Below are 144,179 nucleotides of genomic sequence, written 5' to 3'. Positions count from 1 at the left end.
TCCACTTGGTAGAAGGCAGCCTTGACTTAAAGGGCTGTCACTATCACCCCACCTCTGTAATTAAGCTCTTTTGTCCATGTTTGAACCACGGTAATGAGGTCAGGAGCTGAGTGGCCCTGGTGGAGCTCAAAGTGGTCGTCATTGAGCAGGTTATTGCTGAGCAGGTGCTGCTTAAAAGCACTAAGACCTTCCATCACTTTATTGATGATCGAGAATAGACTGATGAAGTGGTAATTGGCCGGATTGGATTTGTTTTGCTTTTTATATACAGGAGATACTTTGGTAATTTTCTACATAATCGGGGAAAGCCATTGTTGTAACTGTATTGAAACAGTTTGGCTAGGGGAGTGGCAAGTTATGGAGCACAAGTATTCAGTACTATTGCCAGAATGTTGTCAGATTATGGACCCTATGGAGTATCCAGTATCTCTAATCATTTCTGGATATCGCATGGACTGAATCAAATTGGCTGATGACTGGTAACTGAATCGCTGTGGACAACTGGAGGGTCATCGACTCAGCACTTCTGACTGAAGATTGTTGCGAATGCATCAGCCTTATCTTATACACTGTGATTGTACCACCCAAATGATGGAGGTTATTCTCAATGTGCAGGTGTGACTTTATCTCCACAATGACTATGCGGTGGTCACTCTTACCGATACTGTCATGGACAGATACTTCTGTAACTGGCAGATTAGTCAGGCTGTGTTCAAGATGTATTTTCCTCTTGTTGGTTCCTTCACCACCTGCCGCCAGTTATATCCTTTCGGACCCAGCCAGCTCGATCAGTAATGCTGTAGCTGAGAAACTGTTGGTGGTGAACATTGAAATCCCCCACCCAGAGTACATCCTGCGTACGTGCTACCCTCAGTGCTTCCTCCAAGTATTGGTCAGCATGGAGGAGTACTGAGTCATCAGTTGAGAGAGGCTGGTACATGGTAATCAGCAGGAGGTTTCCTTTCCCATGTGCAAACTAATGCCATGAGACTTTATGGGAGACGGAGTCACTGTTGAGGACTCCAAGAGCAATTCCGTTCCAACTGTATCCTACTGTGCCGCCACGTCTGCTGTGTCCGTCCTGCTGATGAGACAGGAGATATCTGGGGAAGGTAATGGGGAGTCTGGAACATAGTCATACTCACCGAATCATACCTTTCAGAAAATGTCAGGCTATTACTTGTTGAGTCTGTTTATTTCGATTCACTGTTTCCTGCCAGCTGTCCCATTCTAGAAACATGTCCATATATTAGCCCCAATCCACTCAGATTTGATTTTGCAAATTGGGCTTGGAGCTTTACCAACATTTTTCTACAAACCAAAATGTTTTACATCCATTGCTTCTCTTTCATTTGTCTCCCAGTTTGTTTCTCAAACATAATTTCCATTTCATAAATCTATGTTGGTGTTGTCTATGACCATTACTTTCAACAACAATAATTTCTGCTAAACCATTTACTTACTATGTTTATTGTTCCATGTACTCTACCATTTTCCCACACCAGACTCGGTTTTCCTTGTATTGTTAGAAAGTTCTGTGAAGACAGAACTGAAGTAGTGGCTTCATAGTTCTGCCATTTCCCTGTTCTCCATTCTCTGGTTTCAAACTGTAAGGAAACTGCACTTGTTTTCTCATATTTCTCACATTGACATAATTTAACAAGCTAATACAGTTCATTCTGATACCCCTTATGAATATAACTCTGCAGAAATCCATCAATTCCTGCCTTAAACTGCTCAATAATTGACCTTCCACACCATATACTCACAGGGGCATAGACTCTGTGCCAACAGAAATACAGCACGATCTATACTAGTCCCACTTTCCTACACCAGGCCCATAGCCTGGAATGTTATGACACTTCCAATTGCTCGTCCAAGTACTTTTTAACGATTGTGAGGTGATCATTCCCCTCTCAGGAAGTAATCCCCGAAACCCAGACCTCGAGATGAAAAAATGTTTAAATCATCGCTGAATCTCAAACTCTTTATGGGGAGAATGTGCAAACTCCACACAGTCAGTCGCCTGAGGCGGGAATTGAACCCGGGTCTCTGGCGCTGTGAGGCAGCAGTGCTAACCACTGTGCCACCGTGCTGCCCCCACTGTAAAAGTGTGCTCCTTTGTACTTGGCCCTCTCACTAAAAGGAACAGTTGCTGCCTATCCACCCTCTCCGTGTCGCTTATAAACTTATCCATCTGAATCACTGACTCCTCAGCTTTCGCTGCTCCAGAGTAAACAACCCGAGCTTATCCAGCGTCTCTCCATAGCTGATATGATCCATTCCAGGGAACATCCTGGTGAATCACCTCTGCACCCTCTCCAGTACAATCACATCCTTCCTGGAAAGTGGTTCCCGGAGCTACATACAGTACTCCATTTTTGCCGAACCAAAACCCTGTATTGCTCTTATAATCTACACCCTGATTAGGAAACGCTACACCCAAGGTCCAATTCTTAACTAGCCCATTAACCTGTCCAGGAGAAAGTGAGGAATGCAGATGCTGGAGATCAGAGCTTCAAAAATGTGTTGCTGGAAAAGCGCAGCAGGTCAGGCAGCATCAAAGGAGCAGCAGAATCAACGTTTCCGGCATAAGCCTTCTTCAGGAACCTGCCCGAAACATCGATTTTCCTGTTTCTTTGTTGCTGCCTGACCTGCTGCGCTTTTCCAGCAACACATTTTTAAGCATTAACCGGTCCAGTCACATTCAGGGATGTGTGGAGAAGCACAATCTGAGCTTCCCAGTGTGCTGCCATTCATTGAGTCCTCCCCTGCCTGGTTCCATTTCCCAAAGTGCATCACCTCATATTTATCAGGGTTACATTCCATCTGCCATTGATGTGCCCATCTGACCATTTCATCTGCATCTTCCTGTAAACTTAAGGCCTTCCCCCTCACTGCTAACCACTCAGCCAATCTTTATGTCAAACATACACTTACTTATCACACCTTCCCCACTCTCCACCTAGCCGCCCTCCACATTCAGATCTATATTTTGTTATGAATAACACAAACAATAAGGGACACAGCACTGATCTCTGTGGTACACCAGGGGACACTGGTTTCCAGTCACACAAACAGCCTTCTCCCACCACCCTCTGTCTCCTGCTACTAAGACAAGTTTCGTTGTAACTTGCCAAGTTATCCATCATATTGTGAGATTTTACTTTATTTTTCAGTTTCCCAGGTGGAAATTTGTCAAAGGCCTTCCTACAAAACTAAATAATCTACCTCCTCAAACTAATTCAATCAAATCCATTGGATGTGACTTCCTTCTGATAAAGTCATGATGATTATCCCTGATCAAACCTTGCGATTCTGATTGGAGTTCGATTTTCTCCTTACCTATTTTATCCAGTAGTTTCCTTAACAGTGATCTAATACTCGCTCGTCTATAGTTCCCTGGTCTATCTCTCCCACCCTTACTGTGAAGTGGAATTGTATTAGCAGTTCTCTAGTTCTCTGGTACCTCCCCTATGGTCAGATTCTAATTAAAATATTCAGTCAGTGTCTTTCCTCCTTTGACCCCAACAACCGCCTGTAATACAACTCATTCAGACATGGAGATTGGTCCAAATTTGTACAGAACAAAACCTCAAATCCCTGCTCGTATTTTACATCAATCTGATCAAGAGTTTCCTAGTCCATCTTCTTGAATTCTATACCTGCATCCTCCTTCTCCCAAGTAAAATAGATGAGAAGGTCTCATGGGACAATCCATCAATGTTCTCCAGCTTGACACACAGATTGCCCCTTTGGTTTCTAATGGACACTAGCTGTTTGCTGATTATTCTGTCCTATTTTTCCGTGTAGAATATCATGGGATTCTCCCAGATCTCGCCTACTTGTACTTCTCCATGTCCCTCTGTTATTCAGTCCTTTCGATGTTTCTCAGAGTCACTACAATCAACTCTCATGTTTTGAAACTCGAGATTACAGGCTGAGGTTCCCCATCAGATAATCTTGCCATTTAACGGATTACTCTGGATAATACACTTTAAAGTTCCTCTGTAGTCAATATATTCTTTCTTAGATTGGGACTCCGAATGATACACAATATTCTATGTTTCGTCTCACCAACGCTCGATGCAACTGGTGCACGACATCCTCTATCTTCCGATTACATTCACATGTCGGTAAACTGAATTTTTACTTTCCCAGTGGCATACATTCTTCCCAATATCTCTCGGTTTAATGTTTCTTATGAACTTACAGTGTGAGTTCTTTAGAAAAAGCTCATGAATATCCAACTATATGTTATCCAATGGTTCATTATTGCCTATGTCCACAAGAATCATCTTCAAACCATTGCAAAAATATGTTTGCCACTTCTGGGTTTCCTTTCATCGGTACATTCTCACACTGCCCAGTTATGATATTACCTTCTAAATATCTAGTAGCATGTTATTTGTTATCGAGTCCAACAGATACTTGACTGCGGGTGACAAGATAACTGGTCTGTAGTTCACCACTCTCCAAATTCAACATTTCTTAAACTGTTGGATAATATTTATAACCTTTGCCTGATCCAGATTGGCAAAATGCCTTTCGGGAATGTGTCGGAAAATAAAGTGAAAATCCTCGATGCAATCAACATGTCTATTGCTGCTTCCTCTGAAATTCTTGTGTTAAGTATATCTAGTCTGTCAGATTTATAAATATTCGATCCAGCTTTCTTTACAAAGATAAGAATGATCTTAGACTTTACTTACACAAGTCCCAGGGTCACTTGGTATTTCTGGAAGATTTTCTGGACATTCTTCCATGAAGATAGACGCAAAGAAACTGTTTCTTTTCTCTGCGATTTCTCTGTTCTCTGCAGTAAATTATCCTGAACGCGCACCAACTGTTCCACATTTGACCTTATTTTTATTTTTTTCAAGCAGTATAGACGCTTTTTAGCAGTCTTTATGTTTTTCTTTCGTTTGCACGCTTTTTCTCATTTTGATTTTTTTCTCAGATTCTTGGTCATCCTTTGCTGGGTCCTACATTTCTCTGAATCCACTGGCTCACTGCAACACTTGGCATTTTTCTAAGCTGCCTCCTTTTATCTAATAGGTAGATGAAGGTGTGGTTGAAAGTGATAGTCGGAGAGGAGGATGGACCAGATTGATAGGGAGGAAGGTGGACACATAGGAACATTCAAAAGAGCGGTGCTAACTTGGAAGTTTGGAGAAGGATAAGGTGGGATTAGAGGAAATGGAGAAATCCACTAAGACCCCCTGTGTTTGGAAGGTCCCAAGACAGAAGATGAGGCTTTCTTCCTCCAGGCTTCTGGTGGCTTGGGTTTGGCGATAGAGCAGGCCCAGTGCCCTTATGTCCTTGGCAGAGTGGGAAGGGGATTTAAAGTGCTCAGCCAAAAGGCGATGGAGTTGTTCAGTCTGGCTGTCCCAGAGATGTTCGCTGAAATGATCCACAAGTTGACCTCCTGCCTCGCCAATGTAGAGAAGACCACATTGGGTTTAATGGTTGCAGCAGATGAGGCGTTATGTCTCCCTTAATCACCTATCACTTTCAACCTCACCTTCATCTACCTATTGCAATCCCAGCTACCTCCCCCGTCGCACCCGCTTTGGACAATGATCTTCCAACAATGCTCTGTATTCCCCCAGAGAGCTGAGACATCTCTGAGCTGGGTGGGAACCTTAAAGCAGGCTGGTAACGTATTGCTGCTGCTGTACAAGGTCTTAGTGAGATCACATCTGGAGTAGTGTGTACAGATTTAATCTCTTCAATGAAGAAAGGATGTTTTAAATTGGACGCAGCTCAGAGATGGTTCCCTCAACTGATTCCTGCAATGAAGGTGTTAACTTATAATGAAAGGATGATCAGGTTGACCCAGTAGCCATTGGAGTTTACAAAAATTGAAGATGATCTTTTTTGAACATAGATGATAGAAGGATTCAACATGTGAAGTAAATTACACAGATAGTAGAGGAATCCATTCCGTTCTCCAGCCTGTTACACAAGAACAACAGGAGGATATTCAGGCCTTCAAACCTGTTACACCAAAACAGGACGAGGCTATTCAGCCCCTGGAGCCTGATATACACTGACAGAAGGAGGCCAATCAGCCACTCGAGCCTATGCTGCACCAGTATCCTGTTAAACAGCAACAGGATCAGTCCATTCAGCCTCCTCATGTCTGTAACATAGGAACTGGAAGAGGTCACACATTGACTGGAGATTGTTACACTGGGTTAACAGGAGGCCATTCAGACCCACCGAGCCTATTGCAAGGGAATTGGATAAGGATAAAAACTATCTGAGACTTCTTTCATGAGAAAGGAAGAGGTAATTTAGACACGTGAGTGTTGTATGGGAAGAAGAGAAGACCAATCAATCCCTCGGTCCCATCTTCAGGATACATGAGGAGACCGTTCAGTATATCCACCTGTGATGGCGAAGTATGAGAAGACCCATCAGCCCCTCAAAATGTTACACAGCAACAGGAAGATTCCATAATCTCCCAATCCTCTAAAGCATCAACAGGATGAGGTCATTCTGGCATTGGAGATGGCAACAGGAGAACACCAGGAAGACATCAGCCCATCGATATTGTACATCAGCAGGATGATGACTCCATTCAGTCACACATGGATCTTACACAGCAATTGGAGCAGATCTCTTAAAGCCTTGTGCCCATTAAACAGGAATTCAAAGTAAAGGTAAAGGTTTTCGAAAGGGAAGAACTTGTAATAATGGCATACATTAGGGACTAAAGTGTAACAATAAACTGTTGTAATTTAAGGCAAATTATTAGAATCCATTGTTCAGGACATTTGCAAACTTAAACCACAATTCGTCAGAGTCAACATGGTTTTATGAAGGCTAAATCGTGTTTCAATTTTTTGGTTGAGTTATTTGAAGATGTCACAAACAAGGTGGATCGTGGGAATCCTGGAGATAGAACATATCTGGTCTTCCTGAAGGCATCGGATATGTCGCTTCTCCAAAGAGTAAGTGGTAAGATGAGACAACATGGGTTTAGGAGTAATGTATTAGCTTGGATGGAGGATTGGTTAACCAACAAAATGGAGTCAGATGGAATAAGAGTGCCATTTTATTTTGGCAAATGCAATTTGTGGGGTGCCATTGATTTCAGTTCTCATGCCTCAATCATTTGCGATCGATGTTATTACTGTACTCGGTTGATGGGATAGAAGATACAATGCCACATTTTCAGATGACACTAACATTGGTGGGAAATTACTTCGGAATGATGATGCAAGAGATTTTAAAAATATATGGATAGGTTGGGTGAACGGGCCAACATTTGGCAAGGAAAATTAAAGTGAATAAATATGGGGCTATTCAAGTTGGCCAGTGTGATAGAAAGACAAATTATTATCTAAATGGAGAGAAAGTTCAAAGTGCTTACGTGCGGAGGGATCTGGGTGTCTGTTTGCATATCATAGAAAACCTGCCTGCGGGTACTGCTAGTAATGAGAACTGCAAGCATAATTTCAGTGGTTATTTATAAAAGGATAGAGTAGAAAGGTAGGGAGTGTTGGTGTAGCTATGCAAGGCTGCAACTGGAGTACAGTTTGGGTGTCCTGCAGAATGAGCGATTTCCATTGGAGGCAATTCAGAGGAGCTTCATTAGATTGATTCCATGTTTGAAGTGTTTGTCTTATGAAGAGAAATTGAACAGATATACAGGTACTGAGTTTGGTGATGTCGCTGTGGTAAGCAAGAGATTAAATTACCAAGAGAGGATGGAAAGTCTGCAAGTATATTCAGAGGGGTAAAGATAATAGATAATATTTTGGCAGGTGGAATTTAACATGATATAACCAGTCATTTCATTTACAGGAATAATGGAAAGCAATATGTTACTAAAATGGAGAGAGATTACAGGACTTAATGATACTGTGTCCTGGGGGGTCCACTCAGATCCGTTCAGACATGGGAGGTTTTGCTCCATCCCTGATCGTCAGCTCCCAGACACTCCAAGTGACCCCATTGCTCTCCGAACACATGGAATACTTTGATGTGGTTGATTGATGGTGGTGATGATGTTTTGAAACGTGCATCAAGGAGACGGACTTTATCCAAGATATATTCATTTCTTTCCACGTGGAGACCCGATGACGATGGGAAAGGGTGACTGCTTCTGAATGAAGAGGCCATGACTGCTGCCAGGACAGTGGGTATTCACCAATATGATGCACTGTGATGGGCACACTGTAACATTAATAGAGAGAGAACTCCTTCAGTTCCTGTACCTCTCCCCATTGACATGGATACCCTGCAGATGCCATGTACACCATCGGCAAACCCACTATACTGAATACACCCGGCAGCTCCCTGCTGAGGGAGAAACAATCTATATACCTCATCCACCATATATATGCTCCTTCACCGAATGGTGACATTGATGTTGAGATACTGGGAGATGATGGATATGTCACCTCGTCCTGCCTGGCAAGTTCTGGATTATAGAAGCTGAATGAAACAGTGACCCTCACAGTCACTGGCAGCATCCTCCTCCCCCTGGTGTGAAGCTGCAGGTCGTGTTGAAGGAGGTGACACCATTCTATGACCAGCTCCTTGTTCAGTCAGGGCCCCTCACACTCTGCTCCTTGGTTAAGTGGAGCTTGGGAAGCTGTTCCTGGAAAACCCGGGATGGATACAGCAGATCCCTTTCCCCACACGCACTCACTGCATAGTGTCAGAGCTTCCCCTCTCTACAGCCTCTGCTCCATTTGTTGTTCGTGTTGCAGACCCAGATGTTGTAACTACAGTCCCCATGCTCCATCCAGAGTTGGGTCACCAAATCCTCAGGTCTCCCTGAATGTCGGAAGCAGCTCACAGCACAACCTCCAGCAAACCATCCCCAGCTGCTGGACTAACTTTTCAATTACAGGAGCCAGTCAGAAACCACTTGGTACAAGTGTTGTGGACCAGCCCATATCCCCGCAAAATATTGAAAGAAGGCCGTTTAGATCCGAACCTTTCCTTATTTTGAATATAGATGTGAAGTGTGCCTTACAGATATGTTGCAACTGGTCAAACCACTCGACATTAAGCAAAATATAATCTATTCAAATGCTTTAGTTAAAATACAATCAAAGAAAAGAAAATTTCGGGATAGCTTATATGTTGGAACACTTACACAAACAATAGATACCATACCTACTTGGTTTACACCGCTTGGCACAAAGATATATTCAAATACAGATCCTTACAGCAGTTTTCCAATCCAGGGGGAAACAGCATGAACAGAGATCTCAGAGAGAAAAACAGCTGGGGATCATGTATTGAAACTTCCAACCCTTCTAGAATCCCCAACAGCTTCTGAATGCTGCAGCTAAAGACAAAATGAGGAAACCTGCTCTGGGAGAGCTGGCCACTGCCCTTCCATTCTTACCACCGGTTTAATGAAACCTAAAGGCTTTCTCAATTATTTGCTTTAACTGTTTTCAGACAGCAGTTCTGCACCTCTGCATTTAAAACCTCTATTCAAAAAAAATCCAAAAGAAAATAACCTTTTTACAGTGATAGTATCCTCACGACTCCACCTTTAATAAAATAATCGATCAATATACAAGTGTGGATTCATTTTAGACCTCCTAGACTTCCTTATATATATATATATATATATATATATATATATATATATATAGCATTGACTCTGATCATAAAAATGTTCACAACTAGATTAGATTTCAATCATTTTACTCCTGCAACAGAATGCCTTTGTCTTTCTTCATCCAAGTCTCCACAACGTGTCAAAATTTCGGTATTCTCGCCATGTCACCTGTATAATTTGAAATTGAATGGCAGCAAGAATAAGCTCAATCGAAACAGACTGGTCTTTCCTTCCCTAAACGTCTCCAAAATTTTAAGAGTTCACGATCAGTGATAAATATTTGGCTCATGTATGTTATTCGCGATTTAAATGCTGAAACGTTGTAACGCCAACAAAAAGCTCAAGACCTCCTCCCCATTGTGGAATAAATCTGTTGATGATTCCACTGGACACTCCAACCACACATTACATAATGGAGCACTTCTCATCTCTCCAACAGTCCTTCTGATTGACATAGCTCCTCATGTCTCAGCATAAAAGATTTACATGCTTCTGTGCCTCTTAATGCTGTAAACTCTTTCCCTGCTACTCCTGGCCTATGCCAGTAAAGCTTACTTTCACAGGTATATATTTTAAGATCTCGCACATTCTTCTCCATGCCTCACAGAAACCAAACTTTCATTTGTGAACCAAATCATCATCATCAGCCATTTCAGCTTCTAATCTTGCCGTTGTAATTGCTCTTCCACACGAATTCTCACGATTGCAGGAAGTGAATTGTTGAACTTCTCCAACATAAGAATCTCTCTAACAGTGTCATAGCTTTGCTCTGTTTTTAATACCCTTACCCACTATTCAAAATTACTTTGTTTTATACTTTCAAACTCAATGTGAGTTTAACCAGGGACCCTTTTTTAGATTCATGAAACGCTGACTGTCGGCTTCTATGCACTTCAGATGGCTTTCTTCACCACCCCATACTGGCCAGATACCTCCTCCGATAGGGATGCAAATACCTACCAGCTTTGTTTGGATCAACTAAATCCACATGGCTACTGGCCACTGCATTAGTTTAGCCACTTTCTCAAATGAAATTCAAAAGGCTTCCCCATCCTTCTCATCAAATTTAGATAATGCCTGGATGTATTTAAACAGAACCTCATTAGGCCATAGGCTATTACAGGGTTGCTTAACCTCACTGTCCTCCTCATCCAGCCTACCATCTACCTTGATCTCCGCCTTCTATGTCAACTTTCCTCTCTAATTACTAACTGTTTAAGTTGAAACTCTCTGCTTTTCTTCTGTCCTTTTCTCTCTTCCTTCTTCATTTCATTTTCTTTTATTTCTACTTTTCATCATAATTCAAACTGTTTCAATTCCTTCTCATGTTCAAAGTGCCTCATTTGAAATTGAATTCTAGCCATTTCGAAAGCGTCTGATGGCGGTTCCGTCCAATGTAATTCCGGAACTATAGCTGTAATTATCTCTCTTTTTCGCACAGACAAAAGCAAACCCAACTCCAGCTTGTCTGTCAATTCCTACAGCTTTGCCTTCATTACCTTTTGTAAAACCCCCAAGTTTACTTCTTCCACACCCAGAGAACTCTTAGTGACTGAAAGAATCTTTATACACAAAACACTGTTTAAACCAACCGAATTCAACATCTGGAACAAAAGACACTAACAACTACCATATGCGACCTTTGTACCGAATAATCTCCCGGTGCATAATCTCCAGTGTCTGCATGAGCTTATTCTGGATTCTCTGGCTTCCTCACACAATTCAAAGATGTGCATGTCAGGTGAATAGGCCATGCTAAATTATTCATAGTTTTCAAGGATGTATGTGGGTTAGGATCCTTTTCGGGGTAAATATTAGGGTAGAGGAATGGGTCTGGGTAGGTTACTCCTCGGAGGGTCAGTGTGGACTTGTTGGGTCTATTGGCCTGTTTGCAGACTGTAGGGATTGTAATTCTAAACCCAATTTGGTGTTATCGATTTAGAACCAGACAAGAGTCCCCAGTTTGCTATAGACCAACTCGACTGCCTCAAACCAGTTTAAGAGGGTAACTTGGATGCCACCATTTTCCTATTCTAAAGGTAGATGTGAATTGGGTGTTCCAGATGTGATGCTACTAGTCGAACCCACCCACCATTAAGCAAAACACAATATATTTAAACACTCTAATGAAAATCCATTCAAAATAACGAGGAATTTAGAATAATTTTACTATTGGAAACCTTAACCGAATAAAGGATATAATACCTTCTACAGATGAACTGTTCCAATATACGAACATTCCATAAACACACTCCTTGGTAAAAAAGGAACATTCAGACATACATACTTCATACAGTTCTCCAATTCAGGAGGAAACAGCATCAAGTCAGTTTTCAGAGAGAGTAGCAGCTGGGGATATGTTACGAGGCCGTTGTTACTGCTATTTATTATAAACCCTAAAAGCTTCGTAAGTTATTTACTTGAGCCGTTTTCAGTAGGCAGTTTGGCCTTTAAGATCTCTTATTTTAAAAAGGAGAAAATAATCTTTTTTTTTAAGAAAAGTGACAGCATTGTCACACAATTTAGATGCCTGGTCCTTTACTTAAGGGACTTCCTCTTGTTACTGATCGCAAGGTCACCGGAGAGGGACAAATTCAGGTACAGACCAAGTTACAAGGATGTGTCTCATAACTTCTAAAACACCCCTGTCCATGGGATATACCGCGAAATGAACAACAGCCTGAAACATACCATTTCACTCTTTCTGAACTACACAATGCCAGCACTTGATACACTAGGGAACCAAAAGCTAAACCCAGGGAAAGATACAGAGGGAGAGAAAGATTCACATTAAAGGCAGAAGCAGACAGTTAATTAACGGAAAAGATATTGTGGAAATATGGGGAATCAGACAGGGCAGTGGGACGAACTGGAGAAGTGAGATCTTCGAGAGTAAAATGATAAGAATGAGAACATCGAATAAAGGCATTGTCAGATCAGCTGGAATGGTTTGTTACATCAAATTCTCAATCTGCTTCATAGAACACCACAAGCAACATAAACTGGGACTAGATGACAGCCCAGCATGGAGAGCTGTGCAGACCATGCTAGTGTGTTGCTCAGTAAACTGCACTATCTGCCCAGCATAGAGAGTAATGCAAACTTTACTATCATATTCTAACCATACTCGCATCAGGTTACTGCCAACAATGGGAAGGTTTGCTGCGATTGTGTGTGTGTGTGTGCTCATCAGAAACTGAGAGAGAGAGTGCGTGTGTGTGCGTGCGCGATAGGCGTGGTTGAATGCGAAACTCATTGTTTGAGAAGGAACGCACATGGAGGAAACTATTTTAAATACGAACAACTGGCAGGCTTTTTGTTAATCAACAGAAAGGGAACGAGAGAAGTTTCATGGACAGATGAGGTAATGTGTTTGAGAATGTTAAAATAAAGTCATTGCACATGAATGACAGATGGATGGGAGTTTGGCGTGAGTTCGAAGCAGATTTGCTTTGGCATGTTTGAAGCTGGGAGCGGCAGCAGCAGATTATTGGCTTCATTAAGACAGTATTTCATAGCTCAAGATTCAAACAGCAGATGGAATAAACCAGTGCAATACATTCAGGAGTGAAAAGGCCAGGTAATGGTGTGCAGAATGAGCTAATTGTCAAAGGGAGCACACACAGTTGTGACTTATCTGCTTCAGCTGCAGTTATTGGCCAGGGATGGGATGGAAACAGTGGAAGGAAGTGGAGTTTGTAACCAGAACAGTAGAGAGTGACCTCCATGCTGTTAATATTTAAATAACAAAGGCCATGATACAATAAATTGTAGTTCTACGCTGGAGCTGAGTAGGTCAACATAGAGACCCATGAGTAACACTGCCAGAGCAGAGAGGGAGACAGTAATTGAACACGTTCATTGATGAAGTTAGTAGTATTCTGTCGAGTGAATATCTGGATTGAGAGTTTCAGGAGGAACAATAATAGCGACAAGAAGTGTAGACTATATGAAAGACCAGTAATACAGTCATAACTAGTTTATAGAGAAAAAAAAAACTTGACAGTGACACTTACCAGGAACGCCAAACATACCTAGGAAAGGATAATAAAAATATTGAACAATGAGAAGAGCGTAATAGATCCACAATGATAATGACCACCAATAAAATGCAGAAAGATACCAAACATAATTGGATAAACTCCTGTCTATTGTTGGAACATGCCAGTCCAATGATTCATCCATTGATTCATTCATCTGATCCATTTTGGAACATTCCAGTCTAATTTTTTCAGATTCTGATCTCTTCTCCCCCTCTCTCTGGATCTGCTGATCCCTATCAGTGCTGTCGGTGATGCTCCCGCTCATGTTATGGGATAACACATTGAACGGCGCCCATTTATCATTAAAACCCTCCACTGGGATAATTAGAATCAATTGAGATTGGCATTAATCACAGTCACTGAACAAACACTGGGAAACCGAGCAAAGGCTACGACAACAGATGAATGGGCACCGCACAACAATCAACAGACAGGAGTGTTCCATCCCAGTTGGGGAACACTTAAGTGGTCCAGGACATTCAACCTCCAACCTCCGTGTGACCATCCTCCAAGGCGGACTTCAGGACAGGCAGCAGCGAAAAGTGGCCGAGCAGAGGCTGACAGCTAATTTTGGTACCCATAGGGAGGGCCTCAACCGGGATCTTGGGGTCATGTCACATTACAGGTGACCACCATTGCACTATACACAAACAGACACAGACACCACTACACGCACACATACACAGGCACTCCTATACTCACACATACACACGGCACACATGTACACAGACACGCACACAGACACTCCCACACACCCTTACAGACACCCACACTCACACAGGCATCCGCTCAGAAACTGAGACCACACTACACTCATGAACACACATATACACTCTCTCTTACAGACACTCACAGCCCCACCCAGACACGCACAGAGACTGCCACACTCACATATGCACCCCCTCACAGACTTAAGAGACTCTACATCACTACACACACATATACACTCCCTCTCACACTCACGACCCTCAACCCAGAAAAACACACATACACAAACACACAAACAGTCGAACCTCCATGCACACATATGTTTTGTGGGGTGTATTTGTACTTGCAGAGTTACATTGTACTTTGTTCAAAAATTGCATGAATTCATGTAAAACTCTGAGCTCAAAAACTGCAGGAATTCATGTAAAACTCTATTCTCACTTTTCAGATTAGAATCAATCTAAACATCATGGCATAGACAAGAGAACACAGGGGGCTAACACTTTGAACATAGTGTCTAGGTAACAGTCAATGTTACAGTTAACCTGAAAATGCAAGTTTTTTTTAAAAAAAGGGTTTTGTGATTTACACAAGAAATAAGTGAAACGATCATGGTATTCGAACAGATGAAAGACTGAACAGACAATCAAGGTATTTTTCAATGTATAATTTCAGTTACATCACACTGTAAATTTTTGCTATAAATTCTGTGCCTTAGATTTGTGTCCTCCACTATCACCTGATGAAGGAGCGGCGCTCCGAAAGCTCGTGTGCTTCCAATTAAACCTGTTGGACTATAACCTGGTGTTGTGTGATTTTTAACTTTGTACACCCCCAGTCCAACACTGGCATCTCCAAATCATGACTAAACAAACAGCTCAGTTAACCAGTTCCACACATCACTTTTCATATCAGTATAAAAGGGAACATTTACTGGGTTTGGATGGAATGGGTGAGGATTGCTGAGGGATAGACCATCAATCTTTATAATCTTTTTGTAACTTGTATATGAGAGTATTAACAAAACACTGCAGGGGTCTATATATATTCCACTCTGTTTATGAAAGGAGGCAGTTATAAAACAACAGATCGGCTGCATAAAATAAAGTCGAGTGGGCACGTTTCTAGATACCTCAACACAAAGTATGATATTATTGACCAGTGTGAGGCTACTTCTGGTTTTAAGTGCCCTGCTACCAAATCCTTTCATAACCTTGAGACGGAGCATTGAGACTGCTGCTCAGCAACAGGCCGAAGCAATTCTGTCCCTATGGGCCTCTTACAGAGGGATAAGAGAAAGCCATTTAGCCCATTTTAGCCTGTTGCTACTTGAAAAGGTGGAAATCTAGAATATTGGTACATTTTTTCAACAGATTCATTCAAAACAAAGAGATGTGACGCTGCAGCTGTATGAGGTGTTACTGAGAGGGCACCTGGAGTACATTGCGTTGGTTGTGTTACTGTAACTGGGAAGGGATGGACCTCCATCAGATACACTTTAACGGTTGCTCGTAATCCACGGGTTGCTGTGTCATTTAATGTCTCGGATCTGTTACATAAGAACAGGAGGAGGCCATTCAGCCTTTTCAGTCTATTGCAGAGGGCCACGAGGAGCAGGGCCCTCTGCAATAGACTGTTACAGAGAGGCAGGAAGTGTTTATTTAACTTTCAAGTCTGTTACACATGTACATTTGTTTTAAATTAGTTTTGGAATAGGAAAGACCTGATGTAAACATTGATGTTCTAACTTTGAATAAGGCCAATTTTGAAAGTGATAGGTGAGCCCTGTGAAAGGCTGATTGGGATACCCTATTCGCAGGTAAAGGGATGGTTGGAAAATGCAAGGCCATGAAAACTTGCTTTCAGAGAGTCCAGAGCCAACGTGTTCCTATTAGTGAGAGGGGCAAGTCTGGTGGGTGCAGGGAGTGCTGGATGGCTAGATATATTGATCCTCTGGTCAAGGTAAGGAAGGAAGCATATGTAAGGTAAACAGAGTTGTTATCAAGTGAGTCCCGAGAGGTGTATAAGGGCAATAAGTGTATAGTCAACGGGGAAATCGGGCCAGAAAAATGTGGACATGAGATGGCTTTGGAAATAGGGTTAACAAGGCATTGAAGAAACTCTACAAATCCTTTAATGGCAAAAGATTAACTAGGGAGAGAATAGGGCTCCTTAAAGATCAGTAAGGCTACTTTTTGTGTGGAACCACAGGAGATTGAAGGGATGCGAAACAGGTTTTTCTCCTCAGTATTTAATGTGGAGGAGGTTACAAGAGCGAGAGAATGAAGAAATATACAGTGATCTCTTGAAAAGTGTCTATATTACAAGGAGGTGTTGGACATTTTAAAACATATAAAGGTGAACAAATCCCTAGGACCTGATCAGTTGTATCCCAGATGTTTGTGGGAAGCTAGGAAAGAGATTGCTCTGCATTTTACTTATATATTTGTATCATTGATTTTAACAGGTGAGGTGTCAAAAGACTGGAGGGCTGCTAACATAGGGTCATTATTTAAGAAAGTAAGGAAAAACCAGGTAACTATAGATTGGTGAGCCTGACGTCAATGGTGACTAAATTGTTGGAGGTGATTTTGAGGGAAAGGATGTATATGCATTTGGAACGACAAGGACTGAAGAGGGCTTTGTACATTGGAGATCACATCCTACTGACTCGGTGGAATTTTTTGAGGAAGTGATGAAGATGGGTCTAACCGGATGAGTCAAGATTTGAAGAGTCCAATCACAAGAAGTAAAACACAAAATAAAGGCATTGCCAGATGTTTAGTACTCTCACATTCGCAATCCAACTCACATAACCAGCCCATCCATTACGTATTCAGAATGGAGCACGTGTAGATCCGGCTCGTGTACAACTGTATGCAAGCCAGCAATGTCCAGAGTGAAACACTGTGCAGCCCACACCAATGCTGGATCTATAATCCTGGGCTAAATGTCAAGCATGTAGAGCTGTGCAGTCCGCACTGGTTCATTCATATATAAACCCAGGCTGTTGCATTGTTCGGTAACACTGTGTTAGATCACTGCCCAGTGTGGCGAAACATGTAACCAATGCTGGAAGTGACAGGATGTGCAGTTCCCATCCATTTACTGCTCTATACCTCCACTGTGCCTTGACAAGGGATGCTGCGAATGTGAAAGTCACTGCGAGGAAGAGATGTAAATGGAAACAATTTAAATACCAATAGTTCTGATTAAGGCACGTATCACTCTAGTATTTAAAGATGAAATAACTGAGGTAATATCGAATGAGGTTTTGTGAATGGTGCAAAGAAGTAATGTTATAGTGGTTGCACTATAAGTCTTCAAATAATCAATGGGAATTAGAGAAACAAATATTCAGGGAGACTGGCGAGACTTGCAGGAGCAATAGGGTTGTCATAATAGGTGATTTTAATTATCCTAACCTAGATTGGAGCTTCCAGAGTGTTAAGAACTTAGATGGAACGTAATTTGTTAAGCATGTTCAGGAAAGCTTCCACAAGCAGCATGTAGAGGATCCTACTCTGGAAGGGACAAACTCGACCTACTGTTAGGAAATAGGGCAGGATAGGTGATGGAGGTAAAGTGGGGGAGCATTTTGGGAAAAGTGACTAGAGCTGTATTAATTTTATAATAGTTATGGTAGGGACAAAAGTGGTCCACAGATTCAAGTTCTAAATTGGGGCATGGCGTATTTTGTTGGACTTAGTCAGGGGATTTCAGGGGTTGATGGAGTAGTTTATTTCCAGGTAAAAGAATCCCGGGCAAGTGGGAGGGCTTCAAAAGTGAGATAGCTCGAGTTCAAGGTCTATATGTTCCTGTAAGGGTGAAGGGAAAGTGAGGCTGGAAGAGAGAACCCTGGATGACAAGAGATATTGAGGCTCTGACCAACAAAAAAGGAGACATCACTCAGGTACAGGCAGCTGGGATCTAGGCAACCCCTGGAGTAACACAGGGGATAGAGGAGTTCACTGAAGAAGGAAATCAGCAAGGTTAAAGTGGGGTATTAGATAGCCTTGGCTGAGCAGATCCAAATTCAGTATAGTAAAGAAAAAGAACAACTAGAGATAGAAAATAGGACGTCTTAAAATCCAAAATAGGCACGCATGTGTAAAACCTCAAGAGATGGTTGAGGTCCTCAATTTTTCTTCTGTATTTACCATGAAGAAAGACACGAAGACCTATGACCTTTGGGAGGTTAGTTGCGATATCTTGGCACAGTCCATATCACAGTAGAGGTGCTGTTGGACACATTAGAATGCACAAAGTCAGGTAAATCTCTTGGTCCTGGCCAGATATATCTAAGAGCACTGCACGAGGCGAGATAAGAGAGTTCAGGGGCCAAGAACCCGGAAGACTAGGCAGTAGCAAATGTTGTGCACTTATTCAGAAGGGCTGCAAAGAAAAGCCTGGGAAATATAGACCAGTAAGCTTCACATCTGTTTCCGGAAACCACTTGAGAAGGTTTGGAGATATAAGATATGCATGCATTTGGAAAGACTGAGTTTGACTTGGAACAGTCAGCATAGCTTTGTGCGTGGAGATCATGCCTTACAAATTTTGATAGAGTGTTTTGAGGAAGTGACCAGGAGGTTTGACGAGGGCAGGGTGGTGGACATAATCTATATGGATTTCAGTAAGGCGTTTGATAAGATTCCACATGGTGAGCCGCTCTAGAAGGTTAGATCCCATGGACTCCAAGGTAAACTTGGCAAATTGGCGACACAATTGGCTTGTCGTAATGAAGCAAATGGCTATGGTGTAGGTATGCTTGTTGGACTGGAGGCCTGTGACTAGTGGAGTGCCTCAGGGGTCCGTGTTGTGCCCATTGCTGTTTGCCATCTATATCAATGATTTGGACCAGGGTGAACAACGCAAAGTTCGTAAGTTTGCAGGTGACACTAAAATAGGAGGCATCGTTTACAGTGAGGAACCTTATCAGAAATTGCAGCAGTACCTTGATCAGCTGGGAAAGTGGGCTGAGAAATAGCAAATGGAATTTAATATAGATAAGTGCGACATCTTGCATTTTGGAAAGTCAAATTTAGGTAGGAGTTTAATGATGAATGAGAGGGTCTTAAGGACTGTAGTGGAACAAAAGGACGTTGGAGATCAGGTGCACGGTTGTCTGAAATTTGAGTCACAGATACACAGGACAGTGAAGAAGGCTGTTGGCACACTGGCCTGGACTCCCTGGTTTCGGGGAGTCCAGAACGAGAGAGCATAGGTTTAGGGTGAGAGGGAAAAGATATAAAAGAGACCTACGGGGTAACTATTTCACACAGAGGGTGGTACGTGCATGTAATGAGCTGCCAGGTGAAGTGGGGGAGGCTGATACAAGTGCACCATTTAAGAGGCATTTGGATGGGTAAATGAATAGGTAGGGTTTAGTAGGTTATGGGCCAGGTGCTGGCAGGTAGGACTAGATTGGTTTGGGACATGTGGTCGACAAGGATGGATTGGACCGAAGGGTCTGTTTCCATGCTTTACATCTCCATGACTCTATGACTTATACTAATCTCTGTGTTTTGGTGCTCCATACTGGTGAGAAAGTCCAAAGGGATATTTTCCATGAGGAGCTTACAAAGACCCAAAAGACCCGAGGAGTTTTCAGACATCCAACGCAACATTTTTCCTAGCACAGAAAGTAAGGATTTTTTTCCCCATGTGCATCTGTGTAAGATACTCTGTGCAGGCCCAGGAAAAGAGAAACCGGGTCCATCTTCAATTCTGTCTCCAAGACCCACTCTACTACACCTAACACAGTGCTCCAATATATACTAAGCTTGCAGCAGGACCACATGCAATGAGAAAGAGTGCCTGTAGTCACTCGGCATTTAGTACATGCTGAAGATAATCCCACTTTGAATTTTGAGAGAAACTCTGGTGTCAGACAGATCCTATGAAGATTTTTCAACTGCATGGAATGTGTCCTATTACAGATCAAAATCCTTCGAGCATTTTCACAAATATCCTCCCATGTCTCCGAAGAGATCTAAACCCCCAACTCTCTCGCACAGACGTCACGAAGCTGCACAGTCTTGTCTGAGGGGACACTATCCAACTCATGATAAAGGATGCTGACAGAGAGGGTATTCGTAGCAAAAAGAACCCACTTCTCTGTATCGGATCTATAAGTGTCTGTTAGAAGTCTTTTTTAATCAAATCTCTAATCTGGAAAAAAAAACAGAAGAAGTCTCTGCTAGGTAGTCCATACTTACGAGTTGATCAAATGATATCATTGTTTCTCCCTCAAGTAAGACATGGTGGCTCAGTGGTTTGTCCTGCTAACTCACAGCACCAGGGTCACGGGTTTGGTTGCAGCCTTGGGTGACTGGTTGTGTGGAGTTAGTATATTCTCAACTGTGTCTGCGTTGGTTTCCTTCCCCAGTCAAAAAGATGTGCAGGTTAGATGAATTGGCCATTGCTAAATTGCTCATAGTGTTCAAGAATCTGTAAGTTGGGGCATTAGTCAGGGTAAATATAGGATGGTAGGAGAATGGGTCTGGGTGGGTTACTCTTCAGAGGGTCAAAGTGGACTTGCTGGGCCCAAGGACCTGTTTCCACACTGTAGGGATTCTACTAATTCTAAATCACCCAAGCAAGGTACCCCCCTCGCTGCCCACAGTTTAAATCTGGAATCCATCATCCCCGGTTGACAACACTATATACCAATTATAGGGGTAAGAAATATGGTTATGGCTGTGTTGCTCTCGATCTGACGCATTGTCCTTCAAGTTTTGACAGTATTTATCATCATTAGATTATGACAATACTCCATAAACGTTGTCATTTTATGTAAGAATAACAGACTAAGACGGGTTCACTTTGTCTGAGAGGGCTCAATGCCATATTGATGCCGAGACATCAGCGGCCCAGGCACTCACATACGATGAAAAAAAACTGAATTGATTGTTTTTAATCGGGGAAATCAACTCCCCACGATCTGTGTGGCAGTTGCAATTTTGTTAGCTTGATAAAGAATCGCTTATGGTGCCAAATAAAAGAGCTAAACCAGCCATTATGTTTCTTAGAAACATCTTAGATCAGCTTCCTTACAGTGTGGAAACAGGTCCTTCAGCTCAACAAGTCCACACCGACCCACCACCGACTCCCCTATATTTACCCCTACACCTAACATTACTGGCAATTTAGCATGGCCCATTCACCTAACCTGCACATTTTTGGACTGTGGAAGGAAAGCGGAGCACCCGGAGAATGTGCAAACTCCACGCAGTCAGTCGCCTGAGGTGGGAAGTGAACCCGGGTCACTGGCGTTGTGAGGCAGCAGTGCTCACCACTGTGCCGCCCACATGACTCTGCTCTCTGGGAAGCATCAAAGAAAGCATTCACACAAGGTGTAGGAAGTGAGGTAGGACATTCATTTTAATAACAGCTATCCGAATTGTGTAATTTTGTCAAACAAATGGATATAATTCACGTTAAATAAATGATCAAATACAAATGCAATGGATATACTGAAATAGGGAAACCACCCCGTGGCCATTTAAAAGGAAACCAGGATTTGCCCTCAGTATCAGGTATTTCCCTAAGACCTCCCATAGGCATGGCCTCCAACTTTGTAAAATTAATCATATCGTCCAGAAAGGCAACAAGCGAATTAATGCATTGCATCACATGATCTACCGAAATTGCGGAATTTGACAAAAAAATATAAGACCCTCATCTGCATACAATATAATCTTACGTGACTTCTATCCCACTTCGGGGCAGATATGTTGGTATCCCTACAGATGGCCTCCGCCAGTGGCTCAATCACCAACGTAAACAACAATGGTGAAAGGTGTCAACCTGGTCGGCTGCCTGGAACAATATTAATATTACTGGTTGGCACACCGTTAGTGAGAATCGCAACTAGAGGATCACGGTAAAGGACCCTCAACCACTTGATAAAAACTTTGCAGAGACCAAACCGTTCTAATGTACAGAAGAGATCCGGCCACTCAACCCAATCAAATACCTTCTCTCATCTAAAGAGATCAGTAATCCCTGGACAGATTGTTGTTGACACTCTTGGATCATATTGAGTAACCTCTTTATATTGTAGGAAGATCTGCGTCCCTTTATAAAGCCTGTTTGGTCCTCTTTGGCAACGGAAGGCAGCAAAGTTTCCAGCCTTCATGCACGGGTCCCAGACAGGATTTTGAAACCAACATTTAAATGTGAGATTGGCGTGTAAGAAGCACAATCCTTCAGGGTCTTCCTCCTTCGGCATCAGAGAGATATGAGCCTATCTTAAGGATGGAGGGAAGGGTTCGTGACTGTATGAGTGACGGAACGTGCTAAACATCAGCCCTGACAATAGGTTTATAAATTATGTATAAAATTCACGAGGAAATCCATCAGGAACATGCGCCTTTACATTCTGAAGCTGCTTCACACCCTCCTGCGCTGACAATGGTCCATTAAGGCACAACACGAATTCAGGGGTTACTCCTGGAAGACCCAGGTTCTTGAAACATGACTCCATCTTAATCCATCTATCCACACAATGTTCAGTCTGAAATAATTCGGTGAAAAATCTGGGACAGGAGACATTAATCTTTTTGGAATTGAAGGTAAGGATGCCAGTACCTTCCCTAATTCAGGTAATGCCTTAAGAGGGGCGATCGTTTTCCTGGCAAGATAGAATAAATACCTGCCTGGCTTATCACCATGTTCAAACAGCCTTTGTTTTGCAAAACTAAGTTCCTTTTTGGCTGTCTGTGTGAGCGTGGAATTCACTGTAGACCGAAGCGTTGTAATCCTCTGCAGCTTAGCCACTGAGGGACAATCACAGTATCCACTGTCGGCTGCCCTCAGCTTTGCCTCAAATCAGCGTTCCTGCTCCCTCTTCTGCTAAATCATAAGGAATAATTATTCCCTTGGCATAAGCCTCAGCAATTTCCCACAGAGTGGATGAGTTACTGGTTGAATCTGAATTAATGGCTAAGAAAGATCAGTATGCATGGCAGTTGTCAGCACATTGGCACAATTGTTAGCACTGCTGCTTCACAGCGCCAGAGACCCGGGTTCAATTCCTCACCTCAGGTGACTGTCTGTGTGAAGTTTACACATTCTCCTGTGTCTGCATGGATTTTCTCCCACAGTCCAAAAATGTGCAGGTTAGGTAAATTAGCTATGCTAAATTGCCTGTAGTGTTAGGTGAAGGGGTCAATGTCAGCGGGTGGGTTGGTGTGGACGTTTTGGGCCAAAGGGCCTGTTTCTACACTGTAAGTAATCTAATCTAACTACTCAATTAACCAACTAGTCTTAAGAATAAAGGGATACATTCGCTAGTGTCTCGAATCTATTATATTGCGCTTAATCTTAATCAATAAGTATACTGCTTCATGGTCAGAAATGGTCATATTCCCAATTGTGCAGGGTGCCACCGAATCTAAGATTGTTGCAGGAATGGGGAAGATATCAACCCTCGTGTGGCAATTATGCCGGTTAAAGAAGAAAATAAAATCCCTACTTGTGATGTGGATCTGCCACCAGACATCCACCAGCTCTCGTTCTGCACACATATCCACTAATTGCTTACATTATAACGAGGGTATTGGGGCACCTTTGGACATTCTGTCCACCGTGGAGTCCATAAGACTTGAAAACTTATACAATAATGTGCCACGATGCACGATAACTGAATTTGGAAAATGCATCTGCCAGGAATGTAAGAGGGTACGCTGGGAGTTGGGGGGGGGGGGGGGGGGGCAGCAATAAACATTCAAAATACTATATTTTTTACTGTAGTTCAAGGCTTTGGGTATTATGAGCTTCCCGTGAGTGTCAAATACAATCTAGTGGGTGAAATGGAAGATTCTGTTTATCCATTATGGCTTTTCCCCTCTGCATAATATTAAAAGACGAGAAATAAACCCGACCACGCTCGACCTGCTGTAATGTCAAATGTTCCTTGTCCTCAAGGTGCATCTCCTGCAATAGGACAACATCCACCCTCTCTTTTTAAGACTAGAAAGTAATTTTTTCCTCTTTTCTGGCAAATGGCTCACCTTAATGCTCCAGGTAGACCATTTAAGCACATCATTACCCAGAACACACTGTAGCAACATTTGAACTCGAGAGAGGAAAAACTCGAATTACTGATCATTAATAAACAATGTCTCATAGAGCTTAAAAATTACACAAACTAAGGCTATTACAACTGCCAACTCTCAAAAAATTCAAAAACTAAGCATTTTAAATAAATGGCTGGGATGGAGTGGGTTAGGGAACCACTTTGCCCGTTCTGTGATGCAGAGCCCAACAAAGCAGACCTTCCAGATCGCCACCATCTTGGATTTCCCCTTAAACTTTTATTGATATTATCATTTCATTTTGCTTTATATTCTTGGATGTGCTGGAGCAGTGTGATTTTTTTACCACTGTCAGCATTTCCCCAACGCTGGTCATTCCTGCAATTCCCCGATATTCCTTGACTCCGTTATTCTTTATGAACCTTCTGTCGGTGCCTCAAACATATTCAATATCTCTACCTCCAATGCTCTGCAGGGAAGAGAGTTCCAAATACTCTCACCATTGAGGAAACAAAAAATAACTTCATCTGTGTGAGAGATTATTTTTGTCTCCTTACCTGAGAAAAGATATAATTAAATTGGAAGCAGTTCGGAGATGTTTCATGTCATGTATTCCAGGAATGATGGTCTTATATTATGGAGGCTTTAACGGGTTACTTTGGAATGAGAGGGGATCTTATTGAAACATACAAAACCTAGAGGAGAGTGATCAGATAGATACCCCACTGGGTGTTTGTATCATCCAAACTTCTTGTTGTTTTTATAGAATCTCTACAGTGTGGAAGCAAGACATTCCGTCTATCAAGTCCACATTGACCCTCGGAACAGTATCCCCCCGGACCTGCCCCCCTACTCTATCCATGTAACCCTGCATTTCCCATGACTAACCTATCTAACCTACACATCCCTGGGCACTATGGGCAATTTAGCATGGCCAATCCGCTCTAAGCTGCATATCTATGGACGATGGGATGAAACTAGAACACTGGGAGGAAATCCACATAGACATGGGGAGAATGTTCAAAATCCACATAGAGGGTTGCCCGAGGTTGGAACTGAACGCAGCTACTTGGTGACGGGAGGTAGCAGTGCTAACCACAGATACACCATGTACATCCGTTAGTTTTGTTAGTTACTTGTGGCTAACTAAAGAAATCTGCCTGACTTGTTCCAGTCACTGAACCTGACTCAGTTTGAGAACTTTATCTTCGGCTATATCACCAACCTGGTTACATTTAAAATTTGGTGTCAGCAGTGGCGGAATGGGATGAGAAAAGGAAAGAGTGATACCCTCCAACATCCGTCAGAGCAGGAATTAGGATAAATCCACAAAGTGGGATTTCAGTCAAGTGGGAATTCACTTTCGCAGACGTTTTGGGTGGCTGGACCTTTATATTACATCGAAGCTGGCTTTGTCTGATTTTCCATGGACAGGTGAATCAGGGATAATGGTGTATGGAAAGAAAAGTGCAGCTGGGACCACAATGAGATGAGCCATGACCTTATTAACTGGTGGAGTAGTGTGAAATGGCTGAATGGCTCACTTGTGTCCCTCAGCCCTTGTTCTGATGTTCCATTCAGCCCTCGGACATGCTAAACAGGGGCAGATCGAGGCCACTCCGATGATTAGGTGTAGTTTTTGAAATGTACTTGGAAAATCCAGGCTGGATCAGGAAGTGTCCACCACCCCCAACCCCCAGTCCCTGTTTCCAGGCTTACCCTCTCTGTAACTTCTGCCCCATAACTTCAGCCACATACTCCACCCAGGGTTAAAACAACAAATCCTCTGCTCTCCCTGAATGCAACATTGCACAACACGATTTCCAGCAAAATAACCCGTTACTTTCCAAAAGCATAACACGTGAAATTAATAAATAGGAACAGGAGTAGGTCAATCGGCCCCTCAAGCTAACGCTGTCATTTAATAAGAACATGGCTGATCTACTACAGGGCTCAACTCCACTCTCTTGCCGACTCCTTGTATCCCTCCACACCTCTCTGAGTTCGGGAATTCCAGACATTCACTACTTTCGGAGAGAAGACATTACTCTACATCTCAGATTGAAATCGATGTTCCTTATTCGGTATCTATATCATCGCGTTCGATACTTTGCACAAGAATGGAAAAAACTTCTCAACATCTACCTTCTCCAACCCTCCAACCCCTTCTGTTTCTTGTAGGTTTCAGCAGTATCATTCCTCATTCATTTAAACCCCAATGAATTATTACCTCACCATCTTAGAGATTCTCAATAACACAACCCTTTCATCCCAGGAAACCGCCTAATGTACCAACCAAGTTACTTGCTGCATCAGCATGCTGACCTTATGTTTCATGCACAGGAAGACTCCAATGCCTTTACCGTTCCTTTTCTGGAAGTCCTCTCCATTCATTAACAGCCTACCTTTTGATTCTCAGTGTCATCCTCAAACTCGGATGTATATTGCACTCAACTCCCTCCTTCAGGTCGTCAGCATAGTTTGCAAATAACTGATGCCGTCAGGCTGATATTTGTGGTACTCCAGCAGATAAACCTTTACCATAAAGATCCATTAATCCCGACTCTCCGATTTCTGTGTTAACCAATCATCATCCGATGTTAATACAGTATCCGACTTCCTGGAGCTTCTGTTTTGTGTAAGAACTTTTGTTTTGTAATACCTTGTGGAAAGTCTCTGGAAAGCCTCGTGTCCACCAGATCCCCTTTATCAAGTCCGTTGTTACATTTTCAGGCATCTCCTGGAATACGTTGCATGATTTTACAGGGCAAAATATCATTTCCCTTTCACAAAACCACCTTGACTCTGCGTGAAGCTTTTCTAAATGTCCATGCTTGCCAGGTTTTCCAAACTATACTTGTCCTATTTGTTTTCATTAGGTCCATGTGCTTCTAAATGTTACCCATTTATATGTTTGTCCAAATAAGTTTTAAATGTTGCAGCTGTCCTTGCACCTCCCACTCTTTCTCTGGAAGCTCATTCCATACCCACACCGCCATCTGTGTAAAAACGCTGCCCCTTAGTCCCTTTTAAATCTACCTCTTTCACCTTAAACCTATTCCCTCTATGTTTGGATTCCCCTATCCAGTGGAAAAGACCTTGGCTATTCACCCTATCCATACCTCTCATGATTTTATAAGTTTCTATAATGTCACTCCTCAACATCCTAAACTCCATCTGATGCTAACTTCAAGAACAAGGGCTTAAAGATAAGCACTGCAAATTTGAAACTATAGTAAACATGACAGGTAAACAATACTCAGCCCAAACTTCATACTGTGATTTGGTATTTCTCTCTATTACATTACTAAGGCAGCATGAAACGCTTACTAGTGCCAATAAGAAGTCAAGCATCTGAATTCCTTTATCAAAAGGGGGTAATGATCACGACAGTGAAAACGTATCTGTAGCCATATCTATATAATACCAGATGATCAACATTCCCCCGCCTGGCCTCCGTATAACTTTTTGTGGTTGTGTCTTTTTTATCTTGAATTCAATAGAGAGAACCCCTTTCACCCATTCACACCTTAAATTAGAGCCGTTATACAGAATATTTTCGTTAACCATTGATAAAAGTCAGTTTTTCTTTTGCCACACCCTCTTTTCCCTGCCACCCATCCTCCACATCTGCCAAGTGATTAAAAGGCCATTTTGCAATTGTATTGAGTTTTGAAGAATTGTCACACTGGACTGGAAACGCTAACTCTGTTTCTCTTTCTCTGCAGATGTTGAAAGACCTGCTGAGTTTCTCCAGAAATGAATAGGCGCAGAACAAGTTTTCAATTAAATCAATAATTATGGATACTGGAAATAAAAATAAAAAACCTTTATCGAAGGTTCACTGGACCTGAAAGTTTAACTTTGCATTCACTCCAGAAAATTCTGCAACATCTTTAGCAATTTCTTCAGCAATTTCTGTTTATGAACAACGACATATTGTTAAAGATGCCCAAAAATCCTGTCCAACATGGAGCGTCGTACACTGGGAGCTGAACAGTAACGCATGGTGACAAGTTCCTTGACTCTGAAACTGCATAAGGCTGGCACCACTGATGCTGCAAAACTCTGAATCATGGTCAGGCAGAAAAACAGAAGGAAACGCATTCACTTCAAATACAGAAGATGACATTACTGAAAGGAAAAGATTCAGATTAGTACCTTAAATGGGTATTGTTAATGTAACAAATTGGAGGCGTGACACCAAGGAAAGACTTCCAGCAGAATGAGAATATGAAAATGAAAGTATTTCCGCATCAGAAACCAGAGTAGGTCACTGAATACAGGGCTGATGGGTGAATGGGTCTCGGTGAGAACTTGGCGGGGGGGGGGGCAGTCAGTAGAATTGAATTGTAGATATTGCAGCTAAAACTGGGTTATCATCTGATGCTGTAGATTTCAATGACAATCTGTAACTTTTCCCCCAGGATAGTCCATCCATCTACCATTTCCATCAAGCCGATCCATGGGTCAGTGACGAGTGTGGGTGAACATGGTCGGGTCGGAATCACGTGTACCTAAACCTGATGACAATCCATTAAAGCTACCGCACTTGACTGGTTGCACTACGAACAGCAGGACTAACATCTGATACAGAGAGAGATGATCCTAAGACTAACAAATCAGATATAAGCTCTCTCGTCCTGTTAAATCCATGCGTAAAAGTCGATGGACCATTAAACAACTTACTGGAGGAGAGGACTCCACAAATATCCCCATCCTAAATAATGGAACAGCCCTGTGCATCCATGTAAAATATACAGTGTCTGCACCATTCTCAGCCAGAAGTGTTGAGTCGATTACCCACCTCACCCTCACTATGATACCTTCAGAATCACAGATGCCCGTCTTCAACCAATTCAATTCACTGCAACAGCTGGACACTGTACATACGACAAAGGCATTTGGCCCTGACACCATTCCTGCAATAGGACTGAGGACTTTTGCTACAAAACAAGACATGTACCTGAGAAAGCTGTTTCTTTCCAGCTCCAACTCTGACAACTCCCTGGCAATGTGGGTAATTAGCAACTGCAGTTCTCACTTTCTCCTAATGTGGGTAATTACTCAACTATGTCCCATCCCATAAGAAGGGAATAATTACAATCGGAACAATTACCACGCCCTCAGTCCCATCACGATAGTCATATTGGATGGGGTTATTTTTGGTAGAGCTGTCAAACAGCACAGAAATAATCGGTTCAGTGTGGTTTCCGATAGGCCCCCATGTGGAGATGGTGCTGTTGTGGAATTTTCATTGGACTGCTAATCCAGACCAGAATAATTCTCTGGCAACTGGTGCAAGTTAAAAACAATTAATAAAATATCGAGATCTAATACCTGGTGTCAGTAATACTGATCGTGTATTCAATGTCGATTATAGACGTCGATTTCCTTCCCCAATGTACTTTCAGGAAGTGAATCTCCCTTGCTTTCCTGGTCTGGCATAAAAGTGACTCCAGACACATAGACATGTGATACACTCTTCAATGGTCTCTGAAATGGCCAAACAAGACACTCAATTGTATCAAACTGCTCCGAGGTCTTAAAGGATAAACCCGGAGAGAACAGCCGGCACCAGCCTCGATATCAGAAAAGGGAACGGGAAACACAATCCTGTCGACCCTACAGAGACCTCCTTCCTAACAGCTAAGAGCTTGTGACAACATTTACAGAACTTTCCCACACACTGCACAGTAGCATCGGGAAAGAAAGAAATCATACAACTCATTGAGCTTTCCCTATTCTAGTTAATGGCTGAACATCTCCTCAACGCAGTTTTCCCCATACCATATTCATATCCCTGAATATGTTTAAACATTGTGAAACATAAAATGAGAACTGCTGTAGTCCATTCAGCCCATCAGTTTTGTGCCTCCATTCTATGTACAGGCAGTTCACTGATAACGTGTGTTGATTAAATACATTTCGGCTGCAATGCAATTCATGAACCATTTTCTATAAAGTGAACTGGCGTTCACTGTGACGCGATTCCTTGTCGGGCACCAGCTGACCAGCAAAACCTGCCTCAGAAACCCTCTGTCTACAAAATGTACAATCAATGTGTTCAGCTAAAACAGGAATGCAATCGGCTCTGCAGGCCTTGAAACTGAGCCTGAAACTGGGAATTGTAGTCTATATTTAGAAAGCACTTTATTTCAAACTGTGAGGAGAATCTTGGAAAGAACTGGAATTCGGCATCGGCATCACATGGTCAGTCAGCCCCCGCGCGCTTTCTGGTGAAGATTGTGGTGAAAGATACGGTGCTCCAGTGAGTTACTGTAGTGTGAAAGCGTTACATTTACAGCACTGTTCCATTACAACATGTAATTTGAAGATTTATTTAGAATGTCCTATGGTGTGTTCGACCAAATTTAATTTTTGGTTTTTACTGATATTTTGGGGAGTTCGCCACTTACCCTCTTTTTTTCACAGACCACATTATTAATATTGCACGATTTTGTACAACACAGTGTTGCACAGGAACACAGTTATTGCGTTATTGGAGAACAACCTGGAATAATAGCTGATCTTCTATCTTCACACCATACTCCTGCTCTCTCCCTATCCCTTTAGTTTCCAGAAATCCTCATTTATATTCAGATCCTTGACTTCCACAGCCTGATCTGGGAGAGAGTACCCCTGGGTTGCCAGTCTCAGAGTGCAGGCACTTATTCTCATCTCAATGCAAAGTGGCCTGTCTGTACCTAATATTGTGGCCCCTGGTTTTAGACGTTCCAACCAGGCGATTTACTGATTTGCTTCGAATCTGTCTCGCCCTGTCAGAGTGTTATATATTTCATTGTGATTTTCACTCATTTTCCTAAAGCCCATGGAATACAAGTCCAGACCCCCAAACTCAGATCCCACAACAAGTCTGTCATCCCAGAGATCAGTCTGGTCATCCTTTGCTGCTCTCCCTCAATGTCAGGTTTGTCGTCTGTTAGGAAAAGAGACCAAAACTACACACAATACTGCACAATGTTCGAGATGGGGTCTCACCAAAACCATTCAGCCCATATTAGCCTGTTGCTAATTGAAAGGTGGAAAGCTGGAATATTGGCACATGTTGCCAACAGAATCATTCAAAACAAAGAGATGTGTCGCTGCAGCTGCATGAGGTGTTACTGAGAGGGCCCCTGGAGTACATTTTGTTATCTATGTTGCTGTAACTGTGAAGGGATGGACTTCCATCCGATACAATTTAACCGTTGTTCGTAATCCATGGGTTGCTGTGTCATTTAATGTCTCGGGTCTGTTACACAGGGACAGGAGGAGGCCATGAAGCCTCTAGAATGTGTTATAGAAGAACAGGAGGAGGCCATTAAGCTTCTTGAGTCTATTACAGAGGTACAGGAGGAGCCTATTCAGTCTCTCAAGCCTGTTACAGAGGAGCAGGAGGAGGCCATTCAGCCTCTCAAGCCTGTTACAGAGGGGCAGGAAGTGTCTATTTAACTTTCAAATCTGTTACGCATAAATATTAGTTTTACGCTAGTTGTGGAATGGGAAAAACCTGATGTAAATTTCTAACTTTGAATAAGGCCAATTTTGAAAGTGTTAGGCGAGGCCTGTGAAAGGCTGGTTGGGATATTCTATTCACAGGTAAAGGGACTGTTGGAAAATGCATAGCCATCAAAACTTGGATTCAGAGAGTCCAGAGCCAATGTGTTCCTTTTTGTGAGATGGGCAAGGCTGGCGGGTGCAGGGAGTGCTGGATGGCTAGATATATTGATGCTCTGGTGAAGGTAAGGAAGGAGGCATATGTCAGGTAAACAGAGCTGAGATCAAGTAAAATCCCGAGGGGTGTATAAGGGCAGAAAGTGCATAGTCAATGGGGAAATCGGGCCAGAAAAATGTGGACCTGAGATGGCTTTAGAAATAGGGTTAACGAGGCATTGAAGAAATTCTACAAATCCTTTAATGGCAAGAGATTAACTAGGGAGAGAATAGGTTCCCTGAAATATCAGTAAGGCTACCTATGTGTGGAACCACATGAGATGGGAGGGATACGAAGCAAGTATTTCTCTACTGTATTTAATGTGGAGGGGGTTACAACAGCGAGAGAATGAAAAAATATATCGTGATATCTTGAAAAGTATCTATATTACAAGGAGATGTAGGGCATTTTAAAACATACGAAGGTGAGCAAATTCCTTGGACTGATGAGTTGTATCCCAGAAGTTTGTGGGAGACTAGGAAAGAGATTGCTCAGCCTTTTGCTGATATGTTTGTTCATTGATTTCCACAAGTGAGGTGTCAAAAGACTGGAGGGCTGCTAACATAGTGTCATTATTTAAGAAAGTAAGGAAAACCCAGATAACTATAGATTGGTGACCCTGACATCAATGGTGACTAAATTGTTGGAGGGGATTTTGAGGAAAAGGATGTATATGCATTTGGAAAGACAAGGACTGAAGAGGGCTTTGTACATTGGAGATCACGTCTCACTGACTCGGTGGAATTTTTTGAGGAATGAAGATGATTGATGAAGGCAGGACAGTGGATGTTGACTTAATGGAATTCAATATGAAAACCAAAATGTTCTACATGGTAGACTGGTTAGCTAGGTTCGACTGCCTGGAATCCAGGGCGAGCTCGCCTGTTAGATCCCGAATTTTCTTGAATATTGGAGACAGGGCATGACAGTGGACATTTGTTCTTTAAATTTAGAGAACTGTGATCAGTGGCGTGCTGCAAAGATCAATAGTGGGTGCACTGCCTTTTGACACTTATACAAATCATTTGTATTTGAGTATATGAAGTATGGTCAGTAAGTTTGTAGATAATACAAAATTTGGTGGTGTAGTCGACAGTGAAGAATGATCTCTCAGACTATAATGGGACTTTGCTTAGGTGGTCCAAGAAGTGGCAGATGGAGTTTATTTTAATTAAATGTGAGGTGTTGCATTTTGGCAAGACAAATCAAGGCAATACATCTAGGTAGGGTCCTGTCGAAAGCTGCCAATCAAGGAGAACTCCATAGAAATTATCGAATCCCTAGAGTGAGGAAACAGGCTATTCGGCCCATCGAGGCCACACCGACCCTCTCAAAAGTATCCCATTGGACAAACCCCTACCCTATCCCTCTGAGCCTGCATTTCCCATGGCTAATCCACCTCGCCTACACATCCCTGGGTACTTTACGCAATTTAGCATGGCCAATCTGCCCTTATCTGTGTATGTTTATACTGTCGGAGGAAAACATAACATCCGGAGGAAACTCATGCAGACACGGGGAGAATGTGCAAACCCCACAAAGACAGTCATTCAAGGATGGAATTAAACCCAGCTCGCTGCGCTCTGAAGCAGCAATGCTAGTCACTGAGCTACTGTGTCACCTTGTGGTGCAGGTTCTCTGTTCCTTGAAAGTGCCGTGACAGGTAGACAGCGCAGTGAAGAAGGCACTTGGTGACCTGCCCTTTATTGGTGCATGCTTTGAGTCTTCACATTTTCACGACGTGTTGCATCTGTACAGGACATTGGTTTGGCCACTTTTGTAATATTGCCTTTAATTCTGGTCTCCCTGCTGTCGGAAAGATGTTGTCAAACTTTAAAGGGTGCAGAAGAGACTTAAAATAATGTTGCAGGTGTTGGATGGTTAGAGTTACAGGGAGAATTTGAATAGGCTGGGGCTATTTTCAAGTGTTGAAGCTAAGGGGTGACATTAAAGACGTTTATAAAATCATGAGGGGCATAGATAAGGGAAGCAATCATCATTTTTTACCCAGGATAGGCAAGTCCAAAATTAGAAGACAAAGGTTTAAGGTGAGAGTGGAAAGATTTAAAAAGGAACATGAGGGACATCATTTTCACACAGAGACTACTGTGTGTATGGATTGAACAGCCAAAGGAGGTGGTGCAGGTAGGTAGAGTTACACTATTTAAAAGGCATTTGGATGGATAGATGCTTTGGAAGTGTTTAGAGGGAGATGGGCCAAGTGCTGGCAAGCGGGACGAGATTCATTTAGGATATTTGGTCGGTATGGGCGATCAGACCGAAAGGTATTTTTCTGTGCTGTACATCTCTGAAACTCTATTGCCTTTTGAGTGTATAACACAGGAACAGGATGAGGCTATTCAGCTTCTGAATTCTGTCAGGCAACTTGTTTGTTCAATTGCTGAGAGTAAAATACAAAAATATATCATTCAGATTTTGATGGTGTTTTACAAAAACAGGAGAAAGGCTTTGAGCCAAGAGAATCTGTAAGGAATGTGAAGAGGCCATTCAGGCCCTCGACCCCATTCCACAGGAGCAGCAGGTGAGCACAGAGCTGTTGGAGCCTGTCAGTCAGTAGCAGGAGGAGGACATCTACTTTCGCAAACCTTGGATCAGGAGGCAGTCACTCTGCTGCCCAAGATTGGGACACAGGAACAGGACGCAGTCATTCAACTGCTTGAGACTGTGACACAGGGGCAGGAGGCAGTCACTCAGAGCTCGAAACTGAAGCACAGGGAAATCTGGAGGTTAGTGAGGCCCCAGCATCCTGTTATGCAAGGACAGCAGGAGGTGACTCATTCCCCACCAGTATTGGACACTGGGAGAGAAGGGGAGTTTGCTTGGAACAAATAGAAATATATGAATAGGTTGCATTAGTGGTCCATTCAATCCTGCCCCAACATTCACTAAGACCACGGCTGATCTGATTGTGATTCCATCATTCCATATTACGGAAACTCCGCTCTCTGCAGCCTCTGCTCCGTTTCTTGGTCATGTTGCAGACTCAGATGCTGCAACAACACTCACCATGACTCATCCAGAAGGATGGGTCAAACAGGATAAGTCAGGATATGAGGGGTCCAATGACAAGAATGAAAACACAAAATAAAGGTATTGTCAGATGTTCCGTACTCTCACATTCGCAATCCAACTCGCATAACCAGCCTATCCATTACATATTCACGATGGAGCACTGTGTTGATCCGGCTCGTGTACAGCTGAATGCAACCCAGCTCTGTGCAGAGTGAAACTCTGTGCAGCCTACACCAATACTTGATCTATAATCCTGGGCTAAATGTCCAGCGTGGGGAGCTGTGCAGTCCGCACTGGTTCATTCATATATAAACCCAGGCTGTTGCATTGTTCGATAACACTGTATTCGATCACTGCCCAGTGTAGTGAAAAATGTAACCAATGCAGGAAGTGACAGAATGTCCAGTTCCCATCCATTTACAGTTCCATATCTGCACTGTACCTTGACAAGGGGTGCTGCGAATGTGAAAATCAATGTGAGGAAGAGATATAAATGGAAACAATTTAAATACCAATAGTTCTGATTAAGGCGCATCTCACTCCAGTATTTAAAGTTGAAATAACTGAGATAATATCCAATGAGGTTTTGTGAACGGTGCAAAGAAGTAAGAGGGGGGTGGTGATGTTTTCGTGGTTGCACTATAAGCCTCCAAATAATCAATGTGAATTAGAGGAACAAATATTCAGGGAGACTGGCGAGACTTGCAGGGGCAATAGGGTTGTCATAATAGGTGATTTTAATTTTCCTAACATAGACTGGGACTTCCAGATGGTTAAGAACTTAGATGGAACGTAATTTGTTAAGTGTGATCAGGAAAGCTTCCACAAGCAATATAGAGAGGTTCCTATTGGGGAAGGGAGCGCTTGAAAAGTGAGACAGCTCGAGTTCAAGGTCTATATGTTCCTGTGAGGATGAAGGGAAAGTGAGGCTGGAAGAGAGAACCCTGGATAACAAGAAATATTGAGGCTCTGACCAGAAAAAAAATGAGGCGTGGCTCAGGTACAGACCGCTGGGACCAAGGGAATCCCTGGAGTTACACAGGGGATACAGGAGCTTACGGAAGAAGGAAATCAGCAAGGTGAAAAGGGGGTATGAGATAGCCTTGGCTGAGCAGATTAATGTGAATCCAAATTCAGTATAAGAAAGAAAAAGACAAGTAGAGAGAGAATAGGACGCCTTACAATCCAAAATGGCCACGCATGTGTAAAACCTCAACAGATGGGTGAGGTCCTCAATTTCCCATCTGTGTTTATCATGAAGAAAGACATGACGACCTGTGACCTTTGGGAGGGTAGTTGTGATATCTTGGTACTGTCCATATCACAGTAGAGGTGCTGATGGACATATTAGAAATCATAAAGTCAGATAAATCTCTTGGTCCTGACTAGATATATCCAAGAGCACTGCAGGTAGCGAAAGAAGACAGTTCAGGGGCCAAGAACCCGGAAGACTGGGTGATAACAAATGCTGTGCCCTTATTCAAGAAGGGTTGCAAAGAAAGGCCTGGGAAAGATAGACAAGTAAGCTTCATTTCTGTTTTCGGTAAACCACTTGAGAAGGTTCTGACGTAAAAGATATGCATGCATTTGGAAAAACAGAGTTTGACTTGGAGCAGTCAGCATAGCTTTGTGCGTGGCAGATCATGCTTTAGAATTTTTCTTCGAGTTTTTGAGGAAGTGACCATAAAGGTTGACAAGGGCATGGTGGTGGACATAGTCTATATGGATTTCAGTAAGGCCTTTGATAAAGTTCCAAATAGTAAGCCGCTCTGGAAGGTTAGATCGCATGGACTCCAATGTAAACTGGCAAATTGGCAACACAATTGGCTTGACGTTATGAAACAAATGGCTATAGTGGAGTTATGCTTGTCGGACTGGAGGCCTGTGACTAGTGGAGTGCCTCAGTGGTCGGTCCTGGTCCCATTGCTGTTCGTTATCTTATACCAATGATTTGGATCAGAGTACACAACGCAAGGTTAGTAAGTTTGCAGATGACTCTAAATTAGGAGGCATCATTTACAATGAGAAACATTATCAGAAATTGCAGCATTACCTTGGTCAGCTAAGGAAGTAGGCTCAGAAATAGCAATTTGAGTTTAATACAGATAAGTGTGACGTCTTGCATTTTGGAAAGTCAAATCCAGGTAGGAGTTTAATGATGAATGGGAGGGCCTTAAGGAGTGGAATGCAACAAAAGGACGTTGGAGATCAGGTGCACGGTTGTTTGATATTTGAGTCACAGATACACAGGACAATGAAGAAGGTTGTTGGTATACTGGTCTTCATCAGCACATTGCGTATAGAAGTTGGGACGTTCTATTGCAGTTGTACAGGATGTTGGTAAGGCTGCAGTTGGAGTATTGTGTTCAGTTTTGTTCATCTTGCTCTAGAAAGGATAGCATTGAACGAGAAAGAATGTAGACCAAATTTACAAAGATGTTTTCTGGGCTAAAGGCTCTAAGTTATATGCAAAGGTTGGACAGGTTAGAACTTATTTCTTTACAGCGTAGGAAACTGAGAAGGTTCTTATAGAAGTATAACTCTTATAAAATCATGAGGGGCGTGATTGGGGTGAATACTTCAATTTTTTTCCTAAGGTTGGGGAATCGAGGACTAGAGGACATCCATTAATATTTGGAAAGGATAAAAAATATAAAAAGGAACCTGAGGGGCAACTTTTTTACACAGAGTGTGGTATGCATACAGACTGAGCTGCCAGTGGAAGTGATTGAGGTGGTTACAATAACAACATTGAAAAGGCATTTGGACAAATATACAGATAGGGTAGGATTACAGGGATACAGAGCACGGGCAGGGAAATGGAGTGAGTGTGGATGGACATTTTATTTGGCATGGACCAGCTGGGCCAAATGGCCAGTCATTCTGGCAGTCTCGTGCAGTATGACTATAAATGAGTGTGTTATGGAGTGGATGCAGAGTGGGGGAGACTGAGAAAAAATGTCATTGAAGGATATGTTCACAGGTTCAGAATGCTGAAATGAAGACATTTCGATAGTATCATGCAACACGGGTCAGTATTAAGAAGAATTATGAGTGAAAGGGATATTGCTGTGAGTTCAGGCGATGGAGACTTTTGGATGAGCATTTGTTCTGCAGCTTTGTAACTGGGAGTGAGGACAGCAGAGTCTTCACCTCACTGGGCTGAATCTAACAAAAAATTGTCTCAGTGACATTTTCCTTGAGTGTGGCATTGGGGTTGTATGCACAAGGCTGAGCTAGATTCCTGATGCTATCTTACCAAACACATTTCATTAACTACCCATCCCACTCCATGGTGTCCCTCTCATACAATGCCAGACCGATTCTCCCACCCATCATGACTGGAGGTACTCAAAATCGCTCGGATGCCCCTCGATATTCCATGACCCCTGACACTGGGGCCATCATTAAAAGGCCAAGGGGCACACAGTTGAGCTTTCTCAGTTGGAGATGTCCTGCAGTTTACCCCGAGCACACCAGATAAGGGGACATTACATCACGGTTTGTCGACAGAGGCACGGAGGTCCTGGAGGATGGGCTAGTACAGAGGTGGACCATTCTCTTCCCAGAGGCATCACACTACCAGACACACCGAACATGGTCTGAGCTCACCACCCACCTCAGTGCAGTATCTGCGGTCTGAAGAAATGTCCAGCAAAACAGGACAAGCTTCAATAACCTTCCCCACACTGTTAGGATAAGGGTCACCATATTCTCTGCTCTCTCACACTCACTGTATGTCTGTTATAGCAAGGTTAGGTCTCATGGAATACAGGGAGAACTAGCCATTTGGATACAGAACTGGGTCAAAGGTAGAAGACAGAGGGTGGTGGTGGATGGTTGTTTTTTAGACTGGAGGCCTCTGACCATTGGAGTGCCACAAGGATCGGTGCTGGATTCAGTACTTTTTGTCATTGACATAAATGACTTGGATGCGAGCATAAGAGGTACAGTCAGTAAGTTTGCAAATGACACCAAAATGGGAGGTACAGTAAACAGCGAAGAGGTCACCTAAAATTACAACAGGATCTTGACAAGATGGGCCAATGGGCTGAGAAATGGCAGATGGAGTTTAATTCAGATCAATGCGAGGTGCTGCATTTTGGGAAAGCAAATCATAGCAGGACTTATACACTTAATGGCAAGGTCCCAGGGAGTTTTGCTGAACAAAGAGACCTTGGAGTGCAGGTTCATAGCTCCTTGAATGTGCAGTCGCAAGTAGATACGATAGTGGAGAAGGCGTTTGGTATGCTTTCCTTTATTGGTCAGAGTATTGAGTACAGGAGTTGGGAGGTCATGTTGCAGCTGTACAGGATATGAGTTAGGCCACTGTTGGGATATTGCGTGCAATGCTGCTCTCCTTCCTATCGGAAAAATGTTGAGAAACTTGAAAGGGTTCAGAAAAGATTTATAAGGATTGGAGGATTTGACCTATAGAGAGAGGCTGAATCGGCTGGGGCTGTTTTTGCTGGAGCTTCGGAAGCTGAGGGATGACATTATTGAGGTTTTCAAATGTATAAGGGGCATGGATAGGGTATGTAGGGAAAATCTTTTCCCTGGGGTCAGGGAGTCCAGAAGTGGAGGGCATAATTTTAAGGTGGGGGGTAAGATATAAAAGAGACCTACAGAGCAACTATTTCACACAGAGGGTGGTACGTGTATGTAATGAGCTGCCAGGTGAAGTGGGGGAGGCTAGTATAAGTGCAACATTTAAGAGGCATTTGGATGGATTTATTGAAGAGGAAAGGTTTGGAGGGTTATGGGCCAGGTGCTGGCAGGTGAGACTAGATTGTATTGGGATATGTGGTCAGCATGGACGGGTTGGCCCGAAGGGTCTGTTTCCATGCTATACATTTCTATGACTCTATGACTTATATTAATCTCTGTTTTTTGGTGCACCATACTGGTGAGAAATTCCAAAGGGATATTCTCCATGATGAGCTTACAAAGACCCAACACATCCTGGGAGTTTCAGACATCCAACACAACAGAATATTATGTCCTAGCATAGAAAGTAAGGATATATTTTTTTCCCATGTGCATCTGCGTAAGATACTCTGGGCAGGCGCAGGAAAAGAGAAACCGTGTCCATCTCCAATTCGGTCCCCAAGACCCACTCTACCACACCTAACACAGAGCTCCATTATATACGAAGCCTGCAGAAGGACCACATGCAATGAGTAAGAGTGCCTGTAGTCATTCTGTATTTAGGACATGCTGAAGATAATCCCACATTGAATTTTGAGAGAAAATCTGGTGTCAGATAGACCCTATGAAGAATTTGCAACTGCATGGAATGGGACCTATTACAGATCAAAATCCTTCGAGCATTTTCACAAATATCCTCCCATGTCTCCAAAGAGATCTAAACCCCCCTACTCTCTCGCACAGACGTCACGAAGCTGCACAGTCTTGTCTGAGGGGACACTCTCCAACAAATGATAAACGGTACTGACAAAGAGTATATTCTTAGCAATAAACACCCGCAGCTCTGTATCGGATCTGTAAGAGTCTATTAAAAGTGTATGTTTTTAAAATCAAATCTCGAATCTTGGAAAAAAGCAGAAGAAATCTCTACTAGATAATCCATACTTACCAGTTTGTTGATCAAATGATATCATTGTTTCTCCCTCAAGTAACACATGGTGGCTCAGTGGTTTTCACTGCTGACTCACCGCACCAGGGTCACGGGTTTGGTTCCAGTCTTGGGTGACTGGCTGTGTGGAGTTAGTATGTTCTCAACTGTGTCTGCATAGGTTTCCTCCTACAGTCATAAACATGTGCATGTTAGATGAATTGGCCATTGTTAAATCGCTCATAGTCTTCCAGAATCTGTAAGTTCAGACATTAGTCAGGATAAATATAGAATGGTAGGAGAATGGGTCTGGATGGGTTACTCTTCAGAGCGTCAAAGTTGACTTGTTGGGCCCAAGGGCTTGTATCCACACTGTTGGGATTCTACTGATTCTAAATCACCCAAGCATGGTACCACCCTCGCTGCCCACAGTTTAAACCTGGAATCCATTATCCCCGGTTGACAACCAGGTATACCAATTAAAGGGGTAAGAAACATGGTTTTGGCTGTATTGCCCTCGATCTGACGCATAGTTCTTCAAGTTTTAACAGTATTGATAATCATTAGTTTTTGACAATACTCCGTAAATGTTGTTATTTTATCTAAGAACAACAGACTAATAAGGGTTCACTTTTTCTGAGAGGGCTCAATGTCTAGCCGTATTGACGCCGAGTCCTCAGCGGCCCAGGCACTAACATAGGATGATAAAAAAAACTTAATTGATTGCTTTTAATCTGGGATATCTACCCCCCACAATCTGTGGGGCAGTTGCAATTTTGTTAGCTTGATAAGGAATCGCTTATGGTGCCAAATAAAAGAGATAAACCAGCCATTATGTTTCAGAAATATCTGTCTGGGAAACATCAAAGAAAGCATTCGCACGGGGTCTAGGAAATAAGGAAGGACATTCATTTTAATAACTGCTATCTGATCTGGCCAGGATATTTGAAACGCCTCCCATCTTTGAAGGTCTTGTTTAATTTTGTCAAACAAATGGACACAGTTCACGTGAAATAAATGATCAAAGACAGATGTAGTAAATATACTAAAATAGGGAAACCACCCCAGTAACCATTTAAAAGGAAACCAGGATTTGCCCTCAGTATCAGGTATTTCCCTAAGATCTCCCATAGGCATGGCCTCCAACTTTGTAAAATTAATCTTATCACCCAGAAAGACAACAAGCGAATTAATGCATTGCATCACATAAACTACCGAAATTGCGGGATTTGACAAAAAAACATAAGACCCTCATCTGCATACAATGTAATCTGCATACAATGTGACTTCTATCCCACTTCTGGGGCAGATGTGTTGGCATCCCTACGGGTGGCCTCTGCCAGTGGCTCAATCCCCAACGTAAACAACAATGGTGAAAGTTGTCAACCTTTGCAGCTGCCTGGAGAAATGTTAATATTACTGGTTGGCACACCATTAATGAGAACAACAGCCAGAGGATCGCTGTAAATGACCCTCACCCACTTGATAAAAACTGTGCGTAGACCAAACCGTTCTACTGTACAGAAGAGATCCGGCCACTCAACCCAATCAAATGCTGTCTCTCATCTAAAGAGATCAATAATCCCTGGACGGATTGTTGTTGACACTCTTGGATCATATTGAGTAACCTCTTCACATTGTAGGAAGATCTGCGGCCCTTTATATAGCCTGTTTAGTCCTCTTTGGCAACGGAAGGCAGCAAAGTTTCCAGCCTTAATGCACGGGTCTCAGACAGGATTTTGAAACCAACATTTAAAAGTGAGATTGGCGTGTAAGAAGCACAATCCTCCAGGGTCTTCCTTTCTGCAGCATCAGAGAGATGAGCCTCTCTTAAGGATGGAGGGAAGGGTTCATGACTGTATGAGTGACAGAACATGTTAAACATCAACCCTGACAATAGGTTTATAAATTATTTATACAATTCACGAGGAGATCTGCCAGGAACGTGCACCTTTGCATTCTGAAGCTGCTTCACACCCTCCTGCGCTGACAATGGTGCATTAAGGCACAACATGTATTCAGGGGTTACTCCTGAAAAATGAAAAATGACTCCATCTTAATCCATCTATCCACATAATGCTCAGTCTGAAATAATTCGGAGAAAAATCTTGGACAGGAGGCATTAATATTTTGGGAATTGAAGGTAAGGATCCCAATACCTTCCCTAATTGAGGTAATGGCTTGAGAGGGGTGCTCGTTTTCCTGGCAAGATAGAATAAATACCCGCCTGTCTTATCACCATGTTCAAACAGCCTTTGTTTAGAAAAAGTAAGTTCCTTCTTGGCTGTCTGTGTGAGCGTGGAATTCACCGTAGACCGAAGCGTTGTGATCCTCTGCAGCTTAGCCACTGAGGGACTATCACAGTATGCCCTCTCGGCTGCCCTCACTGTGCCGCAAACCAGCGTGCCTGCTCTCTCTTCTGCTGCATCCTAAGGGATAATTATTCCCTTGGCATAAGCCTTAGCAATTTCCAATAGAATGGATGGGTTACTGGTTGAATCTGAATTAATGGCTAAGAAATATCTGAATTCATTACACAAATACTCAATGAACTAGCTAGTCTTAACAATAATTGGATACATTCGCCAGTGTCTCGAATCTGTTATATTTCCCTAATATTTATCTATAAGTATGGTCACAAATGGTAATATTCCCAATTGTGCAGGATGCCACCGAATCTAAAATTGTTGCAGGGATGGGGAAGAAATCAAACCTGGTGTGGCATTTCTGCGGGTTAAAGTAGATATTAAAAATCCTATTTGTGAGGTAGATATGCCTCCAACCATTCACCAGCTCTAGTTCAGCACACAAATCCACCAATTGGTTACATTATAATGAGGGTATTGAGGGACCTTCGGACATTCTGTCCACTGTGGGTTCCATAAGACAGTTGAAATCTCCTTCTACAATAATGTGCCATGATGCAAAATAACTGAATTTGGAAAATGCATCTACCAGGATTTTAAGAGGGTGCGCCGGGATGGGGGTGAGGGGTCTCAATTACTATTCAAAATATTGGATTATTTACCATAGTTCAAGGCTTGGGGGATTATAATCCTTCTGTGAGTATCAAAGACAATCTAGTAATTTAAATGGAAGGTTCTTCTTCTCCCACACTCCTTGAATTAAAAGACGAAAATAAAAACCCGTTCAAATCCGCCCTGCTATAACGTCAAATGTTCCTAGTCATCGAGGTGCATCTTCTGCAATAGGACAAAATCCACCCTCTCTTTTTTAAGACTAGAAAGTAAGTTGTTCCTCTTGACTGGGCAATGGCTCCCCTTAATGTTCCAGGTGCACCATTTAAGCATATCATTTTCCAGAACAGACTGTAGCAACATTTGAACTCGAGAGAGGAAGAACTCGAATTACTGATCATTAATGAACAAAGTCTCATAGAGCTTAAAAACTACACAATCTAAAACTATTACAACTGACAAGCTCTCAAAACTTTCCAAAACTAAACATATAAAAAATCCAAAAAACTAAAAAAATCGTTAGGGGAATTTAAAATTTCCACAAAGTTTTCGCTTTCTCTGCAGAGTCAGACGAGTTCATGGATCCATTAACTGCAATACGGAGAATCGTTGGATACCAGAGGGAATACTGATTCCCGAGTTCCCTTACTCTTCTCTTGAGAGGTGTTAGACTTGGAAGCAGGTGAGCACTTTGGTGATAGCGATCACAATTCTTGTTATGTTTACTTTAGTGATATCAAGGGATAGGTGTATACCACTGGGCAAGAATTACTGCTGGGGGAAAGGCAATTACAATGTGATTAGGCACGATTTAGGAAGCATAGGAGGGAGAAGGAAACTGAAGGGGATAGGCACATAAGAAATGTGGAGCTTATTCAAGGAAAAGGTACCATGTGTCCTAGACAGGTATGCACCTGTCAGGCAGGGAGGAAGCTGTAGAGTGCGGGAGCCATAGTTTACGAAGGAAATTGAATCTCTGGTCAAGAGAAGAATAATGCTTATTTTTAGGATGAGATGTGAAGGCTCAGTGAGGGCGCTTGAGGGTTACAAGGTAGTCAGGAAAGACCTAAAGGGTGAGCTCAGAAGAGCGAGGAAAAGACATGAGAAGTTGTTGGCGGATAGAATCTGGATAAACCCTAAGCTTTTCTGTAGGTATTTAAGGAATACATGAATGACGAAAGTAAGATTAGGGCCAATCAAGGATAGTAGTGGAAAATTGTGTGTGGAGTCAGAGGGGATAGGGGAAGCACTAAATGAATGTTTTTCCAACAATATTTTCAACATTTCCTGGAAAATGACAATGTTATCGAGGAGATTACTGAGATACAGGCTATTCGACTAGTTGGGATTGAGGTTCACAAGGAGGAGGTATTAGAAATCCTGCAGAGTGTGAAAGTCCGTAAGTCCCCTGGGCCGGATGGGATTTATCCTAGGATCCTCTGGGAATCCAGGGAGGAGATTGCTGAGTCTTTGGCATTGAGCTTTAAATCGTCATTGTCTCCAGGAATAGTGCCAGAAGACTGGAGGATAGCAAATGTGGTTCCCCTGTTCAAGAAGGGGAGTAGAGACAACCCTGGTAATTATAGACCAGTGAGCCTTACTTTAGTTGTTGATAAAGTGTTTGAAGAGATTATAAGAGATAGGATTTATAGTCATCTAGGAATGAATAAATTGATTAGGGATAGTCAGCACGGTTTTGTGAAGGGTAGGTCGTGCCTCATGAACCTTATTGAGTTCTTTGTGAAGGCGACCAAACAGGTAGATGAGAATAAATGGGTTGATGTGGTTTATATGGATTTCAGCAAAGCGTTCGGTAAGGTTCCTAACAGTGGGGTATTGTACAAAATGCGCAGTAATGGGATTGTGGGAGATATAGCAGTTCGGATCAGTAATTAGCTTGCTGAAAGAAGATAGAGGGTCGTGGTTGAGAAGAAATGTTTATACTGGAGTAAAGTTAGTAGTGGGTCGGTGTTGGGTCCACTGCTGTTCGTCATTTTCAGAAACGACCTGGATGTGTGTAGAAGGATGAGTTAGTAAATTTGCAGATGACACTAAAGTCGGAGGAGTTGTGGAAAGTGAGGAAGGTTACAGAGAGACATAGATAAACTGCAGAGCTGGGCAGAGAGGTGGCAAATGGAGTTTAATGTGGACAAGTGTGTGGTAATTCACCTTGGTCGGAGTAAACGGAATGCAAAGTACTGGGCTAATGGTAAGATCCTTGGTCGTGTAGATGAGCAGAGAGATCTCGGTGTCCAGGTGCACAGATGCTTGAAAGTTGCCACCCAGGTTGACAGGGTTGTTAAGAAGGCATACAGTGTTTTAGCTTTTATTAATAGAGGGATCAAGTTCAGGAACCATGAAGTTATGCTACAGCTGTACAAAACTCTAGTGCAGACGCACTTGGGGTATTGTGTACAGTTCTGGTCACCGCACTATAAGAAGGATGTGGAAGCGTTGCAAAGGGTGCAGAGGAGATTTACTAAGATGTTGTCTGGTATGGAGGGAAGGCTGAGGGACTTGAGGCTGTTTACGTTAGAGAGCAAAAGGTTGGGAGGTGACTTAATAGAGACATATAAGATAATCAGAGGGTTAGATAGGGTGAGCCTTCGTCCAAGAATGGTGACGGTAAAGATGAGGGGGCATAGCTTTAAATTGAGGGGTGTTAGATATGGGACAGATGTCAGAGGTAGTTTCTTTACTCATATAGTATAAAGTGTATGGAATGCTTTGCCTGCAACGGTAGCAGATTCGCCAACTTTAAGTACATTTAAGTCGTCATTGGACAAGCATATGGGCGTAATTGGAATAGTGTAGGTTAGATGGGTTTCAGATTGGTATGACAGGTTGGCGCAACATCGAGGGCCGAAGGGCCTGTACTGCGCTGTAATGTTCGATGTTCGATATCATCAAAAGATTTTTTTCTGAATCACCGCCGCCGAAACGTTCCGAAAGGACATAATCCTGGAGCCCGTGAATTAAAGGCATTGGATCTTGCCGCTGGGTTCTGGAAGCTTCCATTAGTCTTTGTTTATCCCCATAACTATGTAACCACACGCGGACAGGGCGAGAGCGCTGGTCTGAGCCTGACCTGGGCACCGTAACCCGATGGACTGTCTCAGTCTTCACACGTCCCTCTTCAGTTTCGAAGTGAAGGAATCGCTGCAGCCAGTTCTCAAAAAATACTCACTGGCTGACCACCTGCAGTCTGGGCCAGCAGACAGACGATGTGAACATTCTTCATCCTGCCCCTATTCCTAAGGTCGTCATCATGTTCAATTGCGATACGGACCTGATTTTCAACGGTGAGGATCGTCTCTCGTGAGGAATTTATTATCGCAGACTCTGTTATGCAGTTCGGCGCTTGACATCGTCCATTTTGTTTCCAAGGCTGTCAAGTTGCTGCTCATGTTTTTGGAGCGCGCCTGAGAGTAGTAGTGGTTCTAGCCTCTGTTGAACACTTCTGCAATCATGGCTTCCACCATTTCACCTAACTTGGTGAACTCAGTGACCAAGGCCTGGTGAGGAACTGGGTCCATGGAACGAGCAGAGTGGGTTGCAGCTACAGCCTCAGGTCGGCTCGATGCGGCTGATGGCTGCACCGTGTGTTGGGACTTACTCGATCCTTTCCCGTGTGTTGTCATTTCCACTTGACAAAACGGGATTAGTAAAGATTCTATCACTCTTTTAGGGTTGAATTTTAAGTAAATTACTGGGATGGAGCGGCTTAGGGAACCACTGCCCATGCTGTGATGCAGAGCTCAACAAAGCAGACCTTCCGGATCGCCACTATCTTGGATTCCCCCTTAACATTTTATCAATATTATCATTTCGGTTTGCATTATATTCCTGGATGTTCTGGAGCGCTGTCATTTTGTATCACTGTCTACATTTCCTCCTACACTGCAAATTGCTGCCCATTCCTCGATACTCCTTGACTCTGTTGTTACTTATGATACTTCTGAAGTGCCTCAAAAATATTCAATATCTCTTCCTCCAAAGCTCTGCGGGGAAGAGAGTTCCAAACACTCTCACCACTGAGAAAACAAAAGTTAACTTCAACTGTACGTGAGATCATTTTTGTCTCCTTACCTGAGAAAGGATATAATTAACTTGGAAGCAGTTCGGAGATGTTTCACTTCATGTATTCCAGGGATGAGGGTCTTATATAATGAAGGCTTTAACAGGTTACTCTTGGAATGAGAGGTGATCTTATTGAAACATACAAAACCTAGAGGAGAGTGAATCAGATAGATACCCACTGGGTGTTTGTAATTGTCCAAACTTCTTGTTGTTCTTATAGAATCTCTACAGTGTGGAAGCAGGACATTCCGTCCATCAAGTCCACATTGACCCTCAGAACAGTATCCCCTCCGGACCTGCCCCCCTACTCTATCCATGTAACCCTGCATTTCTCATGACTAACCTATCTAACCTACACATTCCTGGGCACTATGGGCAATTTAGCATGGCTAATCCACTCTAAGCTGCATATCTTTGGACTGTGGGAGGAAACTGGAACACTGGTAGGAAACCCACACAGACATGGGGAGAATGTTCAAAATCCAAATAGAGGGTTGCCAGAGGTTGGAATTGAATGCAGCCCCATGGACGAGGGGAAGTCGCAGTGCTAACCACAGATCCACGATGTGCATCCGTTAGTTCTATTAGTTACTTATGGCTGACTTAAGAAATCTGCCTGATTTGTTCCTGTCACTGAACCTCACCCAGTCTGAGACCTTTATCATCGGCCATATTACCAACCTGGTTACATTTAAAATTTGTTGTGAGCAGTGGAAAAGTGGGACACAACTGGAGTGAGAAAAAAATCACACAGTGGTATTTCATTCCAGTGGAAATTCTCTTTCCCAGAATTTGGGATGGCCAGATATTTATATTATACCGAGGCTGGCTTTGCCTATAGACAGGTGAATCAGAGATAATGGTGGATGGAGAGCAAAGTGCAACTGGGACCACAATGAGATGAGCCACGACCTTATTTACTGGTGAAGTAGTGTCAAAGGGCCGAATGGCCCCCTCGTGTTCCTCAGCCCTGTGTTCTGACGTTCCATTCAGCCCTTCGGACCTGCTACACAGGGGCACATCGAGGCCACTCCGATGGTTAGGTGCAGTTGCGGAAATGTACGTGGAAAATGCAGGCTGGGCGAGAAAGTGCCCCCACCACTCGCCCCCCACCCCCCCCCCAAACAATCCCTGCTTCCAGGCTTCCCCTGTCTGTAAATTCTGCTCCAGATGAGGAACATATTGCAGCCCCAGATACGCTGCGAATACAACCCCATACCCCCCACGCAGGGTTAAAACAACAAGCCCTCTGCCCTCCCTGAATGCAACATTTTACAACGCGATTTCCATGAAAATAACCCGTTACTTTCCAAAAGCATAGCATGTGAAATTAATAAATAGGAACAGGAGTAGGTCAATCGGCCCCTAGCCTTGTCCTTTAAAAAGAACATGGTTGATCTACTCCAGGGCTCAACTCCACTTTCTTGCCGACTCCTTGTATCCTTCCACACCTCTCTGGGTCAGGGAATTCCATACATTCACTACCTTCTGAGAGAAGACATCGGTTTGCATCTCAGATTGAAATCGATGTTCCTTATTCGAAATCTATATCCTCGAGTTCGACACTTTGCCCAAGAATGGAAACAACTTCTCAACATCTAATTTCTCAAGCCCCTGCTGTGTCTTGTATGGTTCAGCAGTATCACTCATCATTCATTTAAACCCAATGAATATGATCGCATCAATTTTTTTTAGAGATTCTCTATAAGTAAACCCTTTCATCGCAGGAAAAGTCCTAATGTACCGACATAGTTATTTGCTGCACCAGCATGCTGACTTTATGTTTCACACATAGGAACACTCCAAACCCTTTGTACTGCTCCTTTTCTGGAAGTCCTCTCCATTAAATAACAGCCTGCATTTTGATTTCTCAGTGTCATCCTCAAACTCGGATGTATATTGCACTCAGCTCCGTCCTTCAGGCGGTCAGCATAGGTTGTAAATAACTGATGCCATCAGACTGATATTTGTGGTACTCCAGCAGATACACCTTTATCATAAATATCCATTAATCCTGATTCCTCGATTTCTGTGTTAACCAATCATCATCCCATGTTAATACAGTATGCGACGTCCTAGAGCTTCTGTTTTGTGTAAGAACTTTCATGTTGTAATACTTGTGGAAAATATCTGGAAAGTTTTGCGTCTACCAGATCCCCTTTATCAAGTCCGTTGTTACATTTTCAGGTATCTCCAGAAGTACTTTGCATGAATTTAGAGGCAAAATATCATTTCCCGTTCACAAACCCACACTGACACTGCGTGAAGCTTTTCTAAACGTCCATGCTGGGCAGGTTTTCCAAACTATACTAGTTCCATCTACTTTCATTTGACCCATATGCATCTGTTTCGCAGTCATATATTTGTCCAAATAATGTTTAATGTTGCAGCTGTACACGCCATCTACCACTCTTCCTCTGGCAGCCCATTCCATACCCACACCCACACCCACTCTGCATAGAAAAGTTGTCCCTTCGTCCTTTTTAAATATTCCCTCTAACACCTTAAACCCATTCTCTCTATGCTTGAACTCCCCCAGCCCGTGGAAAAATCTTGGCTATTCACCCTATCCATTCCTCTCATGATTTTATAAGCTTCTACAATGTCAGCCCGCAACCTTCTACACTCCGTCTGATACTAACTTCAAGAACAAGCATTTAAAGATAAGCACTGCAAATTTGAAGCGATATTAAACACCACATGTAACCAATACTCAGCCCAATCTGCATACTGTTATTTGTTTTTCTCCATGTTACAATACTAAGGCGACATTAAACGCTTACTAGTGCCAATAAGAAGTTAATCATCTGAATTCATTTGTCTAAAGGGGATGATGATCACCACAGTAAAAACGTATCTGTGGCCATATCTATATAATACGATATGGTCAACATTCTCCCTCCTGGCCTCCCTGTGGCTGTATGTGGTTGTGTCATCTCTATCTTGCAATCAATAGAGTGAACCCCTTTCCCCATTTACACCTTAATTTAAACCCCTTTTACAAAATCTTCTCATTCACCACTGCTAAAAGCCCGTTTATCTTTTGCCACACCCTCCTTTCCCTGCCACCCATTCCCCAATTCTGACAAGGGATTAAAAGACCATTTTGCAATTGTATTCAGTTTTGAAGAAGTGTCACACTGGAAACGCTAACACTGTTTCTCTTTCTCTGCAGATGCTGACAGACCTGCTGAGTTTCACCAGAAATGAATAGGCACAGAAGAAAGTTTCAATTAAACAAATAACTATGGATACTGGAAATAAGACTACAAAAATTGCTGGAGATACTGGTAGCTTTATAGAAGATTAACTGGATCTGAAACTTTAACTCTGCACACACTCCAGAAAATGCTGCAACATCTTTTGCAATTTCTTCAGCAATTTCTGTTTTTGAACAATTTCCAACGACATATGTCAAAGATGCCCAAACATCTTGTCCAACATGGAGCGCCGTACACTAGGAACTGAACAATAACGCATGGTGCAGAAGTTCGTTGACTCTGCATAAGGTTGGCATCACTGACACTGCAGAGCTCTGAATCATGGTCAGGGAGAAAAACAGGGAAACACATTCACTTCAAATACAGAAGATGGCATTATGGAAAGGAGAAGATTCAGATTAGTACCTTAAATGGATTGAGTTTATGCAACGAATTGGAGGCGAGGCACCAAAGAAAGACTCCAGCAGAATGAGAATATGAAAATTGAAATATTTCTACATCAGAAACCAGTGTAGGTCACTGAGTACAGGGCTGATGGGTGAATGGGCCTCGGTGTGAAATGGGGCACAGTCAGTAGAATTGAATTATAAATAATGCAGCTAAAACTGGGTTATCATCTGATGCTGTAGAATCAACAGCAGAAGAAGCACAGTTGTATTCAATGACAATCTGTAACATTTTCCCGACGATACTTCATCAGTCTACCATGACCATCAAGCCGATCCATGGTTCAGTGACGAGTGTGTGTGAACATGCCAGGGTCGGAATCACGAGCACCTAAGCCTGATGACAAGCCATTAATGCGACCACACTTGACTGGTTACACTCCAAACAGCAGGACTAACACCTGATACAGAGGGAGAAATGATACCAAGACTAACAAATCAGATCTAAGCTCTGTCGGCCTATCAAATCCATGCATAAAAGTCGATGGACCATTAAACAACTTACTGGAAGAGATGACTCAACAAATATACGCACCCTAAATAATGGAACAGCCCTGTACGTCAGTGTAAAAGATGCAGTATCTGCACCATCCTTAGCCAGAAGTGTTGAGTCGATTATCCACCTCACCCTCACCATGATGCCCACAGAATCATAGATGGCAGTCTTCAACCAATTCAATTTACTGCATGTGACATGAAAAAACAGCTGGACACTGTAGATACGACTAAGGCAGTGGGCCCTGACCCCATTCCTGCAATAGGACTGAAGACTTGTGCTGCACAACCAGCCGTGCCCCTGGGGAAGCTGTTTCATTCCAGCTCCAACTCCGACATCTCCCTGGCAGTGCAGAAAATTACTCAACTATATCCAATCCGCTAAAAGAAGGATCACTGCAATCTGACTCTTTACTAGTCCTTCAGTCCCATCACGACAGTTAAATTGTTGGGAGTTCAAATTTGACAGAGCTGTCAAGCAGCACAGAAATAATCTGCTCAGTGTAGTTTCCGATAGGTCCCCATGTGGAGATGGTGCTGTTGTGGAAATGTCACTGGATTACTAACCCAGACCAGGCTAATGCTCTGGCAGCTGATGCCAATTAAAAACAATTAATAAAATATCAAGATCTAAAATCAGGTGTCAGTAATAGTGATCTTGTGTTCAATATCAGTGTAAACTTCGATTTCCTTCCCCAATGTACTTTCAGGAAGTGAATCTCCCGTGCTTTCGTGGTCTGGCCTAAAAGTGACTCCAGACACAGAGACATGATCTCTGAATCGGCCAAACAAGACACTCAATTATATCAACTGCACTGAGGTCTTAAATGATAAACCCGTTCTGAACACCAGGCACCAGCCTCGTTAGTAGAAAAGGGAATGGGAAACACAATCCTGTCGACCTGCAGAGACCTCTTCCCTAACAGTTGAGAGCTTGTGACAATATTTACAGAGCTTTCCCACACATTGCACAGAAACATTGTGACAGGAGCAGGTCATACAACACATTGAGCTTTCCCTGTGCTAGTTAATGGCTGAACATATCCTGAGTGCAGTTTTCCCCATACAATTGTCATATCCCTTAATATGTTTAAACATTGTGAAATATAAAATGAAAACTGCCTTAGTGCCTTCAACCCATCAGTTTTGCTCCTCCGTTCTCCGAAAACACGTGTTGATTAAATACAATTTGGCTGCAATGTGATTCGTGAATCTTTTTTTCTGTAAAGTGAATTCCCGTTCACTGTGACGCGATTCCTTGCTAGGAACCAGCTGAACAGCAAAACCCTGTCTCAGGATCCTCTCTCTGCAAAATGTACAAACAATGTGGTCAGCTAAAACAGGAATGCAATGCGCACAGGAGGCCTTGAACTGAGCCTGAAACTGGAAATTGTAGACTACATTTAGAAAGAACTTTATTTCAAACTGTGGAGAGAATCTTGAGGAGACCGGAATTCCCCATCGGCATCACGTGGTTATTCAGCCCCCACATGCTTTCTGGTGAACGGTACAGTGCTCCAGTGAATGACTGTAGTGTGAAAGTGTTACATTTACGGCACTGTTCCATTACAACATGTGATTTAAAGATTTATTTAGACTGAACTAGTATGGTTGTTAGACCAAACTTAATTTTTGGTTTTTACTGATTTTTTGGGGGGTTTGCCCCTTATCTTTTTTTCCATAGATCCCATTATTAATATTGCACGATTTTCAACAACACAGTCTTGCACAGAAACACAGTTACTGTGTTATTGGAGAACAACCTGGACTGATAGCTGATCTGCGATCTTCACACCGTACTCCTGCTTTATCCCTATCCCTTTAATTTCCAGAAATCCTTATTTATATTCAGCGCCATGACTTCCACAGCCTGATCTGGGAGAGAGTACCCCTGGTTCACCAGTCTCAGAGTGCAGACATTTATTCTCACCTCAATGGAAAGCGGCCTGTCTGTACCTGATACTGTGGTCCCTTGATTCAGACATCCAAGCCAGGGGAATTACCATCCCTGCTTCCAATCTGTCTCGCCCAATCAGAGTGTTATATATTTCATTGAGATCTCCACTCAGTTTCCTAAACCGCATGGAGTACAAGTCCAGACCCCCAAACTCAGATCCCATAACAAGTCTGTCATCCCAGAGATCATTCTGGTCATCCTTTACTGCTCTCTCTCAATGTCAGGTTTGTCCTCGATTAGGAACAGAGAACAAAACTGCACACAATGCTGCACAATGTTCTCGATGGCTTCTCACCAAGACCCTGTACCGCTGCAGTAATAAACTCGTACTCCTGTACTCAAATCCCCCTGAAATGAAGGTGAATACAGCAGTTATCTTCCTCACTACTTGCTGCTCCTGAAATATTGCTTTCAGTGACTGGTGGACAGGGAGATCAAGATTCCTTTCAATGTTACAGTTTCCCCACTTGCTGGGTCTATATACACTGGTCAGCGTGCCAATGCCATTCCCAGTATTGACTCCTGGATTCAGAACTCACTGCCTTACATGGATTCGGAGGCTGCATAGCAATAAACAAAAATGCAGCTTAAGTTCCTTTATAGAGCAACATTTTTCAAACACTGCCTTTTCAAATGATAGGTTGCCATTCTTTTGTTCCCATCAAAGTACACAGCATCTCATCTCTCCCATTGCTCTCCATCCGCCACGTATCTGTCCAGTCATTTCACTTATCTCAGTCACCTTGGAGCTTTTTTACATCCTCCTCACCCACTCACAACCTGACATTGTTTAGTCCTGTCAGCAAACTTGGGAATATTGCATTTGAGACACTCAACCAAATGTATGATGTGTATTGGCAATAGCTGGCGCCCAAGCCACGATCCTTGCGATATACCCCTAGCCTTCCACTAAAAATAATGTTGTTTTATTCCTTATCACTGTTTCCTGCCAGCTCTGTCCTTCGAGAACCATGTCCATGTATTAGCCCCAGTCCCACAGGATTAGAATTTGCACAATAGGTGTGGGGCTTTATCAAAAATCTTTCTGAAATTCCACTCGGATTGCATTGATAGCTTCTACATAATTTTGCTAAAAGCCACTTTCTCAAATATGATTCCCATTTCATGAATCTCTGTTGACTTTGTCTATGCCCATTAATTTCAGTCTGATACTTTCTCTAAACTGTTTAGTTGATCATTTAATTCTATTCCCCTTTTCTCACCAGACTAAAGTTCCCTTGTATTACTAGGAAGTTTTCTTTTTTGTTTTGCTTTCTTCCGTAAAGGCATAACTGAAGTATTTGCTCCATAGTTCTGCTATTTCCCGGTCCTCAATTATCTGGTATCAAACCGTAGGAAAGCTGCACATTTATTTCCCTTAATTTTGACATTGACATATTTTCAGAAAATATTATAAGTTCTGTCTTATAAACTTTGTTAAGATATTCTTCAGAAACCTATCAATTCCTATTTTAAGGTACTCAGTGATTGGCCTTCCACAGCCATACAATCACAGAAGCAAAGACTCTGTACTATCAGAAATACAGCACGGTCTACATTAGACACACTTCGCGACACAATAACCATAGCCGTGAATCTTAAGGCATTTCAAGTGCACTGCCGGGTATTTTCTCATAGCTTTGAGGTTACCATGACAACTCGCCTCTCAAGAAATGCATTTCAGACCCCAACACACTCTGGGTGAAAAGCAATCCTCAAATCCTCACTAAACCGCAAACCCTCCACTTTAAAAGTGTGGCCCTTTGACTAAAAGGAACAGCTGCTGTCCATCCACACTGTCCATGCTCCTCGTAATCCTATCCTTCAGAATCACGTCTCCCTCAGCCTCTACTCCCCCAAACTAAACAACCCAAGCTTATCCAGCCTCTCTCCATAGCTGGTATGCTCCATCTCAGGGAACATCCTGATGAATCTCCTTTGCACCCCCTCCAGTGCAGTCACATCCTTCCTGCAATGTGATTCTCAGAACTACTGTTCCATCTTGGCCTCACCAAAGTTCCGCATAGCTCTTATAATCTGTACCTCAATGAATCACGGTTATGTTTACAGTCCCCTATGCTTTCCCAAATTGTGTATTAACCTGTACATCACATTCAGGGATGTGTGGAGAAGCACCCTCTGACCTTCCTAGAGTGCTGCCATTCATTGAGTCATCTCCTGTCTGGTTCCTTCTTCCAAAGTGTATCACCTCATATTTATCAGGGTTACATTCCATCTGCCATTGATCTTCCCAGCTAACCATTCCATCTGTATCTTCCCGTAAATTACGGCCTTCCTCCTCACTGCCAACCAACCGGCCAATCTGCGTATCAAACACAAACTTATTTATCTCACTCCCCACCCCTCGTCCATATTCACAGCTACATCATTTATGAGTACCACAAATATTAAAGTTCAAAATCGCACAATATCAGGTTAGAATCCAACAGGTTTGTTCGGAGGCACGAGCTTTCGAAGCGCTACTTCTTCATCAGGTGATTGTGCGCTTTGATGAAGAAGCAGAACTTTGAAAGATAGTGCCGCCGAATAAACCTGTTGGACTATAATCTGGTGTTATGCGATTTTTAGCATTGTCCACCCAGTCCAACACCAGCACCTCCGAATCACAAATAATAAGGGACACAGCACTGATCCCTGTGGTACACCATTGGACACTGGCCTCCAGTCACACAAGGAGTCAACTACCATCTTGTGTCTCCTACCACTAAACTTCATTTGCATGCAATTTGGCAAGTTACTAATGAGTCCTACCTGTTCCCGGGTCATTCTGTTCCGCTGGACACACTTATAGAATTTCTGGGAATTCTCCCTAATCTCGCCCTGGCAGCAGCTTTCCATGCCCTTCTGTTAGTTAGTCCCATACGCGTGCAGAATGTCCTCCTTATTGCAGCCTTCAATGGTCTGTCCTTTATCCTGCCATTATTTCCCTTGATTGTGTATTAGGCAGCCGGAGAAACATCCTATTAATTTCCAACTTGTCACATGTTTTGTGAATTTTATACATTTCACAGTGACGCACCTCTCATTCTTTGAAACTCTGGAGAACACAGGTGGAGTTTCCTCATCACGCAATCTCGCCAACTGAGGGATTAATCTGGAGAATGTCCATTGAGCTTCCTCTGTGGTCAGTATATTCTTTCTCAGATTTGGTGACCAAAACTGAACTCAGTATTCCAGGTACATTACTCACTAACACGCTGTTCAACTGCTTCAACATGTCTTTACATCTATATTCTGACTCTCTTAAAGGAAGGCAATCCAAACTTTAACTTACCACTTGCATATATTCCTCCAACTACCCTTCACATTCATTGCATTTACGAACTCCTTGTGTGAGTTCTTATAGAAAGCGTTCTGATAATCTAAAATATGCCAGTTGTACTGGTTCTCCATTATCTATGTTGTAAGAATCAACTTCAAACAATTCCAAAGCTTGTCAAGTATGATTTCCCTTTCAGAAATCCACACTGATTCTCTCCAATGTTGCTGTTAATTTCTAAATAACGAATATCACATCCTATATAATAGACTCCAACAGTTTCCCCACAAATGTCAAGTTAATTGGTCTTCAGTTCTCCGCACTATCTCTTCTTCCCTTTCTGGATGCTTGGATCACTACCGTACATCTAAAGTGCTTGGATCACGTTTACGAATGTCCATTTATCTACAACGGCTTCCGTTGTCGAATGCACGGGGTAGTAGAACACAGTCATCGACAGTGCAACTAATACTTCTATTAGTGGTTTATTTCTGAAGATTTTGGTTTGAAGTACATTTTGTTTGTCAAGGTTAGCAATGCTCAATCCAGCTGCATGTTAAAGTAGAGCCTTGTTACTAATATAAATTGACATTATGTCTTTCGATCTACAAGTCTTATATAATGACGTTGTATTTCTGGGTGATTTTCTGGATCTTCCTGCATGAAGACAGATGGAAAGTAATTGGTTATTTGCTAGGCCATTTCCCAATTATCCATAATAATCTCGTCTTTCCTGATTGCAGATTTCCACATTTGACTTTGCTTTTCTCTTTCCTTTGAAATATAGAACATAGATTTATGCAGTCTTTGTGTTCCTGTTTGTTTGCATGTGTGTTCGCTTTTTGATTTCCTTACCCGTTTCATGGCCCTCCTTTTCTGGATCGTAAATTTCTGAGAATTCTCAGGATTCCACAATGTCTGGAATTCTTCTGATGTCACTTCCTGTGATTCATGTAATCTTTAATTTATTATGTTAACCATTGTTAACTGACTTTCTCACTCTTGACTGTTTTACCATAAGACATAGACATAGGAGTGGATGTAAGGCCATTCGGCCCATCGAGTCCACTCCGCATAAATAGACATATTTTTCAGACTTTGTAGTATTTCTATAAATCTCCTGGTCCTGACCAGGTATATTCAGGAACACTGCAGGAGGACAGGAAAGAAATAGCGGGGGCCCTGGTTGGTACTTTTGCATCAGCAGTAGCCGACGGGTGAAGTCCTGGAGGATTGGAGGGTAGTGAATGCTGTGCCGTTATTCAAGAAGGGCTACCAATAAAAACCGGGGAACTATAGACCAGTAAACTTAAAATATGTAGCAGATAAGTTACTTGAGAAGATTCTGAGGGAGAAGATATACATGCATTTGGAAAGACAGGCCTTGTGAATGGGGGATTATGGCTCACACATTTGTTAGACTGCTTTGATGAAGTGACCAGTAACTTTGGCAAGGTCACGGTTGTATATATAGTCTGTATGGATTACAGTAAGGCCTTCAATAAGGTTCCACATGGTACTCTGCTCTGGAAGGTTAGGTCATATGGAATTGAGGGGGAACTGGCAAATTAGGTCAAAAATTGGCTTGATGATAGGAAAAAGAGGGTAATCGAGGAAGGATGGTTGTCGGACTGGAGGCCTGTGATGAGTGGAATGCCTCAGGGGTCGGTCCTGGGACCACATATTCATATATTACACATATCTATGATTTAGATGAGAATGTACAGGCATGATTTTTAAGTTTCGAGGTGACACTAAAATAGGTGGTATCGTGGACAGTGAGGAAGGTTCTCAGAAATTTCAGAAATTACAGCAGCATCAGGTGGGGAAGTTGGCCGAGAAATGGCAAATGGAATTTAATTCAGATAAGTGTAAGGTCTTGCATTTTAGAAAGTCAAATCAAGGCAGGAGTTTCATGGTGAATGGCAGGGCCTTAAGGGGTGCAATAGAACAGAGTGACGTTGGAATTCAGGTGCACGGTTTTCTGTAAGTGGAGTCTCAGGTAGACAAGGCACTGAAAAAGGTATTTGACTCACTGGCCTGCATCAGTGAGAGCACTGAGTATCGAAATTAGGGAGTTATATTGCCGTTATACAATATGTTGGCGAGTCCATACTTGTAGCGACATGTTCAGTTTTGTTCACTTTGCTCGTGGAAGGATGTTATTAAACTGGAAAGATGCAGAAGAAATTTACAAGGATGTTGCCAAGACTCAGTGGTCTGAGTTCTACTGAGGGGTTGAACAAGCTAGGAGTTTTTACTTTGGAATGTATGAGGCTGAGGGGGATCTGATAGTAGTGTATAAGATCATGGGATGCATGGATAGAGTCAATGCACTCAGTCTTTTTTTCCCCAGGCTTGGGCAACCACGGACGAGAGGGAATCAAACTAAGGTCAGAGGGGAAAGAGTAAAAGGGAACCTGAGGGGCAATTTCTTTTAAACACAGAGTGGTATGCATATTGGATGAGCTGCCAGCAGAAGTCGTTGAGGCGGGTTGATTCACAAAATTTAAAATACATTTGGACAAATACACAGGTAGGAAAGGATTAGAAGGATTCAGGGAAATGGCAGGGAAATGGGGTTAGTGTGAATGGACATTTCGTTCGAAATGGACGAGTTTGGGCAAAGTGGCCTGTCTCCGTGCTGTAAGACTACATGGGTCTAACAACCATTGTTCTCCTACTGAATGTTATATTGTATTTTCCCAATTCACTGGAGCGAACTTGACACTCTAGCCTCTGGGCTTCCATGATGTTTGACCAGAATGTTCAAACATTCCACATTGAATGCAGACGCCGTGTAAAATACAACATATTAATGTCACTATTCCTCCAAAGCTGCTTCAGAGCAAGGTCAGTAATTAGTCCTTCCGACCACACAATAGACAATAGACAATAGGTGCAGGAGTAGGCCATTCTGCACTTCGAGCCTGCACCACCATTCAATATGATCATGACTGATCATCCTTAATCAGTATCCCACAACACCAAATCCGAAATAATCTGCTCTCTAGTTTGGTTCACAACATTCTCTTCTACCTACCTGATATACACTAAAGGAATTTATTTTTCACAACATTAGCAGTCACTTAGTTAACTCAGTTTCGATGCAACTTGACACCATCCATTATTACTGCAGAACCCACAAGTATTTGCTTCTCATTCACAGAATGAGGGCTTAGCTGGATAACCAGCATTTACTGGCCATGCCAGACGGCAGCTAGGAGTCAACAGCATTGCCTTGGATCGGAGTGATATGCAGGCCAGACCAGATAAGAACAGCCGTTTCCTTCCCTAAAGGACATTAGTGAACCAGATGAGTTTTTCCAACAATCAGGAATGGATTCCCGATCACCATAAATCCTTGATTCCAGATACTTATTGAATTCAAATTGCACAATCTGCCATGGCACGATTTGAAACCATGTCCCCAGAATATTACCTGGGTCTCTGGGTTAAGAGACCAGCGTTAATATCAGTATGGCATAGCTTCCCTTTGCATATAGTTGCATATATGATTTCCAGAGCATATGATGCAAAATATTTGCGCGACAGTTTTGGTTCAGATATATAACACAAGTTTGTTTCTCCTTGCTATTTGTAAGACCCACCCAAATTCATTCTGTGGAATCTGAGGGACAGAGCCTGTGTCGTTATTAGTGATAGAGTTGGATAAGGCATTCGGGGAGGCTCATCTCGATGCTGAGATGATCTGAAGACATGTCAAGCAATACAGGACAAGCATCAATATCCAACCCGCTCATCAGGATAAGTGTCACCGTATATTCTCACTGCTCCCTCACACTCATTGTATGTCTTTTATAGAACCTACCCTTGACCAAGGCTCACACTCTATCTCCAGATAAGGTTCAAGCACAACCACTCTCATTGTTGAATTCAGCACCTTCCCTCCCCCACATTTTCTGTCCCTGGTGCACTAATAGCACTACATGGATACAACACTATGGACAGACTTCCTCCGGCCACCTCACCATGTCACACCTTACCCAGCCCAGCACTAACAGCAGGGCCATCCACTCCCACCCTCACTCATTCCATCCCTTTCTCCCATTCCAGGAGAAACAGCCTGTAACAGGACAGAAAGGGCCAAGCCGGGTGGTGGAGTGCCGGATATCTGTCCCCTCATCCTCTTACCCTGATATGTGGGGAGGATCCTGGAGAGAACCGGAAAGGACCAGGAGGCCTTGTGTGGAGATTCGGAAACATCCACGTCTCACCTACCGAATAAGAAGCTGTGTTCAGTAAAGAGCAATTCTCAATTCAAACCTGCTGTCAGTTCCAGCTTCATCTCTCTCACTCGCAGAAGAACAGATACCCCATTGCACAGAGATGCAGGCATTGAAATATACAGACGTATTGGTAAATGCCCCAATATATTAACATGCACAATGCATACAAGGACATAAGCATGCACACAAGGAGAAGCAATCAAAGACATAAACAGTCACACACAAATAGACACAAACAGAGATAGAAACACACAGGCTGATACAAAGACAGACAGACATAGTCACACAAATACAAAAGTAACAAGTACATGGACATACACATACATAAATGCGCATTAAGACACAGACACGAGTGCCATTAGGACACAAATAAATAAGTTCTTGATTTATAAGGAGATCCAGGATTCCAGGGCAAGGTGTGAGAATGATGTTGAGGAACATATTAGAAATAACTGAATGGTATATCAGACTCGATAGGCCAAATGGTCTAATTCTGCTCCTTTTTTAACGCTCGTGTGTTGTTATGCTATCAGCTATTCTCTTCATGAGACAGTAGCAGCAACATATTTGATTGGAAACAGTCAGTGGTAATGTGGGAAAAGATTGGAGGGCAGACTGGTTAATGTCTATTCCTAGTTATTGTACCACTTTATCCGAAAAGGGGCAGTGATTTGATATGAGGTAAACACAATTTTTTAAAAAACATTGTGTCCCACAATGAAAGAAGGATGTCCCTTTCCCTTTACTGTTGTGCTCTCTGTGGTGTCCTCATCCTCAGGGAGTAGTGAAGACTCGGTTAATTTAGGTACTTTAGTTTGAGATTGACTGATCTTTGCAGGACAGGAGAGTCAATGCTTATTGGGAACAGACAGGAGACGGATGGTCAGACACACTCGGATCAGCCATGAGCATTCTGAATGGTGCCACCAAATGGCCAACTGCTGCCCTTTCCAATGTGTTGTTCCATCAATCCACCCTCCCGGCCGTTACCAGAATATACTGTTGCCCCTATCCCATGTGTTGTTCCCTCAATCCACGCTCCTGGCCGTTACAGAGATATATTGCTGCCCCTACCCCATGTGTTGTTCCCTAAATCCACCCCTCAGTGCGATTACAGGGTAGAGGACCATCCCATTCAGCCAGACTGGATCGTTACAATGAGACGGGAGGAGACCATACTGCCCCTCCAAAGAATTACACAGGAATATAGGATGAAGTAATTCAGCTCGTTTTGTACATTACACAGCCCAGGACGAGGCCATTCAACCCGCCTGAACTGCTGCACAGGAACAGGGATGCTGTCACTAACAGGAAATAGACAGTAGTGATATATGATTTTTTAAACAAAACTGTAAGTAGTTTTGACTCAGCGATCACTGTAGGGTCATGACTGATCAATAATCTATGTAAAATATCTGGATGAATATACTGAATGTATCAAAGCTGAACTACCTCGTAAACCAAAATGATCATTCATTAGATCTTCAAATGGAGTAGTGAATTTGCATTATGATGTAGACTGGGAAGGTTAGTGAGCGTAACCTCAGCAGAAATAATATAACGTGAGTTGTCTATTGCAGTTGGGAACAATTTAAAAGCAGAGAGATTGCAGAACTCTGTGATGCAGATGTTTTTCATATTCTTCGTATATGAATCATATGAAGTCTGTCTGCAGATGCTGCAAGTGATTCAGAAAGTAAGTGGAATGATGCTGTTTGCGGCAACGGGTATTGGGTTTAATTTTGAATATTTCACTGTATCTGTACAGGGCATTACTGAGACCACAAAAGATACATTGGGTGCAGGTCTGATCCTCTAAACTAAAAACCGGATACAATTCCTTTCAGAGATGTTCAAAGATGTTTCCCTTTACTCATTCCTGAAATGAAGGCCTTTTGTTATCGGGGATTATCTGTTTAGATCTTAAATGAGAAATCTTACTGAACCACGATTTTCAGAGAAGTCCTTCAGCTGGATACATATTTTTTCTTGTTAAGAAAACTAAAGCTAGATAATATTTTTTTGAATGAGATGCATTGGTATTAACACAAATATTATGAAGATATCAATTCATTTTTAAAAATTACGCAGATGCATATAAACATCTCATCAAATCATAAAACGGGCACATTATTTTCTTTGCTAATGAAAGGCACTGTGCACAACTACAGCAATGATGCTGCATACAACATACAGTCTATTATCACCCATTCCAGAGAATGTACATGGAGAGTGCACATGGTCCAGTTTGTTGTACAGTTGACATTCTTGTATTTTTCCACACAGAGACGGAGAAAAATATTACCTGCCTCAAAAGCAGCAGCCAACTGGTCTCTCTCTCTCTCTCTCTCTTACTTTGTTCTGCCTGAAAACAAGGTGTGAGAGCAGAAAATTCCTGAGTCATCTTTACCACTCGTGGAGGCTTCCTGATGAGGATTCATAGGAATCTCTGTACAGCTCAAAGCAAAGGGAATTCAGCCAAATCCAACTGTTCTGGGAAGAAATCCTCAATCCCAGACATTTGTGTAAGCAGAATAAGTTCAAAGTCAGAAAAATATTTGAGACAATCTATCATTTTACCATTTGTTCACAGTTCAACTTTCTGTGTCTCAGATTTTTCTAGAAAATTACTAAGTCCGATACCTATATCATTGGACACAGCACTCAACTGGTTACATTTAAAATTTGCTTTCACCAACAGAGGAGTGGGAGAAGACATCAGTGACCCTCCAACATTGGTCAGAACACGAACAAGTGATTCTCAAAGGATTGTTAAGGTGTGAATTCCCTTCCACAGAAGATTGTGATGCCTGGATATTTCCATTTGTTCAAAATTATCTATGTAAGACATTTGAAAGACAAATGAATGTAGGGAAATGGTACACTGACAGAAAAGTGCTGCTGAGACCTTAATCAGATCATAGTGCATGGTAGAGCCGTGACAAAGTGTCTGATGACCCACTCTTGCTCCACAGTCCCGTGTTACTATGGTGCCTTCAACCTCTCACAACTCCTGTAAGGTGCAGACGGGGGCCACTTGCTCCAAATACCTGGTCCACAGTAACACAGGATCTCAAATAATCCCTCACAACTGTTACACACAGATTGGTATGGATTGAAAAATGTTATTTGGAAATCCAGACTAGTTTTGAAAGACGCCTCTGGTCTGTTTACAGAGTGCCCCCTCACTGAAACTTGTGCTTCATTTGTTGGTCTTGGTCTAGACCAGGATTCGTTATGAATAAAGCTCCATACCTCACCCAGAGATGACCCAAAAATGCTTTGCTCTCTCTGATTACAACATACAAATACAGTACATCCAGGAAAATTACAGCCGTTTACTTTGAAATTACAGAAAATGAAAACATAAGGAACACGAATAAGTAATTCGGATGGTCAAGACATTGTATACGATCATGGCTGATCTACTGTTAGTATTAACTCCTCCTTAATGCTCAGTTCTTCACAGCCCTCAGCTTTCTGACAGGTCAAAGATTCATGTACCACCTCTTTAAATACTTTCAGTGATGTAGCTCCCCTAACTCTCTAGTCCAGATAATTCCTGACATTGATTACCTTCTGTGAGAGGAAAACACTCTCTACACATACACCGTCACCTATTGATATGAACAAGAGGTGAACACAGGGGCTCAGGAAAGAGTGAATGGCCTTGATACCAAGGTAGTAGTTGACTGAGGATGTCATCGGGACCATCTACTTATTTGAGCTTAATGAGAATCAGGTCTAACCTCCTCATTGGTTGGGGTCTTTCAGAGCACGAAGGAAGATGTTTGTGGTCGGTGGCCGACAATCCTCTTAGTCCCGGGACATCTCTTCAGGAGATCCTCAGATTAACTTCCTCAGCACAAACATCTTCAGCTCCTTCGTCAACGTCTATGTGCCCCATGCCCGACGCCCCTCATCTATCCCAAGATCAGAAGCGGAGTGATCACTGAAGATCACACAATATTCAGAACATTTTTTCCCCACTCAGCTCCTGAAGCGGTCTGTGTCTATATTCAGCAAGACCCAAACAACATTCATGTTTGTGCTGTTAAAGTGTCGGTACCATTCATGTAACAGAACGGCCAGGCACTGCACATTTCCACAGTTAAAAGAGGAGCTCATTCAGTACCTCAAGCTGGTTACACCCGGATATGTGGAAACTGTTCAGCCCATCCAAATGACTGAACAAGAAGAGGGACAGCCCATTCAATCCTCCTACCTGTTCCACAGGAAGAGGAGGTGTCTGGTCAGTACATTGAGCTGTTAAACAGGAACAGACAGAGTCCAGTAAGACCCCTAAACCTGTTCAATGGAACCAGGAGGAGACCATTCACCCCTCGAGACACTTTCACAGGAATAGGAGGGTGTCATTGATGCTCCAACCTGGAAAACGAATGGAGCAGAGACTGCACTCATAGACTGCTCACAATGTTCCTCGTGGCTCCATTGCCTGTGGAACAAATTATACTTTAACATGTTTTTCTGGCAGTGAGGAAGGAAGCCAAATGTTTTGTGCCAAGCCTCAAGGAGGCATCTTCCATCTCCAAGAAGACAGGCCCATGTTCACCGTGGGGCCCAGAAGCTGGTGAGGATAGTTAACTGTTTTACAATGAAGGTATTTTGGCTCCTGTCGCGATGGTGGACAACGTGAAGTTCTATGTATGATCATACACCAAATGCACTATATTAATGTTGTAAGCGTTTAGTTATGACTGTCTCTCTCTCTCAATCGAAATGGGGAGTGGCGTGGACTGAGAGGAACGTTCTCAGAGTCTTTTAAGCCACCGAGCATCATGTAAATCAAGTAAAAAAAACATGGAATTTATCACCGTATTAGTTCTGTTCGGAATATAATGAGTGACTGTCCATCACCCTAAGTTTCAATGTAATCGCCTCTTATTTCTTCAAAGCGCAACAGAATAATCCTCATGCACTCCCGATGGTACAATCAACCCAACAATTAGTCTGGTGAAATTCCTTTATCCTCTTTCTGCCAAGTGGATTATTCCTTATAAAGGAAAGAAAATCTGTGCACAATACTCCAAATACTATCTCAACAACACTCTAGGGTTGATCACAATAATTCTGTTCCCTCACTTAGCTGTCTCAGCTTCTTTCCTGTGGTATAAAAAGCCTTTCCTTCTCTCTGCATTTTGAATTATCTCTGGAATTTTGAAGTCTCTTACATCTGTTCGTCATTCATCATCAGAGTTGTCGATGGAGATGTATATCACGTTCAGCGGGAGATTCAATCAGAAAGAATTCACTTGAAACAGGGAATGGTCACCTACCTGAATGGAAATGACTTGCAGGAACATGGAAATCAGGCAGAGAAAGGGAGCTATCTTTCCTTTTGTTCTTCCCTCATGTGATGTGTGCAGCCCTGGTCAGGCCAGCATGTTATAGATTAGATTAGATTACATTGCAGTGTGGAAACAGGCCCTTTGGCCCAACAAGTCCACACCGACCCGCCGAAGCGCAACCCACCTATACCCCTACATTTACCCCTTACCTAACACTGCGGGAAATTTAGCATGGCCAATTCACCTGACCTGCACATCTTTGTGACTGTGGGAGGAAACCGGAGCACTCGGAGGAAACCCACGCTGACGCGGGGAGAACGTGCAAACTCCACACAGTCAGTCGCCTGAGGCGGGAATTGAACCCGCACTATGAGGCAGCAGTGCTAACTGCAGTGCCACCGTGCCTCTCACATGCCACCGTGCCACCCACAATGCTGATCTTGAACTGAGTGGCTGATTCAGCTGTTGCACAGGATAATAAAGAGTAAACCACATTGCTGTGGGTTTGCAGTCACACAGAGACCTGAACATGAAAGGAAAACCCATTGCCTTCTCTGGAGGACATGAGGAAAACAGATATGCTTCTGATGAAAACTAATGGTGATAATTTCATTTGCATTTCATCAACTTCCTTCTGGAGACACCAAAAGATTATTATTCTGTGCCGCTCGATTATGAGTCAATGACTTGACCACCATGCACTGTCTGTCCATCTGACAGATTCTGTGGAGAGGACAAATTAACCATCTCAAGTGCAAATATTTTGTGACGTAAGCATAGTTTGAAGGGACTTGAAACGGTTATATCTGGATTTACCAAAGGCACAAACAATGAATTATTCAGCAGTTGCATTGAGGCTGAGAAGGTGACTGAAATATCCGGTATGTGGACTTGGGCAGGATTGGTGAGTGGGGAGAATACGTAGAAATATAAATATGAATGAAGAAAAACGATAATGGAGATTAAGAACAGTGTGGTTTCTCCTCGTGTATTGTTGAATAAGTTGTGAATAGTAATTTGCTAGTTATAATCAGTAATGAATAAAATTTTTGACTGGATCTGAAAATGATGACTTCCAAATTTTAAAATATGAATATGAACTGCAATTCAGTTCAACTCAGTTTAATGGTCAGATGGAATGACTTACCAGGAACACCAACTATAGCGAGGATGGGATAGTAACCACCTTGAATAATCCAAAGGATATCTTCGATCCGTGATGCTAATGATATCCAAGGCTGAGAAAGGTAGTAAAGACCCGAGGATAAACTCCTGCCTGCTATTGTAATATTCCAGTCTATTGTTCTCAGATTCTGATCCATTAATGGAACATTCCAGTCTAATGTTCTCAGAGTCTGATCTCTCCTCCCCCTATCTCTCGAGCTGCTGATCCCTGTTAGTCCAATCATTGATGCTCCCACCCATACTAGGATAACACATTGAACCGAGTCCTTAATAGAAGAGGCAAACCCTCCAGTGACACATCTCGGATCCACGGAGACTTACATCAATCACTGAACAAATAGCTCCAGCCAACGCCTTTCAATACAATATTGTTTTATTCAAATTCAAAACAATGATTCAAACTGTCATTTTCTGGATGGGCTATGTGAGGGTGACAGATGAAATAAATGTTGAGGCCGGTAGATCAATTGAGTGCAACCATTCAATCTGTCTTGGATGCAGGAGTAATGTCATAAGTTTATCAGAACGTAAACATGCGTCTCTGATTATAAATGGAAACATGCATCCTGGAACTATTGATCAAACATCAGAATTTCAATTAAACATTTTTTATAATTCATGATCTGAGGCGAATGTGTGCCTGAGAAACGTAGGGTTGTAACAGTCAAATGGCATGGATAACAGAGAATTGTACGTGACAAATGCAATTCAGATTGTAATTCCAGGTTTAGAGAGAGGCAGATGAGGCCTGTGCTATTGATGTTATCGATGTTAGTGAACTGTGATGAAGTGTCATTTACTGGACTTCAATTACAGTGTGAATATGGTATTGTGGAGGAGACAGAAAACAGAGAGAATTGGGGGACATGGCAGTTCAGACTGGAGCGAGGGATAATAATATTCCCCAGTCATCAGTATTGAAATGTCACTCTTTACAACTCATATGAAGAACAGATTCAAGGATACATCTAAAGTGAGGAATGAGGAGTAAAATTTGTTTATTGAACACAAAATACTGGGACAAAATGATTTTCTGTCCGTACTAAATTATGGGAAGTACAAAGAAATGAGGTACACTCATGATATTGAGCTCCATAAATTGAAATGTGTATTACAAAACCACGAAATTGGTGTGCAATCTTTATCAATCATTATTTGGCCCACACTGAGAAGCTGATTTCCTCTATGTCAGTGATCCACCTCACTGAGATTCTCTGGCGCAGTATCTCAGTATTGAAGGGGTACTCAGTTCCTGCTGCTGTTCACCCAGTCTGTTTAAATTAAATCACCTTCTCACTGTAGAGAAAAAAACATCACTTGGCCTTTTGGACTCTGTTTAACTGTCAGCAACTCAGCTCTGCGATATTATTGGCGATAAATGCTCTGGGACCACAGCCAGTATCTGCACAGTGCTCAAATGGTATGGCAATAGATAAAGACTTTGCCGTCCGTGAGAATGTCTAAATAAAACTTCCATTTTCTGTCCGTTCCTGTCTATCTCCCCTCATACTGTCTTCTGATCTATCCAACTCACCCTCGTTTAACATCCCTGTTTCCAAATGGTGCAGTTGTACAGCTTGATGTTGTGGCCATTTTGGAGAAATAGATAGAGCAGGGACAGGACTGATCGTTGGCGGGTCCGGGGTTTAGATGCTTCAATAAGAACAAGGAAGGTACTAAAGGTGGGGCGGGGTGCGGGTTGGGGTGGGGGAGGGTGGGGTGGCATTGAAAATCAAAGACAGCATTACGTTGGTAGAAAGGATGCTTGATAAGGACTTGCCTACTGAGATAGTATGGGAAGAGGTTGGAAACAAAAACGGAGAGGACATCCTGTTGAAAGTTCTCTATTGCCGTCTGAAAAGTTCCAGAGATGTAGAGGAAAGGATTACAAAGATGATGCTGGATAGGAGCGAAAATAACAGAGAAGTTGTTATGGAAGAATTTGACTTTCCACATATTGACTGGAAATGCTGCAGATCAATTAGTTTATAGGGGTCAGTTTTGTCCAATGCTTGCAGAATGGTTTCCTGACACAGTATGTAGATAGACCAACAAGGGCCGAGGCCAAATTGGATTTGGTACTGAGTAATGAACCAGACCAGAGGTTAGATTTGGAGATAGGTGAACATTTTGCTGATAGTGACCACAATTCAGTTATGTTTACCTTAGCGATGGAAAGGGACAGGTGTATACCGCAGGACAAGAGTTATAGCTGGGGGAAAGGCAATTATGAAGCGATTAGGAAAGGTTTTAGGATGCATAGGATGGGGAAGGAAGCTGCAGAGGATGGGTACAATTTAAGTGCGGAGCGTTTTCAAACAATAGCTACTGTGTGTCCTTGATAAGTTTGTACATGTCAGGAAAGGAGGAAGTGGTCGAGTGAGGATGTTGTGGTTTACTGAAGAAGTTGAATCTCTTGTCCAGAGGAAGAAGGGGGCTTATGTAAAGATGAAACGTGAAGGCTTAGTTCGGATGCTTGAGAGTTACAAGTTAGTCTGGAATGACTTAAAAAAAGAGCTAAGAATAGCCAGGAGAGAGCATGAGAAGTCTTTGTCAAGTAGAATCGAGGGAAACCCTCAAGCTTCCTATCAGTATGTCATGAATAAAAAAATGACCAAATGAAGACTAATGGCAACCAAGGACAGTAGTGTGAAGTTGTGTGTGGAGTCTGAGGAGATAGGACAGGCTGTACATTCATATTTTAATCAGTATTCACAATGGAAAAAGAAAATACTGTCAAGGCCAATACTGAGATACAAGCTATTAGACTAGACAGGATTGAAGTTCGTAACGTGGAGATGTTAGCAGTTCTGGAGAGTGTGAAAACAGATAAGTCCCCTGGGCCAGATGGGATTTACCATAGGATTCTCTGAAAAGCTAGAGAGGAGATTATGCAACCATTTGTTCGGATTTTTACATCGCCATTGTCTACAGGAACAGTGCCAGAAGACTGGAGGACAGCAAATATTGTCCCCTTGCTCAAGAAATGGAGAAGAGACAACCCTGGTAATTATATACCTGTCTTACTTCGGTTGTGGGTAAAGTGTTGGAAAGGATTATAAGAGATAGGATTTACTATCATATAGAAAGGAATCATTTGATTAGGAATAGTCAACAAGGTTTTTGTGAAGGGTATGTCATGCCTCACAAATCTTACCGAGTTCATTGAGAAGGTAATCAAACAGGTGGATGAGGGTAAAGTGAGGTGTATGGATTTCAGTGAAGCGTTTGATAAGGTCCCCCATGGTAGGCTATTGAAGAAAATATGGAGAGTGTGGTGTTGGAAAAGCAGAACAGATGAGGCAGCGTCCAAGATGCATGCAAGTTGATGTTTCTCTTGTAAGCCCTTCATCAGGAATCAGTTTTCTGGTCTGCAGCATCTGCAGTCATCATTTCCTCCTCGCTCCTCGGATGTTGCCTGACCTGCTGTGCGTTTCCAGCGCCACACTCTCGACTCCGATCTCAAACATCTGCAGTCCTTACTTCCTCCCAGAAAATATAGAGACGTGGAATTGTGGGTGACTTAGCGTTTGGATCACAAATCGGCTCGCTGAAAGCAGATAGAAGGTAATATTTGATGGGGAATGTTCATCCTGGAGTTTAGTTGCTGGTGGTATACTGCAAGGATCTGCTTTGGAGTGACTGTTGTTTGTCCTTTTGAAAATGACCTTCATGAGGGTCTAGAAGGATGAGTTCGTAAACTTACGGTTGACAGTAAGGTAGGTGAATCTGTCAGCAGAGCTGAAGGATGTTGTAGGTACTGAGCTGTAATGTTCTATGTGCATGGACCTACAATGGGCTAAATGGCTTCCTTCTGTGATGTAACGATTCTGAGGTACTCTGGCCCACAATAAAAGCTTTAGGTGCCTGGAGAGACAAGCTGGTCCAGTAAAGGACACACACTGCACAATCATCCATCATCTCTTCCTGTCTTCTGATATACAGCAGCCTCAAACAAAATAGATTGATTCAATTTCAAGCAGTCAGGAGGACGTTCACCCGAGGGAATTGCCGTCAGAGGATTCAATGAATAATAAGGTTTCAGAATAATACAAAAAATAAAACAATATCACAGCAGCATAATAGTTGGCAGCAGAGTAAAACTTACAGTTCCAGATATTTCCAAGTTCAGCATTGTGTACAATTTTGGTCACCATGCTATAGGAAGGATGGTATTAAACTGGAACTTTACAAGGATGTTGCCAGGACTCAAGGGTCTGAGTCATAGGGAGAGGTTTGATAAGCTGGGACATTTCTCTGTAGAGCGCAGGAGACTGAGGGGAGTGAAGTTCTTCGAGAAGCTAGTCATGGCCTACATCAGTTCCAGTTTCCAAGCCTGCCTCGATCCCCTACAATTTTCCTACCAGTGGAATGGGTCCATAGCGGGTGCCATATCCCTGGAACATCTGGACAACAAGGACACCCACGTCAGATTCCTGCTCATTGACTATAGGTTCACCTTCAACACCATTATTCCCTTCAGACTGATCACCAAACTCCCTGACCTTAGTCTTAGCTCCGCCCTCTGAAGTTGGATCCTCAGCTTTCTGACATACAGTGCACAATCAGTGAAAATAGGTATGTGTGTTTCTCCCACAATAACATTCAACACTGAAATCCCAAAGGATGTGTCCTCAGCCCCCTACTATACCCCTGTAAACCCACGAGTGTATTGCCAAATTTTGAACGAATGCCATCTACATGTTCACTGATGACACCATCATAGTAGGACAGGTATGTAATGATGGCAAGTCAAAATACAGAACGGAAATAGAGGATTTAGTGATGTGCTGCACTGAGACTATCCTCTCTTTCAACGTCGGCAGAACTAACCAACTTATTAATGACTTGAGAAAGAAATGAGGAGAACATGCCCCCATCTGCATCAATGGAACTGAAGTTGAAAGGGTGGAAAACATTAAGTTGCTTGGAGTGATGATAACCGACCTCCCATGTAGATGTGACAGCCGAGATGGCACAAGAACGCCCCGTCTTTCTCTGGCAGCTCAGGACATTTGTCATGTCCACAAGGACCCTCACCAATGTCTACAAATGCACAACTGACAGCAAAGTATCTGCGTGCACAATGACCTGGTGTGGCCACAGCCCTGCCCAGGACAGTAAGAGAAATGACAGAAGGTTGTGTGCACAGCCCATGCAATCACTGAAACCAACGTCCCATCCATTGTCTCCATTTCCACAGCTCACTGCCGCGGAAAGGCTGACAACATTATCAAAGACCCATCGCACCCTAGATCTCCTGCAATCTCTTCCATCATGCAGACAATACAGGAGCTTGAACACACAAACCAGCTGCTCATGAACAGCATCTTCCCAGCCATTACTAAACTAAGGAATGGACTCTCTAACTTCAAATAATGCTGACCTTGCTCACATTGATGTTGCCAATAGCATGCCCTGTCTGGTGTAGCCTGTATGCCTCAGACTGAGTTTTTCCTTCACCTAATGATCTGTATGTACTTGCTTATTGTCGGAGCGAGATTCCCCAGCTAGGGACAAAGACTCTGGAGGCAGACAGGACACAGGCACGGAATGGACTTTAATTCAAGCAAAACCTGGTTAATGCTGGGAGAATACCAAAGGATCTTCCTCGAATCTGGCTTTGACATGAGAAGACAAACCTTTACTTAATGTATAGCTCAGATCAGAAGGCAAATCAATGACCCACTTCGATGTTGCAGTAAAAAGACAGTATTTTTATAAGTTCTGTGTTGCAATGATCGAACACAACCTTGTCAGTGTACCCTCCACTCCCCTTCTGCAGAACCAATCTTGTAAAACAACTGATCAATGATGGACACGCATGGACAGCCCGATGTTCTTATTTGTTTCGGATGTTTAACGATTTCTGTTATATCTAGTCCTTGGGATTTTTCTTTAATGCATTCCAAAGTTCGGGGCTGTGCTCTTTTAAGCCATATCCCTCATTGTTTATCTTGAAGGATTGCATAAATTCTATTCTCCAATGGGCAGTCCAGCTCTAATAAAATTCCGTGATCATATTTTACATTAAAAAGTTGATTCTGTTACAAAATTCGTAATATTATTATTATATCTACTGTTAACCTTTTTCTCAGCGATTTAGATAAGACATGCCAGACATCTCTTTAAGGTTTTATAATTACGTGGAAATCTGTGTCCATGATTAGTTACCAAATATTTAACTAGAAATTATTACTATTGTAAACAGTTTCAAAGGCGCAGCGAGCTTCGGAAAGAAACTTGAGTTGCTGTTTTGGTGGATGAACAGAATCCTTACTGAGATCAGAATAAGTTATCTTTTGCAGTGATTATTCAAAGTTTTTGTGCTACAATTTCATTATTTCATCTGTGTTCTGTTACAAATCATCAATTTTTTAAAAAGGAACTTTCTTTATCACGATGTTGGCATGTTTCAGAATCTTGCGAATCAGATTATCCTTTCTTTTGCCTTGGAATAATTCCCTTCTCAAAGGCTCTTTTTTCACTAATGCTGACCCAATCTATTTTAATTTCAGGCTATTTTGTGGCTCTTCAAAAACAGACAGCTGAAGTAGATTTTTAAATTTCGGCCACTCCATGTCTCTCAAAAAAGGCAGCTCCAACTCTCACTATGATCTGCTAGAACTGTGTATAAACAAAGAGTTTCACTCTACTTAGATACATGCGACAATGAATCTTCTCAAATCAAATGAAACCAAATCTAATGATAGAGAGAGCGAAATTGTCACAAGCTCAATATACCCAGATCGAACTCTGCAGCCTGCCACATCCGGCCAAAAATCGTGATAGATGATTCCCATTCTATCAATGGATCAGCTCTGCACATCAGTGTAAAAAACAAGGAAATAGTGTCTGTACCAACCTAGCCAGCGGTGTTGAGTCGTCGATTCAACTCACCCTCATCATGATGCCCACAGAATCACAGATCAGTCTTCACCCAATTCGATTCGCTGCACGTGACATGAAGAAACAGCTGAACACAGTAGATACGACAAAGACAATGGGCCCTGACCCCATTCCTGTAATAGGACTGAAGACTTGTGCTGCACAACAAACCTGGGGAAGCGGTTTTCTTCCAGCTACAACTCTGACATCTCCCTGGCAATGTGGAAAATTACTCAGTGTCGGAAATAATTACAATCTGACCTATTATAACCCTCTCAGTCTCATCACGATAGTCAAATTGGAAGTTCTTTTTGATAGAGCTATCAAGCAGCACAGACATAAATTGCTCAGTGTGGTTTCTGATAGGTCCCCATGTGGAGATGGTGCTGTTTTGGAAAAGTCACTGGATTAATAATCCAGACCAGGCTAATGCTCTGGCAGTTGATTGAAGTTAAAAACAATTAATAAAATATCGAGATCTCAAATCTGGTGTTAGTAACAGTGCGCCTGAAGCCAATGTCGATTGGAAACACCAATTTGTTTTTCCAATGTGCTTTCAGGAAGTGAATCTCCCGTGCTTTCCTGGTCTGGCCTAAAAGTGACTCCAGACACACAGACATGTGATAAACTCTTCAATGGTCTCTGAAAAGGTCAAGCAAGACACTCTATTGTATCAAACTGCTCCGACGTCTTAAAGGATAAAACCGGACAGAACACCCAGGCCCAGCCTCAGTATGTAAAAGGGAACGGGAAACACTGTCCTGTTGACCCTGCAGAGACCTCCCTTCTAACATCTGCGAACTTGTGACAACATTTACAGAGCTTTCTCACAGACCGCTCAGAAACATCGGGAATGGAATAGGTCATAGTTAGTGTCTAGTTAATGTCTGAACAACTCCTCAATGCGCTTTCCCCACTCACTGTACACATGCCTTAATGTGATTAACCTTGTGAAGCTATAAACTAGGAACTGCGGTCGTCCCCTTGATCTGTCGAGTTTGCTATCCAATTTAATATAATGATGGCTGACCCCTTATTTTTACACCATACCCCTGCTCTCTCCCCCATCCTTTTGGTGTCTCGACATCCTTATTAGTCTTCAATGCCTTGTCTTCCACAGTCTTATGGGAGAGAGAATTCCCACGTTCAACAGTCTCTGAGTGCAGACATTTATTCTTATCTAAATGCAATGTGAGCTGAGTGTACCTTACACTGTGGCCTCTTGTTTTGGACGTCCCAGCCAGGGGAATTATCATCACTGCTTCCAATCTATCTAACCCTGTCAGTGTTTCACATATCTCACTGAGATCTCCTCTCATTTTCGAGAGAATGACCTAAGTTACACTTCAAACCTGTTGTAACCAGTGGACAAGTGAGGCTGGAAGAGGATACAGTGACCCTCCAACATTGGTCGGAGCAGAAATGAGAAATTCGCACCGGCTGGACAAATGGGAATTCTCTTCCCCAGTGGTTTCATCCCAAGATGGCAGCTCAACATCACCATTTCCCGCGTAATTAGACATGGTCCATAAATGCTGCCCTGTCATCAACACCCACATTCCTGAACAAGTCTTAAATAATAAACTGCAGCAGAATTAATTGGATGAGAGCAAGACTGATAGATAAATGCCTGTTGCCTTCCAGAATTGTGCTTCCTGTGTACTTTGGCTTTGTGCAGTTCCCTAGTATTGTGCCTGGATGCTTGCATTTATTCAAAGTTGTGTTTTGCAACATTTGACAGACATGTGAATGGAGGAAAATTGTGGATAGACTGAAAAGTGCTGCAGAGACCACACTCAGATCAGCCATGATCTTACTGTCTGGTCGAGCAATGACAAAGTGTCTAATAACCCACTCCTGCGCCTCAGTTCTCTGTTCCTATGTTCCATTCAGTCCTTAAAACCATTTGTATAGGAGCAGATGGAGACCACTTGCTCCAAATACCTGGTCCGCAGTATTATATGATATCATTCAGTCCCTCAACACTGTGTGGTTTACTGTGGGTTGGAAAATGTGATGGGAAATCCAAGCAGGATATGAATGTTGTCTCCCACCTCTTTAAAGAGTGTCTCATCTCTGTAGGTGGTGTTTCATTTGTTGTTCATGTGGTTGATCCAGATGCACTGTGAATATCGGGCCCATTTCTCTCCCAGAGATGGCTCACAAAATACTTTTCTCTCACTACCCTCAACATTCAATAGCAACACTTCCAGGAAAATTACAACCATTCACTTTCCAAAGACAGAATTTGAGAACATAAGAAACAGGAATAGGTAATTTGGATGCTCACGCCATTGTATACAATCATGGCCAACCTACTGTTGGCATTACCTCTTCTTTAATGCGCAATTCTTCACACCCCTCAGCTCTCTGACAGGTCAAAATTCCATCTACCTCCTCTTTAAATATTTGGAGTGATCTCGCTCCCCTAACTTTCTAGACCTTAGAATTCCTGACATTCACTACCCTCTATGAGGAGAAAACACTCTCCACACAGACACCATCACGTATTAACATTAACAAAAGTGTTTAACTGACCTGCTTAGGTAAGAGGGATTGGCCCTGATATCAAGGCAGGATTTGACTGAAGATTTAATCCTCAGAGGCACTTAAACATCCAGAATCATGCATCCCGAGTAAAAATAAAAATAAAAACCATGGAATTTAATACATTTTTAGTGTCTGTGTAGAACATAACGAGTGATTGTCCATCTATATCAAGTTTCAATGCAATGACCTCTTATTCTCTGACAGTGCTGCAGATTAACCTTCACTCACTCCTCTTTTACCATCAGCACAGGAATTATTCTTGTAAATTCCTTTACACAGCATCTATTGCAATGAGATAATTCCTTTTAAAGGAGAAAAAATCTGTCCATAATACCCCAAATACTGGTTCAACCACACTTTCAGTGATGATCACAATAATTCATTTCCCTCACTTCCTAGCCTCTGTCTCTTTATTATGCACTGCCACTGTTGTGGAATTTAAAAGTTCCTTCCGTCTGTATGCCAGCATCAGTAAAGTCAGCAAAAGAGGTGTCCGTGGAGATGAACATCACCATTAGGGAGAGACTCAGTCAGAAAGATTGCACTTGAAATAGGGAACGATCACCTAGCTGAATGGAAATGAAATATAGGAATAAGAAAAACAGGCAGACGAAGGGAGCTAAATTTACTTTTGTTCTTCACTCACAGGATGTGTGCAGCCCTGGTCAGGCCAGCGTGTTATGCTGATCTTGAACTGAGTGGCTAGTTCAGCTGTTCCACGGACAGGAAAGAGTAAAACACATTGCTGTGGGTTTGCACAGACATGTCTGAGGAAGGATAACGCATTGACTTCTCTGAAGGACATGAAGCAAGCGGATGGGCATTTTCTCACAAATGACGATAGTTTCAGTTCAATTACATCCATTTCCTTCAAGAGATACCAACAGATTATTATTCTGTGCCTCTAAATTATATGTCAATGACTTAAGCAGCATGCAGTGTCTGCACGTCTGACAGACTCTGTGCAGTAAACAAGCTCAACATACTCAAGAACAATTATTCTGTAATTGACATGTGGTTAGAAAGGACTTGATAAATGTATCCAGATTTAACAAAGGCACAGTTGATGGTTTATTCAGAAGATGCACTGAGGCTCAGGAGGAGACGGGGATATCATGATGGTGGTATTGGGCAGGATATAGAAATGTAGATCTGTGCATGGCTAGAAGTATTATGGAGTTTGAGAACAGTCTGGTTCTTCTCACACATTGGTGAGTAATTTGTCTTGAATAATTTGCTCGACATAATTTGTGAGGAATGGAATATTTCATTGGAATTGAAAATCTTGACATCTACCTTGCTACATTTTAAATAATATGAGCAGCAATTCAGTCCAACCTGGCTTAATGAACAGATATAATGAATTACCAGGAACACCAACTATAGCGAGGATGGGAGAGCAACCAGCTTGAATAACCATAGACACATCATAGATCCGCAAAATGACATCCAAGGTTGAGAAAGCCAGTAAAGACCCCTAGATAAACTCCTGTCCATTGTTGGAACATTCCAGTCTAATGTTCTCAGATTCTGATCTCCCCTCCCCTTCTCCATATGGAGCTGCTGATCCCTGTTAGTGGTGTCGATGATGCTCCCGCTGATACGATGGGATAACACATTGAACCGAGTCCATAATTAATGGAAGAGGAATGCCCTGCAGTTACACATTTAGGATGCACAGAGATTGACATCAATCACAGTCGCTGAACAAATACCTCCCGTTGACCCCTTTCAAATCAGTACTTTTTATTAAAATTCAAAATTATGATTAAAATTTACACATTCTGGATGAGATATGTGGTGGTGACTGAGGGAACAAATGTTGGGACTGGTAGAGCAATCATGTGTCAGAATTCAATCTGCCTTGGATATGGAAGCAATGCCAGAGGTTTACCAGAATATAAGCATGCTTCTCCGTTTATAAATTGAAACATAGGCTCTGTATCTACTGATCAGGCACTGCAATGTCAGGAAGACATTGAGAGAACTTCTATCGTCCATGATCTGAGAAGAAAATATCCCTAAGACTACGTGCGGTTATAACAGACAACGACAAGGTACCTAAGAGACAATGGGGACTGCAGATGTTTGATAATTCAGTGTAGGTAAAGCATGGCGGGGGAAAAGGCACAAAAGGCCAGGCAATATCCGAGGAGCAAGAGAGTTGACATTTCAGGCAAGACCTTTCTTCAGGAAAGGAGAGGGAGAGGGGGGCTAAGAGAAACTGGGTGATGGGATTAGGCTGGAGAAAAGTGATAGGTGAGTGAAGGTAGGAGGTCATAGCGTGAGATCGGTGGGGAGTGTTGATCAGATGGGGGTAAGGAAGATGGACATTACGTCTCCTCCAGAGGGCAGATGTGAGTCTGGGGGTTGAATCTGGGATCTGGGTTGGCCAGGGGAGATTTGTAAATCAGTGAATCCAATGATCATGCTGTGTTTTTGCTGGCTTCAGAGGCAGAAGATGAGGTGTTACTGGTAACATCCTGGTAAATATCTTCTGAACACTCTCCAGCTTTATAATCTCCTTCCTATAACAGAACTGCACACAGTACTTCAGAAGAGGCTTTATCAATGTCCTGCATAATCTCAGCATGACTTCCCAACTTCTAAACTCAATTGTCTAAGCAATGAAGTAACCTTAAACACCCTGCGCCACAAACTTCAAAGAATTATACCTGCGCCCCTGGGTCCCTCTTTTCTATATAACTACCAAAGCCCAGCATTCATTTTGTAAGCCCTCCCCTTATTTGTTTTTACCAAACTGCAGTAGCTCACATGTATTCATGTTAAACTCCATCTGCCACACCTCAGCCCAGTGAATGATATTACTGTCCCCTCATACTCCCCCTTCGAATTAAAACGACAATCGCCTAACCAGAAGGCCGACAGACATCAGCCTTGAGTTTCCCAAAGACCCAGAGCTTGGTTTTCCTTGCGCAGGCAGAGGGAGGAGTCGGTAAGCAAAAGCTGGAAAGGAAACAGCTGCCTTGTATCAATTAATGATTTTAGGAAGAGGAAAGCCGCATGTTAGAGATTTGAAATAGTGACCGGTGTTTTGGGACCAGTATTGTGCTCCTTCCTCATCTCTGGTGTTCGGTATTGATATCTACTCGAGATCATTAATAGTGCTCAGTGTGTTGCAGGATTTCTTCCCCTAATATAGGAGACTACTGATAATAGCCATTTAAACCAGGAATGATAGCCAAGCAATTAAAGATCTTCATTGTTTATCTCAATGGAACAGCAAATGCACTCAACATCCTATGGTTACGGCGATAGATTTGTACCTTTTTCAATGAGAAATGTCCCCAGTAAAATTTGATAATGTTAACCAGAATTTAATAGATCCATACATTTAAAATATGACCCAAATCTGGGCATGGTTTAGGCCTTGTTTAATGGATGGTGCCCACGTTTCTGAGGCGGAACACTGGAGTCGACTCCAGTTCATGACTGTCTGGTCGTGCCGCTATCACTGGAGAAGGTGGAGTGTATTCATGTCCTGTGGAGGTGTGTCACAGCATGTTACAACAGGCTGCTGAACAAACACACAGGAGCATCATGTTGCAGCTTTAGCTGCTAATGCTGAATGATGGTAGTGTCCCTATCATTGGGCAGAAAATTCCAGTTTTAAAGCCCACAGAGCTGTTTCATAATATGTCTGAACAAGTTGATTAAACTTTTTTTGGATTCGTGCCTTGATGAAGAAGGAAGAGGTACGATTACTGAATTTTAGAATTTAGACGCAGGATGACTGAAAGCACAGCCATTCGTGTTGATTGGAGTCACATTTGCACTTTCTAGATGTTTATAAACTGATGAAAGGCATGGATAGGGTGAGTGGTCAAGGGACACCTGATGTACGTCTGGAAATACGAGTAGAGATCATTACTCATTTTGTGTTAGGAAATCTGTAACTAGTGGAATTCTTCAGGGATCTGTGTGATGTCATCGAACAATTACAATCCATACCAATGAATTAGATGAAAGGGATGGAGCTCAGTTTGCTCATGCACCAGGATAGTCATTCAATAAGATGTCAAATGGAGACCGAGCGTCTGCAATGGCATATAGATGGGGGAGGGCAGAGAGTCTACAATGGGACACAGACGGGGGAGGGCAGAGCATCTGCAATGGGATAGAGACGGTGGAGGGCAGATCATCTGCAATGGGATAGAGGCAGGGGAAGGGCAGAGCATCTGCAATGGGGTATAGACGGGGAAGGGCAGAGCATCTGCAATGGGAGAGCGACAGGGGAGTGCAGAGCATTTGCAATGGGATACAGACAGGGGAATCCAGAGCGTCTGCAATGAGATACAGAGAGGGGAGGGTAGGGCGTCTGAAGTGGAATGCAGACAGGGCGAGGGCATAACGTCTGCAATCAGATGCAGACAGGGGGAGTCTAGGGCGGCTGCAATGGGATACAGACAGAGAGAGGGCAGAGAGTCTGCAATGGGATACAGATGGGGGTGAGGAGAGCGTTTGCTTTAGGATACAGAGATGCGAGGGCATAGTGTCTGCAAGGGGATAGAGACAGAAGGAGGTCAGACAGTCTGCAATGTGATAAGCCAGAGTCAGTGCAGAACGTCTGCAATGTGACACAGACTGGAGGGAGGTCAGAGCGCATCAAACAGATAGAGAACAGTTGTGAGCCAACCTTCACCAGAAAACAAAAACTGTACTCTCTCTATATATATGGGAATGTTCTGTTTTGAGGAAAAGACAAAGAGCAGAAAATGATTTAAATGCAAGGACAATGCAGACCTTAGTGGTACCGAGGGACTTGTGTGTTCTGGCACATTACTCACATCAAATTACTCTGAAGATGCAGCAAATGTTTGGAAGGTAAATGGAATGATTCTGTTTCGTGCAAGGTGTGTTGGGAGTGATCTTAGCGATGTTTTTCTGCATCAGTACAGGATTTTGCTGAGATCACATCTGAAGTAATATGTGTAGTTATAATTGCCTAAACTGAAAAAAAAAATGCTTTCGAAACGTTTCAAAGTGATTTTTTTTTCTCTTTACTCATTCTTAGGATGAAGGCATTACGTTATGAAGAATTAACAGTTCAGCCTGAGAATGAGGGTTGTTGTATTGACCATATAAGATCTTGAGAAGAGTGTAGTTGGTGAATACCGGATGGATATTTCTTCTTGTGTGGGAGAATGAAACTGGGGAAATAATTTCAGAATAAATCAGTTTGAAAGGAAAGGTCATTCGACTGAAAAATTGAACTCTGATTTGTCTTCATACATGCTGCAAGACAGGCTGAGCTTTTCCAGTCATTTCTGTATTTGTTTAAGAGTAAAACATATTCATCTTAACACAGATATTGTGAAGACATGAAACGCTTATTTTTACATTATGCAGGCACATATTAACACATCTTCAAAACAAGTAGGGCCATCTATTGTTAATGAATTGATTCTGTGTACGACAACAGCAATAATGCACTGACCTGGAGTCGAGAATGTGATGGTGTCATATAGTACCTACAATATTCAAGGAGAGCTTACATGGTACAGTTTGGGGTCTGATAACGTTATTGATTTAACTTAGAGAAGGAAAAAATGTAGCCTATCAGTGAAGGGACAGTCTATTGCTCCCTTTCTGTTTCCCTGCCGCTCATCACAGCAACGTGTGGGAGTGAAAAAAATAACAGTCGCCTTTCCCACTCATGGAGGATGCCTGATTAGGATTCATTGGAAATTCCCCACTGCCTGAAGCAAAGCAATTCAGTCAAATCCAACTGTTTCAGGAAGAAATCCCATTGTCAGAAGGTTGTGCGAGCAGAATAACTTCAGAAGTAATCATTCAGACTCGATAGTGAGGATGACAGACAAGAGATTCCGTGTCTGCAAATGGGAACCCACCAAGGTGTGTAGCCTCCCACGTGCCAGAGTCCAGGATGTCACAGAGCGGCTGTAGAACGTTCTCACCGGGGTGGGGGAGCAGCCAGAAGTCATTGTGCATATTAGTACAAATGACACAGGCAGAACTAGTGATGAGGTCCAGAGTGATTATGCAGAGCTAAGAAAAAGGGTAAAATACAGGACCGTGACAGTGGTAATATCCAGTTTACTTCCAGTGGTCTGTGCTAGTGAGGGTGAGAAGAGGAGGATATGGCAGATGAATGGGTGATTTAAGAATTGATGCAGGGGGCAGAGATTTAGATTTTTTGATCACTAGGATATTTTGTGGGGCAGAGGTGATCTGTTCGGGTTGTGCCTGATCTGGAAGATGACCAATATCCTGGCAGGCAGGTTTGCTAGTGCTACAAGGGAGGGTTTCAACGAGTTTGGCAAGGGTTGGGGTGAGGTGGGATCCTCAATAGCAGGAAGGCAAGTATGAGGCTGGAAAGAGATACAGTAATCAGAAACAGTAAAGTGAAGAGACAGGTTAGGCTGGAACACGACAGGCCGCAAGGAATGCCTGTTGGATTAAATTGCAACTGTTTAAATGCAAGATGGCTGACAGGTAAGGCCGATAATCTCAGGATGTGAATAGTTATGTGGGACTGGGATATTATAGCCATTACTGAAACATGGCTAAGGGAGGGATAGGACTAGCAACTTAATGTACCAGGGTACAGGTGCTTTGTGCGGGACAGAGATAGTGGAAGGAGGGGACGGGGAGTTACATTTTTGATTGAGGCGAGTATCACAGCAGTAATCAGAGATAAAATAATTGATAGATCATCCACTGAGCATTTGTGAGTGGAGTTAAGAAGTAAAAAGGGAATGGTGATAGCATATGGGTTGTTCTAGAGGCCCCCAAATAGTAAACGGGGAATTAAAGGAATAAAAATGTGTAAAGAGATATTGGAGACTTGCAGGGTCAATCAGATTGCCATAGTACGAGATTTTAATTTTCCTAACATAGACTTGGAATGGTATAGAATTAAGGACTAGATGGGCTGTATCTATTAAGTGTGTTCAGAAAAGTTTCTTCAAGCAGTATGTAAAGAGTGCAACTCGGGAAGGACGAAACTTGACCTACTCTAAGAACTAGGGCAGGACAGGTGACTGAGGTGACAGTGGGGAAGCTCTCTGGGACCAGTGACCATAGATGCATTAATTTTAAAGTAGTTATGGAGAAGGACAAAACTGGTCCACATGTTCAAGTTCTAAACTGGGGCAGGCGAACTTTGACGGATTAGACTGGAGCTTGTAGGGGTTGGTTAGAGGAGTTTTCTTGCAGGCGAAAGGACTTCTGGCAAGTGGGAGGCCTTTAAAAGTGAAATGTCAACAAATCAAGGTCTATATGTTCCTTTGAGGGTGAAAGGCACGGTTGGGAGGAATAGGGAACCCTGGATGTCAGGAGATATTGAGGCTTTGACCAAAAAAAAGGATGCAGCTGGGATCAAGGGATTCCGTGGCGGTGTGCAGGGGATACAGGAGGTTACTGAAGATGGAAATCAGAAGGCTGAAAAGGGGGCACAAGTTGGCTTTGTCTGAGAAGATTAGGGTGAATCCAAACACGTTATTTAAGTATATTAAAGTAAAATGAATAAATAAATGAGAATATGACACCTCAAGGTCCAAAGTGGACATGCATGTCTGGAACCATAGGAGATTTGCGAGATTATCTGTCGTTATGGTGGAGAAATACATGAAGACTTGGGAGCTTAACAAAGGTCGTGATGGTATCTTGGGGTGAGTCAATATCAAAGGAGAGGACGTGTTGGATGTATTATAATGTATGAAGGTGGATACATCTCCTGATCCGAAGCAGATGTATCCAATAACACTGCAAAGGCTACAGAAAATATTGCGGGGACCTGGTTGGTATTTTTGCATTATCGTTAGCCACAGGTTAGATTCCAGAAGATTGGAGGGTAGCAAATGTTGTGTCATTATTCAGGAAGAGAAGCAAAGAAAAATCTGGGAACTATAGGCCCAGAAGTCTAACATCTGTGGTACGTAGGTTACTTGAGAAGACTCTGAGGACTAAGATATACATGCATTTGGAAAGACCGCATTTGATTAGAATTTGTTTTTTTTTCAGATTCTCTACAGTATGGGAACAGGTTATTTGGCTCAACAAGGCCACACCGAACCTCCAAACAGTAATCCACCCAGTCCCATTCCTTACCCTATATTTACTCCTGACGAATGCACATAACACTATGGGTAACTTAGCATGGCCAATCACTTAACCTGTACATCTTTGGATTGTGGGAGGAAAATGAAGCTTCCGGAGGAAACCCACACAAACACAGGGAGAATGTGCAAACTCCAGACAGAGTCTCCCGAATCTGGAATCACGTCCAGATCCATGGGACGACGAGGCAGCAGTGAACCACCATGCCGCACTTGCTTGTTTTCAATACAGTTCAAAAACACAGGTACAAAATCTATTCCGTCCTTCACCCATGATGCAAGTTCCAATAAAACATACCATGGATAGTTTATTCTCCACTGAAAATGTCATATTATTATTATTATTTATTATTGATTGTCATTGTTAATTTGAATAATTATTATTTATCGTTGTTTAGACTGAAAAGATTGCATGGCTTTGTGAATGGGAGATCACGCCTCACAAAATGTTTGAGTTCATTGATGAAGTAAACAGTAATGTTGATGAGGACAGGACGGTAGATGTGGTCTGCATGGTTTTCAGTAAGGCCTTTGAAAAGGTTACCATTGATTAGTTGTTCTGTAAAGTTAGAACCGCATGGAATCCAGAGGGAGCTGGCACATTGAATGCACAATTGGCTTGATGGTAATAAGTAGAGCGTAATAGTGGAAGGATGCTCTTGGACTAGAGGCCTGAGACACATGACGTTCCTCTGGGTTCAGTGCAGGGTCCATTGTTGTTTATTATCTATGTCAATGATATTCTTGAGAATGTACAATGGATGATCAGTAAAGTTGAAGATGACACTAAAATAGCCGGTATCGTGGACAGTGAGGAAGTATATCAAAAATTGAAGCACGACCTTGATCAACTGGAGAAGTGGGTCGAGGAATATTTTTGCAAAGTTAGATCAAGGTGGGAGTTTCATGGTAAATGGTAGGGCCTTCAGGAGTGCAGTTGAGCAGAGGGACCATAAAGTTCAGGTACACCGTTCTCTGAAATTGGAGTCACAGGTGGACATGGCAGTGAAGAAGGCTTTTGGCACGCTGGCATTTATCAGTCAGCACATGGAGCGGAAAATTGGGATTAAACGTTGCAGTTATACAGGATGTTGGGGAAGCTGCAGCTGTAGTGTTGTGTTCAGGTTTGGTCACATTGCGATCAGAAGGATATTTATAAATTGGAATTTGTGCAGACGGAATTTACAAAGATGTTGCCAGGACTCAACAGTGTGACTTATCGGGAGAGGTAGGACAAGTGAGAACTTTTTTCTTTAGAGTGTGGTAGATTCAGCGGGATCCAATAGAAGTGCATAACATTATGACAGGAGTGGATAGCGTGAATGGACTCAACCTATTTTCCCGGAATGTTGAAATAGGTCGAGAGGACATCAATTTAAGGTGAGAGGGGAAAGAATAAAGGAAAATTGATGGAAACGCAACGGGAATGAGCTGCCAGCGGAAGTGGTTGAAGCATTTATATTAACAATATTTAAACGGTATTTGGACAATTACATGGGCAGGAAAGGAAAATAAGTCTATGGGCCAATTGCTGGGAAATAAGGTTAGTGTGGATGGACATTTGGGTCAGAATGGACCCGTTTGGGCCAAAGGGACTCTCGCCATGCTATACGACTTGATTACTCTATAAATAGAACAGCATTTGGGTCAAACGTTCGCTTTTCCTTTGGTCATGAGTTCGAATAATATTTGGACAAAGTTCTTTCAAGTTAACTTTGCAGATATTTTGCTTTTCAGTTTGTTATCAAACGTGTGTGTGTGTGAGAGAGAGAGAGAGAGAGAGAGAGAGAGAGTGTGTGTGTGTGTGTGTGTGTGTGTGTGTGTGTGCGTGTGTGTGTGTGTGTGTGTGTGTGTGTGTGTGTGTGTGTGTGTGTGTGTGTGTGTATTCCACAGTATTTTTCAAACGAAATATTTATGTACATATTTGCAAATCCTCTCGTCATTCTTGTTTCCATCATAGTTTGAGGAGTTTTGCTTTTGTCATAAATGTGTTGCCTTAGCAGATGAAAGAAATCGATCTGACTTGTTCCTAACACTGACCCTGACATATTCTGAGAACTATATACTTGGCCACATCACCATACCAGTTATTTTTTTTGTATGTGGAGGAGTGGGACGAGAAAAGGGAACCGCGATCCAAAAGCACATGACATTATAGACTCAGTAAGCCTAACGTCAGTGTAGAGGAGCTTGTTGGAGAGGATTCTGAGGAATAGGACTTCCATACATTTAGGAAGACAAAGACTGATTACGGATAGTCAACATGACTTTGTGTGATGAAAATCATGTCTCGTTGATGTGTTTTCAAGAAGTGACAACGAAGACTGAAGAAGGCACCGTTTTATAAATTGTTTACATAGACTTCAGCAAGGTGTTTAATAAGGTTCCCCATGGTAGACAGGTTATTAAGGTCTGGTCACAAGGAATCTAAGGAAAGCCAACCAATTGGATACAAAATTGTCCTGAAGGTAACGGATTGTTTTCCAGACTGGAGTCCTGTCGCCAGTGGTGTGCTGAAAGAATCAGTGCTGAGCTCACTGTTTTTCATCATGGATACAAACGACTTGGATGGGAATATCGGAGGCCTGGTTAGTAAGTTTACAGATAACATCAAAATCATGGTGCAGTAGACAGTGAAGAAGATTATCTCAGAGTACAACGGTACCGTTGACCATCAAATGACCAAACACTGGCAGATAAAGTTTAATTTAGATATTTGTGAGGTTTTGCATTTTGGTAAGTTAAAGCAGGATCTTGCCCTGGGGAATGTTGCTGAACAAAGTGACCTACGGGGGAAGGTTCATCGTTCTTTGCAAGTTTAGTTGTAGGTATCCAGGGTGGTGAACAATGCAGTTGGCATGCTTGCCTGATTCGGTCAGAACATTGTATATAGAAGTTGGGGTGGCATGTTGCGCTTGAACAGGGATGTTTGTGAGGCCACATTAAGAATACTGCGTACAATTTGGCTGGCTCTGCTAAAGGATTGATGTTGTTAAACTTGAAAGGGTGCAGAAAAGATTTATAATGGTTTTCTGCAACCTGACGGTTTCATCGACAGCGAGAGGATGAACAGGTTGAGGCTTTTTCCCCTGGACTGTCGGATGCTGTAGAGTGACATGACTGTAGTTTATAAAATCATAAGGGGTATGAATAGTCTGAATGGCCAAGGTATTTTCCCCAGGGCCGGGGAGTCCACAAGTAGAGTCATAGGTTAAAGGTGACGGGGGGAAGATTTAGAAGGAACCTTAGGGGTAACTTGTTTCATGCAAAGGGTGGTGCATGTACGGAAAGTGCTGTCAGAGAAAGTGATAGAAGCGGGTGCAGTTACATGTTTAAATGTATCTGGACAGGTACGTCAATAGAAATGGTTCAGAGCGAGAGGAGCTAAATGCTGACAAGTGAGACGAGATCAGATCGTGATATCTGGTCAGCACGGACTAGCTGGAATAAAGGATTTGTTTCCATGCTGTATGACTCTCTGATTGAATAAGAGGGATGAGGAAAAATTCTACAAAGGGCCTTTCAAGTGAAAATTCTCTTCCCCAGGAGTTTGAGGTGCCTCTCTGATCACAAGAATTCAAGTCTGAGTTAGTTAAATATTTGACAGAGAAGTGAGTCACGGATAATGGAATACAGATATTAAAGTGGGGCTGACAACATAACCTGATTAGCCACCATCTTAGTGCCTAGTGGAAAAAGCTCGAAGTATCTCATGACCCACTCCTGCTCCTCAGTCCCATGTTTCTGTGCTCCATTCAGCCCCTAACACCTGCTAGACAGGAGCAGTTGGAGACCACTTGCTGCTATAAACTGGTGCCAGGAACAGAGGCTACCATTCAGTCCCTTAATACTGTCACATACGGTTTGGGGTGATTTGGAAAATGTAATTGGAAATCCCAGGATGATTATGGAAGAGAACCCTTATCTCTCCTTACAGAGCTTCCCCTCTCTGTAACTTGTGTGCCATTTATTGGTCATGGTAAAGACCCAGATTCATTGCGAATACAGCCCCCATACCTCATCCAGAGATGGGTCACAAAACTCACTGGTCTCCCAGGCTATAACATTCAAATAGACCTTCCAGGAAAATAACTCCCACTAACTTTCCAATAAAAGAATGTGAGAACATCAGAAACAAGAGCATGTTGTTCGCCACTGCACTCCCCCCGCCCCCCTCCCCGCCCCCAAGTCTGTTTTGCCCTTCACTAAGATCGTGGCCGATCTGCTCTTAGTCTCAAATCCTCTTTGAAGTTCAAATCTTCATAACTCTCAACTCTCTGACACGTCAAAATCCAACTCCAGCCTCTACAAACACTTCCATCGAACGCAGAACATTGAATACTCCAGCACAGTAGAGGGTCTCGACCCTTGATGTTGTACCACCCGTTTGTCCTACTCTAAGATCAGACTCACCTACATTCTTCCATATGCCTATCCAAGAGTCTCCCAAGTTTCCCTCACGTATTTGACTCTACTCCCACCGCTGGCAATGCATTCCACACAGCCACCACAACTGCCGACATCTCGTCTAAACCTTCCTTTCATTACGTTAAAATTATGACCCCCTGGTTATATACATTTCTGCCCTGTTGAAATGTCTCTGTCTATTCACTCTCTCTTTGCCTCTCATCACCTTTATCCTCGATCAAATCACCTCTCATTCTTCTTAACGCAAATGAGAAAAGCCCTAGCTCCCTCAACTTTTCTTCATAAGGCCTGCCCTCCAGTCCAGGCAGGATTTCTCGGGTCACCAGAAGTGAACAAAATACTCCAGGTGCGGTCTAACCAGGGCTCGACAGAGTTGCAGCATAACCACACGGCTCTAAAAGTAAATCTCCCTTGTAATGAAGGCTAACACACCATTCGCCTCCTTAACAACCCTATCAATTTAGGTAGCAACTTTGAGGTATCTATGTACATGGACGCCAAAATTCCTCTGTTCTTCCACACTGCCAACAACCCTATATTCTGCAAAAATGAGCTTTCAAAGGGAATTACTTCACGCTTTTCCAGCTGGAATTCCATCTGCCACTTCTTAGCCCAGCTCTGCATTATGTCAATGTCCTGTTGAAATCTACAAAAGTCCTGCAAACACCCATGTACCACTTCACAAACCTACGTGTCATCGGCAAACTTGCTAACCCACCCTTCTACTTCCTAATCCAAGTCAGTTATAAAAAGTCATAAAGAGAAGTGTTCCCGGAACTGATCTCTGTGGGACACCACTGGTCGCTTTCAATGATCTAGCTCCCCTACCTCTCTGTGTAAGAGAATTCTTGACATTTACTACCCTCTGTTTGAAGAAAACATTCTCTGCTTCTACGCCATGACGTATTGATATGAACAAAAGACGGTACAGGAGGGATTAGACAGAGAGACTGGCCCTGAACTCAAGGCAGTATTAGACTGAGGTTGACATCAAGGGGTCTGAGGAAAATCGCACTTATTGAGAATTGATTACGACCTCATCTACTGTTTGAAATCATTCACAGCACAAGAGAAGATGTTTATCATCAGTGGACATCAGTCACCTCAATAGTAGGGCATCACTGCAGGAGTTCCTCAGAGTAGCTCCCTCGGCCCAGGCATCCCCAGTTTGTCATCATAGAATCCTTACAGTGTGGAATTTGGCCAGTCATCCCATTGAGTCCAAAGTGAGCAAGATTGGGGATATTCACTGACGTTTACATAGTTTTCAGAACAAGGTGACCCTCCTCAGCTCTTGAAGCAGTCTGTGTCCATGTGTAACAAGAACTGGACACCATTCAAGATCGTGCTGTTAACGTCTGGGTAACATTCATGCAACAGCACTGCTAGACATTGTACATTTCCACAGTAAAAGGTGCAGCTCATTCGGCACCTCAATCTGTGTTCACAAGAATATATGGAAGTCATTCAACACATCAAACTATTGGGCAAGATGTGTGATAGCTCATTCAGTCTGTCCTGCCAAATACACAGTAGGAGAAGGAATCTGCTCACTCCCTCACTTACAAGGGATCAGAAAGAGAGTGTTTTGCACCTGGAGTACTTACTGAGGGACAGAAAGCGGTCATTCATCTTCTCAAGTCACTAACCCAGGCACAGGAAGGTATCAGAGATGCTCCAACTTCACAAACAAATGGAACAGGGACTGAACAGATAGACTGCACCATCTTGTTCCTCGTGGCTTAATTGCTCATAGTACCTATGTGTAACTTTAACATGGTTTTCTGGCAGTAGGAATGAAACCAACGTTTTGAACCATTCACCAAGGTGTCTTGCATCTCCATACTAGTAGACTCATGGACTCCATATAGGTCAGAATGTGGTGCGGAATTGTTAACACTTTCAGAATGATGGTATTGTGACTGCTGACAAGTTTGTGTCCAAAGTGACATTCAATTTAGTATCACACAGTAACTGTGCATTAAAATATCAGGGATAATTAAAGTGTTAAGCATACTAGCGTCGCTCAGGTGGTCGTGGAGGGCTCGATCCGAACATACAGAATTTATAGCAGACATTTGCAGTGTGATGTAATTGAAATGGTACATTGAAAAATTGACTGTCTGTTAAGCCTTTCATCTGTTAGAATACCGTGATAGCTTCACTTCTTGCATGTGTAAATCACAAAACCGTTTTTAAAAAAGTTGCATTCTCGGGTTAGCTGTTAACAACGGCGATAGCTAGATAATATGGTGAAGGTGTTGGCCCCCTGTGTTCTCTGTCTATGCCATGATGTTTCGGGGGTCAACATATGTTTGGGTCTCCCTGAACGGACGCAGCATCTGACAACACAAACCCGAAAAAAGCAGCAATAGCACGTCTCTTTACTCTGTAATGACACGAGCAAGTCATATCCCCCCACACATGGTGCACGCGTTTAGTGTGGAAAACGTTTTTCTTCTTAGCGGAAAAAAGTCATTACATCTCTCCACATTCCCACACTCACAGTTCCTCTTTCCAAAGAAGCAGTTGACAATGTAACTTTACCTTTCTCTGTATCTCAGCAACTATAATGGCAGCAGTTGTATTGCAGATGGAGTAGATCACCACATTTCGAGAAGAAGGACCAAGGGAATATAACTCAATTTAAACAGGGACACATTAAAATTAACATGATATTCAGGAATATGGGAAAACGGGAAATTTTAGAATTAGCTCCCACTTTGTTTTCCTTCTGGTTCATCATCAGCTGTCCCTTTGTTGGCTTTTCATTTCTCGTGCGCTCTCTGTCTCTCTTGATCTCTCTCTCTCTCGCGTGCTATCTCGCTCTCTCTCGCTCTCTGTCTGGACATTTCTCCATCCATTCAACCAACCACCCGATCACTCATCCGGCCATCCCTGATAGAAATAATATTATTTCCCAGTTGCTTTCAATTGTGATGTAGGATCACGAGATTCGACACTTTATCTGTTTTTCTCCTGACAGACACTGCCATACTTGCTGAGATTCTCCAAAATTTTCAGACACTGGAGAATTTTATTTCAGATCTCCATCATCCACGGTTCTTTGGTTTATTTCACCTTTAATGGTGTTGTTTTACAGGACGTCAGCATCACTGGCAAGGGCAGCATTTGTTAACCGGCACTAATTGCCATTGACTGCGAGGCCATTTGTGCAGACAATATGGAGCTGATTTTTTTTATCACACTTGGTTTCTTTATCAAATGCTATCAGTGAGTTAATAAAAGAAACGCTGATTGTTTATGGTTGCCGGTGTAAAATGAGGTTTCATTCCAATTGTTCCCATTCAAATGTAAGTTCTAACATCGGCTGTGGTAGGATTTGAAACAATGCTTTTAAAGTCATAACTTGTGCCTGTAAATTGCATCTGAATTACACTGCCAGTTACATTATTACTCTGATATGAGATCCCTATTATGAAATAACTGGAGAGACAAGAATAAAGTTTGTTGTCAAAATATTTGTAACTGGAAGAGTTGTCAGAAAAGAACTGGAGCCGGAAAATATGAAGTTATGAAGGAGGCAGATGATGGCTAATTCAGCAACAGCACTGAGGCAGAGTTGGAGACTGGGAATATTATAAAGGTGGGTGTAGGCAGGTTTGATGACAGAGAGAATACAAAGACATAAAACAGTTCAGGGCAAAAGGGAAACTCAAGGGTCTGAACAGTCTTGTTCCTTCTTGGATGTTTATGAAGGAGGAGGCTGATATTGATGTAAATGAAGTGGAGTTTGTGACTGAAACTGAAGATACCAGTTTATGCATTTTAAAAATATAAATAAATAAAAAAAAACAATAATCTTCACCATCGTTTATAGAATGGGCAGAGATTGGTTTACCAGGAACACCAATAATAGCGAGATTGGGATAATAACCCGCTTGAATAATCATCAGTACGGCTCGTATCCGCAAGTCTAACCATGGCCAATCCTGAGAAAGCAAGTACAGACCCAAAGATAAACTCCTGTCCATTGTTGGAACATTCCAGTCTAAAACATTCAGATTCTGATCCATTGTTGGAGCATTCCAATGTGATGTTCTCAGATTTTGATCCATTGCTGAAACATTCCAGTCTGCTGTTGCAAGATTGTCTTCCTCTCCCTTTCTCTGTAGCTGCTGATCCCAATCATCTTGAGGATGACACTGCCCCTGATGCTATGAGATAACACGTTGAAGAAAGTCCGTTATTAATAGAAAAGGAAAGCCTCCAGGGACACACTCAGGATCCATGGAGACTGACATCAATCACAGTCACCGAAGAAACAGCTCAAATTAACCCCTTTCACAACAACCATGACAAATGACAATAATACGTGGTCTTTCTGAGATGTTGATATCGCTGACTATCGGCCTCATGGCACGTCACGAATTGTAAAGTTAGAGGTGAGGCAGAGATATGATGCTTTCTCTTTACTAGCTCAGTTATTCGCCTCTGTTTTGGCAGGGCAGGAATTGCTGGGCTCCTAAGGCTGTGTCTGATTACCAGGCCTACTGCATTCTTTGGCTTTATTTATTTCTATTTAACTTTGACATTTATCTTACCAACATTGCATGGCTTAGGTGGGGTTAGGCATTTTTGAGAGACCTACTTCAGTTGTATAGCCGGTTAGATGCAGTCCATTCCTTGTTGTCCTTGCAGCCGCGGCCTGGTCCTGTAGAGTGATGGTCAAACTCTCACTGAACCAGGATTCTTAGTTTTACCTTTCACCAGTTATTGCTGGGGTCTCAGCAGGGGTAGAAGGCAGAAAATCTCTCCTGGCTGCTACACACTCTGAGATTTCTCTCAGAATTGGCTTTTGATGTTCGTTCCACCTGGATTGGAGAACTGCATGTCAGACAATATGTTTTCTGAATTGGTTTTTGGATAAGTGTGTGTTTCTAGGATGTTACCATATTGAAGCAGTTACTGTTTAGTAATTAAATAACCTATTAATCTATTAGGTTTTCCAACAAATTAAATTATTCCAAGTTCCTCTTTATTTTTGTTACATTTTGTCTACAGTATTGGAATAAATTGCGTTTTGCTTAATGTCAAATATTTTGACCAAACGAATTGCATCTGAAACACAGCACTTCACAATTACATTAAAATAAGGAAACGTTCGGGTCGAGGTGACCTTCTTCATGTATTATGAGAGGCGTATGTTCGAATCTATAACCAGAAGGACAGATATTCATGTTTTAACTGGATAATTATTTAGTGGACAATAAGTTTCAGGAACACGGGGTTTGACAGCTGAATGCGCCGAGCTGGATGAGTGATAACTCTATCAGGAATTATATCAGATACACAATCCACCTCACACCTACGTGTAAGACCAGATGCTCAGCGCGGAGCTCTGTGCAGACCAGGCTCAGTACAATTCAGCAATCTGTCCAGGAGGGAATACTGTGCAGCTCTCTGTAATCCACTAGCTATCTGTCCAACATGGGGATCAGTACAGACCATACCAGTGCATTGATTAAGAAGCCTGGACGAAACGGTCTGTCCAGCATGGGTGATATGTAGAGTCTTGCTCTATAAATGTAGACAAGGTATCATGTTCAGTGTGGGAGCTATGTTGTGAATAACAGTGAATTAACCTCTTACTCTCCCACCATGCAGAGCTGTGTATACCACCCCAGTGCATTGTTCAGTAACACAGAGTCAGATCATTGCCCAGCGTGGAGAAACTAGCAGCCTATGCTGGAAGTGACTGGATATGCAGCTCCCATTCATTTCCAGCTCCATATCTCCGTTGTGCAATGACAAGGGGTGCTGTCGGTGTGTAAATCACTGTCAGAGAGTGATGACAGGAGAATCAGTTAAAATACCTACAAACAAAAGCATTTTGTGAAAAAAGGGAAAGGGAGATTGAGAGACAACTTCATGGAAGATCACAGGTTTCAGAATGCTTAAATGATATTTCGAGAGCATCCTACAAGATGAGCCATCATTATCAGGAATGATGGATGAATGTGCTATTGGTGTCAGTTCAGATTATGGAGAATTCTGGGTAAGCGTTTGTTCTGCAGCTTTGTAACTGGGAGTGAGGTCAGTAGAGTGTATGACTCATTGGGCTGAATCTAACAATAGTTTGTCTCTGTGCCATTTTCATTGAGTGCGACAAAAGGATTGTCTGTACGAGGCTGAGCTAGTTTGCTGGTGCTATCTTTTCGAGCTCACCTCATTAACTACCCACCCACCCCACCCTATGGTGTCCCTCTTATTCAATGTCAGCCCGATTCTCCCAGCCATCATGGCTGGAAGTACTCACCATTGCCCGGATGTCCCTCGATATTCCGTGATCACTGGCATCTGTGCCATCTTTAAAAGGCCAATGGGCACACGGTTGAGCTTTCTCAGTTTGGAGCTGCCCTGCACAGTTTACCACGAGCATGGCAGATAAGGGGCAATTATACCACGGTTTGTCGACAGGGGAACGGAGGTCCTGGTGAATAGGCTAGTACAGAGAGGGGCCATTCTCTTCCCAGAGGAGGCCACAGCATCAGACCCACCGAGCATAATCTGAGCTCACCACCCAGCTCAGCGCAATATCTGCGATCTGATGAAATGTCCAGCAATACAGGAAAAAAACATCAATAACATTCCCTGCTCTGTCAGGATAAGGGTCACCGTATTCTCTCTGCTCCCTCACACTTAGGGTATATCTGTTATAGCACCTATCCCCGAACAAGGCTCATGCTCCACCACTCCCTCTATTGCATGCAGGACCTTCCCTCTCTCTCTCTCTCTCTCTCTCTCTCTCCCCAAACCCCCTCCTCTCACCTTTGCAATACCCCCACGCGGCAATGGAATGTCCTGGAGAATGTCAATTATGGAATGTTCCAGACAACATTCCAAGTAATTCCAATTTACAGTGCCCAGTATGTAATAAGTCAGGGGAAGGAGTAGAGATGTATGTTTTTAAAATCACATAGTATTCAAATCCACCATGAGACATTTCAACCATTTAAACGTGCTCTAGTATTAATAAGATCGGGGGTGATCTGATTGTGCACTGAGCTCCATGTTAGAGGAACATTCAAACATTCAACTCACTGGGTTTACGTCACTGACAAGACGACACTCAAGCACATTTACCCCGGTTTACTTCAAGCACCTGTTTGAGGTCATTTCCCATGGGGGACGGACTCTCTTAACAATATATTCCACTAGCTTTATACGTCTATGCATTGGTAAGCACATTTTACACAGACCAATCAAAAATATACGCTTATTTTATGGTTATCAATATCAAATTACAATTGATAATTCTGGTTATTTCACCTGTCTCATCTTATTGTATTCAACTAAAGACAGCTTCTAAACACTTTTCTCATTATAAAATACAAATTATAGCAAAGAACATTTTTATCCTCAGCCATTATCTTGACCGTTCTCTGAATTGTACCTTTTTCCTGGTTATGAAAATTTCTATTGCCCTTTTCTGTGACTTTTTCTGAATAAAGCAGTTACACAGTCTCCCACGCAGTTGGCTGGATGGCTGGTTTGTGATGCACATGGAAGCCAACAGCCCAGGTTCAATTCCCCACCCTGACAGAGGTTACCATGAAGGGGACGCTCTCTCATCCTCATCCCAGCACCCGAGGTGTGGTAACCCTCAGCGGAAACCACCACGAGTAGTCTCTCTCTCTATTGACAGAGCAGCCCATGGTCCTTTGGAACTGAATTCTATCACTGTTAACATTTTAAAATGTTATCCATGTCATCATTTCGTTTTGCCTTATATTCCTGGATGTTGTGGGGCAGTGTCATTTTGTACCAATGTCAGCATTACTCCCACACTGTACATTCCTGCCCATTACCCAAAGATCCATGACTCCATCGTTATTTATGAACCTTGCGTTCTGTCTCTCAAAAAATATTTAATATCTCTGCCTCCAATGATCTGCAAAGAATTAACAAATTAACAAAAAAATAACTCATGTCTATGAGTCCGATTTTTTTTGTCACCTTACCTGAGAAAGGATATAATTACATTGGAAGCGGTCCAGGGATGTTTCCCTTCACTGCGATGAAGAGCTTATATTATGGAGGCTTTAACAGGTTGCTCTTGGAGATTTAAACATAAAAAACCTTGAGGACAGTGGATCAGGTAAATACACACTGGGAGGTTTCATAGTACAAATTTGTGTCATTTTCAGAGAACTTCGACAATGTTGAAGCACTGACCCATTGAAAAGCATCCCAGACAGCCCTTCCCCTTCCACGTAAACCAACTTTTCCCATGACTAACCCACCTAACCTACACATCCCTGGGCACTATGGGCAATCAGGCATGGCCGATCTACTCTAAGTTGCACATCTTTAGATTGTGGGTGGAAACTGGAGCACTGGGAGGAAACCCACACAGACACTGGGTGAATGTTCAAACTCCACATAGAGGGCCACCCGAAGTTGGAATTAGCTCAGCTGCTTGGTGATGTAAGGCAGCAGTGCTGAACGCAGATCCACCATGCTCCTCTGTGGCTTAAGAAAGAAAACTGTCGGATTGGTTTCTGTCACTGAACCTGACCCAGTCTGAAACCTTTATCATCGGCCATATCACCAAGCTGGTTACGTTTAAAATTTGTTGTAAGTAATGGAGAAGTGGAACTAGAAAGAGAAAGTGTTGACACCCTCTCCAACCTCAGTCAGCACCAGAGTGAGGAGAAATTCACAAAGTGGGATTTCATTCAAGTGGGAATTCTCTTTCCCAGAAATTTGATTGCTCAATCTTTATATTATATCGATGCTGGATTCGTCTGCTTTTCCATAGACAAGTGATTCAGGGATAATGGAGCATGGAGAGAAAAGTGCAGCTTGGAACACAATGAGATAAGCCATGTCCTTATTTACTGGTGGAGTAGTGTCAAAGGGTCAAAAGGCCCAAATGTGTCTGTCAGCCCTGTGTTCTGATGTTCCATTCAGCCATTCGGACCTGCTATACCTGGGCAGATCAAAGCCACTCCGATGGTTATGTGCAGTTTCAGAAATGTACTTGGAAAATCCAGGCTGAGTCAGGAAGTGATCCCTACACCCCAATCCCTCTTTCCAGGCCTCCCCTCTTTGTAACTTCTGCTCCCCACTTGGGTTATGTTACAGACCCAGATTCGTTGTGGATACAGCTCCCATCCCCCACCCAGGGTACAAATCCTGTACTCTCCCTGGATGCAACATTATACAACACGACCTCCAGGAAAATAACCAGTTACCTTCCAAAAGCATAACATAAGAATGAAAGATATAGGAACAGGAGCGGGCTATTCGGCCCCGCAAGTCTGCACTGTCATTCAATAAGAACATGGCTGATCTACTCCAAGGCTCAACTCCACTTTCCTGCTAACCCATTGTATCCTTCAACTCGCTGATATGTCAAAAACAACTCCACTCCGTCTGTAAATACACTCTGTGTCCCAGCCCCCACAACTCTCTGCATTAGGGTATTCCATACATTCACTAACGTCAGAAAGAAGACATTTTTTGCATCTCAGTTTGAATTTGGTATCCCTTATTCTGTACCGATATCCCTGAATTCAAGACTCTGGCCAAGAATGGACCCATATTCTCTACATTTACCTTTCAGCCCTCTCTGTATCTTGTAAGTTTCATTAATATCACCTGCATTCATTTCAGCCACAATGAATAATCGCCTCACCAATTTAGATGTACTCAATAATTCAACATTTTCATCCCAGAAACCCACCTAATGAACCAACCTGGTTATTTGATTTATCAGCATGCTGACTTTATGTTTCATACACGGGAACACTCCAATCTCTTTGAACTGCTCCTTTTTTGGGAGTCATTTTCATTAAATAACAGCCTGCCTTTTGGTTCTCAGTGTCATCCACAAACTCGGATGTATATTGCACTCAGCTTCCACCGTCAGGCTATCAGTATAATTGGTCAATAACTGATGCCGTCGGACTGATATTTGTGGTACTCCAGTTGATACATTTTATCATAAAGCTCTATTAATCCTTACTCTCCAATTTCTATGTGTTAACCAATCGTCATTCCATGCAAATATATTATCCGTCATATTATGAGCTTCTGTATTGTGTAAGAACCTTTATTTTGTGATACCTTATGGAAAATCTCTGGAAAGCCTCATGTCTACCAGTTAGCTTTCATCAAATCCGCTTGTTACATTCTCAGTGGTATCCAGATAAACCTTGCATGATTTTTTATAGATCCCCTTGCATAAAACCATAGTGATTCTGCGTGAAGCTTTGCTAAATGTCCTGCAATTCCCTCCTTAATAACAAACTCACGCAGATTCCCAGCAATAATGGAGAAGCTAAATGGTTCCTGCTTTCAGTCTCGTTCATTTCTTGAAGACAGGCGCCACATTGGAGGTACTCCAGTTTCGCTGGAATACTCCTGTAATCCACAGAGTTATGGAATATTTTACACGGTGCCACCAGTCCTGTAACTACTTCCTTTAAAACCAGGTATGAATTTCTGCTGATCTGTTCCCCCTCTTACACTTCTCTATTTGTTTTCAAAAAACTTGTTCCTTTTGTTAGAACATCCCTACTAATACCATTTTATTTATAACATTGAAATATTTACAGTGCCTCACCTTGTGAGGACCAATGTAAAATATTGGTGTAAATTACCTGCAAATTCCCTCTGCGCAATTCCCCCGTCACACCCTCCAAAAATCCTCAATATACTTTCCTGACTTCATTTCCACAAAACGTCACGCACTCATCCTGAATTGTTTTGTTATAAACATAGAAGAGCTCATGCAGCCATATCACCCACAAACAGACCCTTTGGTCCAACTTGTCCATTCTGACCAGGTTTTCCAAACTAAATTAGTTCTACCTGCATGCAGTTGGCCCAAATGCCTCTGTACGTTTCCCATTAATATGTTTGTCCAACTGTCTTTTCAATATTGTAGCTGTATCTACCATTTTTCCTCTGGTAGCTCATTCCATACACACGTTACCCTCTGCATAAAAAAGTTGCTTTTTCGTCCCTTTTATATCTTCCCCTTTCACCTTAAAGCTGTGTACTCCATGTTTGAAATGCACTAACCCGTCGAAAAGACGTTGGCTATGCAACCTATCCATGTCTCTCATGATTTTATACACTTCTATAAATTCACCCCTCAACCTCCTACACTCCATCTGATATTAACTTCAAGACCAAGCATTTAAAAACAATTACTGCAAATTTGAAACAATATTAAAAGTGAATGGTAAACAACACACAACCCCAAACTTCATACTGTGATTTGCGTTTCTCCATATTACATTACTAAGGCAGCATGAAACTCTTACTAGTGCCAATAAGAAGTCAAACACCTGAATTTCTTTGTCTGAAGGGGGCGAAGATCTCTGCAGTGAAAACGTATCTCTGCCCAAATCTATGTAATGCCACATAGTCAACATTCTTCCTCCTGGTCTCCCTGTGTGGTTGTGCCTTCATTAGCTTGCAGTCAGTATGGAAAACACTTTTCCCCAACTCACGTCTTAATTTAAACCCATTTTACATCATCTTCTCGTTCACCACTGATAAAAGCCCGATTTATCTTTTGCCACACCCTCTTAACACTGTTATTCATCTCCCACCTCTGACAAGGGAATAAAAAGCCCACTTTCCAATCATTTAAGTTCCAAACAAGTGTCACACTGGACTTGAAACGCTAACTCTGTCCTTATGTCTCTCCAAATGCTGCCAGAGTTTCTCCAGGATAGGCACAGCACACATATTCAATTAAATAAACAACTATGGATACTGGAAATAAAAATATGAAAATTGCTGGAGGATCTGGGAACTTTGTAGAAGGGACATTTAGCCAAAAGATTAACTCTGAATTCACTCTAAAATATGCTGAAAGACATGCATAGTTTGTTCAGCAATTTCTGTTTTTGAACAAGTTCCAAAATTGTGTGTCAAAGCTGCTCATATGCCCTGTTCAGCATGGACTTCCATACACCATTAAGTTAACGATAACACAAGGTGCACAAATTCCTTGGTTCCATAAGTTTGGCATCACTGATACGACAGAGCTCTTAAACATGGTCAGGGAGAGAAACCGAGGGAAACACTTCAAACAGAGATGATGGCAGTGCGGGAAAAGAAAAGATTTAAATGAATACGTTAAAATGTTTGAGTGATGTAACAAATTGGAGGCGTGACACTCGGGAGAAACCCTCAGCAGAATAAGGATATGAAAATGGAAGTTTTACCACATCAGAAACCAGTTTAGGTCACTGAGTACAGGGCTGATGGTTGAATGGGTCTCGATGTGAACTGCGGGACGGTCAGGAGAATGCAATCGCAGATATTGCAGTTCGAACTGGTTCTATCCTGTGATGCTGTGGACAACAGTAGCAGCAGAACAGCGTTGTAATCAATCACAGTCTGTAACTGTTTACCCAGGATAATCCACCAGGCTACCATGAGCATCAAGCTGATCTATGGTTCAGTGACGAATGTGGGGTGAACGCACCAGAGTCAGAATCATGTGTATCTAAACGAATGATAACCTGTTAAAGCTACCACACTTGACTGTTAGAATTCCAAACATCAGGGCTAACATCTGGGAGATAGGGAGATAATATTCCCAGACTAACAGATCAGATCTAAGATTTGCAGTCCTACCACATCCGGTCATAAATATCAACGGACCATTCAAAAACTTACTGGAGGAGTGGACTCCAGATATACCACCATCCTAAATAATGGAACAAAACTGCACATCAGTGTAAAAGACAACAATACAGTGTATGCACCATCTTCAGCCAGAGGTGTTGCTTGGATGATGCAGATCACCCTCGCCATGATGCACATAGAATCACAGATGCCAGTCTTCAATCAATTCGATTCACTGCACGTGAGATGAAGAAACTGCTGAACACAGTAGATACGACAAAGGCAATGAACCCTGACCCCATTCCTGCAATAGGACTGAAGACTCGTGCTGCACAACAAGCCGTGTCCCTGGGGAAACTGCTCCATTCCAGCTCCAACTCTGACATCTCCCTGGAAATGCGGAAAATTACTTAATTATGTCCAGTCCGCAAAGAGGCGAATAATTACAATCTGACAAATTACCACCCATCAGTCCCATTTTCATACTCAAATTGGTGGGAGTTCTTTCTGACAGAGTTGTCAAGCAGCACAGAAATAACCAGCTCAGTGCGGTTTCTGATAGGTCCCAATGTGGAGATGTGGAAATGTCACTGGATTACTAATCCAGACCAGGCTAATGCTCTGGTAGCGGGTGGAAGTTAAAAACAATTAATAACATTTAAATATCTAAAATCTGGTGTCCCTAAAGCCATTGTCGATTGTAAGCATCTATTTCTTTCCACAATGTATTTTCAGGAAGTGAATCTCCCGTGCTTTCTTTGTCTGACCTAAAAGTGACTCCAGACACACAGACATGTGATAAGCTCTTCAATGGTCTCTGAAACGGCCAAGCAAGACACTCAATTGTATCAACTGGTTCGAGTACTTCAAGGGTAAAACCATACCCAATGCCCAGCACTAGACTCGGTATCGGAAAAGGGAACGGGAGACACAGTCCTGTCGACCCTGAAAAGATTTCCTTCTGAACATGTAAGAGCTATTGTCAACATTTACAAAGCTTTCCCACAGACTGCACAGAAACTTCAGGAAAGGAGTAGGGCATTCAACACATTGAGGCTTCCCCAATCTAGCTAATGGAGAAAATGCCGTTAGTGCAGTTTTCCTCACACAGTGTTCGTATCTGTTAATATGCTTAAACGTCGTGAAATATGTAATAAGAACTGCTGTCGTCACTGTTGTCCATCAATTTTGCTCCTCCAATGAATATACAGGCCGTTCTGTGGTGACACATGCCTATTAATCATGATTTGGCTGCAATGCCGTTCATGAATTGGGTGTTTTTCTTTTAAAATAAAGCAAGCTCGTGTTCACTGTTACGCGATTCCATCCCAATATTGGGTGAACAGCAAAACCCAAGTTCGTGATCCTCTATCTGCAAAATGCACTCTCAGTGGGTTCAGTTAAAACAGAGATGCAATCCTTTCTGCAAGCCTTGAAACTGAGCCTCACACTGAGATTGCAGTCTACGTTTCGAAGAAACACCATTTCAAACTGGGGGAGAATTTCAGGGAGAACTGGAATTCCACGGCAGCATCACGTGGTCAGTCAGCCTCGAAAACATCTGGTGAAGAGCATCGTGAAAGGTACAGCGCTGTCGTCAGTGGCTGTAGTGTTGAAGTGTTACATATAAAGTACTATTTAATTGTAATACATGTTTTAAAGATTAACTTAGACTGTGCTAGTGAGTGTGTTAGACCACCTTTCCATGGAGTTTAATATAGATTAATGTGAGGTCTTGCATTTTGGAAAATCCAATCAATGTAGGAGTTTCATGGTGAATGGTTGGGCCTGAAGGCGTGCAGTGGAACAGAGGGTCTTTGGAATTCAGGTGCACGGTTCTCTCAAAGTAGAGTCACAGGTAGACGACAGTGAAGAATGCTTTTGGCACACTGGCCTTCATGAGTCAGGGAATTGAACATCGAAGTTGGGGAGTTACGTTGCAGTTATACAGGATGGTGGTGAGGCTGCGCTTGGAGTACTGTGTTCGGTTTTGTTCAATTTGCTCCATGAAGGATGTGATGAAATTGGAAAGAGTGCAGAAAAAAATCACAAGGATATCACCAGTACTCAATAGTTGAGTTATAGGGAGAGATTGGACAGGCTGGGTATTTTTTCTTTAGAGTGTACAAGACTGAGATGATATATTACAGAAGTATATAAGATCATGAGAGAAATAGATCGGGCGAATGCACTCAATCTTTTTCCCAGTGTTGAGAATCATACACTAAATAGCATCAGTTTAAGGTCAGAGACGAAAGAATTAAAGGGAACCTGAGGGGCAACTTTTTTTTTTACACAGAGGCTGGTACACATATGGAATGACAGCCTGTGGTTGAGGGGTTTACATGGACAACATTTAAAAGGAATTTGGACAAATACACGGATAGGAAAGGATTAGATGGAAACGGTGCAATGGCAGGGAGATGGGGTTAGTGTGAATGCACATTTTGGACGGAATGGACCGGTTTGGAACAAAGGGTTTGCCTCTATGCTTTAGGACTCTATGACTCTGACAAACATTGCTTGTCTCCCACTGAATGCCATATTGTACTTTCCCAATTCAATGGAGCGAACTTGACCCTCCAGCCTCTAGGCTTCCATAATGTTTGACCATCATGTTCAACATTCGATATTATATGCAAATGCCGTGTAAAATGCAACATATTAATGTCACTTTCCCTCAGAACAAGGTTATTAATTAATCCTTCTGAGCACGCATCACCAAATCCAAACTAACCTTGTCTCTAGTTTTGATCACAACATACTCTTCAAGCTACCTGATACACACTTCTGGAATTTATTTTCCACAGCATTAGCAGTCACTTACTTTACGCAGTTTAGATGTAACGTGAGATAATTCAGAATTACTGCAGCACCAACAGTACTAATTCTCCACAGCATAAGATATACAAAATTTGCACGACAATTTTGCACGGCAGAACACACCAATGCTTGTTTCTCATTGCTAAGATCCTCCCAAACCGATTCTGTGGGATCTGAGGGACAGGGTCGGTGGCATTATTAGTGACAGACTTAGAGAAGACGTTCATTGAGGCTCACCTCGACGCTGAGATGATCTGAAGAAATGTCCAGCAATACAGATCATTCTCTATCCTCGTTCTGCCAGATAAGCGTCACTATATTCTCTCTGCTCCCTCACACTCACAGTATATCTGTTATAGCACCTACTGCTGAACAAGGCTCACACTCTATCTCCAAATAAAGTTCACGTACAACCACTCTAACTTGAATTCAGCACCCTCCTTCCATCATTTTGTCTGTCGCCTATGCAATACCTCCACACCTTATGGATTCTGCACTGTGGAGTGACTCCCTTCAGACACCTCATCATTCAGCAACCCTCTCTCCCACCACCACCTACAACAGTACAAACAGCTCGTTCCCCGCTTCCCTTTCTCCCATTCCAGGATAAAAAGCCTGGAACAAGACAAGAAGGGCCAAGCCGGGTGGTGGCGTGTCCAATATCCGTTCCCTTTTCCCCCTCTCCCTGCCATGCTGGCAGGACTCTAGCATGAGCCGGAGGGGACTGAGTGAATCGTATGGAAATTCTGTGATATACACATCCAACCAACTGAATAAGAAACAATGTTCTGTGGAGGGCAAACTCACTTTAACGGCTCTGTCTGTTCTGCTACTTCTTTCTCTCCCAAAACAACAAATATCCCATTGCAGAAAGATGCAGACACAGAATTACTGAGAGACATATGTAAACACGCCAATATACTAACAGTCACAGCACATGCACTGAGACGGACCCGCACACATGTAGAGGCATACAGAGACATACACAGTCACACACAAACAGACTTAAACAGATAACACGCAGAGGCTAATAGACGGAAGAACAAATGTATACACACAAATACACAGACACACAAACACATGAACAAACAGATGCGCACGCAGACAGACGCAAAGACACACATACACTTGAGTCTATAAGCCAGACATAGATAGGTTTTTGATGAATAAGTGTACCAAGTGTTAGAGAGAGAAGTCAGGAGAATGATGTTGAGAAACCTCTCAGCTATTATTAAATGACATTTTGACTCGATGGGCCGAATGGCCTAATTCTGCTCCTTTTTTAATGCTCGTGTGGTGTTATGCTATCTGCTATTCTCTTCCTGGGACAGGAGCAGAGAATAAGTCAGTGGTAATGTTGGACACGTTTAGAGGACTGTATAGTCTATGTCTATTCCTAATTATTCTGTCTAAAGTTTCAAAAAAAGTGACAATTTGATGTTAGGTTAACACAGTTTTAAAATAGCGGGTCCTGCAATGAAATAAGGACGCTCCTTTCGCTTTAGTGCCGTGCTATCTGTGGTGCCCTTTTCCTCAGAGAGCAGTAAAGACGCGATTATTGACGATATTCAAGGCTGAGCTCGAGTGATCTTTGCTGGACAGCAGAGTCAATCTTTATGGGGAACAAACTGGAGTCGGATGGTCAGACACACTTGGATCAGACATGAGCATTCTGTATGGTGCAGCCGAATGGTCAACTGCTGCTCCTATCCATGAAGTTAGTCTGCAGATGTAGCAAGTGGTTTGAAATGAGGTTGTTTCTGGGAAAGGGTATCTGGTTTAGTCGCAGAATTGTTTTACTGCATCTGGAAAGCGAGACTGCAGATGCTGGAGGTCAGAGTCGAAACGTGTTGCACTGGAAACGCACAGCAGGTCAGGCAGCATCAGACGAGCAGGAAATCCAATGTTTTGGGCAAAAGCCCTTCATCAGAAACGTGCCCGAAACATGCCTCTCCTCCTCCCTGTACACACGTTCCTGGGATATGAAGAATTATCAGTTTATGTATTGGATGCGAAGTCTTTTTTGAACCATACACGATTTTGAGAAAAATCAGCTAGATACATATTTTCTCTTGTTAGAGTGTTTAAAACGACGGAATACATTTTAAGAATAAAATGTATTGATTGTTATGAATGCATAGGGGGGTACTGTACCTTTTAAAGAGAGTGAAAGTTGGCAAGGACTTAACAAGCACAGAGTTTGCAGCAAAGTTTTTAAAAGTAACATTTGGCTGAAACAAATAAGTGAGCTGAGTATTATTGAATTTAATTTTAATGATATAAAACCAATGAGACAATTTGATGTTTTGTAGTATAAAAGCGGGCATTTTGAACAGTTAGTCAGAGCAGCAAAGAGCACTAATGCAGACTGCCTGCAGAATCGCTCTCTGAAAGGAACTGTTTCTATGAAATCTGTGCAGCAGAAGACCGAAGAAAAGACCCAGGAAAACCGACAGAGGAAGATTCACAGGAAAATCGACATTCTCTTTTTTTCTTCGAGTTAAAGAATAAACTGTTATTGTTTTCTATAAAAAGTGGGATTTGGTCGTTCTTTGTTACTCACACATTTAGCGACTATGAGGCGAGATGATTTTTTTTTCTCTGTGTGTCTGGTTTCAATTAGCAGAAGGGCTTCAACGTTTGCGAGAATATTTGTAAATCGGGTGCTCGTTGTTATGATTCTGTTCGCCGAGCTGGGAATTTGTGTTGTCCCCTGTCTAGGTGAGATCCTCAGTGCTTGGGAGCCTCCTGTGAAGCGCTTCTGTGATGTTTCCTTCTGCATTTATAGTGGTTTGTCTCTGCTGCTTCCGGTTGTCAGTTCCAGCTGTCCGCTGCAGTGGCTGGTGTATTGGGTCCAGGTCAATGTGCTTATTGATTCAATCTGTGGATGAGTTCCACGCCTCTAGGAATTCCCTGGCTGTTCTCTGTTTGGCTTGTCCTATGATAGTAGCGTTGTCCAAGTTGAACTCATGTTCCTTGTCATCTGCGTGTGTGGCTACTAAGGATAGCTGGTCGTGTCGTTTCGTGGCTAGTTGGTGTTCATGGATGCTGTTTTCCGGCTTGTCCTATGTAACATTTTGTGCAGTCCTTGCATGGGAATTGCAAAATCACTACAAATTCCGGAGGAAACATCACAGAAGTGCTTGACAGGAGGCTCCCAAGCACTGAGGATCTCACCTAGACAGGGGACGAAACGACTGCAACACAAATTCCCAACTCGGCGAACAGAACCACAACGAAGGGCTTCACACTCTGTCGTAACAGTGATTGTAACGCAGATGTAATGAAGACATCGACCGATTTCTTAAAATTATGCAGACCCATGTAAACATGCCATCAAATTATACAGCTGGGATTTTGTTTTTTTTTGTTGTTGCTAAGGAAAGGCACAATGTACAACAGCAGTAATGATGCATTTGCATATTGCACCTTACCATCCATTCCAGAGAATGTACAACGAAATCACACGTGGTCCTTTTTGGTGTTCAGTTGGCATTATTGCATATTTTAGCACAGAGAGGGAGAAAAATGTTACCTGCCTCAGAAGCAGCAGCCTAGTGGCCCCTTTTTTTTCTCTCTCTCATTTTGTTCCGCCTGACAAGAGAAAAAAAATCTGCATCATCTTTACCAATCGTAGAGGCTTCCTAATGAAAGTTTCTTTGGCATCTTTCCACTATCTGACGCAAAGCGAATTGAACCCAATCGGACTGTTCCGGGGAGATAGCCCATTACCAGCAGCTTGTGTGAGCGGAAGAACTTCAGAGGACAGAATTACATGTGGGACATTCTGTCATCTTTCCATTTGTTACGAGTTCAGCCATTATGAAACTCTGGAAAGTTTTCATTTTTTTCTGTTTTGTCTTAAAATGTGTGTGTTCATGTGTGCATGCAGCTGCACGTTTGTGTGTTTGTGACATTTTTCGAGAAGATGAGCCAGGCTGACACTAATATTATTGGCCTTATCACTAAACTTAGAAATTTGTTGTAACCAGTGGAGGAGTGTGACTGCAAAAGGAATCGGTGACCCTGTAACATTGGTTGGAACACGAATGAGAAATTCTGAAAGAGCTGTACAAGTGGGAATTCCCTTTCCCAGAAGTTTGTGATGTCTAGGTGTTTGCGTTGATCAGAGAATTGATGAAGGAAAATGGTGCATCCAGAAAAGTGCTTCTAATATGACAACCAGATCAGCCACGAACCTAGTGCCTGGTACAGCAGTGGCAAAGTGGCTAATAACCCAATCTTGCTCCACACTAAAATGTTCCAATGTTCTATTCAGCCCAGCACAGGAGCAGATGGAGGCCACTTGCTCCAAATACCGGGTCCACAGTTACATAGGATATCATTCAGTCCCTCCAGACTGACACACACAGCTTTGTGTGGATTGGAAAATGTTATTTGGAAATCCACTCTGGGTTCAAAAGACGCCTCTGGTCTCTTTACAGAGAGCCTCCTCTCTGCAACTTGTGTTTCATTTGTTGGTCATGTAGTGGACCCAGATTCACTGTGAATACAGCCCACAGACATCGCTCAAAGATGACACAGAAAATACATTGCTCTCTCTGACTGCATCATTCAGAAAAATTACAGCCATTAATTTTCCAGTTACAGGATATGAGCTCATAAGGAACAGGATGAGGTAATTGGGCCAGTCAATTCTGCTGTGCCATTGTATACCATCATGACTGATCCACTGTCCGCATCAACTCCATTCAATTCCCAATTCTCACACCCTTCAACTCAATGATAGTGGGCAAAAAACAATCGACTTCCTCTGTAAATACGTTCAGTAATCTAGCTCCCTGGTTTCTCCAGTTCAGATAGTTCCTGACATTCACTACCCTCTGTGAGAAGAAAACACTCACCACACAGACACAATATCCTATAGATATGTTCAGAAGAGGTGAACACAGGAGCCCAGCTAAGAGTGACAGACGCTGATATCAAGGCAGGAGTTGGCTCAGGATGGTATCAATGAATGCTGGCTACATCAATTTTAGTGGGCATCAGCCACAATATCTCATCTGGTTGGGATCATCCATAGCACAATGGAAGGTATGTTTGGTTTGTGGACATCAATCCTTTCAGTCCCAGGACATCACTTCGGGAGATACATTGGGGAGCTTCCATAGCACAAACAGCTTCAGCTGTTGTATCAATCCTTTCCTCCACCATAAGATCAAAAGTTGTGATGGTCACTGAAGATCAGGCAATTTTCAGAACATTTTTTCCACTGTCAGATTCTGAACCAGTCTGTGTCCTTATGCAGCAAGACCCAGACAATATTCAGACTTGTGCTGTTAAATTGTCGGTAACATTAATGTAACAGCACGGGGTTAAGTTCCTGTGTTTGTGTGTAAACGTCCATATCTGCGTGCGTATCTCTGTGTGCATATGTGTGTTAGTGTCAGTATCGTGGTTTGCGTGTACCTCTGTCTGCATCTCTGTCCAAGTATAAGTATAAGTATGAAGTAAATATATTGAAAGTGGAATCAAAGACTCCCTCCTCCTCTCTCTCTGTCTGTCCCTGTTGTTCACAGAGTTCATAGAATTCCTAAAGTGTGGAAACAGGCCCTTCGACCCAAAACATCCACACTAACCCTTCGAAGAGTAACCCACCCAGACTCTTTCAAATACTGTCCTACGTTTACTCATGACGGATGCCCCTAACCTACACATCCCTGGGCACTATGGACAATTTAGCATGGCCAATTCACCTAACATCCGCACTTTTGGACAGTGGGTGTAAACAGGAGAGTCCGGTGGAAACCCTCGCAGACACGGGGAGAATGTGAAACTCCACACGGACAATCGCCCGAGGGTGGAATCGAGACCGGGTCCCTGGTGCTGTGAGGTAGCAGTACTTCCCTCTGAGTTTTGTGATTAGATTCATTGAATACTATCCTCTGCTGGCCTCCCCATACCACTGCATCATGGCAGAGTTTTTACTCTCTCAGAAGATAACAAATCCTTTACTGTGAATCTCTCAATTGCATGGTAGTTTGATTTTTCTAATAATATCTTTGGAAGCATAGAGCTGTTTTGACCGATACTGAGCAATGTTGTTCCTGCGTCATTAGCAACACTACTGGGGCCTTTTTCAGGACTTTTCAATACTTTCTCTCATAAGTTTTAAACAGTGCAAGTCACAGAATGAGAAATCAATTCATGTCATCTCCTGACAAAATGGATCACTCAGAGGTGAACATTTCCATTCTGACAGACCCAAGTATATTTTCAACTTTCCATCTACCAGCATTGTGTGTGTGAGCTTGCGCGCGTGTGTGTGTATTCATCGTGCTGTCTCACTCTCTCTCTCTCTCCTAGTCTGAATCCTCAAGTGTTGTCACTCTCTGCCACTGTCGCTGGAGTAAGGTGGGGAGGCCAGCTGAGGGAGAGATTGTTTCATTTTCAGCACTACAGAGACAGCCAGACCTGCACTTATATATAGATACTCACAGAGTCAAATACAGACACACAGGTACGGGTGGTGGTGGGGAGATGGATATCGGGCACTCCACCACCCGACTTGTCCCTTTCCGTCCTATACCAGGCTGTTTCTCTTGGAATGCGAGAAATGGAGGGAGGGAGTGGAGGTGGGAGTGGGGGTACCTGCTTTTCGTGCTGGTGTGGGTGTGGGGGGGTGGAGATGGTGATGTGTCCAGAGGGAGTCAGTCCATAGTGTTGTATATAAACAGTGTTATTAAAGAGAGAGATATAGTGGAAGGGAAAGAGAGAGAGAAGGAAGGTGATGCTTGCAGCAGTGAGAGGGGTGGAGCATGAGCCTTGTTCGTGTGTCGGTGCTAGAACAGATATACAGTGAATGTGAGGGAGCAGAGAGATTAAGGTGAGGCTTATCCTGATGGAGCGGGGAAGGTTATTGATGCTTGTCCTGTATTGCTGGACATTTCCTCAGACCGCAGATACTGCACTGAGCTGGGTGGTGAGCTCAGACCATGCTCGGTGGGTCTGGTGGTGTGGCCCCCTCTGGGAAGAGAATAGTCCCCCTCTGTACTAGCCCATCCACGAGGACCTCCTGTCGACAAACCGTGGTTTAATTGCCCCTTAGCTGCCATGCTCGGGGTAAACTGTGCAGGTCATCTCCGAACAGAGACATTTCAACCATGTGCCCATTGGCCTTTTAAAGATGGTGCCAGTGTCAGAGATCATGGAATATCCAGGGGCATCTGGGCGTTGGTGAGTACCTCCAGCCATGATGGGTGGGAGAATCGGGCTGATATTGAATGAGAGGGACGCCATGGGGTGGTGTGGGTAGTTAATGAGGTGAGTTCCATAAGATAGCACCAGGAAACTAGTTCAGCCTCGTACAGACAATCCCTCTGTCTTACTCAATGAAAATGCCACTGAAACAAATTATTGTTAGATTCAACCCAATGAGTTGAAGACTCTGCTAACCCCATTCCCAGTTACAACGCTGCAGCTGCTTGACCAATGCTCTCCAACACAGGGAAGGAGCTAATCGTCATCTTACCCTTTGGAGATAAGGCAGTGGGGAGCGGGTGGTTGAGGTATCAGTGGGGGAGCACTTTATGGCAAGTCATTATTATTCCATTAGTTTCAAAATAGAGATGGAAAAGCATGAACCATGTCTAAAACTTAAAGTTCTAAATTGTTGAAAAGCCAATTTTAATGATATTAATCAATAATTTTCCAAAATCGATTGGGACAGATATTCGCAGAGAAGGGGAGAAGTGGGAAGCCTTCAAAAATGAGATGTCAGGAGGACAGAGACATTATGTCCCTGCTAGTGTGAAGGGTAACGCTGGTACGTGTAAGGAATTCTGTGGGATTGGAGAAGTTGAGGTTCTGGTCATGGATAAAAGGGAAGCGTGTGTCAGGTTTATACAGCAGGAATTGAGGGTTTTTTTTCCTTAATTCATTCACGGGATGAAGGCGTCCCTGACTAGGCAAGCATCTATTACCCATCCCTAATTGCCCAGAAGGCAGCAACAGTCAACCACATTGTTCTGGGTCTGGAGGCACTTGTGGGCCAGACCAGCAACGGATGGCAGTTTGTTTCCTGAAAGGGTGTCAGTGAGCCTGATGGATTTTTCCGACAATCGGAATGGTCATCATTAGCCTCTTAATTCTTGATCTAATGTGAATCACTAGAAGAGTCTGAAGGCAACAAGAGTATAGTTAAGAGGGAAATTGGGAGCAGAAAAAGGGGACATACTATAGCTTTGGCAAATAGAGTTAAGGAGAATCTAAAGGAATTGTACAAATACGTCAAAGACAAAAGAGTAACTGTGGAGAGAATAGGACATCCTTCAAGATCAGCAAGGCTGCCCATGTGCAGAACCACAGGAAATGGGGGAGGTGCTGAACAAATATTTTAGAACATAGAACATAGAACAATACAGCACAGAACAGGCCCTTCGGCCCACGATGTTGTGCCTATCATTTGTCCTAGCTTAAGCACCCATCCATGTACCTGTCCAATTGCCGCTTAAAGGTCACCAAAGATTCTGGCTCTACCACTCCCACAGGCAGCGCATTCCATGCTCCCACCACTCTCTGGGTAAAGAACCCACCCTTGACATCTCCCCTATACCTTCCACTCTTCACCTTAAATTTATGTCCCCTTGTAACACTCTGTTGTACCCGAGGAAAAAAGATTTTGTATCGGTATTTACTGTGCAGGAGGATATGAAAGCTAGAGAACTTGGGAAATAAGTAGTGACATTTTGGAAAGTGTCTGTATTACAGAGGAGCTGCAGAATATGCAAAGGAAGGAAAATATCCTGGATTTTATTGGATGCATGCTTGAACTCTGTTGGGAAGCTAGGGAAGTGATTGCTGGGCCTCTTGCTATCATCAATAGCCACAGGTAAAGTGCCAGAAGACTGGAGGTTGGCTAACGTGGTGCCACTACTTAAAAGATTTATTAAGGGTAATAAGAAAAAGCCAGTGAGCCTGACGTTAGTGGTAGGTAAGTTGTTGGAAGGGATTATGAGGCATATGATTTTCAAGCATTTTGAAATGTAACGACTGATTAGGGATAGTCAACATGACTTTGTGCAAGCAATATTGTGTCTCACTGACTTGACTGAGATTTCTTTGAAGAAGCTACTAAGAAGATTAATTGAGATAGAGTGGTGTACATTGTCGATAGGACTTCAGTAAGGCGTTGAATAACATTGTACATGGTCATCTGTTTAACAAGGTTGCTTCATATGAAAGTCATTTGGATACAAAATTAGCTCAAAGGTCAGAGACAGAGGGTGGTGGTAGAGGGTTGCAATATACTGGCAAAGGTTGCAATGCTCCCCCTGCTGTGCAGACAGTCCAGTATTTGGAGTAATCCACTAGCACGACCTGCACAACTCTCCATATTAGCCATTACCTTACCCCAGTTCAGAATTTGAGGCAATGGACCATTCTAGCAGATCTGGCAATGTCTGCATTCAATGTTTGCTTTCTTAGCATTGGATCCACCATTGTCTCTCTTATCCCGTTATTCCGATCCCCCCATCTCCTTATCCATATTTTCACCAAGTTATCAATTAATAAATTATTTGTTTTTTTCTGTATTTTTCCCTGGCCTTTGGTTTTGAGTCCCTCGTGCATCGAGTGCTGGCATGGTGAATCTCAGAAGCAGTGAGATGATGTTTGTCAGGCTGTTGTTCACTTCCCGATGTCTCCATGTGGTTCTCCATGGATAGGTGTTCCAGGAGCTTTGACTCTCATGTTTGAAAATTGGTATGGGCCTGTCTCTCTCAATTGATGTGCGGTCAGTAACACGAGGAAAATCCTGGAGTATAATTGTAAAGGAACAGGCATCTAATTTGTAGCGGAGGGGTTTCTGCCTGACTCCTGTTATTGAAAAGTTAGTGGAGGGGCTGGGGATGGTTTGCCGGTGGTTGTGCTGTGAGCTGCCTCAGACATTCATGGAGACCAGAGGATTTGCTTACCCAACTCTGGATGGTTGATGGGGACTGTAGTTACAGCTTCTAGGTCTATAACATGACCAACAAATGGAGCAGAGGCTGCAGAGAGGGGAAGCTCTGAAACCACAGAGTAGGTGCGTGTGGGGAAAGGGATTTGCTGGATCTGTCTATGTTTTTGCCTGGACAAGCACATACTCTCACTCTCCCCATTACTTACACTGATTCCATCATTATCACACTGACCCCATCACACTCAGTCCACCACCGTCTCCCTGACTCCCTCACCTCAGTACATCACTGTCACACTCACCCCTCACACGCACTCCGTCACAGTCACACTGCCCCCTCACACTCACACCATCATTGCCATACTGACCCCCTCACACTCACTCCATCACCATCACACTGACCCCCTCACACTTACTCCATCACCGTCACCATGACCCCCTCACACTCACTCCATCACAGTCACCCTGACCCCCTCACACTCACTCCATCACCTTCATCCTGACCTACTCACACACACAGCATCATTGTCACCAGACCCCCTCACACTCATTCCATCAATGTAACCCTGAACACCTCATTCTCACTCCATCACCGTCACACTGACCCCCTCACACATACACTCCATTACCGTCAGCCTGACCCCCTCACACTCACTCCATCACCATCACACTGACTCCCTCAAATCCAATTGTAATTGTGTTAACTGCAGTCACTCTGGCCTCCGCTCTAGATTTCCGCTGTGTGTTTTCTTGTTGTCCACTTTTGAAACGAGGCTTCAATGAGCTCAAACTGAGCATCAGTGAGCAGGTTGGTGCTGAGGACGTGCGACTTCATACCACTGTAGATGACATCTTCCATCACTTTATTAATGATGGGGATTAGAGCAATGGGGCAGTCATTAAATGTCTGGTGTTTTGTCTGTGTATGTACAGGACCCAGGATAGTTTCCCACATTGTCAGGTAGCTGCCAATGCTGTAACCCAGCAGGAACAGCTTGAATGGAATGTTAGAAGGGACCACAGCTGTTGCAATCTCCAATCTCGCCAGCCACTTGCAGATACCACATGAAATGTTTTGGATTCGTTTAAGACTGCCATTTGGAGGAGACTGAAATGGATCATCCCTTCGATACTTCTGTCTGAACATTGCTGTGAATGTTTCAACCTTAGCATTTCTATTGTTGTGCAGGGCTCTTCCATCATTGAGGAAGTTAGTATTTGTGGATCCTCCCCCTCCAGTGAATTGTTCGATTGACCACGGCTATTCACCCTGACTGCATTTGACAGGATTGCAGAGATTATCTCTGATTTGTTGGTTAGATCAGTCTGTCATTTGAATCTTTCGCGATCTGGAGAGTAAGTGGCCCAATTTGGTAAGCTCACCTCATTTTGAGGTGTAGTTGGTGCAGCTCGTGGGAGGCCCTCCTGCATTCTCCATTGAACAAGGGTTATCCCCTGGCATGATGGTCAGGGCAAAGTGGAGCATATGGCAACGGTGACAGTTAAAATTGTGCTGGAATACAATTCTACTGCTGTTGGTAATGTTGGGGTGTATCTGCATAGGATACTCTTTGGAGGTTTGGTGTGGACTTGTTGGGCCAAAGTACATGTTTCCACATTGTAAGGACTTTATGATTTTTATGATTCACGTACCACAGCCCAGTACTGTGTTACTAAAGCTTTCCTGTTTAGCATGGTGATACAGAGGATATTCATAATGTAAAGTGTGACTTTGTCTCCAGAAATACTGTGTGCGGTAGTCACTGTTCACAATAGAGTCATCGATCAATGTGTCTGCAGCTTGTAGGTTGGCGATGATGAGGTCCAGTCTGTTTCTATCTCTCAGTCATTCCCTCCTCACCCGGTGCAGACCCATTCACACAGCTATGTCTTTTTGGACCTGACCATCTCCATCAGCAATGCTGCTTCTAAGTGGTGGTTTTGAAATCGCCCACCCAGGATATATTCTTCAGCTTTGACACTCTCTCAGCGCTTCCACCAAATGTTGTTCAATGTGGAGGGATATATCTGATTCGTCCCTGGATATAACTGATAGGGACCAGGAGAAGTATCCACCTTCATACATTCTAATAGGTGCAACAGCACCTCTACTGTGATATGAACTGTTCCCCAGATATGACCACTAACGTCCCCAAGACTTTATGTCTTTCTTCATGGCAAACACAGAGGAGAAATATCCGTTGAAGACCTCGCCCATCGCCTGCGGTTCTATGCATACATGTCCACTTTGGTCCTTGAGGAGTTCTATTATCTCCCTCGTTCTTGTTTTTCTTCAATATACTTTTGAAAATACCTCTTTGGGTTCACCCTCGTCTTCTCAGCCAAAGCTGTTTCGTGCTCCCTTTTGGCCCTACTGATTTCCTTCTTCAGTAAACTCCTGTATCCCCTGTCTCCCTCCATGGCCTGCCTTGTTCCCAGCTGCTGGTAACTGACCCGTTCCTCCGCCTTTTGTTTCTGCTCAAAACCTCAATATCTCTTGTCATCAAGGCTTCCCTCTTCATGCCCTTTCACCCTCGCAGGTACATCTAGACATTGAACTCTCGCTGTCGAATTTTTAAAGTCCTCCCATTTGCCGGAGGTCTCTTCACCTGCAAACAAACTGGTCCAATCAACCCTTGCAGGCTCCTGTTTAATTCCATTAAAATTCACCTTACTCCACTTTAGAACTTGAATCTGTGGACCAGTTTTGTCCTTCTTCATAACTATTTTAAAATTAAGAGAACTGTTGTCACTGGTCCCAAAGTGCACCCCCCACTGTCTCCTGCCCTGCCCTATTTCACAAGAGTAGGTCTCGTTTTGCCCTTTCCACCTAGTGCCCTCTCCATACTGATTGATGATACTTTCCTGATGCACTTTGTTTTAGATTACTTTACAGTTGGGAACAGACCCTTCAGCCCAACAAGTTCACACCAACCCGCCGAAGCGCAACCCACCCAGACCCATTCCCCTATACCTAACACTACATGGCCAATTCACCTAACATGCACATTTTTGGATTGTGGGAGGAAACCCACGCAGACACGGGGAGAACGAGCAAATGGAGGGTCGCCTGAGGCTGGAATTGAACCCAGGTCTCTGCCGCCATGAGGCAGCAGTGCTAACCACTGTGCCACCAACTAAACCGATTCTTCACATCAAAGCCCTTATCCCTCTGGCAGTCCCAGTCTATGTTAAGAAAATTAAGATCGCCTATTATGACAATCCGTTTGCACTTGCAAAACTCCCCACTTGCCCAACATGTTTATTCCTTTTAGGGGCCTATAGTACAACCCAAATAATATCGCCATCCCTTCTTATTTCTTAGCTCCACCCACAAACCCTGACTGGATGATCCTTCAGTTATTTTATCTCTGATTATTGCCGTGATACTCGCCTTAATCAAAAATGCAACTCCCACTCCCCTCCTTCCACCACCGCTGTCCCGCCTAAAGCACCTGTACCCTTGCATGTTAAGCTGCCAGTCCTGTCCCTCCGTTAGCCATGTTTCTGTAATGGCTATAATATCCTAGTCCCACATACCTATCCAACCCTTACCTGCCAACCCTTTTGTAGTGAAATAAATACAATTTAATCCAACAGGCATTCCTTGCTCCCTGTTGTGTTCCAGCCTGACCTGTCTCTTCACTTTACTGTTTCTGATTACTGTATCTCTTTTCAGACTCGCACTTGCCTCCCTGCTCTTGAGGATACCAACCTGTGCCAATCTCGTTGGTACCCTCCATTGGAGCATGAGCAAACCTGCCTGCCAGGATATTGGTCCCACTCCAGTTCAGACGCAACCCAGCCATCTTGAACAGGTCATCTCTCCCTCAGGAAGGATCCTAACAATCCAAAAATCTGAATTCCTGCCTCACAATTTTTTAGCTACACGTTCATCTGCTATATACTGCTGTTCTTACCCTCACTAGCACGTGGCTCTGGAAATCATCCAGAGATTGTCACCAACATGTCCTGGCGTTTAACCTTTTTCCTCGCTCTCTATCATCACACCGCAGGACTTCATCCCTATTTCTACCAATGTCATTCCCGCCAATGTGCTGTTCCCCCTCCCCCATGAAATATTTCTGCACATGTCTGTGACACCCTGGATCCTCATACCTGGGATGTTACACACTCTTCTGCGTTCCCATTTTCGGCCACAGAATCTCCTGCCTGCCCTCAACCCCTAACTATCGAGTCTCCCACCACTAAAGCCCTCTTTATGTTTACCATTTCCCGCTGTGCCCCAGAGCCAGTTGTAGTGCCACCAACTTGACTACTGCTGCTTTTCCGAACATACATACCTCCAACAGAATCCAAATTGGTATACCTGTTTTCGAGGGGAATGGACGTAGGCGAACCTACACTCTTTGCCTTTCCTGATGGCCATCCTGCTTGCACCTCAGGTGTGACCACCTCACGAAAACTCTTATCTCCGATGTGCTCAGCATCGGGCAACTGACTGTGTGGAGTTTGTACGTTCTCCCCGTGTCTGCGTGGGTTTCCTCCGGGTGCTCTGGTTTCCTCCCACAGTCCGGGTCATCTAAATTGGTCATGCTAAATTCCCCGTAGTGTTAGGTAAGGGGTAAATGTAGGGGTATGGGTGGGTTGCGCTTCGGCGGGGCGGTGTTGACTTGTTGCGCCGAAGGGCCTGTTTCCACACCTTAAGTAGTCTAATCTAATCATGACTCTTAGTGCATCCAGTTCCAACTCCAGCTCCATAACAGGGTCTTCCAGGCGCTGAAGCTGGGTGCATTTCCAACACGCATATAGTCATCAGAGATAATGGAAGTCTTCCTGAGCTCACACGTCCAGCAGGAGGAACAGCCGACGGCCCTACCGTCCTAACCACTGTCAGACTAAGATGAAAGTTAATAGACGTTAACTGAGCTTACCTGTTGTTCGCTGAAGCCTCTCAAGCCTATGTCTTACTGCTTACTCTGCAATTTTACCACCACGCCTGTATCTACTCCTCCGCATATAGTTCTGGTTCCAGCCGGATGGCGACACTACAGTGATGCAATGTGTGGGCATCAAGCCTCCTGCACCTGACATTCCCAGGCGGTCTCCCTTCAAAGTACTAACCAGGCCTGAGTCTGCTTACCTTTCTTGAACAGACATTTTCAGACTAGTATGGCAGTAGGTCTGAAGCACGCCATGCTACCAATCCATGACGACCTGTACTTCAGTGCAGGTCACTGCCTGGCCTTGGATGATATCTTGCTGAGGATTTCCTTCTGGTAGTGGTGACTGTGCCGATGAAAGTTTTCACCCAAACAACGAATCCACGTTATCGTAGCTCTCTGCTGGAAGTCTCTGTCTATTAGAACTGCACGTGTGAATTTCGTGCATCCATCGATTGCATTCCAAACTGGATCTCACTCCAGAGGGAGAGATAGTGATGTTCCTGTGAGTACAGGGATATTGGAAAAAGACTACCATCAGACATTGGAGCAACAGTATGCCCATCCATTCACTGAATCTGCTTTTCCTTTCAATTTGGTTGTGTTGAAATTTATAATCCTCCATTCAACGTTCCTGCTTTTTCCCGGTAACCCTTGTTTAAAAAAAAATGTCTCTCTCAACCTTGAAGATATTTAATTATCCAATCTCAACAGCCTTCACAATTTTCTTCGGCATGGTGGCTCAACGGTTAGCACTCTGGCCTCATAGCGCCAGAGATCCTAGTTTGATTCCAGTGTAGGGCGACTGTGTCTGTGGAGTTTGCACATTCTGCCTGAGTGTGTGCGTGGGTATCCGGTTTCCCCCCCCACAATGTGCAGGTTCGGTGAATTGGCCATGCTAAATTGGCCCACAGTGTTCATTGATGTGTAGATTAAGGGTAAGTGTTGCATAATGGATTTGGGTAGGGTATTCTTTGAAGGATCTGTGTGGAATTGGGAGTGCTGATGGGCCAGTTCCCATGCTGGAGGGATTCTATGAATTGTTTCCCTCCCACGGATGGGAAATTTGGTGGTCTTAATCCCTTGCCTTATTTCAAGCACACTGTGAAAGTTTAACCTACATTAGATGTTGTCTTGCTCCTTTCACACCTCATCTGCAGTCAGAGGAAAATATAAAATAAAGAAAGTTTCATAGCCTGTCATTTCCTCCATCATCTCCCACACCAACCTAAGATATCAGCTCATCCAGATTAGGGATTTGCCCACACTCTACCCCACATGAACTTCCAATTCTTCCTCAGCCTCCCGATCAAACTGCTCAAGGATCACATGGTCACTCTCCCTGAATCCACTAACTGCTTCTCGAGACTGACTTGAAATACATGACTAACATATTCTGTGGCTCCGTTCATAGGTTGCCTCCTCAGTCCCTAATACTACTCATTCTTTCCCTTGTCATCCTCTTCCTCTTAATAAACCGAGAGAATATCTTGTGATTCTTGTTAAACTTGCCTGCTGATGTTTTACCACACCACTTTTTGCTCTTCTTACTTTCTTAAGGTGAGCGTACACTTTCGATGCTCCTTTAGTATCTTCATTGACCTGCTCACTTTATATCTGCGTTACGTTTTTCTTTCCTTCTTCGGAATAATTGTAGACATGCAAAGTTCTCTGAGCTTGTTTTTCTCATATTCATTTTTGGTGGGTTGACATTTTGAGTATGCAACATTCCCCACCCCCCGACTCCAAGCCCCAGCCCCAAGTTGTGCTACAGTTTTAACCAGAAGAAACGTTACTTTGGCCAGATGCTGTCTTATGTGAATAAAATTTGCCTCCCCAATTCAAAAAACTTTAATTTTTTAACCTTTTCCTCAACAAACTTAAAATATATGACGTCATGGTCACTGGTCCTAAAATGGTCTCACAATCCTGACTGGAAAACCTGACTGACTTCATTCCTCAGAATGAGGACGCAGATTTCCACCGGCCCTTGTTGCATCTTCTACATGTCAATATAAGGAGCTCTCTGAAAAAAACACATCAAGCCATCTGTCTTCCTCTTAAAAAGTTATCACTGCCCCAATGAATGTTGGGAATTGAAATGCCTGAATGCAATGATCCTATTATTGTTCTTACACACCTCAGTGAATTGCTTCTATATCTCCTCCTGTACTTTCATTTTTCCAGGGGTCTGTAAAATATCCCCAACAATGTGTTCCGTCATCGTTTTGATCCTAAAAAGCCTCATTTGAAGAGATTTCCAAAATGTCATCCATCATGACAACAATACCTGACTCCTTCATAAATAATGCAACACCACCTCCTCTTTGACTCCCTGTCCTGTCTTGCCGATAGTTCCGGTAGAACAGAATATTGAGTTGTTTGCCCTGACCTCCCTCAAACACGTCTCTGTGATGGCAAAGATGTCACTCGTCCACATGTCAACTCATTCCCTTATTAGATCAGTCTGTCTGATAGTACTCCCAGCAGTAACGTAAGCTGGAATATAACACCTAAAATACTTTGTACTTCGGAGTTCTTCAATCATTCATTGTTTATTATCAGACTGCCCAAACCATGAACCAAAATTATAACTCCGGGAGTGAGTGAATATTTGTTGAATTGAAATTTTATTTTTAACAAATGTGTAGTCATCAGGTGCAACTTTCCAGACCAGAGCAGTCAGCTCCACATACACTGAGTTTCTGATGGTTAATTCCCTGTCAGTGTGAAGAGGGGTCAGCCCTCAGTAATGGAGAAATGAGGACTGCAGTTGCTGGAGATCAGAGTCGAAAAGTGTGGCGTTGGTAAAGCACAGCAGATCAGGCAGCATCTGTGGAGAGGATATTTCGGGTATAAGCCCTTCATGAGGAAGGCATTTGTGCATTCCATTTTTTATTCATTCCATGATTCACGGACAAACATAAGTATAAATAAATCCCCTGGGCCTGTGACGGAAGTGATTGATGTGGCATTGGGGATGATCTTTGCGTCCTCACTGTCCACTGGAATAGTGTCAGATGACTGGAAGGTGGTAAATGTTATTCGCTTGTTCAGGAAAGGGAATCGGGATAACCCTGGGAATGATAGAACAGACAGTCTTACACCATTGGTGGGCAAAATATTGGAGACGGTTCTGAGAGACAAGATTTACGATAACATAGAAAATCATAGTTTGATTAGAGAGCGTCAGCATGGCTTTGTGAGAAGCAGGTCATCCCTCACACACCTGATTGAATTCTTTGAAAATGTGAAAAAACACGTCGATGAAAGTTGACCAGTAACTGGTGAATAAGAATATTAGCAAGGCGTATGATAAGGTTCCCCATTCTAGCCTCATTCAGAAGGTAAGGAGGCATGAGACACAGGGAAATTTGGCTGTCTGGATGTGGACTTGGCTCGCCCATAGAAGACAGAGGGTGAGAGCAGATTGAAAGTATTCAGCCTGGAGCTCATGACCAGTGGTGTTCCACAATTATCTGGTTTGGGACCTGTGCTCTGTGTGATTTTTATACATGACTTTGATGAGGAAGTGAAATGGTGAGTTAGTAAGTTTCCTGATGACACGAAGGTTGGTGGAGTGATGGATAATGTGGAGGGCTGTTGTAGGTTGCAATAGGTCATTGACAGGACGCAGAGCTGGGTTGATAAGTGGCAGATAGATTTCAACATTAAAACGTGTGAAGCGATTTATTTTTTAAAAAGGTGTATTTGCATACGGAATACAGGGTTAAAGACAGAATTCTTGGCAGTGTGGAGGAACAGAATGATTTTGGGGTCCATGTCCATAGGTCCCACAAATTTGCAATCCAAATTGATAGGGTTGTTAAGGAGGTATACGGTGTGTTGGCTTTCATTAGCAGGGGGATTGACTTTAAGAACAGTGAGTTTAATACTTAGCTCTATGAAGCTGTGGTTCAACCACACTTGGAATATTGTGTTCAGTTCTGGTTGCCTCATTATAGGAAAGATGTGGAAGCCTCAGAGAGTGTGCAGAGGAGATTTACCAAGATGCTGCCAGGACTGGAGGGCATGTCTTAGGAAGAAAGTTTGAGGGAGCTAGGGCATTTCTCTCCGGACGAAGAAGGATGACTGTTGACTTGACAGAGGTGTACATGATGTTGAGAGACATAAATAGAGTGGATAGCCATTGTCTTTGCCCATGGCAGAAATGGTTTTCAACAAGGGGCATAATTTTAAGGTGATTGGAGGAAGGTTGAGGGAAGATGTCACAGTCAGATTCTTTACACAGAGTATGGTGAGGGCGGAATGTTCTGCCGGCGGTGGTAGTCGAGTCAGATGCATTAGAGACATATAAGAACACTCTTGGATAGGCACATGGAAGTTAGTGCACTGAAAGTTACGTAGATGAGTCTGATCTTAGAGTAGGATAAAAGGCCGGCAAAGCATTGAGGGCTGAAGTGCCTGAAATGAGCTGTACCGTTCTATGTTCCAGGTTTCATCCAGGTTGTGGGTTCTCAACAGTTGGTGAATGTATGAGGAAGTGAGGTGCGTGAGGGAGTGAGGTGCGTGAGGGAATGAGGTGTGTGAGGGAAAGAGGTGTGTGAGAGAAAGAGGTGTGTGAGGTCAGGAAGCTGGGTGGGGCGTAAGGCGAAGACTTCCAGTTATGGTGTGCATGGTTACAGTCACCTGAGTGTCAGCACAATATGTGTGGTTACCTAGACCAAACAAAATCCACCAAGTTTAATTATTAAAGTGATTTTTGGCTTGACGTTTGCTCCTGGTTTCTTCAGGTAGATTCTGTTGGGTGACCCATGTATTAATATCTGACCATCCACAGACATGTCCAATTTTATTTTTATACTGGTGAATATGAAAGTACAGTTATTGGATAAAGTTTCAGAGGGTTCACTGTGGGACACAACTTGATGCAGAAGAGTGTCAAAAATGGACGTTTTCTGTCAGTATCTGGTCCAGAGGGCAGGTGTATGCAGTCTTGGGGACATGCCAGATTTTAACACCACAAGTAACTTGTGCGGTTTGATTCTTACCCTCCTTGTCCATAAATCTGCTCCCTGGGCCAGGCTCTGAATAAAGAAGAATTTGTAAGACTTAATCCTGGTCAGTCATTGGTACCTAATTTAGACAACATTTGTACCTAGAGTGAGAGCAGTGATAGCCTGTTGGTCCGTTTCCTCTGCACAAGGTGGATTCCAAATTATTTCCTGTGAAGGAATGTTTGAACGACTACCCTGACCCAGATTGGAAACACACTGGACAGATTGAGGAGCAGGCCACTGTCTCAATGAGTGCCACAAGCAGCTGTGAGGTCCATAGAACATAGAACATAGAACAATACAGCACAGTGATGTTGTGCCGAACATTTGTCCGAGCTTAAGCACCCATCCATGTACCTATTCAATTGCCACTTAAATGTCGCCAATGATTCTGACCCTGCCACTCCCACAGGCAGCACATTCCATGCCCCCATCACTCTCTGGGTAAAGAATCTACCCCTGATATCCCCCCTATACCTTCCAGCCTTCACCTTAAATTTATGTCCCCTTGTAATACTCTGTTGTACCCGGGGAAAATTTTTCTGACTGTCTACTCTATTCCTCTGATCATCTTATAAACCTGTATCAAGTTACCCCTCACCCCTCCTTCACCGTTCCAATGAGAAAAGGCCTAGCACTCTCAACCTATCCTCGTCGGACCTATTCTCCATTCCAGGCAACATCCTGGTAAATCTTCTCTGCACCCTCTCCAAAGCTTCCACATTTTTCCTAAAGTGGGGCGACCAGAACTGCACACAGTACTCCAAATGTGGCCTAACCAAGGTCCTGTACAGCTGCAACATCACTTCACGACTCTTGAATTCAATCCCTCTGCTAGTGAACGCTAATACACCATAGGCCTTCTTACAAGCTCTATCCACCTGAGTGGCAACTTTCAAAGATCTATGAACATAGACCCCAAGATCCCTCTGCTCCTCCACCTTACTAAGAACCCTACCATTAACCCGGTATTCCGCATTCTGATTTGTCCTTCCAAAATGGACAGCCTCACACTTGACAGGGTTGAACTCCATCTGCCACTCCTCAGCCTAGCTCTGCATCATATCTAAGTCTCTTTGCAGCCGACAACGGCCCTCCTCACTATCCACAACTCCACCAATCTTCGTATCATCTGCAAATTTACTGGCCCACCCTTCGACTCCCTCTTCCAAGTCATTAATAAAATTTACAAACAGAAATTACAATAAAAATTACCAAAATTACATCCAGTAGCACTGTGCCTGGATTCGTGCCTTTGGGAATTCATAATTAATGTAAGTGGTGTTGCAAAGTGATGGGTTTATTGAGCTGAACAATAATCAGGTGTTTGCCATATTTGTGAATTTGTCAGTAATAAGATATGAGCTACATTTATACAACCGAACAATAACTCCATCATCTCTGTAAACAATTAAGTTGCTTCTATATTGATGGAACTAAAACCTAAACACCAAACAATTTCTTAAGACACAAAAGCAAAGAATGCACATTTTGTTTTGGACCGAAAAATGACATGTTGCCTGATTATTCTGGTGATCACAATTACACGTTGAATGTCAGTATTCAAATCTATATGTTGTTGCTCTATCACTTGCAAAGTGGTTGACCTCTGACTGATTGCTTATTCAGAGTGAGCAAACGATTGAACAATCAAATAGAATTATAAATCTTACACTTTTAAATATAATCAATCAATTTAATTTCTCACAGACATGTGCGACCTTCAGCTATTTGCCAACAATTCTATTAGTTTTAAATTAGTGATGGAAAAGGATATCCCAGATCTAAAAGTCGAAGTTCTAATTTGGAGAAAGGCAGATTTCGATGGTATTAGTAAAGATCTTTCAAAAGTTGATGACAGCAGATAAAAGGATGGCTAGAAAATGGGAAGCCTTCAGAAAAGAGATAACGAGAGCCCAGAGAGTGTATAGTCCTGTTTAATTGAAAGGAAAGGCTGTTAGGTATAGAAAACTCTGGATGACTAATAAATTGTGTGTTTGGTTAAGAAAAATAAGGAGGCACATGTCAGGTACAGACAGGATAGTTCAAGCGAATCCTTAGAGTATAAAGGCAGTCTGACTCTACATAAGAGGGAAATCAGGAAGGCAAAAAGGGGACATGAGATAGCTTTGGCAAACAGCGTTAAGGAGAATCCAAAGGGACTTTACAAATACATTAAGGACAAAAGGGTAATTACGGAGAGAACAGGACCCCTCAAAGATCAGCAAGGCAACCTTTGTTTGTTGCTGCAGGAGATGGGGGAACTACTAAACAAGTATTTTGCATCACTGTTTACTGTGGAAAGATACATGGAAGAAAAAGAATGTGGGGAAATAGATGGTGGCATGTTGAAAAATGTCCACATGACTGAGGAGGAAATTTTGGACGTATTAATACACTAAATGTGGGTAACTCTCCACGATCTGATCAGAAGTAACCTAGAACTCTGTGGGAAGCTAGGGAAGTGATTGCTGGACCTCTTGCTGAGATATTTGCATCATTGATAGTCACAGGTGAGGTGCCGGAAGATTGGTGGTTGGCTGACGTGGTACCAGTATTTAAGTAAGTTGTTCAGGACAAGCCAGAGAACGATAAGACATTGAACCTGACATCGGTGATGGGCAAGTTGTTGGAAGGAATTCTGTGGGACAGGATGCTCATGTATTTGGAGAGGCAAGGACTGATTAGGGATAGTCAATATGGTTTTGTGTGTGTAAAATCATGTCTCCCAAACTTGATTGAGTTTTTTGAAAGAGTAACAGAGAAGATTGATGAGAGCAGAGCAATGGACGTGATCTATATGAAATTCATTAAGTCGTCAAACAACGGTCGCCATGGGAGATTGTTTGGCAAGGTTAAATTTCATGGAATACAAGAAGAATTAGCCATTTGAGAACGGAACTGACTCAAGTGTAGAAGACAGAGGGTGGTGGTGGAGTGTTGTTTTTCAGAGTGGAGGCCTGTGACCAGTGGAATGCCACACGGGTCGGTGCTGGGTCCACTACTTTTCGTCATTTATATAAGTGATTTGGATTTGAGCATCAGAGGTACAGTTAGTAAGTTTGCAGATGACACCAAAATTGGAGGTGCAGTGGACAGCGAAGCAGGATTGCAACAGAATTTTGATTAGATTGGCCAGTGTCACTTGGAATTTAATTTCAATAAATGTGAGGTAATGAATTTTGGAAAAGTAAATTTTAGCAGAAATTATACAATTAATGGTCAGGTCCTAGGGAGTGTTGTTGAACAAAGAGACCTTAGAGTGCAGGTTCATAGCTCGTTGAAAATAGAGTCGCAGGTAGAAAGGATAGTGAAAAAAGGTATTTGGTATGCTTTCCTATATTAGTTAGTGTTTTCACTATAGGAGTTGGGAGATCATATTTCAGCTGTACCAGACATTGGTTAGGCCACTGTTGAAAGATTGTGTGCAATTCTGGTCTCCTTCCTTTCGGAAGGATGTTGTGAAACTTGAAAGGAAACAGAAAAGATTTACAAGGATGTTGTCAGGGTTGGAGGATTTGAGCTGTGGGGAGAGATTGAATAGGCTGGGGCTGTTTTCTCGAGAGCATCCGAGGCTGTGGGGTGACCTTACTGAGGTTTATAAAATCATGAGAGGCATGGATAGGATGAATAGACAAGGTCTTTTTCCTCGTGTGGGATAGTCCAGAACTAGATGGCATAAGTTTAGGGTGAGAGCGGAAAGAAATAAAAGAGACCTAATGGGCAACGTTTTCACGCAGAGGGTGGTACGTGTATGGAATGAGCTGCCAGAGGAAGTGGTGGAGGCTAGTAAAATTGTAACATTGAAAAGGCGTCTGGATGGGTATATGAATAGGAAGGGTTTGGAGAGATAAGGGCCGGGTGTTGGCAGGTGGGACTAGATTGGGTTGGGCTATCTGGTCGGCATGGACGAGTTCGAACAAAAGGGCCTGTGTCTATGTTGTACATCTCTATGATTCTTTGATTCTAATTTAGGAATGACAATACTTTGACATGCACTGTCAAATAAATAAATGGTTTATATAATTAAATTGTAGCATACAATAAATTTAAAACTTGCATTTTTTAGAATGAATGGTAAAGAACAAAAGCAAGTAAATTACAGCACAGGAACAGGCCCTTCAGCCCTCCAAGCCTGCACCGATCCAGATCCTCTATCTAAATCTGTCGCCTATTTTCTAAGGGTCTGTATCCCTTTGCTTCCTACCTATTCATGTATCTGTCTGGATGCTTCTTAAATGACACTGTCGCAAAATACTCCAAATGTGGTCTGATCAGAGCGTTTTAGAGCCTCAGAAATCCGACCCTACTTTAATATTCAAGTCCTCTCAAAGTAAATGCCATCCCTATATTTGTTTTTCTGATCGGACGGGCAACCTGAAATAATAATCTTATGATGGATAATAAAAGATGAACAATGATTAAATAATGCTGGGAAATGGAACCAGCCTTTAGAAAATTCTCTGTGCTAATCCACGTATTGAAGAATCCAGACAGGCTGCCAGCTACTCACAGATGCTTTGCAAACAAACCTGACATCCACAGACCCTGCAATACACTCCTGAAGTTGGATTTGAATGGGACAATGGAATGTTGCCCTGTGATCATAAATGTGCCAACCCCTGGTTGAATCTGATTCATCAGTGTAAACGAATCTGATAAGTCCATTGGCAGACCCTTCATACCTTCTCAAAAGAAGACAAAGACTTGGAAGGATCTTCAAATCCCCACAGCAAGCGGTAACTCGAGAATAACCACTGAAAAAGAAGACACCGCCGAGACTATTGGAAGAATAAGAAGAATTCACCACATGGAGCCTGGCCAAACTCCAGTGGGGTGGTATGCAATCATTCAAAGTTAAGTTAAAGCATAAGATAATTTATTGTGTTTTTCATTACTTAGTAATAAATGTTATTGTTCTAATATTAATCGTATTCAATAAACAAATATCATTGTATTTAAGAGTTGACTCAGTTCTTTTGCTGATTACAAGATTTCAAACACGTTGTGCGGCAGGTATAACACCTTGCTAACTACTGACTCAAACTCCAAGTTAACTTGAGACAATCTTGTACGAGAACTCGCAACTCTCTTTGCACTTCAGAATTCTGAATTTTCTCCCCATTTATTAAATAGCCCATGCCTCTCTTCTTCCTACCAAAATGCATCATCCTGCACTTTCTCAAGTTTGACTCCATCTGCCACTTATTTTCGCAGTCTCCTACCCTGTCTAAATCCTTCTGCAGCCTCCCTGACTCCTCAATGCTACCTGTCCCTCTACTTACCTTTGTATCATCGAAACACTTTGCCGGGATGCCGTCAGTTCCTTCATCTAGATCGTTACTGCATAAAATAAATCGTTGTAGTCCCAAAACTAAGCTTTGAGGAACAGCAGTAGTCATCGGCTACAATCCTGAGAAGGACCTTTTTATCCCCATTCTCTGCTTTCTGCCAGACAGCCAAGCTTCTGTATAGGCTAGTACTTCGCCTCGAAAACTATGGGCCCTTATCTTCTTCAACAGCCTCCTGTGCGGTATCTTGACATCGTCCTTCTTGAAGTCCATATAGATAGCATCCATTGGCTCTCCTTGGTCTAACCTGCTTGTTAAATCCTCAAAGAATTCTAACAGATTCATTAGCATGATCCCCTCTTGATGAATAGTAAATATTAACTCCTCGTAAATATTTACTCCTAGCTGGGAGTAAATACTACTACTGGAAAGTTATGATCTTGTTGAATGAGTATGATGCCAGTGACATCAGTAGCATGATAAGACATTGATAACAATTGGGATCGGTAAATCAGTCAATTACTTTGAGAGAACTGATCCTGTGCTGTCAATACCAATGCTTTCAAATTTTTCAGAATGCGTTATGACAGTACAACACATTACTGGTACTTAGGAACCTGTCAGGCACAAAGTTTTTAATTTTTCACTCATAAATCATAACCAAAAACTTGAGAGTCAACAGAAATGTTAGCTTAACTGACCACTTTCAGATCAGACAATTATCCACAGTCCAAAAGTAAAAGAAAGTTTAAAGTGTTAGAAAACCTGAGTAGGTTCTGATCAGAGAGAAACACAATTAACTTTTTGAGTGCAATATGAGTTTTTCAGAACAGGATCATATTAGACTCAATATTCTCACTCTGCTCCTCGCTCCAGACCCTGACTCATCTGCTGTGTTTTGTCAAAGTTTTCTGTTTGTATTTCAGATTTGCATTTTCCTCACTGTTCCCCAGCAACGGGAGTCAGTTTTGTGAGGGGGGAAGGCGGTAAGACACCTCAGTGATTAGCACGGCCGTCTCACAGAACCTGGGACCCGGTTTGGGAGCGGGGAAGGAAGTTTGGTGTCTCAGTGGTTAGCACGGCTGTCTCACAGAACAAGGGACCCAGTTTGGAGGGAGGGGGAGGGGGATATGGTGTGTCGGTGGTTAGCACGGCTGTCTCACAGTACCAGGGACCCTGTTTGGAGGGCGAGGGGGAGGGGGATATGGTGTCTCGGCGGTTAGCACGGCTGTCTCACAGTACCAGGGACCCTGTTTGGAGAGCGAGGGGGAGGGGGATATGGTGTCTCGGCGGTTAGCACGGCTGTCTCACAGTACCAGGGACCCTGTTTGTTTCCATCATCACGACTGCTTGTATTGAGTTTCACCTTCTCTCATGTCTGCAAATGCTTCCTCTAGGTGCTCCAGGTTCCTCCCACAATTCAAACAGATTCAGTGGGCTGATCATGCTAAATTACCCAGCATGTCCAGCTAGGTGTGTTAGATATGGAACACGCAGGGATAGGGGACGAGGCTGGTTAGTCAATGGAAATGCAGGAATAGGGTATGAGGTGGATCTCTGCTCAGCGTTCTTCTGAGTGTCAGTGCGGACTCGATGGGCCAATGTCCCATAAAATAACAAAGAAAAGGGTAAAGCAAACAAAGAAAGATTCTGAAAAGATTCAAAGAGAAACAGAGTGCTGGGGAAACGGTTTGGCTGCCTCTGTTGAGAGAAAAACAGAGTTAGCAGTTTGAGTCCACTCACCATGTATCAGATCTGAAAGCAGCAAGGAAATAGCGTAATGTGCGTTGGTGGGTCGGGGGGAGGGGAGAAATTAATATGTCGAGAAATAGAGAGATAGAAATAATAAACAAAGGGATTATTAATATTCAGCTGGGTTGGAAATATGATGTGAGAATATTTTCATTTATTTTTCACATTTTCCCATATCCCTGAGTATCATGTGCGTGTAGGTTTATATCCAAGTCCCTGTTTGAAAGACTTCTGTCCCCTCGATCTCTCCTTCCTGAGAGTGATCTTTTCTTTTCTTCATTAATGAGACATGGGTATTGTTGGCTGGGGCAGCAATTATTTCTCTTTCCTAGTTGCTATTGATAAGGTGTTGGGGAACAGCATTTCTGAACATGTGCTGTCGGCTGCCAGTACATAGGCCTGTCTTGTTTCAGTTCTTTGAGAGTTTGTAGTGTTATAACTGAATGGTTGGCTTGGAGATTTCAAATTGCATTGGTCGGAGGATACTAGTGAACCAGGGGTTTTTAGTTTGAAAAACCATTAGTATTTCATTAGATTGCTCATTTCAAATATTTTATTGATTCAATTCACCATCAGCTGGTGCGGGATTGAAGTCCGGTGTTTGGGTCATTAGCTGTGTCTTTGGATTAATAGTCTGGAGAAAATACTTCTAGACCCATCACCTCCCCAGCATCTCCACCAGCAAAAGTGGTGTCGCCATTATCCTGACTGAGGTACAGAAAATTGTGCATTTACATTGTCAGCTGCTTCCAAGGAGAGCATTGATATTCATATTTCAGGTCATTGGGACTGCACAGAGATGTAACAGGTTATCCTATTTAAGGATTTGAATCTCCTGCATAAATCTCCGCTCCAAGTATGTTGCTCCCAATATTTCACACTGCATCGCTATTTTGTTTCAGACAGACAGCGGTCTAAGCCATTTTATGATTTTGTCAAGTATCATTTTAGTCGAGTTTCACGGAAGGTTTATCTCCACAAGGTGAAGTGCATTTCCTCATGATACCATCCCCAATCTGTCTCATTAACTACCCTCCCTGTCCGCGTGATCTTCCTAACCGGATGATTTTCCCTTCGTCATAACAACTTCCCACTGCCTGGATATCCCAGAATTCACCGGCCTCCCTGTTACAGGGGCCATCTTTAAAAAGTCATTAAACTCTTGGATTATCAATCCGAAATTGCCCTGGGCCTGGACATGTCAGAGGGGGTAAAACTGGGTCCCATTTTGTTTCCAAGCCCCTGAGGTTCTGATGGGTGGCATTTTGCAAGAGAGAGACATTATCTTCCTCGAGGACTGGCAGGGGAAGCCATGACACCAGACCCTGCCAGCTCGGTCCAAGGCGAACCCATGGATCAGTGAGGTGCCAGCCTTCTAGGTGAATGCACATCAGTTTAGGAAGGGGGTCAGTAACCCTCTCCACTCCACCAGAGTAAGAGCCACCACTTGCACTTTGTGACGTCGCCCTCTCCATCTTTCTGTTACTGCACCACCCCCACACCCCCACACCCCCACCAAGTCTCATGTTATCTCTTTCTTACTGAATGCAGCACCTTCTCTCGGTGTCTCTTTAATGTCTTCTCTGGCCCTCTCCCCAACTTTGCTTGGTGTCTGTCCTGCCTATTCACTCACTCAGGACCACACGCCACCTTTCCCTCAGCTGTATCAGCAAAAGCGCTGCACCAACTACTTCCATCTCCCTCATGCTTTTTCGTAATTCTCTCATTCCAGAAGGAACGATCCTATAATAGGGCAGAAACAGCCAAGAGGGTTAGGGGTCTCTCCAATATTCAGCTCCTCACCCCCTCACAGGGGAATGATCCTGACCCCAATAACCAAGAGAGGCTGACTGACCGTGTCCAAGCTCCTGGACTAGGATCTGAGACTCCCCCTGACTGACTGTGCTGGGCAACGTGATTGACTATAGACAATAATGTCAAGCTTCCTGGTTTTGAGCCTGTGCTAAACACCAAGAAAATTCAGTGGGCAGGTGAGCCTGGTAGCTCTGAATGAGGGAAAACGCTGCTAAAGGCAGGGTAAGGCAGAGCAATAATTCTATGAGCAAAGTGAGTGTGTATAAACACGGAGTGAGCAGCCCAGAGGTACAGTCAATGAGCTGTGTGTGTGTCCCTGAGCACAGTGTCCTTGCAGCAGCAGCGAGTGTGTATAAACATGGAGTGAGCAGCCCAGAGGGACAGTGGATGAGCTGGGTGTGTGTCCCTGAGCACAGTGTCCTTGCAGCAGCAGTGAGTGTGTATAAACACGGAGTGATCAGCCCAGAGGGACAGTGCATGAGCTGGATGTGTGTCACTGAACACAGTGTCCTTGCAGCAGCAGTGAGTGTGTATAAACACGGAGTGATCAGCCCAGAGGGACAGTGTATGAGCTGGATGTGTGTCACTGAGCACAGTGTACTTGCAGCAGCAGTGAGTGTGTATAAACATGGAGTGAGCAGCCCAGAGGGACAGCCCATGAGCTGGGTGTGTGTCCCTGAGCACAGTGTCCTTGCAGCAGCATTGCAATGAGAGTTGTCAGTGCACCCTGAGCTGCAGCATTGAAGTATGGAAGTGTACTGTCAGTGGGTCGGAGATGTGCTGGGATGGCATGGTGAGGCTGGCATGTGACAGAGGCCAGCATTGGTGGGTATGGAGTACATGGAGCTTCTGTCTGTGCAGTGTCCCCAGAGACGTTAGAGTCCAGGATAGAAGGCCGCAGGAGCGAGGGGCAAAATGGAGTTACCAATTACCAACTCTGACGTTCATGTCAAATTCTCCATATTTATGTTCCCCATCGTGGGAGGGAGGAAGTGAAACTGCAAATTGATGAGGGGGGAATTTACATAAATGTGACTGTTGATCATCAGTAATCATTCAGTCAGCATCCCACCACTCCCGCACTCAAGTCTTGTCTCTAAGAATAGAATAACACAAGAACATGCCCTTCAGCCCGGCAAGCTTACACTGATGCAAGTGGCCATTCTAAAGTTAAAAAGAAAACTTTTGCTTCTACACGTTCGATGTCATTCTATTCCCTGTCTACTCATCACTGTGTCAAGGTACCTCTTAATCCTTGCTATATTAGCTTCTTCTCTATCAGTGCATTCCAGGCACTTTCACATTCTGTCCAGAAAAGCAAATAAAAGCTGACTGATCATATCTCCTACACTTTCTCCTTTTACCTCAAATCTATGGCTCCGAGTAATTGATAATTCTATTCTGGGAAAACACCTCCAACTGTCCCTCTATCTATGCTTCTTATAATTTTGTAAATGTCAATCAGGCAGACCCTCAGCCATTGATGCCCAGGTGCAAACAAAAATATTTGTCCAATATCTCATTATGGCTAATACCCTACAAACCAGACAACATTCTGGTATTTTTTTCCATACCCCCTAGAAAACCTCCACATCGTTCTGCTGGTGTGTAACCAGTATTTTACACAATTTTCCAAATGTGCCCGAACTAAGTTTCACTTCAACTGCAAATGACCTGCTAATTTTCATACTGCATGCACCAATGCATGTCTGCAAGTTTGCCGTCAGTCGTCTTGATCACCCTATCCACCCGTGTTGCCACTTTCAGGGAACTGTGGAGCTGTACACCAAGATCCCTTCGGATGTTGATGCAACCAGAAGATTTTTCCGTCTAATTTAGACTTCGCTCCTGCATTAGACCTTCTAAAATGCATCACGTCACATTTGTCCAGATTAAATTATATCTGTGTTTTCTCTGTCCAAGTCTTCAGCCGACCTACATCCTGCTGTATCCTCTCGCAATAATCCTCACAATCTGCAACTCCCCCAATCTATTCACAAATCTCCAATCACAAAATCAGCGTTCCACCGCTACTGTCTATGGCCAAGCAGTTCTCTATCCATCTTACTAATTGACCGCTGATCCCATTTCCCTTCACCTTCTGTATGAACCTGCCATAAGGAACCATATCAAAGGTCTTGATGAGGTCTATAAGGCCAACATCCAGCCCCATGCCCTCATCAATCAATTTTGTCACTTTCTCAAAATATTCAATCAAGTTTGTAAGACGTGTACTTTCCCACCCAAAACCATGTTGCCTATCGCTAATAAGTCCATATGTTTCCCAAATTTTTGTCAATCCTGTATCTGAGAATCTTCTCCAAAACATTTCACGAACACTTACATAAAGCTCACAACCTGAAATTTCTTAGATTAACCCTGTTGCCCATTTTCAGCAAGTAACCAACATGAGCTATTTTTTCCAGCTCTCTGGAAGATCTCCTGTGACTGAAGAGCACAGAATGTGTGCGCACAGGGCCCAGAAATGTGCTCCCTCTGATTCACTCAGTGGTCTGGAATGATCCCAACGTATGCTGGAGATTTGTCTCCCTGAATGGTTTTCAAAACACCCAGCATATCCTCCTTTTTAAAATATCGAAATGCTCTGGAATATTAGCATCTCCTTTTCTCGACTCGCCATCCACCATGTCCTTCTCCTTTGTGATGCGAAGTATTCGTTAAGGACTTCACCCATTTCCTCCAGCTCCACGCATTAGATTACAGATTAGATTACATTATAGTGTGGAAACAGGCCCTTCGGCCCAACAAGTCCACACTGACCCGCCGAAGCGCAACCCACCCATTCCCCTACATTTACCCCTTACCTAACACTACGGGCAATTAACATGGCCAATTCACCTGACCTGCACATCTTTGGACTGTGCGCGGATACCGGAGCACCCGGAGAAACCCACGCAGACACGGGGAGAATGTGCAAACTCCACACAGTCAGTCGCCTGAGGCGGGAATTCAACCTGGGTCTCTGGCGCTGTGAGAGACAGATATAAATCCCTACCTTGTCCTTAAGTGGATGTACTCTTTCCCTGGCTACTCTATTACTCCTGATAAACCGATTTGGGATTTTCCTGTTTACGAAAGACATTTCATGTTGCCTTTGAGCCCTTCACCTCCGTGTTTACGTTTTTCCTGTTTCTTCGGGTTTTGGTTTCGAGGCCCCTGAGTGCCTTCAATTTCCAAACACTTACATGAGCTTCCTTTTGCTTTTAGATTGAGCTCACAAATTCTCTTGTCGTCAAATGTTTCGAAGTCTTGCCATCTTTACCACCCTGTCTCGATGACCAAATCGCATGTTTCTAAATTCAGTGACATCGAGAAGGTCCTGTAGGCTTCGCAGACAATTCTTCCACCTTCATCACCCGATAGCCCACATTGTGAGTCCCCTCAAGCTTAAACTAAAATTCAGAAAGCTATTCAAACCTTCTACATGTACATATGGTTTCTATTGATTGCCTTTTATAATACTTACTTATTTTTGTTCTCTGTATGGGTAACAAAACTGCTAAAGATCGTTTGTTTCTTTCCAGTATTATTTCACACACACCAGTTGCTTTCTGATTTCTCTTTGCTCTCTCCTCCACGTCCCATACTCTTCTCGGCTTTCTGTAGTATTGAGTTCCCACTGTCTGATGTATTCTTTCCTGTTCTGTCAGTGTTTTAGCAGAATTCACGTGAGTTCAGGAATAAGCAGCCTTATGCGTTTTACTTTGCCAGAACACGTTTTCTTGAAAGCAGTTTAATCTCCCCTCAGACTACCTGACACTGCTGTGATTGTGATTTATCTTCTCGTTATTGTTTCCTGTTCATTTCAATGGAATCTCTTCTCAGATTAATAAAATTAAATTGGATCATACTAAAACCCAAATCTTAGTCTAACTTTGTCCATTACAATATTTATGTTGGAGTTATATGAATTATGATCACTATTCCATAAATGCTTCTTTTTTTCCATTCAAATGGCAGTGTTAATGAGTGCAGATGGTGCTGTTTAAGGAGTGCCATTGCACTTACACCAGCTGTTGAGTGTCGGTGGTAGAGTCCATTCAATGTCGTGTCAAACTATTTGAGTACTCTTGGAGCTGCACGCATTCAGACAAGTGGGGATTATTCCATCATATTCCTGACTTGAACTGTGGAGATAATGGACAGGCTTTTGCAAGACAGAAGAAAGGTTTCGAGATTCACAGTTCCTAAATTCTGGTTTGACTTTTTCGCCTCAGCATCTATATGATCTTGGATAAACCTCCGAATGTTAGTTTCTGGATTAGTGGTGCTGGAAGAACACAGCAGTTCAGGCAGCATCCAAGGTGCAGTAAAATTCTGATGAAGGGCTTTTGCCAGAAACGTCGATTTCACTGCTCCTCGGATGCTTCCTGAACTGCTGTGCTCTTCCAGCACCACTAATCCAGAATCTGACTTCCAGGATCTGCAGTCATTGTTTTTACCTCAGAATGTTATGCCAATAGATTGAGCAATGGTGATGTCTTTGGATGTTGAATACCGATGGTGAGTTGGTTTATGACGGCTCTTGTCTGACATTAGTGAGGCACAAATATAGCTTGTTACTTGTCAGTCCAGGCCTGGCCGTTGTCCAAATCCTGTTTTATTCGGGCTGATTTTGTGATATGTGGAGTTGAAAATAACAAAATCATGAGGAAACACTGCACTATCCTTCCTTAGAATTTCACAAATATTTCACAATGCTGTACCTTTCCCAGGTGCAAAGTGAGAAGCCAGTTTATTTCAACAATGAGTTGGTCACAGGGCTGTGTAAACCCCTCCAACACAATCTGTAATCTCACTCCAGGGAGAGGACTGTACTCAAAATGCCCATCAACTGTTTTGATTTTGGAACTTGCCAGGCATGAGTGGGTGACGTATGCATTATGCTGGAGTCCCATCCCCTCATGTATTCACGAGGTGATAGAGGCCATGTCTGACCGGTAAGGTGAATATGTTGGTTCTGTCTCGACAGACGAAGCAACAGAAAATTGTTTTGGAAATGCTAGAGAAAAGAGTGATTGGTGAAAGTGAGAAAGTTAAGAAATTTGGAATTACTAAATTCGAAGTAGTAGAAAAACTAATTGTGTTGAAAGTTGGTAAGCCACTGAACCAGATGAGTGATGACTTTAGAGGGCTACAGAGATAGGTTTGGAAAATTGGACTGGCTGGATAACTCTTTTCAGAGCTGGTGCAGACACGATATATCAATGGCCTCCTTCTTTATTGCCTTTTCCTTAATTATATAAGGAGATCAAATCTGCTTAGATTATGAAAAAGGATCTTGCAGAGTGGAAAGTATCTATTGTGACCACATGTATTTTAAACGGCGGAGATTGAAATTACAAACCAACTGGTGGATAAGTTGATGTCATTTGTGAGGAAAATGTTAGCAATTTTTCTTATTAATCATAAATAGATCATTGTAGAGTAATGATATGTTTTAGCAGCATCAATCTAGATTCAGGACAGGAAAACTATGTTTGAAAAACGTATTGGAGTTTACGGAGGTTATGACATCGAGGAATTAGAACCAGTGGGAATGATGTATTTGAATTTTCAGAAGAAGGTTGACACAGTTGGACACAGGTGAGAAAAGGAAGTTACATCCTTGGGTAATGGGGGTGAGGGATATCCAACATGGATCTAGAATTTAATGATGGAGAGAATACAGAGACTGTGGTCCTCCTTTGGACAGATGGCTACTACACATTGTGTGGCACATGTATCAGTGCTTGAGCACCACTATTGTAATGCAGAGGAATGATTTGAATGTGAACAACATATACATTCGTTTACATTTTATATTTATTAGAAAAAGAGAGCTTGGGAAGTGCTTCTGGCAAAAAGGACCTGGAGGTCCTTGGTCATAAGCCATTATCAGAATTCATTCAGGGCATCTATTAATCAGGACACAAAATGAAATGTTATCCTTCATTACAAAATGAATCATGTGTAAGAGTTGTGAAATGTTGTTGAGGCAGTATTTCTCCTATTGTAGACAGACTTTTTCTACTTTATAAGCAATCATCTCCTTGTCACAGATACAGTGAAAAAGGAGTTTTATCAGAATAATCTCTGGGATGATGGTATCACGAGGCGTGTGTGAAGGAAATGGCTGTTCAAATTGTAGCACCGTGAGCGAATTTGAGCTGACTTCATCGAAACTTGAAGATTATGAACTAACACACATTATTTCCGTTGAAAGACATTGGTAGCATGAAAAATAGCATTTCCCCCACGATATGTGCTTCTTGCTAGTTTATGTACCTCTGTGGAGCCCCCATGTTGGTTGAGAGAGAGCTTCAGGCTCTGAATAAATTCTCAGTGCCTCAATGTGCAATTAGTATGTGACACTGCACTGAACGTCACATTGCAACTGCTGACAGATTTGTGAACAATTCTTTAGTTATGTAAGAGTTAGCCATTCCCACTAGCTTCTCTCCATAATAGAGAACACTGGTCTACCTTCTCGGAGATGGAAGCTGCCTCCTTGAGTCTTCACACAAAACATTGGTCTTCCCTCTTCATCGTCAACAAACCAGGTTTATGTATCAATTGTGTACGATTAGCAATGGAGCCAGGAGGAACAACATGGAGCAGTCTATCTATGCAGTCTCTACTTCATTGGTTTGTCATGTTGGGTTGTCGATAACATCTTCCTATTTTTGGACAAGGAGCTCAAGCAGCTGAGTGGCCGCCTTCTAATCTCATAAGGGAGGCTCAAGGGACTGACTGGGCAACCCTGTTTCCTGTTAAACAGCTCAATGTATTTGACTGGGCTCCTTCTCGTCCTGTGTAATAGGCAAAGAGGAGTGAATGGGCTATCGCTATTCTTATCCAATAATGTTAATGGGCTGAATCACCTCCTCACATTCCTGTGAAGTGCGCTTGAGCTGCAGAATGAGCTCCTCCCTTTACTGTGAAAATGCACAGTGTCCAGCAGAACTATTACATGAATGATACCGACACATTCACAGCACAATACTGAATGTTGGAGAAAGTGAGGACTGCAGATGCTGGAGACTAGAGTTGAAAAGTGTAGTGCTGGAAAAGCGCAGCAGGCCAGGCAGGATCCGAGGAGCAGGAGAATCGACGTTTCGGTCATAAGCCCTTCTTCTAGAATGAGGCTGGTGTGCCAAGCGGTATGAGATAAAAGTTAGGAGAGGCGGGATTCGTGGGAGTGTCGCTCGGAATACGATAAGTGGAAGGAGGTGAGGGTGAGGGTGATAGGCTGGAGAGGGGGTGAGGGCGGAGAGTTCGGGAAGAAGATTGCAAGTCAAAAGGGCGGTGCTGAATCCGGGGATGAGACTGAGATAAAGTGGGGGGAGGGGAAATGAGGAAGCTGGAGAAATCTACATTCATCCCGTGTGATTGGACACTCCCCTCCATTTGCCACCAGGACAGAATCCCACTGGTCCTCACCTTCCACCCCACCAACCTTTGGATACATCGTATCATCCTCCGACATTTCCGCCACCTCCGAACAGACCCCACCACTAGGGATATATTTCCCTCCTCACCCCTATCAGCGTTCCAGAAAGACCACTCCCTCCGCGAATCCCTCGTCAGGTCCACACCTCCCACCAACCCAACCTCCACTCCGGCACCTTCCCCTGCAACCACAAGAAATGCAAAACTTGCGCCCACACGTCACCCCTCACCTCCCTCCAAGGCACCAATGGATCCTTCCATATCCGTCACAAACTCACCTGAACCTCCACACACATCATTTACTGCATCCGCTGCACTCTGTGTGGTCTCCTCTACATTGGGGAGACAGGCCGCCTATTTGCAGAACGTTTCAGGGAACACCTCTGGGACACCTGCAGCAACCAACCAAACCGCCCCGTGGATGAACACTTTAACTCCCCCTCACACTCCGCCAAGGACATGCAGGTCCTTGGCCTCCTCCATCGCCAGACCCTGGCCACATGACTCCTGGAGGAAGAGCGCCTCATCTTCCGCGTAGGAAACCTCCAACCATATGGGATGAATGTAGATTTCTCCAGCTTCCTCATTTCCCTACTCCCCACCTTATTTCAGTCCCAACCCTCGGATTCAGCATCGCCCTCTTGACCTGCAAACTTCTTCCCGACCTCTCCGCCCACACCCCCTCTCTGGCCTATCACCCTCACTCTTACCTCCATCTATCTATCGTATTCCCAGCGCCCCTCCCCAAAATTCCAACCAGCCCCCCCCCCCCCCCCCCCCCACACACACACACACACACACATTTTATCTCAGCCCGCTTGGCACACCAGCCTCATTCCTGAAGAAGGGCTTATGCCTGAAATGTCGATTCTCCTGCTCCTCGGATGCTGGCTGGCCTGCTGCGCTTTTCCAGCACCACACTTTTCAATCCTGAATGTTGTACAAGTCTTACTACACATGGACACAGACTGCTTCAGGAGCTGATGGGGATAAAATTGTTCTGAACATTGTGTGATCTTCATTGAATTACCCCACATCTGAGCTGGTGAGGGGTGGGGGTGACATTGAGGAGTAACTGACGATGCTTGTGCTGAGGATCTCCCGCAGAGATATCCCAGGACTGAGGTGGTAGATATCCAAGAAACACAAACATCTTCTTTGTACTGAATCACTTCAACAAGTGGGGAGGACACTATTTATTTCCATTAAGTTCCATTTTGTTTGGGTTCCTTAATACCATCCTCAGTTAAATACTGCCTTGTTATCAGGGTCAGTTACTCTTCCCAGTGTTAATATCTTTTGCTGGTGTGAATAGGTCACAATGTATGTGTGGAACGTGTTTCCTTCTCACAGAATGGAGTGACAGCGGACCTCTCTATTCCAGAGAGGAAGGGGAGATAGATTACTGAGATAGTTGGAAGCCCGGATGGATGGATGTTTGACATATCAGGTACTCCATCAGTTGGTGCCGAGAGCAGATCTGCCATGATCCTATTGAAGGGAAAATCAGGCTGTTGGGGCTGAATGACCTACTCCTGCTTCTTATGTTCTTGTATTCGGTTATTGGATGGTTCAACATTGTTATTTTCCTGGAAGTCCTGTGAATGATTGTTAAAGGCAGAGAGACCAGAGGAGTTTTGAGCAATATCTGGGTTCGATATGAGGGCTGTATTCACTGTGAAATTGGATCTGCACCATGACAAATAAATGTAGACAGGGAACCATCTGTAAAGAGAGAGGAGGGGCCTGTTTTACAGCAACACATACTCTTTCCCCAAGAACGTTTTCCAATCCATACAAAACAATGTTTGACTGTCTTCAGAGGTTGAATGGTGTCCTCTGTTTCTATGCACCACCAACCCAGGAGCAAGTGGTCTCCAACTGCTCCTGAGCAGCAGGTTTATGAGACTGAATGGAATGGGGAAATTTAGGATTGAGGAACAAGAGTGAGTCCCTGTACCACGAGGCACTAAGGTTGTGGTTGATCAGCTTGCAGCCTCAGCCCCACGTTCCTATCTGCAGTTCATTCTCCTTGAGCTAGTTTCCCATGAAACATTTTGCGAACACACTTCTGAAGAAATGCAAACACACAGGTACCACAGACTTGTGTGGCAGAGAATTCCCACTCAAACGGTCGTTGGAGAATTTCTCTGTATCCCTGTCCCTATCGCGGTCGGAGAGTCTTTTTTTTGTGTTTCTGGTCCCTCTCCTCCATAGGTCACGGCAAATTTCAGCGTAAGCAAGTGATATGGCAAATGATATCAGTCTCAGACTGGGTCAGGTTCAGTGTTAGGAACAAGTCAGGCGGGTTTCTTAAATTTGTAAAAATAACTAATCTAAAACCAAATTTACTTAAATTACGATGGAAATATAACTGACATAAAGTTTGGACATTGACATTGATGTAGTCTCTGAATTGTCATGTACTGATGCAGTATGTACATCAAGTTTATTTTTCTATAAATCTGAGACACAGAAACATGCACACAAAGAAACACACACACATACACACACACACACGTCTGAAGGCAGACAGGAAAAAAATGAAACTCTGCAGAATATTAGTTCAGAAGAGCTTTGAACAAATAACAGCTAATTTCATGAAAAAGGAAAATTGAGATTGTCTCAATTGTTATTCTGTTTCACAGATGAAATTCCTTCCAGGAACAGTTGGATTTGGGAGAATTGACTTTTCTGCAGGGAG

This window comes from Chiloscyllium plagiosum, unplaced genomic scaffold, assembly GCF_037043375.1.
Source record: "Chiloscyllium plagiosum isolate Xiang-an unplaced genomic scaffold, Cpla_swu_hap1 HiC_scaffold_8, whole genome shotgun sequence".
In the NCBI taxonomy this organism is placed as follows: Eukaryota; Metazoa; Chordata; class Chondrichthyes; order Orectolobiformes; family Hemiscylliidae; genus Chiloscyllium; species Chiloscyllium plagiosum.
This window is presented reverse-complemented; position numbering follows the sequence as displayed.